This window comes from Ranitomeya imitator, chromosome 1 (genome assembly GCF_032444005.1).
Source record: "Ranitomeya imitator isolate aRanImi1 chromosome 1, aRanImi1.pri, whole genome shotgun sequence".
NCBI classification, from domain to species: domain Eukaryota; kingdom Metazoa; phylum Chordata; class Amphibia; order Anura; family Dendrobatidae; genus Ranitomeya; species Ranitomeya imitator.
The window spans coordinates 830,685,084-830,829,262 of NC_091282.1; positions in this window are offsets into that span (position 1 = coordinate 830,685,084).

Here is a 144,179-nt window from a genome sequence, read left to right on the forward strand (position 1 = left end):
AGGAATGACAGCTGTGCTGTGTCCCATTACGAAGGAAATTCGCACCTCCGGAACGGTTTAACGGTATAAAGGGACACATTTTTAGTGTTTACTTCGGTGTTTGCAAGGAGCATAATTAAAAGAGCAACCTTTTCCTTTTGCATCCTTAGTGCTGCACAACATGGCTCTTTCAGCTACAAACGTCTTGGGGGGGGGGGGTTAAAGGTTTCCTTTCAACTTGCTCCAATCAGGCTTCGGCCTACACTCTGTTCCTCTGCTCCTCCTGCTGTCCCTGGGCTCTAACACCGCCAGTTGGTGCCTGGAAGTGCTGTGTGCACAGTCAACAGTCGCTCCTCTGTTATTGGGGTTCAGTAACGTCAGCTGATCCCCAGCTGTGTGTGCGGCAATACCTCCAATCTGCTCCTCCTGCTGTCCCTGGGCTCTAACACCGCCAGTTGGTGCCTGGAAGTGCTGTGTGCACAGTCAACAGTCGCTCCTCTGTTATTGGGGTTCAGTAACGTCAGCTGATCCCCAGCTGTGTATCCGGCAACGTGTCATGCGACCGCCACGCTGGCACAACTAAAATGTAAGGGGACCTGTCCCCCCCCCCCCCTAGGCGTTTGTTACTGAAAGAGCCACCATGTGCAGCACTAATACTGCACAAGGGAAAGGTCGCTCTTGAAATTATGCTCCTTGCAAACGCTGAACTACACACTCATGTAATGTGTCCCCTCACACCGTCCAACCGTCCCGGAGGTGGGACTTTCCTTTGTAATGTGACACAGCACAGCCGTCATTGCTACCCCCTTGGCACCGTGCGCTGCCTCCTTAGCGTTGTTTGATTCCGTCATGGACCCTGCGCTGTTATGTTATCCCTTGGCCATGCACAGTTTGCGCTGCCCGTCCTCTGACATCATTTGTTGTCGTCCTGGCTGCGCCTGTGCGTCCACGCTGCCCGAAATCACACCTCGCAGTGTCGTCTAATGTGATCCCACAGTGGGCCTGGTATCCATGGCCATGCGCAGTGCATATACTAGCCTCTCACTCCCCTTCTTCACGCTTCTTCAGACTAGGCGGCGTCAGCTGATCCCTAATAGCATGCCACGGCCGTGACGCCGCACAGTCTGAAGAAGCAGGAAGGAGGTGAGTGAGAGGCGATGATATGCACTGCGCATGCCCATGGATCCCTGGCCCGCAGTGGGACTACATTAGATGACACTGCAAGGTTGGATCTCGGGCAGCTTGGACGCACAGGCACTGCCAGCCTGACACCTACATGATGTCAGAAGACGGGCACCGCTAACTGTGCATGGCCAAGGGATAACATTACAGTGCGGGCTCCGTGACAGAACCAAACAACGTTGAGGAGGTGGTGCCCGGCACCAAGGGGGTTGGAATGACGGCTGTGCTGTGTCACATTACAAAGGAAAGTCCCACTTCCGGGATGGTTTGACGGTGTGAGGGGACACATTATATGAGTGTGTACTTCAGCGTTTGCAAGGAGCATAATTTTCGGAGCCACCATTTTCCATGTGCAGTATTACTGCTGTACAAGATGGCTCTTTCAGCAACAAATGCCTGGGGGGGGGGGTTAAAGGTTCCCTTTCAACTTGCTCCACTGCAGGCTTCGGCCTACACTCTGCTCCTCTTTGATTCCCTGGGTTTCAACACTGTCAGTTGCCACCTGGAAGTGTTGTCTACACAGAAAAAAACACTAGGTGATGTGTCAGTGGGGTTCAGCACCGCCAGCTGTTCCCCTGCTGTGTAGTCGGCAACGTGTCCAGCACAAGCCACGCTGGCACAACAGAACAAAAGCTGCCACCAGTGCAGGCTTCGGCCTACACTCTGCTCCTCTCCTCCTCCTGCTGACCCTGGGCTCAAACACCGCTAGTTTTTGCCCGGAAGTGCTAGCTGCACAGAGAAAAACACCAGCCAATGTGTTAGTGGGGTTCAGCAACGCCAGCTGTTCCCCTGCTGTGTAGCCGGCAACGTGACCTGCAAACGCCATGCAGGCACAGGAACTGAAATTAAAAGGGAACCTGGCCCCACCCCCCCAGGTGTTTCTATGTATAACAGCCACCTAGTACAGCAGTACTGCTGCATTTGTACAAGGTGGCTGACTTTTTCTCCTTGCCCACGTGGAACTCAACACGTACAAAATGTGTCTCATTGAGACCATTCCACTGTCCCTGAGGTGTGACTTTCCTTTGTAATGATACGCAGCACCCCCCTTGGTAGCGTTTCCCGTCTTTTGTCATCATGGTTAGCTGGCTGCGCCTGTGCATCCGCCCTGCTAGAAACAACGCCCCTCGTTGTCATATTTATTTTGTCAGCGAGGGTGTGGTTTATGGGCACGAGCAGTGCATATGTTCGCCTGTCTTAACTCATCTCCTTCCGCCTTCTTCAGACTGTGCGGCCTCCTGGCCGTGGTAGGCGATAAGGGATCAGCTGAGGCCGCCCAGTCTGGAGCAGGTGTAAGGACATGTGTAAGCGGCAAACCTATTTACTGCACAAGGCCACGAATCCCAGCCACGCAGTGTGATTTTTTGAAAACACACTGTGGGTCTGGGATTCATGTCCATCGCTAACCGCAACGGCCGACATGAAATGAGGTCAGAAGACAGGAAGCGCTCACAGCGCATGGCCAAGGGATCACAATAGCGCAGACTCCTGTACAGCAAATAACAACGCTCAGGAATCTGCGCCCAGTACCTAGGTGCAAATTTTGACACCTGTGCTGCGTCTCGTTAAAAAGACAAGTCACGCCTCCACAACTGTTTGACAGTATAATGGGCTAAATAGTGTACGTGTTTTAGTCAGCGTGTGCAAGGAGCAAAACAAATAGAGCAACCTTTTACTTGTGCAGCATTAATGCTGCACAAGGTGTGGCTCTTGTACCTTGCAACACCTGAGGGGGGGGTTAAAGGTAACCTTTGAAATTGGTTCAACTAGGCTTCGGCCTACACTCTGCTCCTCTACTCCTCCTGCTGACCCTGGGCTCAAACACCGCTAGTTTTTGCCCGGAAATGCTAGCTGCACAGAGAAAAACACCAGCCAATGTGTTAGTGGGGTTCAGCACCGCCAGCTGTTCCCCTGCTGTGTAGTCGGCAACGTGTCCAGCACAAGCCACGCTGGCACAACAGAACAAAAGCTGCCACCAGTGCAGGCTTCGGCCTACACTTTGCTCCTCTCCTCCTCCTGCTGACCCTGGGCTCAAACAACGCCAGTTTCTGCCCGGACATGCTAGCTGCACAGAGAAAAACACCAGCCAATGTGTTAGTGGGGTTCAGCACCGCCTGCTGTTCCCCCGCTGTGTAGCCGGCATCGTGTCCAGCACAAGCCACGCTGGCACAACCGACCAAAAGCTGCCACCAGTGCAGGCTTCGGCCTACACTTTGCTCCTCTCCTCCTCCTCCTGCTGACCCTGGGCTCTAACACCGCTAGTTTTTGCCCGGACATGCAATCTGCACAGAGAAAAACACCAGTCAATGTGTCAGTGGGGTTCAGCAACGCCAGCTGTTCCCCTGCTGTGTAGCTTGCAACGTGACCTGCAAACGCCACGCAGGCACATGAACTGAAATTGAAGGGAGCCTGCCCCCCACCCACAGGTGTTTCTATGTATATCAGCCACCTTGTACAGCAGTACTGCTGCATTTGTACAAGGTGGCTGACTTTTTCTCCTTGCCCACGTGGAACTCAACACGTACAAAATGTGTCTCATTACAGACCATTACAATGTCCCTGAGGTGTGACTTTCCTTTGTAATGACACGCAGCACCACCCTTGTTAGCGCTGCCCGTCTTTTGACATCATTGGTTAGCTGGCTGCGCCTGTGCATCTCCCCTGCTCGAAACAACGGCCCTCGGTGTCTTATTTTTTTGGACAGCGAGGGTGTGATTGATGGGCATGTGCAGTGCATATGTTTGCCTGTGTTCACTCATCTCCTTCCGCCTTCTTCAGACTGTGCGGCCTCCTGGCCGTGGTAGGCGATAAGGGATCAGCTGAGGCCGCCCAGTCTGGAGCAGGTGTAAGGACATGTGTAAGCGGCAAACCTATTTACTGCACAAGGCCACGAATCCCAGCCACGCAGTGTGATTTTTTGAAAACACACTGTGGGTCTGGGATTCATGTCCATCGCTAACCGCAACGGCCGACATGAAATGAGGTCAGAAGACAGGAAGCGCTCACAGCGCATGGCCAAGGGATCACAATAGCGCAGACTCCTGTACAGCAAATAACAACGCTCAGGAATCTGCGCCCAGTACCTAGGTGCAAATTTTGACACCTGTGCTGCGTCTCGTTAAAAAGACAAGTCACGCCTCCACAACTGTTTGACAGTATAATGGGCTAAATAGTGTACGTGTTTTAGTCAGCGTGTGCAAGGAGCAAAACAAATAGAGCAACCTTTCACTTGTGCAGCATTAATGCTGCACAAGGTGTGGCTCTTGTACCTTGCAACACCTGAGGGGGGGGTTAAAGGTAACCTTTGAAATTGGTTCAACTAGGCTTCGGCCTACACTCTGCTCCTCTACTCCTCCTGCTGACCCTGGGCTCAAACACCGCTAGTTTTTGCCAGGAAATGCTAGCTGCACAGAGAAAAACACCAGCCAATGTGTTAGTGGGGTTCAGCACCGCCAGCTGTTCCCCTGCTGTGTAGTCGGCAACGTGTCCAGCACAAGCCACGCTGGCACAACAGAACAAAAGCTGCCACCAGTGCAGGCTTCGGCCTACACTTTGCTCCTCTCCTCCTCCTGCTGACCCTGGGCTCTAACAACGCCAGTTTCTGCCCGGACATGCTAGCTGCACAGAGAAAAACACCAGCCAATGTGTTAGTGGGGTTCAGCACCGCCTGCTGTTCCCCCGCTGTGTAGCCGGCATCGTGTCCAGCACAAGCCACGCTGGCACAACCGACCAAAAGCTGCCACCAGTGCAGGCTTCGGCCTACACTTTGCTCCTCTCCTCCTCCTGCTGACCCTGGGCTCTAACAACGCCAGTTTCTGCCCGGACATGCTAGCTGCACAGAGAAAAACACCAGCCAATGTGTTAGTGGGGTTCAGCACCGCCTGCTGTTCCCCCGCTGTGTAGCCGGCATCGTGTCCAGCACAAGCCACGCTGGCACAACCGACCAAAAGCTGCCACCAGTGCAGGCTTCGGCCTACACTTTGCTCCTCTCCTCCTCCTCCTGCTGACCCTGGGCTCTAACACCGCTAGTTTTTGCCCGGACATGCAATCTGCACAGAGAAAAACACCAGTCAATGTGTCAGTGGGGTTCAGCAACGCCAGCTGTTCCCCTGCTGTGTAGCTTGCAACGTGACCTGCAAACGCCACGCAGGCACATGAACTGAAATTGAAGGGAGCCTGCCCCCCACCCACAGGTGTTTCTATGTATATCAGCCACCTTGTACAGCAGTACTGCTGCATTTGTACAAGGTGGCTGACTTTTTCTCCTTGCCCACGTGGAACTCAACACGTACAAAATGTGTCTCATTACAGACCATTACAATGTCCCTGAGGTGTGACTTTCCTTTTTAATGACACGCAGCACCCCCATTGTTAGCGCTGCCCGTCTCCTGACATCATTGGTTGGCTGGCTGTGCCTGTGCGTCCCCCCTGCCCGACACAACGCCCCCCGTTGTCTCATATATTTTGACTGCGAGGGTGTGATTGATGGGCACGAGCAGTGCATATGTTCCCCTGTTTTCACTCCCCTCCTTCCGCCTTCTTCTGACTGTGCGGCCTCATGGCCGCGGCATGCGATAAGGGATCAGCTGAGGCCGCCCAGTCTGAAGCAGGTGTAAGGACATGTGTGAGCGGCGAACATATTTACTGCACAAGGCCACGAATCCCAGCACCGCAGTGTGACTTTAGGAAAAGCCACTGTGGGTCTGGGATTTATGGCCATCGTTAACCGCACCGGCCAACATGAAATGAGGTCATGAGACGGCCTGCACTAACAGGGTATTGCCAAGGGATAACACAAGAGCGCAGTTTCCTGTACTGCAAATAACAACGGTAAGGAATCTGCGCACAGCACCTAGGTGTAAATTTGTACACCTGTGCTGCGTCACCTTAAAAAGACTAGTAGTCACGCCTCCACTACTGTTTGACAGTATAATGGGCTAAATAGTGTACGTGTTTAATTCAGCGTGTGCAAGGAGCAAAATTAAATAGAGCAACCTTTGACTTGTGCATCATTAATGCTGTTCAAGGTGTGGCTCTTGTACCTTGCAACACCTGAGGGGGGGGGTTAAAGGTAACCTTTGAAATTGGTTCAACTAGGCTTCGGCCTACACTCTGCTCCTCTACTCCTCCTGCTGACCCTGGGCTCAAACACCGCTAGTTTTTGCCCGGAACGGCTAGCTGCACAGAGAAAAACACCAGCCAATGTGTTAGTGGGGTTCAGCAACGCCAGCTGTTCCCCTGCTGTGTAGTCGGCAACGTGTCCAGCACAAGCCACGCTGGCACAACTGACCAAAAGCTGCCACCAGTGCAGGCTTCGGCCTACACTTTGCTCCTCTCCTCCTCCTGCTGACCCTGGGCTCAAACAACGCCAGTTTCTGCCCGGACATGCTAGCTGCACAGAGATAAACACCAGCCAATGTGTTAGTGGGGTTCAGCACCGCCAGCTGTTCCCCTGCTGTGTAGCTGGCAACGTGTCCTGCAAACGCCACGCAGGCACATGAACTGAAATTGAAGGGAGCCTGCCCCCCACCCCCCCAGGTGTTTCTATGTATAACAGCCACCTTGTACAGCAGTACTGCTGCATTTGTACAAGGTGGCTGACTTTTTCTCCTTGCACACGTGGAACTCAACAAGTACAAAATGTGTCTCATTACAGACCATTACAATGTCCCTGAGGTGTGACTTTCCTTTTTAATGACACGCAGCACCCCCATTGTTAGCGCTGCCCGTCTCCTGACATCATTGGTTGGCTGGCTGTGCCTGTGCGTCCCCCTGCCCGACACAACACCCCCCGTTGTCTCATATATTTTGACTGCGAGGGTGTGATTGATGGGCACGAGCAGTGCATATGTTCCCCTGTCTTCACTCCCCTCCTTCCGCCTTCTTCTGACTGTGCGGCCTCATGGCCGCGGCATGCGATAAGGGATCAGCTGAGGCCGCCCAGTCTGAAGCAGGTGTAAGGACATGTGTGAGCGGCGAACATATTTACTGCACAAGGCCACGAATCCCAGCACCGCAGTGTGACTTTATGAAAAGCCACTGTGGGTCTGGGATTTATGGCCATCGTTAACCGCAGCGGCCAACATGAAATGAGGTCATGAGACGGCCTGCACTAACAGGGTATTGCCAAGGGATAACACAAGAGCGCAGTTTCCTGTACTGCAAATAACAACGGTAAGGAATCTGCGCACAGCACCTAGGTGTAAATTTGTACACCTGTGCTGCGTCACCTTAAAAAGACTAGTAGTCACGCCTCCACTACTGTTTGACAGTATAATGGGCTAAATAGTGTACGTGTTTAATTCAGCGTGTGCAAGGAGCAAAATTAAATAGAGCAACCTTTGACTTGTGCATCATTAATGCTGTTCAAGGTGTGGCTCTTGTACCTTGCAACACCTGAGGGGGGGGGTTAAAGGTAACCTTTGAAATTGGTTCAACTAGGCTTCGGCCTACACTCTGCTCCTCTACTCCTCCTGCTGACCCTGGGCTCAAACACCGCTAGTTTTTGCCCGGAAATGCTAGCTGCACAGAGAAAAACACCAGCCAATGTGTTAGTGGGGTTCAGCACCGCCAGCTGTTCCCCCGCTGTGTAGCCGGCATCGTGTCCAGCACAAGCCACGCTGGCACAACCGACCAAAAGCTGCCACCAGTGCAGGCTTCGGCCTACACTTTGCTCCTCTCCTCCTCCTCCTGCTGACCCTGGGCTCTAACACCGCTAGTTTTTGCCCGGACATGCAATCTGCACAGAGAAAAACACCAGTCAATGTGTCAGTGGGGTTCAGCAACGCCAGCTGTTCCCCTGCTGTGTAGCTTGCAACGTGACCTGCAAACGCCACGCAGGCACATGAACTGAAATTGAAGGGAGCCTGCCCCCCACCCACAGGTGTTTCTATGTATAACAGCCACCTTGTACAGCAGTACTGCTGCATTTGTACAAGGTGGCTGACTTTTTCTCCTTGCCCACGTGGAACTCAACACGTAGAAAATGTTTCTCATTAGAGACCATTACAATGTCCCTGAGGTGTGACTTTCCTTTGTAATGACACGCAGCACCACCCTTGTTAGCGCTGCCCGTCTTTTGACATCATTGGTTAGCTGGCTGCGCCTGTGCATCTCCCCTGCTCGAAACAACGCCCCTCGGTGTCTTATTTTTTTGGACAGCGAGGGTGTGATTGATGGGCATGTGCAGTGCATATGTTTGCCTGTGTTCACTCATCTCCTTCCGCCTTCTTCAGACTGGGTGTCCTCATGGCCTCGGCAGGCGATAAGGGATCAGATGAGGCCGTCCAGTCTGAAGCAGGTGTAAGGACATGTGTGAGCGGCAAACATATTTACTGCACCAGGGCACGAATCCCAGCACCGCAGTGTGATTTTTTAAAAACACACTGTGGGTCTGGGATTCATGTCCATCGCTAACCGCAACGGCCAACATGAAATGAGGTCATAAGACAGGAAGCGCTCACAGCGCATGGCCAAAGGATCACAAGAGCGCAGACTCCTGTACAGCAACTAACAACGCTCAGGAAGCTGCGCCCATGCAAAAAGGTGTTGTTTTCGACACCTGTGCTGCTTTTCTTTAAAAAGACAAGTCACGCCTCCACTACTGTTAAACAGTATAATGGGCTAAATAGTCTACGTGTTGCATTCAGCTTGTGCAAGTAGACAAATTAATAGAGCAACCTTTTACTTGTGCAGCATTAATGCTGCAGAAGGAGTGGCTCTTGTTCTTTGTAACACCTGAGGGGGGGTTAAAGGTAACCTTTGAAATTGGTTCAACTAGGCTTCGGCCTACACTCTGCTCCTCTCCTCCTCCTGCTGACCCTGGGCTCTAACAACGCTAGTTTTTGCCCGGAAATGCTAGCTGCACAGAGAAAAACACCAGCCAATGTGTTAGTGGGGTTCAGCAACGCCAGCTGTTCCCCCGCTGTGTAGCCGGCATCGTGTCCAGCACAAGCCACGCTGGCACAACCGACCAAAAGCTGCCACCAGTGCAGGCTTCGGCCTACACTTTGCTCCTCTCCTCCTCCTCCTGCTGACCCTGGGCTCAAACACCGCTAGTTTTTGCCCGGAAATGCTAGCTGCACAGAGAAAAACACCAGCCAATGTGTTAGTGGGGTTCAGCAACGCCAGCTGTTCCCCCGCTGTGTAGCCGGCATCGTGTCCAGCACAAGCCACGCTGGCACAACCGACCAAAAGCTGCCACCAGTGCAGGCTTCGGCCTACACTTTGCTCCTCTCCTCCTCCTCCTGCTGACCCTGGGCTCAAACACCGCTAGTTTTTGCCCGGAAATGCTAGCTGCACAGAGAAAAACACCAGCCAATGTGTTAGTGGGGTTCAGCACCGCCAGCTGTTCCCCTGCTGTGCAGCTTGCAACGTGACCTGCAAACGCCACGCAGGCACATGAACTGAAATTGAAGGGAGCCTGGCCCCCACCCCCAGGTGTTTCTATGTATAACAGCCACCTTGTACAGCAGTACTGCTGCATTTGTACAAGGTGGCTGATGTTTTCTCCTTGCCCACGTGGAACTCAACACGTACAAAATGTGTCTCTTTGAGACCATTCCACTGTCCCTGAGGTGTGACTTTCCTTTCTAATGATACGCAGCACCCCCCTTGGTAGCGCTTCCCGTCTTCTGACATCATTGGTTGGCTACTTGCGCCTGTTCGTCCGCCCTGCCTGAATAAAATGCTCCTCGTTGTCTTAATTATTTTGACTGCGAGGGTGTGATTGATGGGCACGAGCAGTGCATATCTTCGCCTGTCTTAACTCATCTCCTTCAGCCTTCTTCAGACTGTGCAGCCTCATGGCCGCGGCATGCGAGAAGGGATCAGCAGAGGCCGCCCAGTCTGAAGCAGGTGTAAGGACGTGTGTGAGCGGCCAAAATATTTACTGCTCAAGGCCACGAATCCCAGCACCGCAGTGTGGCTTTATGAAAAGACACTGTGGGTCTGGGATTTATGGCCATCGTTAACCGCACCGGCCAACATGAAATGATGTCATAAGATGGGCAGCGCTAACAGGGCATTGCCAAGGGATAACACAAGAGCGCAGACTCCTGTACAGCAAATAACAACGCTCAGGAAGCTGCTCCAAGCACCAAGGCGTTATTTTGGACACCTGTGCTGCGTCTCATCAAAAAACCAAGTCACGCATCCACTACAGTTTGACTGTAGAATGGGGTAAATTGTGTATGTCTTTCATTCAGCGTGTGCAAGTAGACAAATTAATAGAGCAACCTTTCACTTGTGCAGCATTAATACTGCACAAGGTGTGTCTCTTGTACTTTGTAACACCTGAGGGGGGGGTTAAAGGTTTCCTTTGAAATTGGTTCAACTAAGCTTCGGCCTACACTCTGCTCCTCTCCTCCTCCTCCTGCTTCAACACGGGCTCTAACATCGCTAGTTTTTGCCCGCAAGTGCTAGCTGCACAGAGAAAAACACACGCCATTGTGTTAGTGGGGTTCAGCAACGCCAGCTGTTCCCCCAGTGTGTAGCCGGCAAAGTGTCCTGCAAACGCAACGCAGACACAAAGCTGCCTCCAGTGCAGGCTTCGGCCTACACTCATCTCCCCCTGCTTACCCTTTGCTCCAACACCGCTAGTTGGGGCTCTAGGAAGACAATCTTTAATAGGCAAGGCAACGCATCCGTGTTCCAGCACCGCCAGCTGGTTCTCGGCAGTGTTCTTGTCACAGGTACTCCCTCGTGCCAAGCCTGGTTTCAGCACCGTCAGCTGTTTCCGGGTTGTGTCAACTTCACTGAGACGCCTATGCTTGCCCCGTCGTGGTGCGGTCGAGTTAGCCAACTCCAGGGTGCCTCCAGTTTAGGAGCTTCCTATGTGGGCTGCGTGAACTGGTAGTCAAGGCTGGTTCTGTAGTGCCAGTAGGCCCAGCTCCCCCTGTAGGACTGTTGGGGTTCGGTAACTGCGGCTGCCTCGCGGCCTAGCTGTTCTCTCCTCTCCTGTGGACCTTCGGGTCCACCACCTGGTTCCAGCACCGTCAGCTGGTTCCGGGCCGAGCCTTTGGCTTAGGTGCCTCCTCCTGGGTATCCGAGTTCCGCCAACGCCAGGCGGTCCTTGGTAGTGCTTTTAAGCGCGGGCACCTACAGCTTAGTAACCGGGTTCCAGCACCGTCAGCTGGTCCTCGGTCGTGCCATTGGCTCTTGCACACTGGGGCAACGCATCCGGGTTCCAGCACCGCCAGCTGGTTCTCGGCAGTGTTTTTGTCACAGGTACTCCCTCGTGCCAAGCCTGGTTTCAGCACCGTCAGCTGTTTCCGGGTTGTGTCAAGCTCACTGAGACACCTATGCTTGCCTCGTCGTGGTGCGGTCGGGTTAGCCAACTCCAGGGTGCCTCCAGTTTAGGAGCTTCCTATGTGGGCTGCGTGAACTGGTAGTCAAGGCTGGTTCTGTAGTGCCAGTAGGCCCAGCTCCCCCTGTAGGACTGTTGGGGTTCGGTAACTGCGGCTGCCTCGCGGCCTAGCTGTTCTCTCCTCTCCTGTGGACCTTCGGGTCCACCACCTGGTTCCAGCACCGTCAGCTGGTTCCGGGCCGAGCCTTTGGCTTAGGTGCCTCCTCCTGGGTATCCGAGTTCCGCCAACGCCAGGCGGTCCTTGGTAGTGCTTTTAAGCGCGGGCACCTACAGCTTAGTAACCGGGTTCCAGCACCGTCAGCTGGTCCTCGGTCGTGCCATTGGCTCTTGCACACTGGGGCAACGCATCCGGGTTCCAGCACCGCCAGCTGGTTCTCGGCAGTGTTTTTGTCACAGGTACTCCCTCGTGCCAAGCCTGGTTTCAGCACCGTCAGCTGTTTCCGGGTTGTGTCAAGCTCACTGAGACACCTATGCTTGCCTCGTCGTGGTGCGGTCGGGTTAGCCAACTCCAGGGTGCCTCCAGTTTAGGAGCTTCCTATGTGGGCTGCGTGAACTGGTAGTCAAGGCTGGTTCTGTAGTGCCAGTAGGCCCAGCTCCCCCTGTAGGACTGTTGGGGTTCGGTAACTGCGGCTGCCTCGCGGCCTAGCTGTTCTCTCCTCTCCTGTGGGCCTTGGGGTCCACCACCTGGTTCCAGCACCGTCAGCTGGTTCCGGGCCGAGCCTTTGGCTTAGGTGCCTCCTCCTGGGTATCCGAGTTCCGCCAACGCCAGGCGGTCCTTGGTAGTGCTTTTAAGCGCGGGCACCTACAGCTTAGTAACCGGGTTCCAGCACCGTCAGCTGGTCCTCGGTCGTGCCATTGGCTCTTGCACACTGGGGCAACGCATCCGGGTTCCAGCACCGCCAGCTGGTTCTCGGCAGTGTTCTTGTCACAGGTACTCCCTCGTGCCAAGCCTGGTTTCAGCACCGTCAGCTGTTTCCGGGTTGTGTCAACTTCACTGAGACGCCTATGCTTGCCCCGTCGTGGTGCGGTCGAGTTAGCCAACTCCAGGGTGCCTCCAGTTTAGGAGCTTCCTATGTGGGCTGCGTGAACTGGTAGTCAAGGCTGGTTATGTAGTGCCAGTAGGCCCAGCTCCCCCTGTAGGACTGTTGGGGTTCGGTAACTGCGGCTGCCTCGCGGCCTAGCTGTTCTCTCCTCTCCTGTGGGCCTTCGGGTCCACCACCTGGTTCCAGCACCGTCAGCTGGTTCTCGGCAGTGTCTTTTGCTCTTGTACCTTCTGCTCCCCATCCTGGTTCCAGTACCGTCAGCTGGTTCCGGGCAGAGCCTTTGGCTTAGGTGCCTCCTTCTGGGTATCCAAGTTCCACCAACGTCAGGTGGTCCTTGGTAGTGCTTTCAGGCACGGGTACCTCCTGCTTAGTAACCGGGTTCCAGTAACGTCAGCTGGTCCTCGGTAGTTCCATTGGCTCTTGGACCTTCGGCTACCCATCCGGGTTCCAGTACCGTCAGCTGGTTCTCGGCAGTGTCTTTTGCTCTTGTACCTTCTGCTCCCCATCCTGGTTCCAGTAACGTCAGCTGGTTCCGGGCAGAGCCTTTGGCTTAGGTGCCTCCTTCTGGGTATCCGAGTTCCGTCAACGTCAGGCGGTCCTTGGTAGTGCTTTTTAGCACGGGTACCTCCTGCTTAGTAACCGGGTTCCAGTAACGTCAGCTGGTCCTCGGTAGTTCCATAGGCTCTTGAACCTTCGGGTAGCCATCCGAGTTCCAGTTCCATCAGCTGGTTCTTGGCATTTTCTCAGCCTTCTTGTACCTTCTGCTACATTTCCAAGTTGAAGACCCTAACGTCGACGACCCGGAAGACCACCACGATGACGACGACACGGAAGACCACCCCGATGACGACGACGACGACGGCGGAGACGACGACGGCGGAGATGACGACACTGGAGACGACGACCCTGGAGACGACAACATGGAAGACCGAGAAGCAGAAGAACAAGAGGCTGCAGAACAAAGAGCAGAAGAACATTAAGCATAAGACTTAATATCAGAGCAAAAGATATTATCTAAATTATATGCAGAAGAAGACTAAGCAGTGTATGGGGGTGAGTCCGTTCCTCCTCGTGGTGCCCCTGGATAAAGCCTGATGCTGCAGGCCAAACTGAACGCGGACAAATGTAACTTTTGTGACTGGCAGAACGGAAGGTGTAATCTTCAAACTTTTATAGATAACAACTACGGGAATGCCTGTCACAAATGAGAATATGATGAAGAAGTAGAATAGGAAGAATAATAACAGTGGAATAAAAAGAATATGTAGAATAAGAAGAATAATAATAGTTGAATAAAATGAATATGAAGAATGTAATAAAAAAAAAAAAATAGGTAGAAGATGAAGAAGAAGATGAATAAGGTGAAGAAGTTGATGTCAAAGATGCTGATGATGATGAAGATGAAAGTGTGGGAAAAGAAAAAAAAAAAGAAAAAAAAGAAGGGGAAGGGCGTGGAATAGTGAAACATCAATATCTGACAAAATAAAAAAAAAATTTACATAGTCAATATCTTTGTCACTCCGAACGTCTTAAAAAAAAACAAAAAACATGCTATTCTATTTGATTGGGATAAACCTCTATGACTTTAATGTCTCCGCCACCTCCCCAAATACATCCGGCATTATTCTTAGTTGTTTTCCTTCATGTAGAATGAACCTACAAGGAAAGAAAGGGTTTATTTTAATTCCGATATTTTGGTCCCATTGACTTGCATTGGGATCGGGTATCGGTATCGGCGATATCCGATATTTTTTGAATATCGGCCGATCCAAACCGATACCGATACTTTCCGATATCGGAAGGTATCGCTCAACACTAGTTATTATTTTAGGCCTTCGATGCCTGTCTGCGGTCACTCCTTCCACTAGGCCTCCACTGACCACACCACTGCTGCCCGTGTACCCCTGGAACCAATTTAAAATTGCCTACAGCCAGCCCAATTTTTTTATTTTAGGCCTTCGATGCCTGTCTGCGGTCCATTCTTTCAACTACTACTACACTGACCAGGTCACTGCTGCCCGTGTACACCTGGAACCAATTTAAAATTGCCTACAGCCATGTGTTATTATTTTAGGCCTTCGATGCCTGTCTGCGGTCACTCCTTCCACTAGGCCTCCACTGACCACACCACTGCTGCCCGTGTACCCCTGGAACCAATTTAAAATTGCCTACAGCCAGCCCAATTTTTTTATTTTAGGCCTTCGATGCCTGTCTGCGGTCCATTCTTTCAACTACTACTACACTGACCAGGGCACTGCTGCCCGTGTACCCCTGGAACCAACATCAGAAAATATAAAAATAAGTATTTTGCTTACAAAAAAGAAAATACTGGAGAGATATCAAATGCAGACATTTTAACATTAAAAACAAACACACAACTAAAATCTGGTACAGTACTAAAAATGGCCACCAGCTACAATTACTTTCTCCTGCAAGTAGTTAACTGAAAGGTTTTTTAAATTGAAAACACAGATATGGCATCCACCGAGTGTTGTCCTGTCGCGTCTTCTTTATATTATTGCCGAGAAGATGCAAAACAATGAAAATAATAAAATCATTAATTACCAAAATAATAGAGAAAGTCAACACCACATTGCAAATAAACATTCATTCCAAATAAAGAAGCAGGGCGCGTCCGAGGGTGAGTATATACCTAATAAGAATATAATCACCCTCGGACGCGCAATGCTTATTTCCAACAGCCTTCCTTCCTAAGAATCAGCCCTTCCGTGGTGTAGAGAGACGTTGTGTTACACTCCAAGGTGTTCCCCAGGTTGCCTTTCCTGAGCTTCGATCTTCCGGCTCTCGTTTAGTAGTTGTTGGAAACTACGCTGCATTAGGCCTTCAAATTGGGTATGGGGTGTAGAGAGATGGTGTGTTCCACTCCAAGGTGTTCCCCAGGTTGCCTTTCCTGAGCTTCGATCTTCCGGCTCTCGTTTAGTAGTTCTTGGAAACTACACTGCATTAGGCCTACAAATTGGGTATGGGGTGGAGAGAGATGGTGTGTTACACTCCAAGGTGTTCCCCAGGTTTCCTTGCCATTGCTTCGGTCTTCCGACTCTCGTTTAGTAGTTGTAGAAAAGTACACTTCATTAGGCCTACAAAATGGGTATGGGGTGGAGAGAGATGGTGTGTTACACTCCAAGGTGTTCCCCAGGTTGCCTTTCCTGAGCTTCTATCTTCAGGCTCTCATTAAATTGTGGTTAAATGGAACAACTGCATTTGGCGTACTAGTTGGTTTGGGGCCTACTATCGGTGTCTGCCACTCCTTGCTGTTCTCCTGGTTTCCTGTCCTGAAATTCCATTTTCAGGCTCTCGTTAAGTAGTTGTTAATGTTAGACTGCATTTGGCCTACTAGTTGGGTTGGGGCCTACTATCGGTGTCTGCCACTCCTTGCTGTTCTCCTCCACTGAACAAAGCTGTGCCGCCTGTTTACTACGGTTGCCAATTTTGAACTGCATTTCGACTACTTACTGATTTGGCCCTACTCTCTGTGTCAGCCTCTCATTCCAGTTGTCCTCCACTGCAATGCCCCCTGGTTATTCCTGTGTTACCAATTTTGAACTGCATTTAGCCCACTTTATTCTTTGGGCCTATATCTGTGTTTCCACTTCATCGTGCCCATTGCCCAGCCAGTGATAGATGAGTCTGCTAGTACATTGACCCATAACGCAACATTCCCCGTGCATGCTACACAACAACATTGTGACCCTGCTGAAAGTCAGGTTGCTCTTCCCGCATACCATACCACCTTACACGGGGACAAAGAGGAAGGTGCAGATGAAAGTGCAGGTTCCTTCATCAGGTGGGGGGAGGAATACTAGTTGGCGACGTCACTGGCACAGGGCCTCTCATAGTACGCAAAAGTGTTGCTGCCGGTGGGAGGCGCCCCCGCCGTGCAAACACACCGCTGTACTTTGAGGGGCCCTGTGCCAGTGCCAATGCCAACAAGTGGGCCCCCCCTGCTTGCTCAGGATCACAGCACTTGCAAAGTTGAAATACTTACCTCTCCCTGCTCCACTGCCGTGACATGGTCCAGATTTCCTGGGCCCACTAATTACTTGAACCAGCCCTACCCCACACAACTTTAGCCAAATGACCCCCAAATTTCAAATGCCTTCCAATTATTATAAGGTAAATTACGCTTGACAAGCTTCATTAAGAAGAATGGATGGTTTTGACATTAAAATGGGCACTCTAGGTGTTTTCCTGGCCCCCACTCACTGCCGACTATGCTGCCCCATTGACTTGCATTGGGTTTCGTGTTTCGGTCGATCCCGACTTTACGTCATAATCGGCCGATTTCACTCGACCCGACTTTTGAGATAGTCGGGTTTCGCGAAACCCGGCTCGACTCTAATAAGGTCAAGGTCGCTCAACTCTAATAAAAAACATTCTATATATAAAAAAAAAAAATTATGGCACAGCCGCTATAAATTATACAACAACCCAATAACAATTAAATAAACCACCATAAATTGTATTTAGTCAAATAAAAAAAAAATAACACACTTGATAAATAAAAAAAACAGGGAAAAAACAATACATTATAAACAGCCATACTTTACAATATAAAAAAAACAAGGCCGGAGACAAAAATACGCCATACGGTTACATATCACGCCAGAAATACATCAGAAGCAGATAAAAAAAATCTATAAAAAAAGAAAAATACAATGGAAAATACAATGGCATATAGCCGCATGACATTCCAGAACAACCCAATAAAAATTAACTGAAACACCATAAATGTAGCCAAAAAAAAAAGGGCACACAAGAAAAAAGGCCAAAGAAAAGGCAATCCAGTATAAACCGCCATACTTTACAATAAAAAACAGCAAGACATGAGCCAAGAAAACGCCCTACGGTTACCCCCAGAAATAGAAACCAAAATTAAAACCACATAAACCAGAAATTAAACAAGAAAATCATATTTCAAAACACAGTGGAACAACCGCATGACATTACAGAACAACCCAAAATAAATTAAAACCAATCCAAAAACAAACAAGGCCGGAGACAAGAAAACGCCATGATATAATGCCAGAAATACATCAGAACAAGATTTAAAAACACAAATTTTCAACAAAAAAAACACAGATCTGGCACGGGCATACTAGGACGGCCTCTCTCTCAGGCCCCAGGCGTAGCACAGGCTCAGCAGGAGAACATCAGACACCGATCCCGGAAGGACGTCGTCACTGGGTGGACTTCGTGGAACCGGTGGAACATCGGGTCACAGGCAAGACATCAGGACACAGGCTGGACATCAGGACAACAGGACACAGGCTGGACATCAGGACAACAGGACACAGGCAAGACATCAGGGGTCATCAGGACACAGGCTGGACACCTTGGACAGACGTCAGACGATTGCAGGATTCATCACGGGTTGATGTAGTCCAGGGTCATCTGGCAGGGGAATACTAGGACGGCCTCTCTCTCAGGCCTCAGGCGTAGTACAGGCTCAGCAGGAGAACATCAGACACCGATCCCGGAAGGACGTCATCACACGGTGGACTCCCGAGAACCGGTAGAACATAGGGTCATAGGCTGGACATCAGGACACAGGCTGGACATCAGGACACAGACGCTGGATATTGGAACATCAGGAATACCAGATAGACATCTGGGATACTGGCGTGGCAGCCCAGGCATCAGTTACATCAGAACATCGGACACAAGAAGGACATCAGGACATCTGGACCCAGGCAGGGCATCAGGAATAACGGATAGACATCTGGGACACTGGTGTGTCAGCCCAGGTCATTGGCTGGGACACAGATGGCACAGGACCAGGCAGCGGTGGTCATCAGGCTCCTAGCTACGGCTACGGCCGTCAGGCCCTGGGCATTGGACCAAGGAAGGAACTCAAGCGTGATGGTGCAAGCACCTCCGGACTGAATCTGGGCCGGATGGGGTTAGCACCGCATAGCAGGCTGAGCACAGCATAGTATAAGCTCAGTAAGAACACCAGATTTCATCTTTAAAAGATGAGCCCAGAAAGTTCACAGTCACTGGGTATGAGGTGTCAGACACAAAAGGACTTCAGGAACATAACACAGGACACAGTTCATACAGGGTCAGGTACTGGATTTGCAGCCTCCAGAATAGGCTGATCTGGGTACTCTGCCGCCAGAACAGGTGGAAAAACAAGACACAAACGAATCTGGGTATTCTACCCCGAGAACAGGCAGAAGACAGGTATCTGCTCTCCCAGAACAGACTGTAGACAGAACGGAAGCTGGGTACCTCACACACAAAGCTAGACTCAGACACGCAATGCTCTGCCCACGCCCAACAGGAAAGAGAGAGTTTATGTAGGAGCTGCCCCTTAGCAATAGGCTGAAGGAGCAACACAGGTGCACACTCAAACCCTAATAAAAGCAGGGTAGGTGTGGCCGTGCGCACCCTAAGCACAAACAGAAAGCATTACAGCACAGAGCACAGGAACTGTGGCTTAGGGCGCATGGCAGCGACTGCTAGCCTGAACACACGTGGAAAGTCATGCACCAGCTGCAGAGGACCTCTCAACCCATGGATAGCTTCCACAGTGGCAGCCAAGGACCGCACATGCGGGTGCTCATGCAGCAGGGCAAAGACATCACAGCACATGTACAGCTACGCAGCTGCACAGGGAACTGAGCAGCATCCATACAGGTAACAGACTACAGTATCCCTGCAAGGTAGGGGGAGAGGAGCAAGGGTTAAAGCATAGACATGCAGAGTAATGCCGAAGAAACAAGTTATAAACCCACCGGCGTTACACTGGCCAGCATCAGAAAGAGAAATAAGTACACATCCCCAGTGAAATGTCTCCGGTACCACCCACTGTGACTTAAAAAAACAGCTGTTTAAGAGCTGAATACTTTCATTACTATTATTTTTGTAACAGGAGGCAAAAAATTTTACTCTGTTCTGTAGCACCTATTACATTGTGTGTCCAGTTCAACATTAAAGGGAACCTGTCACCTGAATTTGGCGGGATCGGTTTTCGGTCATGTGGGCGGAATTTTCAGGTGTTTGAGTCACCCTTTCCTTACCCGCTGACTGCATGCTGGCCGCAATATTTGATTAAAGTTCATTCTCTGTCCTCCGTAGTACATGCCTGCACAAGGCAATCTTGCCTCACGTGTCATGTCAATGGCTGTAAACAAAGAGAAACTTGTAAATAACTCATGAAACAATAAAATTACGTTAAAACCAAGCACACCTTTGTTTTTCTTGTGAAAGTCTCAATAAGTTTGATATAGCACATGACCCTCTTCCCATTGGAAAAAAAAAGTTGAATCCAAAATGGCTAAGTTCAGAATGGCACCATGGTCTCCACTAAAGTTGAGCGACAATTACTTTTTTAGGATTGTTTCGGGTTTCGTGAAACCCGACTTTCTCAAAAGTCAGGTCAGGTGAAATCGGCCGATTATTGCGAAAAGTCGGGGGCCGACCGAAACATGAAACCCAATGCAAGTCAATGGGGAATCAAAGTCGGCAGTGAGTGGAGGACAGGAAAACACCTACAGTGTCAATTTTAATACCAAAAACATCAATTCTTATTTCTTAAGCTTGTCAATCTTAATTTACTTTATAATAATAGTTAGGCATCCAAAACAGGGGCTCATCTGGCTAAAGTTGTGGGGGGGTAGGGCTGGCTCAAGATTTTCACGGGCCCAGGAAACGCGGAATACTTCACGGTGGAGTTGAGCGACTTTTAGTTTTTTAGGGTCGAGTCGGGTTTCGCGAAACCCGACTATCTCAAAAGTCAAGTCGAGTGAAATTGGCCGATTATCGCGAAAAGTCGGGGATCGACTGAAACACGAAACCCAGTACAAGTCAATTGGGAAGCATAGTCAGCAGTGAGTGGAGGCCGGTAAAACACCTACAGTGCCCATTTTAATGCCAAAAACATCCATTCTTGGTACTGAAGCTTGTCAATCTTAATTTACCTTATAATAATAGTTAGGCATTGGACATTGGGGGTCATTTGGCTAAAGTTGTGGGGGGTATGGCTGGGTCAAGTATTTAGTGGGCCCAGGAAATGTGGACCACGTCACGGCAGTGGAGCAGGGAGAGGTAAGTATTTCAACTTTGCAAGTGCTGTGATCCTGAGCAAGCAGGGGGGGCCCACTCATTCGCATTGGCACTGGCACAGGGCCCCTCAAAGTACGGCGGTGTGTTTGCACGGCGGGGGCGCCTCCCACCGGCAGCGACACTTTTGCGTACTATGAGGGGCCCTGTGCCAGTGACGTCGCCAACGAGTATTCCCCTCCCACCTGATGAAGGAATCTGCACTTTCATCTGCACCTTCCTCTTTGTCCCCGTGTAAGGTGGTATAGTATGCGGGAAGGGGAACCTCACTTTCAGCAGGGTCAGAATCTGGCTGTGTAGCGTGCAAGGGGAATGTAGCGGTCTGGGTCAATGTACCAGCAGAGTAATTTAGCACTGGCTGGGCAATGGGCAGGATGAGGAGGAAACACAGATATAGGCCCAAATAATAAAGTGGGCTAAATGCATTTCAAAATTGGTAACATGACTAACCAGGCGGCATTGCTTTGTTCAGTGGAGGACAACTGTAATGAGAGGCTGACACAGTGAGTAGGCCCAAATCAGTAAGTAGTCTAAATGCAGTTCAAAATTGGTAACAGTAGTAAACAGGTGGCACTGCTTTGTTCAGTGGAGGAGAACAGCAAGGAGCGGCAGACACCGTTAGTAGGCCCCAACCCAACTAGTAGGCCAAATGCAGTGTAATATTAACAACTACTTAACGAGAGCCTGAAAATGGAAGTTCTGGACAGAAAACCAGGAGAACAGCAAGGAGGGGCAGACACCGTTAGTAGGCCCCAACCCAACTAGTAGGCCAAATGCAGTGTCATATTAACAACTACTTAACGAGAGCCTGAAAATGGAAGTTCAGGACAGGAAACCAGGAGAACAGCAAGGAGCGGCATACACCGTTAGTAGGCCCCAACCCAACTAGTAGGCCAAATGCACTGTAATATTTACAACTACTTAACGAGAGCCTGAAAATGGAAGTTCAGGACAGGAAACCAGGAGAACAGCAAGGAACGGCATACACCGTTAGTAGGCCCCAACCACACTAGTAGGCCAAATGCAGTGTAATATTAACAACTACTTAACGAGAGCCTGAAAATGGAAGTTCAGGACAGGAAACCAGGAGAACAGCAAGGAGCGGCATACACCGTTAGTAGACCCCAACCCAACTAGTAGGCCAAATGCAGTGTAATATTAACAACTACTTAACGAGAGCCTGAAAATGGAAGTTCAGGACAGGAAACCAGGAGAACAGCAAGGAGCGGCAGACACCGTTAGTAGGCCCCAACCCAACTAGTAGGCCAAATGCAGTGTAATATTAACAACTACTTAACGAGAGCCTGAAAATGGAAGTTCAGGACAGGAAATCAGGAGAACAGCAAGGAGCGGCATACACCGTTAGTAGGCCCCAAGCACACTAGTAGGCCAAATGCAGTGTAATATTAACAACTACTTAACGAGAGCCTGAAAATGGAAGTTCATGACAGGAAACCAGGAGAACAGCAAGGAGTGGCATACATCGTTAGTAGGCCCCAACCCAACTAGTAGGCCAAATGCACTGCAATATTTACAACTACTTAACGAGAGCCTGAAAATGGAAGTTCAGGACAGGAAACCAGGAGAACAGCAAGGAGCGGTATACACCGTTAGTAGGCCTCAACCCAACTAGTGGGCCAAATGCAGTGTAATATTAACAACTACTTAACGAGAGCCTGAAAATGGAAGTTCAGGACAGGAAACCAGGAGAACAGCAAGGAGCGGCATACACCGTTAGTAGGCCCCAACCACACTAGTAGGCCAAATGCAGTGTAATATTAACAACTACTTAACGAGAGCCTGAAAATGGAAGTTCAGGACAGGAAACCAGAAGAACAGCAAGGAGCGGCATACACCGTTAGTAGGCCCCAACCACACTAGTAGGCCAAATGCAGTGTAATATTAACAACTACTTAACGAGAGCCTGAAAATGGAAGTTCAGGACAAGAAACCAGGAGAACAGCAAGGAGCGGCATACACCGTTAGTAGGCCCCAACCCAACTAGTAGGCCAAACGCAGTGTAATATTAACAACTACTTAACGAGAGCCTGAAAATAGAAGTTCAGGACAGGAAACCAGGAGAACAGCAAGGAGCGGCAGACACCGTTAGTAGGCCCCAACCACACTAGTAGGCCAAAAGCAGTGTAATATTAACAACTACTTAACGAGAGCCTGAAAATGGAAGTTCAGGACAGGAAACCAGGATAACAGCAAGGAGCGGCATACACCGTTAGTAGGCCCCAACCACACTAGTAGGCCAAATGCAGTGTAATATTAACAACTACTTAACGAGAACCTGAAAATGGAAGTTCAGGACAGGAAACCAGGAGAACAGCAAGGAGCGGCATACACCGCTCCTTGCTGAAGGCCCCAACCACACTAGTAGATCAAATGCAGTGTAATATTAACAACTACTTAACGAGAGCCTGAAAATGGAAGTTCATGACAGGAAACCAGGAGAACAGCAAGGAGCGGCATACACCGTTAGTAGGCCCCAATCCATCTAGTAGGCCAAATGCAGTGTAATATTAACAAGTACTTAACGAGAGCCTGAAGATCGAAGTTCAGGACAGGGAGCCAGGAGAACAGCAAGGAGCGGCATACACTGTTATTAGGCCCCAACCACACTAGTAGGCCAAATGCAGTGTAATATTAACAACCACTTAACGAGAGCCTGAAAATGGAAGTTCAGGACTGGAAACCAGGAGAACAGCAAGGAGCGGCATACACCGTTAGTAGGCCCCAACCACAATAGTAGGCCAAATGCAGTGTAATATTAACAACTACTTAACGAGAGCCTGAAAATGGAAGTTCAGGACAGGAAACCAGGAGAACAGCATGGAGCAGCATACACCGTTAGTAGGTCCCAACCCAACTAGTAGGCCAAATGCAGTGTAATATGAACAACTACTTAACGAGAGCCTGAAAATAGAAGTTCAGGACAGGAAACCAGGAGAACAGCAAGGAGCGGCAGACACCGTTAGTAGGCCCCAACCCAACTAGTAGGCCAAATGCAGTGTAATATTAACAACTACTTAACGAGAGCCTGAAAATGGAAGTTCAGGACAGGAAATCAGGAGAACAGCAAGGAGCGGCATACACCGTTAGTAGGCCCCAAGCACACTAGTAGGCCAAATGCAGTGTAATATTAACAACTACTTAACGAGAGCCTGAAAATGGAAGTTCATGACAGGAAACCAGGAGAACAGCAAGGAGTGGCATACATCGTTAGTAGGCCCCAACCCAACTAGTAGGCCAAATGCACTGCAATATTTACAACTACTTAACGAGAGCCTGAAAATGGAAGTTCAGGACAGGAAACCAGGAGAACAGCAAGGAGCGGTATACACCGTTAGTAGGCCTCAACCCAACTAGTGGGCCAAATGCAGTGTAATATTAACAACTACTTAACGAGAGCCTGAAAATGGAAGTTCAGGACAGGAAACCAGGAGAACAGCAAGGAGCGGCATACACCGTTAGTAGGCCCCAACCACACTAGTAGGCCAAATGCAGTGTAATATTAACAACTACTTAACGAGAGCCTGAAAATGGAAGTTCAGGACAGGAAACCAGAAGAACAGCAAGGAGCGGCATACACCGTTAGTAGGCCCCAACCACACTAGTAGGCCAAATGCAGTGTAATATTAACAACTACTTAACGAGAGCCTGAAAATGGAAGTTCAGGACAAGAAACCAGGAGAACAGCAAGGAGCGGCATACACCGTTAGTAGGCCCCAACCCAACTAGTAGGCCAAACGCAGTGTAATATTAACAACTACTTAACGAGAGCCTGAAAATAGAAGTTCAGGACAGGAAACCAGGAGAACAGCAAGGAGCGGCAGACACCGTTAGTAGGCCCCAACCACACTAGTAGGCCAAAAGCAGTGTAATATTAACAACTACTTAACGAGAGCCTGAAAATGGAAGTTCAGGACAGGAAACCAGGATAACAGCAAGGAGCGGCATACACCGTTAGTAGGCCCCAACCACACTAGTAGGCCAAATGCAGTGTAATATTAACAACTACTTAACGAGAACCTGAAAATGGAAGTTCAGGACAGGAAACCAGGAGAACAGCAAGGAGCGGCATACACCGCTCCTTGCTGAAGGCCCCAACCACACTAGTAGATCAAATGCAGTGTAATATTAACAACTACTTAACGAGAGCCTGAAAATGGAAGTTCATGACAGGAAACCAGGAGAACAGCAAGGAGCGGCATACACCGTTAGTAGGCCCCAATCCATCTAGTAGGCCAAATGCAGTGTAATATTAACAAGTACTTAACGAGAGCCTGAAGATCGAAGTTCAGGACAGGGAGCCAGGAGAACAGCAAGGAGCGGCATACACTGTTATTAGGCCCCAACCACACTAGTAGGCCAAATGCAGTGTAATATTAACAACCACTTAACGAGAGCCTGAAAATGGAAGTTCAGGACTGGAAACCAGGAGAACAGCAAGGAGCGGCATACACCGTTAGTAGGCCCCAACCACAATAGTAGGCCAAATGCAGTGTAATATTAACAACTACTTAACGAGAGCCTGAAAATGGAAGTTCAGGACAGGAAACCAGGAGAACAGCATGGAGCAGCATACACCGTTAGTAGGTCCCAACCCAACTAGTAGGCCAAATGCAGTGTAATATGAACAACTACTTAACGAGAGCCTGAAGATCGAAGTTCAGGACAGGAAACCAGGAGAACAGCAAGGAGCGGCATACATCGTTAGTAGGCCCCAACCACACTAGTCGGCCAAATGCAGTGTAATATTAACAACTACATAACGAGAGCCTGAAAATGGAAGTTCAGGACAGGAAACCAGGAGAACAGCAAGGAGCGGCATACACCGTTAGTAACATAGTAACATAGTTAGTAAGGCCGAAAAAAGACATTTGTCCATTCAGTTCAGCCTATATTCCATCATAATAAATCCCCAGATCTACGTCCTTCTACAGAACCTAATAATTGTATGATACAATATTGTTCTGCTCCAGGAAGACATCCAGGCCTCTCTTGAACCCCTCAACTGAGTTTGCCATCACCACCTTCTCAGGCAAGCAATTCCAGATTCTCACTGCCCTAACAGTAAAGAATCTTCTTCTATGTTGGTGGAAAAACCTTCTCTCCTCCAGACACAAAGAATGCCCCCTTGTGTCCGTCACCTTCCTTGGTATAAACTGATCCTCAGCGAGATATTTGTATTGTCCCCTTATATACTTATACATGGTTATTAGATTGCCCCTCAGTCGTCTTTTTTCTAGACTAAATAATCCTAATTTCGCTAATCTATCTGGGTATTGTAGTTCTCCCATCCCCTTTATTAATTTTGTTGCCCTCCTTTGTATTCTCTCTAGTTCCATTATATCCTTCCTGAGCACCGGTGCCCAAAACTGGACACAGTACTCCATGTGCGGTCTAACTAGGGATTTGTACAGAGGCAGTATAATGCTCTCATCATGTGTATCCAGACCTCTTTTAATGCACCCCATGATCCTGTTTGCCTTGGCAGCTGCTGCCTGGCACTGGCTGCTCCAGGTAAGTTTATCATTAACTAGGATCCCCAAGTCCTTCTCCCTGTCAGATTTACCCAGTGGTTTCCCGTTCAGTGTGTAATGGTGATATTAATTCCTTCTTCCCATGTGTATAACCTTACATTTATCATTGTTAAACCTCATCTGCCACCTTTCAGCCCAAGTTTCCAACTTATCCAGATCCATCTGTAGCAGAATACTATCTTCTCTTGTATTAACTGCTTTACATAGTTTTGTATCATCTGCAAATATCGATATTTTACTGTGTAAACCTTCTACCAGATCATTAATGAATATGTTGAAGAGAACAGGTCCCAATACCAACCCCTGCGGTACCCCACTGGTCACAGCGACCCAGTTAGAGACTATACCATTTATAACCACCCTCTGCTTTCTATCACTAAGCCAGTTACTAACCCATTTACACACATTTTCCCCCAGACCAAGCATTCTCATTTTGTGTACCAACCTCTTGTGCGGCACGGTATCAAACGCTTTGGAAAAATCATAGTAACATAGTAACATAGTAACATAGTTAGTAAGGCCGGAAAAAGACATTTGTCCATCCAGTTCAGCCTATATTCCATCATAATAAATCCCCAGATCTACGTCCTTCTACAGAACCTAATTGTATGATACAATATTGTTCTGCTCCAGGAAGACATCCAGGCCTCTCTTGAACCCCTCGACTGAGTTCGCCATCACCACCTCCTCAGGCAAGCAATTCCAGATTCTCACTGCCCTAACAGTAAAGAATCCTCTTCTATGTTGGTGGAAAAACCTTCTCTCCTCCAGACGCAAAGAATGCCCCCTTGTGCCCGTCACCTTCCTTGGTATAAACAGATCCTCAGCGAGATATTTGTATTGTCCCCTTATATACTTTGCATGGTTATTAGATCGCCCCTCAGTCGTCTTTTTTCTAGACTAAATAATCCTAATTTCGCTAATCTATCTGGGTATTGTAGTTCTCCCATCCCCTTTATTAATTTTGTTGCCCTCCTTTGTACTCTCTCTAGTTCCATTATATCCTTCCTGAGCACCGGTGCCCAAAACTGGACACAGTACTCCATGTGCGGTCTAACTAGGGATTTGTACAGAGGCAGTATAATGCTCTCATCATGTGTATCCAGACCTCTTTTAATGCACCCCATGATCCTGTTTGCCTTGGCAGCTGCTGCCTGGCACTGGCTGCTCCAGGTAAGTTTATCATTAACTAGGATCCCCAAGTCCTTCTCCCTGTCAGATTTACCCAGTGGTTTCCCATTCAGTGTGTAATGGTGACATTGATTCCTTCTTCCCATGTGTATAACCTTACATTTATCATTGTTAAACCTCATCTGCCACCTTTCAGCCCAAGTTTCCAACTTATCCAGATCCATCTGTAGCAGAATACTATCTTCACTTGTATTAACTGCTTTACATAGTTTTGTATCATCTGCAAATATCGATATTTTACTGTGTAAACCTTCTACCAGATCATTAATGAATATGTTGAAGAGAACAGGTCCCAATACTGACCCCTGCGGTACCCCACTGGTCACAGCGACCCAGTTAGAGACTATACCATTTATAACCACCCTCTGCTTTCTATCACTAAGCCAGTTACTAACCCATTTACACACAATTTCCCCCAGACCAAGCATTCTCATTTTGTGTACCAACCTCTTGTGCGGCACGGTATCAAACGCTTTGGAAAAATCGAGATATACCACGTCCAATGACTCACCTTGGTCCAGCCTATAGCTTACCTCTTCATAAAAACTGATTAGATTGGTTTGACAGGAGCGATTTCTCATAAACCCATGCTGATATGGAGTTAAACAGTTATTCTCATTGAGATAATCCAGAATAACATCCCTCAGAAACCCTTCAAATATTTTACCAACAATAGAGGTTAGACTTACTGGCCTATAATTTCCAGGTTCACTTTTAGAGCCCTTTTTGAATATTGGCACCACATTTGCTATGCGCCAATCCTGCGGAACAGACCCTGTCGCTATAGAGTCCCTAAAAATAAGAAATAATGGTTTATCTATTACATCGAGATATACCACGTCCAATGACTCACCATGGTCCAGCCTATAGCTTACCTCTTCATAAAAACTGATTAGATTGGTTTGACAAGAGCGATTTCTCATAAACCCATGCTGATATGGAGTTAAACAGTTATTCTCATTGAGATAATCCAGAATAACATCCCTCAGAAACCCTTCAAATATTTTACCAACAATAGAGGTTAGACTTACTGGCCTATAATTTCCAGGTTCACTTTTAGAACCCTTTTTGAATATTGGCACCACATTTGCTACGCGCCAGTCCTGCGGAACAGACCCCGTCCCTATAGAGTCCCTAAAAATAAGAAATAATGGTTTATCTATTACATTACTTAGTTCTCTTAGTACTCTGTTATGATCCGGTGACCTTGGAGCAGCATGAAAACTTTCACTGGAGTAGGTGGTAACTATACTGACCGCAAATCCTGATCATAACACCGCTACTAGAAGTAGCCGTGGGGTGTACCTAACAAACCCTAGACACCTCGTCACAGCCGGAGGATTAGATACCCCTATAGATAGAAATAGGAATACTACCTTGCCTCAGAGCAGAACCCCAAAGGATAGGCAGCCCCCCACAAATATTGGCTGTGAGTAGGAGAGGAAAGACAAACACAGGCAGAAAACAGGATTTAGCACAAGAGGCCACTCTAGCTAAAATAGGAAAGGATAGGACAGCGTACTATGCGGTCAGTATTATAACCATTTCCAAAAATAACCACAGCAGATTATACAAAAAATTCCTCTATCTAACTAAAGACGTGGAACGTATATCTGCAACTCCAGAGAATCCTACACACAGAGCAGGAATACAATCAAAAAACCAGCACACAGCTTGTGTGCCAAAGAAAAAGAAACAGACACTTATCTTTGCTGAATTGGCAGCTAAGCAGGAGAAGCCAGACAGAGATCCAACACTTCCCAAGAAACATTGACAACTGGCAAGGACTAATGAGTCCTGCAAACCTAAATACCCCAGTCAGAATTGCAATCAGCAGATACACCTGTCCAGGACTGCAGCCCAGAGACAACTGCGTTACCACCTACAACCACCGGAGGGAGCCCAAAAGCAGAATTCACGACAGTACTCGTGGGTGTATGCCATCCGGACCTGGAGATTTATCTATTTTAATCTTATTTAGCCGATTTCGCACCTCTTCTTGGGTTAGATTGGTGACCCTTAATATAGGCCCCAACCCAACTAGTAGGCCAAATGCAGTGTAATATTAACAACTACTTAACGAGAGCCTGAAGATCGAAGTTCAGGACAGGAAACCAGGAGAACACCTTGGAGTTGCAGACACTGTTAGTAGTCCCCAACCAAACTTGGAGCCCTACTGCATTTGTTCCATTTAACAACTATTTAACAAGAGCCTGAAGATAGAAGGTCAGGAAAGGCAACCTTGGAGCGGCTGACACTGTTAGTAGGCCCCAACCAAACTAGTAGCCCCACTGCAGTCGTTCCATTTAAAAACTATTTAATGAGAGCCTGAAGATCGAAGCTGTAGAAAGGCAACCAAGAGGACACCTTGGAGCGGCAGAAACTGTTAGTAGGCCCCAACCAAACTAGTAGCCACACTGCAGTTTTAAAATTCCGATAGGCTGAAAACCTGACAATTGCGGGTCATTTTTTTTAAGAGGACAGCTGTATTGAGTGGCACAGACAGACACTGCTAGTAGGCCTTACACCACAAAGTTGGCTCGATGCAGGTTTAAAAAAGGTCACATGGGTACACGGTCAGCATTGGTGTGGTCAGTGGAGGACAATTGGAAGGAGGGACCGCAGACAGACTTAGTAGGCCTAAAATAAAAAAAGTAGGCTCTATGCACTTTTAAATAGGTTCCAGGGGTACACAGGCAGCATTGGTGTGGTCAGCAGAGGACTATTGGAAGGAGGGACCGCAGACAGACTTAGTAGGCCTAAAATAAAAAAACCTGAAGACACAAAAGAGAATAGTAAAACCAAAAACACTCAGTTTGAAAAAATGTTGCAGTAATCCGCAAGTGCTAGTAAAAGATGTAAAAAACAGGGTATTTGGTTGATACGTCTTTTGCAAAAAATGTATACTAAGCTGCTCTACCAATCTTCACGGTATACCCTTATCAGAGCAGTCCTAACTAATGTATGCAATCCCTATCTGATGTATTTAAAAACCTGATCATCTGTATATAACCTGTGTGAACAGGGTTCAGAGAGGAAAAATCCATGTGTGCATACAGGGTAGAACAGCTTTTGTGCAGATAGCCCAAGAGGAGTGGTGGAACTCCCCAGTCTTGTAGACACAAGAGAACAATTATGGAAACAGGAACACATGGGCTACTTGCACAGTGAACAAGTCTGTGTGATCATGTTCACACACCACCAAGAAACCTGAAGACACAAAAGAGAATAGTAAAACCAAAAACACTCAGTTTGAAAAAATGTTGCAGTAATCCGCAAGTGCTAGTAAAAGATGTAAAAAACAGGGTATTTGGTTGATACGTTTTTTGCAAAAAATGTATACTAAGCTGCTCTACCAATCTTCACGGTATACCCTTATCAGAGCAGTCCTAACTAATGTATGCAATCCCTATCTGATGTATTTAAAAACCTGATCATCTGTATATAACCTGTGTGAACAGGGTTCAGAGAGGAAAAATCCATGTGTGCATACAGGGTAGAACAGCTTTTGTGCAGATAGCCCAAGAGGAGTGGTGGAACTCCCCAGTCTTGTAGACACAAGAGAACAATTATGGAAACAGGAACACATGGGCTACTTGCACAGTGAACAAGTCTGTATGATCATGTTCACACACCACCAAGAAACCTGAAGACACAAAAGAGAATAGTAAAACCAAAAACACTCAGTTTGAAAAAATGTTGCAGTAATCCGCAAGTGCTAGTAAAAGATGTAAAAAACAGGGTATTTGGTTGATACGTTTTTTGCAAAAAATGTATACTAAGCTGCTCTACCAATCTTCACGGTATACCCTTATCAGAGCAGTCCTAACTAATGTATGCAATCCCTATCTGATGTATTTAAAAACCTGATCATCTGTATATAACCTGTGTGAACAGGGTTCAGAGAGGAAAAATCCATGTGTGCATACAGGGTAGAACAGCTTTTGTGCAGATAGCCCAAGAGGAGTGGTGGAACTCCCCAGTCTTGTAGACACAAGAGAACAATTATGGAAACAGGAACACATGGGCTACTTGCACAGTGAACAAGTCTGTATGATCATGTTCACACACCACCAAGAAACCTGAAGACACAAAAGAGAATAGTAAAACCAAAAACACTCAGTTTGAAAAAATGTTGCAGTAATCCGCAAGTGCTAGTAAAAGATGTAAAAAACAGGGCATTTGGTTGATACGTTTTTTGCAAAAAATGTATACTAAGCTGCTCTACCAATCTTCACGGTATACCCTTATCAGAGCAGTCCTAACTAATGTATGCAATCCCTATCTGATGTATTTAAAAACCTGATCATCTGTATATAACCTGTGTGAACAGGGTTCAGAGAGGAAAAATCCATGTGTACATACAGGGTAGAACAGCTTTTGTGCAGATAGCCCAAGAGGAGTGGTGGAACTCCCCAGTCTTGTAGACACAAGAGAACAATTATGGAAACAGGAACACATGGGCTACTGGCACAGTGAACAAGTCTGTATGATCATGTTCACACACCACCAAGAAACCTGAAGACACAAAAGAGAATAGTAAAACCAAAAACACTCAGTTTGAAAAAATGTTGCAGTAATCCGCAAGTGCTAGTAAAAGATGTAAAAAACAGGGTATTTGGTTGATACGTTTTTTGCAAAAAATGTATACTAAGCTGCTCTACCAATCTTCACGGTATACCCTTATCAGAGCAGTCCTAACTAATGTATGCAATCCCTATCTGATGTATTTAAAAACCTGATCATCTGTATATAACCTGTGTGAACAGGGTTCAGAGAGGAAAAATCCATGTGTGCATACAGGGTAGAACAGCTTCTGTGCAGATAGCCCAAGAGGAGTGGTGGAACTCCCCAGTCTTGTAGACACAAGAGAACAATTATGGAAACAGGAACACATGGGCTACTTGCACAGTGAACAAGTCTGTATGATCATGTTCACACACCACCAAGAAACCTGAAGACACAAAAGAGAATAGTAAAACCAAAAACACTCAGTTTGAAAAAATGTTGCAGTAATCCGCAAGTGCTAGTAAAAGATGTAAAAAACAGGGCATTTGGTTGATACGTTTTTTGCAAAAAATGTATACTAAGCTGCTCTACCAATCTTCACGGTATACCCTTATCAGAGCAGTCCTAACTAATGTATGCAATCCCTATCTGATGTATTTAAAAACCTGATCATCTGTATATAACCTGTGTGAACAGGGTTCAGAGAGGAAAAATCCATGTGTACATACAGGGTAGAACAGCTTTTGTGCAGATAGCCCAAGAGGAGTGGTGGAACTCCCCAGTCTTGTAGACACAAGAGAACAATTATGGAAACAGGAACACATGGGCTACTGGCACAGTGAACAAGTCTGTATGATCATGTTCACACACCACCAAGAAACCTGAAGACACAAAAGAGAATAGTAAAACCAAAAACACTCAGTTTGAAAAAATGTTGCAGTAATCCGCAAGTGCTAGTAAAAGATGTAAAAAACAGGGTATTTGGTTGATACGTTTTTTGCAAAAAATGTATACTAAGCTGCTCTACCAATCTTCACGGTATACCCTTATCAGAGCAGTCCTAACTAATGTATGCAATCCCTATCTGATGTATTTAAAAACCTGATCATCTGTATATAACCTGTGTGAACAGGGTTCAGAGAGGAAAAATCCATGTGTGCATACAGGGTAGAACAGCTTCTGTGCAGATAGCCCAAGAGGAGTGGTGGAACTCCCCAGTCTTGTAGACACAAGAGAACAATTATGGAAACAGGAACACATGGGCTACTTGCACAGTGAACAAGTCTGTATGATCATGTTCACACACCACCAAGAAACCTGAAGACACAAAAGAGAATAGTAAAACCAAAAACACTCAGTTTGAAAAAATGTTGCAGTAATCCGCAAGTGCTAGTAAAAGATGTAAAAAACAGGGCATTTGGTTGATACGTTTTTTGCAAAAAATGTATACTAAGCTGCTCTACCAATCTTCACGGTATACCCTTATCAGAGCAGTCCTAACTAATGTATGCAATCCCTATCTGATGTATTTAAAAACCTGATCATCTGTATATAACCTGTGTGAACAGGGTTCAGAGAGGAAAAATCCATGTGTACATACAGGGTAGAACAGCTTTTGTGCAGATAGCCCAAGAGGAGTGGTGGAACTCCCCAGTCTTGTAGACACAAGAGAACAATTATGGAAACAGGAACACATGGGCTACTGGCACAGTGAACAAGTCTGTATGATCATGTTCACACACCACCAAGAAACCTGAAGACACAAAAGAGAATAGTAAAACCAAAAACACTCAGTTTGAAAAAATGTTGCAGTAATCCGCAAGTGCTAGTAAAAGATGTAAAAAACAGGGTATTTGGTTGATACGTTTTTTGCAAAAAATGTATACTAAGCTGCTCTACCAATCTTCACGGTATACCCTTATCAGAGCAGTCCTAACTAATGTATGCAATCCCTATCTGATGTAGTTAAAAACCTGATCATCTGTATATAACCTGTGTGAACAGGGTTCAGAGAGGAAAAATCCATGTGTGCATACAGGGTAGAACAGCTTTTGTGCAGATAGCCCAAGAGGAGTGGTGGAACTCCCCAGTCTTGTAGACACAAGAGAACAATTATGGAAACAGGAACACATGGGCTACTGGCACAGTGAACAAGTCTGTATGATCATGTTCACACACCACCAAGAAACCTGAAGACACAAAAGAGAATAGTAAAACCAAAAACACTCAGTTTGAAAAAATGTTGCAGTAATCCGCAAGTGCTAGTAAAAGATGTAAAAAACAGGGTATTTGGTTGATACGTTTTTTGCAAAAAATGTATACTAAGCTGCTCTACCAATCTTCACGGTATACCCTTATCAGAGCAGTCCTAACTAATGTATGCAATCCCTATCTGATGTATTTAAAAACCTGATCATCTGTATATAACCTGTGTGAACAGGGTTCAGAGAGGAAAAATCCATGTGTGCATACAGGGTAGAACAGCTTCTGTGCAGATAGCCCAAGAGGAGTGGTGGAACTCCCCAGTCTTGTAGACACAAGAGAACAATTATGGAAACAGGAACACATGGGCTACTTGCACAGTGAACAAGTCTGTATGATCATGTTCACACACCACCAAGAAACCTGAAGACACAAAAGAGAATAGTAAAACCAAAAACACTCAGTTTGAAAAAATGTTGCAGTAATCCGCAAGTGCTAGTAAAAGATGTAAAAAACAGGGCATTTGGTTGATACGTTTTTTGCAAAAAATGTATACTAAGCTGCTCTACCAATCTTCACGGTATACCCTTATCAGAGCAGTCCTAACTAATGTATGCAATCCCTATCTGATGTATTTAAAAACCTGATCATCTGTATATAACCTGTGTGAACAGGGTTCAGAGAGGAAAAATCCATGTGTACATACAGGGTAGAACAGCTTTTGTGCAGATAGCCCAAGAGGAGTGGTGGAACTCCCCAGTCTTGTAGACACAAGAGAACAATTATGGAAACAGGAACACATGGGCTACTGGCACAGTGAACAAGTCTGTATGATCATGTTCACACACCACCAAGAAACCTGAAGACACAAAAGAGAATAGTAAAACCAAAAACACTCAGTTTGAAAAAATGTTGCAGTAATCCGCAAGTGCTAGTAAAAGATGTAAAAAACAGGGTATTTGGTTGATACGTTTTTTGCAAAAAATGTATACTAAGCTGCTCTACCAATCTTCACGGTATACCCTTATCAGAGCAGTCCTAACTAATGTATGCAATCCCTATCTGATGTAGTTAAAAACCTGATCATCTGTATATAACCTGTGTGAACAGGGTTCAGAGAGGAAAAATCCATGTGTGCATACAGGGTAGAACAGCTTTTGTGCAGATAGCCCAAGAGGAGTGGTGGAACTCCCCAGTCTTGTAGACACAAGAGAACAATTATGGAAACAGGAACACATGGGCTACTGGCACAGTGAACAAGTCTGTATGATCATGTTCACACACCACCAAGAAACCTGAAGACACAAAAGAGAATAGTAAAACCAAAAACACTCAGTTTGAAAAAATGTTGCAGTAATCCGCAAGTGCTAGTAAAAGATGTAAAAAACAGGGTATTTGGTTGATAGGTTTTTTGCAAAAAATGTATACTAAGCTGCTCTACCAATCTTCACGGTATACCCTTATCAGAGCAGTCCTAACTAATGTATGCAATCCCTATCTGATGTAGTTAAAAACCTGATCATCTGTATATAACCTGTGTGAACAGGGTTCAGAGAGGAAAAATCCATGTGTGCATACAGGGTAGAACAGCTTTTGTGCAGATAGCCCAAGAGGAGTGGTGGAACTCCCCAGTCTTGTAGACACAAGAGAACAATTATGGAAACAGGAACACATGGGCTACTTGCACAGTGAACAAGTCTGTATGATCATGTTCACACACCACCAAGAAACCTGAAGACACAAAAGAGAATAGTAAAACCAAAAACACTCAGTTTGAAAAAATGTTGCAGTAATCCGCAAGTGCTAGTAAAAGATGTAAAAAACAGGGTATTTGGTTGATACGTTTTTTGCAAAAAATGTATACTAAGCTGCTCTACCAATCTTCACGGTATACCCTTATCAGAGCAGTCCTAACTAATGTATGCAATCCCTATCTGATGTATTTAAAAACCTGATCATCTGTATATAACCTGTGTGAACAGGGTTCAGAGAGGAAAAATCCATGTGTGCATACAGGGTAGAACAGCTTCTGTGCAGATAGCCCAAGAGGAGTGGTGGAACTCCCCAGTCTTGTAGACACAAGAGAACAATTATGGAAACAGGAACACATGGGCTACTTGCACAGTGAACAAGTCTGTATGATCATGTTCACACACCACCAAGAAACCTGAAGACACAAAAGAGAATAGTAAAACCAAAAACACTCAGTTTGAAAAAATGTTGCAGTAATCCGCAAGTGCTAGTAAAAGATGTAAAAAACAGGGCATTTGGTTGATACGTTTTTTGCAAAAAATGTATACTAAGCTGCTCTACCAATCTTCACGGTATACCCTTATCAGAGCAGTCCTAACTAATGTATGCAATCCCTATCTGATGTATTTAAAAACCTGATCATCTGTATATAACCTGTGTGAACAGGGTTCAGAGAGGAAAAATCCATGTGTACATACAGGGTAGAACAGCTTTTGTGCAGATAGCCCAAGAGGAGTGGTGGAACTCCCCAGTCTTGTAGACACAAGAGAACAATTATGGAAACAGGAACACATGGGCTACTGGCACAGTGAACAAGTCTGTATGATCATGTTCACACACCACCAAGAAACCTGAAGACACAAAAGAGAATAGTAAAACCAAAAACACTCAGTTTGAAAAAATGTTGCAGTAATCCGCAAGTGCTAGTAAAAGATGTAAAAAACAGGGTATTTGGTTGATACGTTTTTTGCAAAAAATGTATACTAAGCTGCTCTACCAATCTTCACGGTATACCCTTATCAGAGCAGTCCTAACTAATGTATGCAATCCCTATCTGATGTAGTTAAAAACCTGATCATCTGTATATAACCTGTGTGAACAGGGTTCAGAGAGGAAAAATCCATGTGTGCATACAGGGTAGAACAGCTTTTGTGCAGATAGCCCAAGAGGAGTGGTGGAACTCCCCAGTCTTGTAGACACAAGAGAACAATTATGGAAACAGGAACACATGGGCTACTGGCACAGTGAACAAGTCTGTATGATCATGTTCACACACCACCAAGAAACCTGAAGACACAAAAGAGAATAGTAAAACCAAAAACACTCAGTTTGAAAAAATGTTGCAGTAATCCGCAAGTGCTAGTAAAAGATGTAAAAAACAGGGTATTTGGTTGATACGTTTTTTGCAAAAAATGTATACTAAGCTGCTCTACCAATCTTCACGGTATACCCTTATCAGAGCAGTCCTAACTAATGTATGCAATCCCTATCTGATGTAGTTAAAAACCTGATCATCTGTATATAACCTGTGTGAACAGGGTTCAGAGAGGAAAAATCCATGTGTGCATACAGGGTAGAACAGCTTTTGTGCAGATAGCCCAAGAGGAGTGGTGGAACTCCCCAGTCTTGTAGACACAGGAGAACAATTATGGAAACAGGAACACATGGGCTACTTGCACAGTGAACAAGTCTGTATGATCATGTTCACACACCACCAAGAAACCTGAAGACACAAAAGAGAATAGTAAAACCAAAAACACTCAGTTTGAAAAAATGTTGCAGTAATCCGCAAGTGCTAGTAAAAGATGTAAAAAACAGGGTATTTGGTTGATACGTTTTTTGCAAAAAATGTATACTAAGCTGCTCTACCAATCTTCACGGTATACCCTTATCAGAGCAGTCCTAACTAATGTATGCAATCCCTATCTGATGTATTTAAAAACCTGATCATCTGTATATAACCTGTGTGAACAGGGTTCAGAGAGGAAAAATCCATGTGTGCATACAGGGTAGAACAGCTTCTGTGCAGATAGCCCAAGAGGAGTGGTGGAACTCCCCAGTCTTGTAGACACAAGAGAACAATTATGGAAACAGGAACACATGGGCTACTTGCACAGTGAACAAGTCTGTATGATCATGTTCACACACCACCAAGAAACCTGAAGACACAAAAGAGAATAGTAAAACCAAAAACACTCAGTTTGAAAAAATGTTGCAGTAATCCGCAAGTGCTAGTAAAAGATGTAAAAAACAGGGTATTTGGTTGATACGTTTTTTGCAAAAAATGTATACTAAGCTGCTCTACCAATCTTCACGGTATACCCTTATCAGAGCAGTCCTAACTAATGTATGCAATCCCTATCTGATGTATTTAAAAACCTGATCATCTGTATATAACCTGTGTGAACAGGGTTCAGAGAGGAAAAATCCATGTGTGCATACAGGGTAGAACAGCTTTTGTGCAGATAGCCAAGAGGAGTGGTGGAACTCCCCAGTCTTGTAGACATAAGAGAACAATTATGGAAACAGGAACACATGGGCTACTTGCACAGTGAACAAGTCTGTATGATCATGTTCACACACCACCAAGAAACCTGAAGACACAAAAGAGAATAGTAAAACCAAAAACACTCAGTTTGAAAAAATGTTGCAGTAATCCGCAAGTGCTAGTAAAAGATGTAAAAAACAGGGTATTTGGTTGATACATTTTTTGCAAAAAATGTATACTAAGCTGCTCTACCAATCTTCACGGTATACCCTTATCAGAGCAGTCCTAACTAATGTATGCAATCCCTATCTGATGTATTTAAAAACCTGATCATCTGTATATAACCTGTGTGAACAGGGTTCAAAGAGGAAAAACCCATGTGTGCATACAGGGTAGAACAGCTTTTGTGCAGATAGCCCAAGAGGAGTGGTGGAACTCCCCAGTCTTGTAGACACAAGAGAACAATTATGGAAACAGGAACACATGGGCTACTTGCACAGTGAACAAGTCTGTATGATCATGTCCACACACCACCAAGAAACCTGAAGACACAAAAGAGAATAGTAAAACCAAAAACACTCAGTTTGAAAAAATGTTGCAGTAATCCGCAAGTGCTAGTAAAAGATGTAAAAAACATGGTATTTGGTTGATACGTTTTTTGCAAAAAATGTATACTAAGCTGCTCTACCAATCTTCACGGTATACCCTTATCAGAGCAGTCCTAACTAATGTATGCAATCCCTATCTGATGTATTTAAAAACCTGATCATCTGTATATAACCTGTGTGAACAGGGTTCAGAGAGGAAAAATCCATGTGTGCATACAGGGTAGAACAGCTTTTGTGCAGGTAGCCCAAGAGGAGTGGTGGAACTCCCCAGTCTTGTAGACACAAGAGAACAATTATGGAAACAGGAACACATGGGCTACTTGCACAGTGAACAAGTCTGTATGATCATGTTCACACACCACCAAGAAACCTGAAGACACAAAAGAGAATAGTAAAACCAAAAACACTCAGTTTGAAAAAATGTTGCAGTAATCCGCAAGTGCTAGTAAAAGATGTAAAAAACAGGGTATTTGGTTGATACGTTTTTTGCAAAAAATGTATACTAAGCTGCTCTACCAATCTTCACGGTATACCCTTATCAGAGCAGTCCTAACTAATGTATGCAATCCCTATCTGATGTATTTAAAAACCTGATCATCTGTATATAACCTGTGTGAACAGGGTTCAGAGAGGAAAAATCCATGTGTGCATACAGGGTAGAACAGCTTTTGTGCAGATAGCCCAAGAGGAGTGGTGGAACTCCCCAGTCTTGTAGACATAAGAGAACAATTATGGAAACAGGAACACATGGGCTACTTGCACAGTGAACAAGTCTGTATGATCATGTTCACACACCACCAAGAAACCTGAAGACACAAAAGAGAATAGTAAAACCAAAAACACTCAGTTTGAAAAAATGTTGCAGTAATCCGCAAGTGCTAGTAAAAGATGTAAAAAACAGGGTATTTGGTTGATACGTTTTTTGCAAAAAATGTATACTAAGCTGCTCTACCAATCTTCACGGTATACCCTTATCAGAGCAGTCCTAACTAATGTATGCAATCCCTATCTGATGTATTTAAAAACCTGATCATCTGTATATAACCTGTGTGAACAGGGTTCAGAGAGGAAAAATCCATGTGTGCATACAGGGTAGAACAGCTTTTGTGCAGATAGCCCAAGAGGAGTGGTGGAACTCCCCAGTCTTGTAGACACAAGAGAACAATTATGGAAACAGGAACACATGGGCTACTTGCACAGTGAACAAGTCTGTATGATCATGTTCACACACCACCAAGAAACCTGAAGACACAAAAGAGAATAGTAAAACCAAAAACACTCAGTTTGAAAAAATGTTGCAGTAATCCGCAAGTGCTAGTAAAAGATGTAAAAAACAGGGTATTTGGTTGATACGTTTTTTGCAAGAAATGTATACTAAGCTGCTCTACCAATCTTCACGGTATACCCTTATCAGAGCAGTCCTAACTAATGTATGCAATCCCTATCTGATGTATTTAAAAACCTGATCATCTGTATATAACCTGTGTGAACAGGGTTCAAAGAGGAAAAATCCATGTGTGCATACAGGGTAGAACAGCTTTTGTGCAGATAGCCCAAGAGGAGTGGTGGAACTCCCCAGTCTTGTAGACACAAGAGAACAATTATGGAAACAGGAACACATGGGCTACTTGCACAGTGAACAAGTCTGTATGATCATGTCCACACACCACCAAGAAACCTGAAGACACAAAAGAGAATAGTAAAACCAAAAACACTCAGTTTGAAAAAATGTTGCAGTAATCCGCAAGTGCTAGTAAAAGATGTAAAAAACATGGTATTTGGTTGATACGTTTTTTGCAAAAAATGTATACTAAGCTGCTCTACCAATCTTCACGGTATACCCTTATCAGAGCAGTCCTAACTAATGTATGCAATCCCTATCTGATGTATTTAAAAACCTGATCATCTGTATATAACCTGTGTGAACAGGGTTCAGAGAGGAAAAATCCATGTGTGCATACAGGGTAGAACAGCTTTTGTGCAGGTAGCCCAAGAGGAGTGGTGGAACTCCCCAGTCTTGTAGACACAAGAGAACAATTATGGAAACAGGAACACATGGGCTACTTGCACAGTGAACAAGTCTGTATGATCATGTTCACACACCACCAAGAAACCTGAAGACACAAAAGAGAATAGTAAAACCAAAAACACTCAGTTTGAAAAAATGTTGCAGTAATCCGCAAGTGCTAGTAAAAGATGTAAAAAACAGGGTATTTGGTTGATACGTTTTTTGCAAAAAATGTATACTAAGCTGCTCTACCAATCTTCACGGTATACCCTTATCAGAGCAGTCCTAACTAATGTATGCAATCCCTATCTGATGTATTTAAAAACCTGATCATCTGTATATAACCTGTGTGAACAGGGTTCAGAGAGGAAAAATCCATGTGTGCATACAGGGTAGAACAGCTTTTGTGCAGATAGCCCAAGAGGAGTGGTGGAACTCCCCAGTCTTGTAGACACAAGAGAACAATTATGGAAACAGGAACACATGGGCTACTTGCACAGTCAACAAGTCTGTATGATCATGTTCACACACCACCAAGAAACCTGAAGACACAAAAGAGAATAGTAAAACCAAAAACACTCAGTTTGAAAAAATGTTGCAGTAATCCGCAAGTGCTAGTAAAAGATGTAAAAAACAGGGTATTTGGTTGATACGTTTTTTGCAAAAAATGTATACTAAGCTGCTCTACCAATCTTCACGGTATACCCTTATCAGAGCAGTCCTAACTAATGTATGCAATCCCTATCTGATGTATTTAAAAACCTGATCATCTGTATATAACCTGTGTGAACAGGGTTCAGAGAGGAAAAATCCATGTGTGCATACAGGGTAGAACAGCTTTTGTGCAGGTAGCCCAAGAGGAGTGGTGGAACTCCCCAGTCTTGTAGACACAAGAGAACAATTATGGAAACAGGAACACATGGGCTACTTGCACAGTGAACAAGTCTGTATGATCATGTTCACACACCACCAAGAAACCTGAAGACACAAAAGAGAATAGTAAAACCAAAAACACTCAGTTTGAAAAAATGTTGCAGTAATCCGCAAGTGCTAGTAAAAGATGTAAAAAACAGGGTATTTGGTTGATACGTTTTTTGCAAAAAATGTATACTAAGCTGCTCTACCAATCTTCACGGTATACCCTTATCAGAGCAGTCCTAACTAATGTATGCAATCCCTATCTGATGTATTTAAAAACCTGATCATCTGTATATAACCTGTGTGAACAGGGTTCAGAGAGGAAAAATCCATGTGTGCATACAGGGTAGAACAGCTTTTGTGCAGATAGCCCAAGAGGAGTGGTGGAACTCCCCAGTCTTGTAGACACAAGAGAACAATTATGGAAACAGGAACACATGGGCTACTTGCACAGTCAACAAGTCTGTATGATCATGTTCACACACCACCAAGAAACCTGAAGACACAAAAGAGAATAGTAAAACCAAAAACACTCAGTTTGAAAAAATGTTGCAGTAATCCGCAAGTGCTAGTAAAAGATGTAAAAAACAGGGTATTTGGTTGATACGTTTTTTGCAAAAAATGTATACTAAGCTGCTCTACCAATCTTCACGGTATACCCTTATCAGAGCAGTCCTAACTAATGTATGCAATCCCTATCTGATGTATTTAAAAACCTGATCATCTGTATATAACCTGTGTGAACAGGGTTCATAGAGGAAAAATCCATGTGTGCATACAGGGTAGAACAGCTTTTGTGCAGATAGCCCAAGAGGAGTGGTGGAACTCCCCAGTCTTGTAGACACAAGAGAACAATTATGGAAACAGGAACACATGGGCTACTTGCACAGTGAACAAGTCTGTATGATCATGTTCACACACCACCAAGAAACCTGAAGACACAAAAGAGAATAGTAAAACCAAAAACACTCAGTTTGAAAAAATGTTGCAGTAATCCGCAAGTGCTAGTAAAAGATGTAAAAAACAGGGCATTTGGTTGATACGTTTTTTGCAAAAAATGTATACTAAGCTGCTCTACCAATCTTCACGGTATACCCTTATCAGAGCAGTCCTAACTAATGTATGCAATCCCTATCTGATGTATTTAAAAACCTGATCATCTGTATATAACCTGTGTGAACAGGGTTCAGAGAGGAAAAATCCATGTGTACATACAGGGTAGAACAGCTTTTGTGCAGATAGCCCAAGAGGAGTGGTGGAACTCCCCAGTCTTGTAGACACAAGAGAACAATTATGGAAACAGGAACACATGGGCTACTGGCACAGTGAACAAGTCTGTATGATCATGTTCACACACCACCAAGAAACCTGAAGACACAAAAGAGAATAGTAAAACCAAAAACACTCAGTTTGAAAAAATGTTGCAGTAATCCGCAAGTGCTAGTAAAAGATGTAAAAAACAGGGTATTTGGTTGATACGTTTTTTGCAAAAAATGTATACTAAGCTGCTCTACCAATCTTCACGGTATACCCTTATCAGAGCAGTCCTAACTAATGTATGCAATCCCTATCTGATGTATTTAAAAACCTGATCATCTGTATATAACCTGTGTGAACAGGGTTCAGAGAGGAAAAATCCATGTGTGCATACAGGGTAGAACAGCTTTTGTGCAGATAGCCCAAGAGGAGTGGTGGAACTCCCCAGTCTTGTAGACACAAGAGAACAATTATGGAAACAGGAACACATGGGCTACTTGCACAGTGAACAAGTCTGTATGATCATGTTCACACACCACCAAGAAACCTGAAGACACAAAAGAGAATAGTAAAACCAAAAACACTCAGTTTGAAAAAATGTTGCAGTAATCCGCAAGTGCTAGTAAAAGATGTAAAAAACAGGGTATTTGGTTGATACGTTTTTTGCAAAAAATGTATACTAAGCTGCTCTACCAATCTTCACGGTATACCCTTATCAGAGCAGTCCTAACTAATGTATGCAATCCCTATCTGATGTATTTAAAAACCTGATCATCTGTATATAACCTGTGTGAACAGGGTTCAGAGAGGAAAAATCCATGTGTGCATACAGGGTAGAACAGCTTTTGTGCAGATAGCCCAAGAGGAGTGGTGGAACTCCCCAGTCTTGTAGACACAAGAGAACAATTATGGAAACAGGAACACATGGGCTACTTGCACAGTGAACAAGTCTGTATGATCATGTTCACACACCACCAAGAAACCTGAAGACACAAAAGAGAATAGTAAAACCAAAAACACTCAGTTTGAAAAAATGTTGCAGTAATCCGCAAGTGCTAGTAAAAGATGTAAAAAACAGGGTATTTGGTTGATACGTTTTTTGCAAAAAATGTATACTAAGCTGCTCTACCAATCTTCACGGTATACCCTTATCAGAGCAGTCCTAACTAATGTATGCAATCCCTATCTGATGTATTTAAAAACCTGATCATCTGTATATAACCTGTGTGAACAGGGTTCAGAGAGGAAAAATCCATGTGTGCATACAGGGTAGAACAGCTTTTGTGCAGATAGCCCAAGAGGAGTGGTGGAACTCCCCAGTCTTGTAGACACAAGAGAACAATTATGGAAACAGGAACACATGGGCTACTTGCACAGTGAACAAGTCTGTATGATCATGTTCACACACCACCAAGAAACCTGAAGACACAAAAGAGAATAGTAAAACCAAAAACACTCAGTTTGAAAAAATGTTGCAGTAATCCGCAAGTGCTAGTAAAAGATGTAAAAAACAGGGTATTTGGTTGATACGTTTTTTGCAAAAAATGTATACTAAGCTGCTCTACCAATCTTCACGGTATACCCTTATCAGACCAGTCCTAACTAATGTATGCAATCCCTATCTGATGTATTTAAAAACCTGATCATCTGTATATAACCTGTGTGAACAGGGTTCAGAGAGGAAAAATCCATGTGTGCATACAGGGTAGAACAGCTTTTGTGCAGATAGCCCAAGAGGAGTGGTGGAACTCCCCAGTCTTGTAGACACAAGAGAACAATTATGGAAACAGGAACACATGGGCTACTTGCACAGTGAACAAGTCTGTATGATCATGTTCACACACCACCAAGAAACCTGAAGACACAAAAGAGAATAGTAAAACCAAAAACACTCAGTTTGAAAAAATGTTGCAGTAATCCGCAAGTGCTAGTAAAAGATGTAAAAAACAGGGTATTTGGTTGATACGTTTTTTGCAAAAAATGTATACTAAGCTGCTCTACCAATCTTCACGGTATACCCTTATCAGAGCAGTCCTAACTAATGTATGCAATCCCTATCTGATGTATTTAAAAACCTGATCATCTGTATATAACCTGTGTGAACAGGGTTCAGAGAGGAAAAATCCATGTGTGCATACAGGGTAGAACAGCTTTTGTGCAGATAGCCCAAGAGGAGTGGTGGAACTCCCCAGTCTTGTAGACACAAGAGAACAATTATGGAAACAGGAACACATGGGCTACTTGCACAGTGAACAAGTCTGTATGATCATGTTCACACACCACCAAGAAACCTGAAGACACAAAAGAGAATAGTAAAACCAAAAACACTCAGTTTGAAAAAATGTTGCAGTAATCCGCAAGTGCTAGTAAAAGATGTAAAAAACAGGGTATTTGGTTGATACGTTTTTTGCAAAAAATGTATACTAAGCTGCTCTACCAATCTTCACGGTATACCCTTATCAGAGCAGTCCTAACTAATGTATGCAATCCCTATCTGATGTATTTAAAAACCTGATCATCTGTATATAACCTGTGTGAACAGGGTTCAGAGAGGAAAAATCCATGTGTGCATACAGGGTAGAACAGCTTTTGTGCAGATAGCCCAAGAGGAGTGGTGGAACTCCCCAGTCTTGTAGACACAAGAGAACAATTATGGAAACAGGAACACATGGGCTACTTGCACAGTGAACAAGTCTGTATGATCATGTTCACACACCACCAAGAAACCTGAAGACACAAAAGAGAATAGTAAAACCAAAAACACTCAGTTTGAAAAAATGTTGCAGTAATCCGCAAGTGCTAGTAAAAGATGTAAAAAACAGGGTATTTGGTTGATACGTTTTTTGCAAAAAATGTATACTAAGCTGCTCTACCAATCTTCACGGTATACCCTTATCAGAGCAGTCCTAACTAATGTATGCAATCCCTATCTGATGTATTTAAAAACCTGATCATCTGTATATAACCTGTGTGAACAGGGTTCAGAGAGGAAAAATCCATGTGTGCATACAGGGTAGAACAGCTTTTGTGCAGATAGCCCAAGAGGAGTGGTGGAACTCCCCAGTCTTGTAGACACAAGAGAACAATTATGGAAACAGGAACACATGGGCTACTTGCACAGTGAACAAGTCTGTATGATCATGTTCACACACCACCAAGAAACCTGAAGACACAAAAGAGAATAGTAAAACCAAAAACACTCAGTTTGAAAAAATGTTGCAGTAATCCGCAAGTGCTAGTAAAAGATGTAAAAAACAGGGTATTTGGTTGATACGTTTTTTGCAAAAAATGTATACTAAGCTGCTCTACCAATCTTCACGGTATACCCTTATCAGAGCAGTCCTAACTAATGTATGCAATCCCTATCTGATGTATTTAAAAACCTGATCATCTGTATATAACCTGTGTGAACAGGGTTCAGAGAGGAAAAATCCATGTGTGCATACATGGTAGAACAGCTTTTGTGCAGATAGCCCAAGAGGAGTGGTGGAACTCCCCAGTCTTGTAGACACAAGAGAACAATTATGGAAACAGGAACACATGGGCTACTTGCACAGTGAACAAGTCTGTATGATCATGTTCACACACCACCAAGAAACCTGAAGACACAAAAGAGAATAGTAAAACCAAAAACACTCAGTTTGAAAAAATGTTGCAGTAATCCGCAAGTGCTAGTAAAAGATGTAAAAAACAGGGTATTTGGTTGATACGTTTTTTGCAAAAAATGTATACTAAGCTGCTCTACCAATCTTCACGGTATACCCTTATCAGAGCAGTCCTAACTAATGTATGCAATCCCTATCTGATGTATTTAAAAACCTGATCATCTGTATATAACCTGTGTGAACAGGGTTCAGAGAGGAAAAATCCATGTGTGCATACAGGGTAGAACAGCTTTTGTGCAGATAGCCCAAGAGGAGTGGTGGAACTCCCCAGTCTTGTAGACACAAGAGAACAATTATGGAAACAGGAACACATGGGCTACTTGCACAGTGAACAAGTCTGTATGATCATGTTCACACACCACCAAGAAACCTGAAGACACAAAAGAGAATAGTAAAACCAAAAACACTCAGTTTGAAAAAATGTTGCAGTAATCCGCAAGTGCTAGTAAAAGATGTAAAAAACAGGGTATTTGGTTGATACGTTTTTTGCAAAAAATGTATACTAAGCTGCTCTACCAATCTTCACGGTATACCCTTATCAGAGCAGTCCTAACTAATGTATGCAATCCCTATCTGATGTATTTAAAAACCTGATCATCTGTATATAACCTGTGTGAACAGGGTTCAGAGAGGAAAAATCCATGTGTGCATACAGGGTAGAACAGCTTTTGTGCAGATAGCCCAAGAGGAGTGGTGGAACTCCCCAGTCTTGTAGACACAAGAGAACAATTATGGAAACAGGAACACATGGGCTACTTGCACAGTGAACAAGTCTGTATGATCATGTTCACACACCACCAAGAAACCTGAAGACACAAAAGAGAATAGTAAAACCAAAAACACTCAGTTTGAAAAAATGTTGCAGTAATCCGCAAGTGCTAGTAAAAGATGTAAAAAACAGGGTATTTGGTTGATACGTTTTTTGCAAAAAATGTATACTAAGCTGCTCTACCAATCTTCACGGTATACCCTTATCAGAGCAGTCCTAACTAATGTATGCAATCCCTATCTGATGTATTTAAAAACCTGATCATCTGTATATAACCTGTGTGAACAGGGTTCAGAGAGGAAAAATCCATGTGTGCATACAGGGTAGAACAGCTTTTGTGCAGATAGCCCAAGAGGAGTGGTGGAACTCCCCAGTCTTGTAGACACAAGAGAACAATTATGGAAACAGGAACACATGGGCTACTTGCACAGTGAACAAGTCTGTATGATCATGTTCACACACCACCAAGAAACCTGAAGACACAAAAGAGAATAGTAAAACCAAAAACACTCAGTTTGAAAAAATGTTGCAGTAATCCGCAAGTGCTAGTAAAAGATGTAAAAAACAGGGTATTTGGTTGATACGTTTTTTGCAAAAAATAATTCTAAGCTGCTCTACCAATCTTCACGGTATACCCTTATCAGAGCAGTCCTAACTAATGTATGCAATCCCTATCTGATGTATTTAAAAACCTGATCATCTGTATATAACCTGTGTGAACAGGGTTCAGAGAGGAAAAATCCATGTGTGCATACAGGGTAGAACAGCTTTTGTGCAGATAGCCCAAGAGGAGTGGTGGAACTCCCCAGTCTTGTAGACACAAGAGAACAATTATGGAAACAGGAACACATGGGCTACTTGCACAGTGAACAAGTCTGTATGATCATGTTCACACACCACCAAGAAACCTGAAGACACAAAAGAGAATAGTAAAACCAAAAACACTCAGTTTGAAAAAATGTTGCAGTAATCCGCAAATGCTAGTAAAAGATGTAAAAAACAGGGTATTTGGTTGATACGTTTTTTGCAAAAAATGTATACTAAGCTGCTCTACCAATCTTCACGGTATACCCTTATCAGAGCAGTCCTAACTAATGTATGCAATCCCTATCTGATGTATTTAAAAACCTGATCATCTGTATATAACCTGTGTGAACAGGGTTCAGAGAGGAAAAATCCATGTGTGCATACAGGGTAGAACAGCTTTTGTGCAGATAGCCCAAGAGGAGTGGTGGAACTCCCCAGTCTTGTAGACACAAGAGAACAATTATGGAAACAGGAACACATGGGCTACTTGCACAGTGAACAAGTCTGTATGATCATGTTCACACACCACCAAGAAACCTGAAGACACAAAAGAGAATAGTAAAACCAAAAACACTCAGTTTGAAAAAATGTTGCAGTAATCCGCAAGTGCTAGTAAAAGATGTAAAAAACAGGGTATTTGGTTGATACGTTTTTTGCAAAAAATGTATACTAAGCTGCTCTACCAATCTTCACGGTATACCCTTATCAGAGCAGTCCTAACTAATGTATGCAATCCCTATCTGATGTATTTAAAAACCTGATCATCTGTATATAACCTGTGTGAACAGGGTTCAGAGAGGAAAAATCCATGTGTGCATACAGGGTAGAACAGCTTTTGTGCAGATAGCCCAAGAGGAGTGGTGGAACTCCCCAGTCTTGTAGACACAAGAGAACAATTATGGAAACAGGAACACATGGGCTACTTGCACAGTGAACAAGTCTGTATGATCATGTTCACACACCACCAAGAAACCTGAAGACACAAAAGAGAATAGTAAAACCAAAAACACTCAGTTTGAAAAAATGTTGCAGTAATCCGCAAGTGCTAGTAAAAGATGTAAAAAACAGGGTATTTGGTTGATACGTTTTTTGCAAAAAATGTATACTAAGCTGCTCTACCAATCTTCACGGTATACCCTTATCAGAGCAGTCCTAACTAATGTATGCAATCCCTATCTGATGTATTTAAAAACCTGATCATCTGTATATAACCTGTGTGAACAGGGTTCAGAGAGGAAAAATCCATGTGTGCATACAGGGTAGAACAGCTTTTGTGCAGATAGCCCAAGAGGAGTGGTGGAACTCCCCAGTCTTGTAGACACAAGAGAACAATTATGGAAACAGGAACACATGGGCTACTTGCACAGTGAACAAGTCTGTATGATCATGTTCACACACCACCAAGAAACCTGAAGACACAAAAGAGAATAGTAAAACCAAAAACACTCAGTTTGAAAAAATGTTGCAGTAATCCGCAAGTGCTAGTAAAAGATGTAAAAAACAGGGTATTTGGTTGATACGTTTTTTGCAAAAAATGTATACTAAGCTGCTCTACCAATCTTCACGGTATACCCTTATCAGAGCAGTCCTAACTAATGTATGCAATCCCTATCTGATGTATTTAAAAACCTGATCATCTGTATATAACCTGTGTGAACAGGGTTCAGAGAGGAAAAATCCATGTGTGCATACAGGGTAGAACAGCTTTTGTGCAGATAGCCCAAGAGGAGTGGTGGAACTCCCCAGTCTTGTAGACACAAGAGAACAATTATGGAAACAGGAACACATGGGCTACTTGCACAGTGAACAAGTCTGTATGATCATGTTCACACACCACCAAGAAACCTGAAGACACAAAAGAGAATAGTAAAACCAAAAACACTCAGTTTGAAAAAATGTTGCAGTAATCCGCAAGTGCTAGTAAAAGATGTAAAAAACAGGGTATTTGGTTGATACGTTTTTTGCAAAAAATGTATACTAAGCTGCTCTACCAATCTTCACGGTATACCCTTATCAGAGCAGTCCTAACTAATGTATGCAATCCCTATCTGATGTATTTAAAAACCTGATCATCTGTATATAACCTGTGTGAACAGGGTTCAGAGAGGAAAAATCCATGTGTGCATACAGGGTAGAACAGCTTTTGTGCAGATAGCCCAAGAGGAGTGGTGGAACTCCCCAGTCTTGTAGACACAAGAGAACAATTATGGAAACAGGAACACATGGGCTACTTGCACAGTGAACAAGTCTGTATGATCATGTTCACACACCACCAAGAAACCTGAAGACACAAAAGAGAATAGTAAAACCAAAAACACTCAGTTTGAAAAAATGTTGCAGTAATCCGCAAGTGCTAGTAAAAGATGTAAAAAACAGGGTATTTGGTTGATACGTTTTTTGCAAAAAATGTATACTAAGCTGCTCTACCAATCTTCACGGTATACCCTTATCAGAGCAGTCCTAACTAATGTATGCAATCCCTATCTGATGTATTTAAAAACCTGATCATCTGTATATAACCTGTGTGAACAGGGTTCAGAGAGGAAAAATCCATGTGTGCATACAGGGTAGAACAGCTTTTGTGCAGATAGCCCAAGAGGAGTGGTGGAACTCCCCAGTCTTGTAGACACAAGAGAACAATTATGGAAACAGGAACACATGGGCTACTTGCACAGTGAACAAGTCTGTATGATCATGTTCACACACCACCAAGAAACCTGAAGACACAAAAGAGAATAGTAAAACCAAAAACACTCAGTTTGAAAAAATGTTGCAGTAATCCGCAAGTGCTAGTAAAAGATGTAAAAAACAGGGTATTTGGTTGATACGTTTTTTGCAAAAAATAATTCTAAGCTGCTCTACCAATCTTCACGGTATACCCTTATCAGAGCAGTCCTAACTAATGTATGCAATCCCTATCTGATGTATTTAAAAACCTGATCATCTGTATATAACCTGTGTGAACAGGGTTCAGAGAGGAAAAATCCATGTGTGCATACAGGGTAGAACAGCTTTTGTGCAGATAGCCCAAGAGGAGTGGTGGAACTCCCCAGTCTTGTAGACACAAGAGAACAATTATGGAAACAGGAACACATGGGCTACTTGCACAGTGAACAAGTCTGTATGATCATGTTCACACACCACCAAGAAACCTGAAGACACAAAAGAGAATAGTAAAACCAAAAACACTCAGTTTGAAAAAATGTTGCAGTAATCCGCAAATGCTAGTAAAAGATGTAAAAAACAGGGTATTTGGTTGATACGTTTTTTGCAAAAAATGTATACTAAGCTGCTCTACCAATCTTCACGGTATACCCTTATCAGAGCAGTCCTAACTAATGTATGCAATCCCTATCTGATGTATTTAAAAACCTGATCATCTGTATATAACCTGTGTGAACAGGGTTCAGAGAGGAAAAATCCATGTGTGCATACAGGGTAGAACAGCTTTTGTGCAGATAGCCCAAGAGGAGTGGTGGAACTCCCCAGTCTTGTAGACACAAGAGAACAATTATGGAAACAGGAACACATGGGCTACTTGCACAGTGAACAAGTCTGTATGATCATGTTCACACACCACCAAGAAACCTGAAGACACAAAAGAGAATAGTAAAACCAAAAACACTCAGTTTGAAAAAATGTTGCAGTAATCCGCAAGTGCTAGTAAAAGATGTAAAAAACAGGGTATTTGGTTGATACGTTTTTTGCAAAAAATGTATACTAAGCTGCTCTACCAATCTTCACGGTGTACCCTTATCAGAGCAGTCCTAACTAATGTATGCAATCCCTATCTGATGTATTTAAAAACCTGATCATCTGTATATAACCTGTGTGAACAGGGTTCAGAGAGGAAAAATCCATGTGTGCATACAGGGTAGAACAGCTTTTGTGCAGATAGCCCAAGAGGAGTGGTGGAACTCCCCAGTCTTGTAGACACAAGAGAACAATTATGGAAACAGGAACACATGGGCTACTTGCACAGTGAACAAGTCTGTATGATCATGTTCACACACCACCAAGAAACCTGAAGACACAAAAGAGAATAGTAAAACCAAAAACACTCAGTTTGAAAAAATGTTGCAGTAATCCGCAAGTGCTAGTAAAAGATGTAAAAAACAGGGTATTTGGTTGATACGTTTTTTGCAAAAAATGTATACTAAGCTGCTCTACCAATCTTCACGGTATACCCTTATCAGAGCAGTCCTAACTAATGTATGCAATCCCTATCTGATGTATTTAAAAACCTGATCATCTGTATATAACCTGTGTGAACAGGTTAAAATAAAAAAAGTAGGCTATATGCACTTTTAAATAAGTTCCAGGGGTACACAGGCAGCATTGGTCTGGTCAGTGGAGGACTATTGGAAGGAGGGACCACAGGCAGACTTAGTAGGCCTAAAATAACAAAATAGGCTGAATGCAGCTTCGATTATGTGGTAGGGGTACATGGGCAGCATTGGTGTGGTCAGGGAAGGACAATTGGAAGAAGGGACCGCAGACAGACTTAGGTGGCCTAAAATAAAAAAAATTAGGCTCAATGCAGTTAGAATTATGTTGCAGGGGTACAAAGGCAGCATTGGTGTGGTCAGCGGAGGAATATTGGAAGGAGGGACCGCAGAAAGACTTAGTAGGCCTAAAATAAAAAAAGTAGGCTATATGCACTTTTAAATAAGTTCCAGGGGTACACAGGCAGCATTGGTCTGGTCAGTGGAGGACTATTGGGAGGAGGGACCACAGACAGACTTAGTAGGCCTAACATAACAAAATAGGCTCAATGCAGCTTCGATTATGTGGTAGGGGTAAACGGGCAGCATTGGTGTGGTCAGCAGAGGACAATTGGAAGGAGGGACCGCAGACAGACTTAGTAGGCTTAAAATAAAAAAAATAGTCTCAAAGCAGTTAGAATTATGTTGCAGGGGTACACAGGCAGCATTGGTGTGGTCACCGGAGGACAATTGGTAGGATGGACGGCAGACAGACTTAGTAGGCCTAAAATAACAAAATAGGCTCAATGCAGCTTCGATTATGTTGCAGGGGTGCACAGGCAGCATTAGTGTGGTCAGCGGAGGACAATTTGAAGGATGGACCGCAGACAGACTTAGTAGGCCTAAAATAAAAAAAATAGGCTCAATGCAGGTTCGTTTATGTTGCAGGGGTACACAGGCAGCATTGGTGTGGTCAGCGGGGGACAATTGGAAGGAGTGTCTGACACAATTAGTACTCTCAAAAAATAAATAGATGTTAATGTCTCACAAAACAACAAAACAAAAAAAAAAAAGTGTGGCATACTTAGGTACAGGGGTGGGCTCCTCTGCTGACTTTCAGACATAGTAATTTGGCACAAAGTATTTACTGGTGTAAATGTAGGACAGGGCCCCTGAATATTTTAACAAGCATCATACATGTCAACAAATTGGTATTGTCAGTGCCAGGCATTGAAGGATTTCAGCGCATAGACTAAACAGTGGTGGAGCTGTTAGAGATAATTTTGCAAGTGGTAGAGCACTGTTTGAGCTGGGGGGGCACTCTCTCATGGCCGGCGGTACAGGCCCAGAGCCCCTCATGTTACAATGGTGTGTCTGACGTTGGGTGTGCGCCACCCCCTCCAGAGACACTTCACTGTACTATGAGGGACCCAGTGGCAGTGCCGTCGACCAAAAGTGGGCACACCCACCTCTTCAGACAAACGACACTTTCACGGGTGCTTGCGCCAAGTGGCGAGAACACGGCCCCGTGAAGGGAGTTAGCCCATTTAGGGAGGTGTAAAAATGTTGTATGCTGGACAAACAGCAGCTGCAAATTAAGAGATTGGAACAGTCAGTAAGACCAGTCCAAAAGCAAGACCTTTTTACAGGAAAGCTAGGTGTCAGCCAGGAAAGGTGGGGCAAAATAATTCGAAATCCACGAGTGGTTCATTTTAATGAAGGTTAGATCATCAACATTTTGGGTACCCAGACGAGTCCTTTTTTCGGTCAGTATTGAACCAGCAGCACTGAATACTCTTTCTGATAGCACACTAGCTGCTGGGCAAGCAAGCTCCTGCAATGCATATTCTGCCAATTCAGGCCAGGTGTCTATTTTGGATGCCCAGTAATCAAATGGGAATAACGGTTGAGGGAGAACATCGATAAGGGATGAAAAATAGTTAGTAACCATACTGGACAAATGTTGTCTCCTGTCACTTTGAATTGATGCTGCAGTACCTGTCCTGTCTGCGGTCATTGCGAAATAACTCCACAACCTGGTCAGAAAACCCCTCTGTCCAACGCCACTTCTGATTTGTGCACCTCTAACACCCCTGCCCTGTTGCCCCCTGTAGCTTGTGTGAGAACCATCACCAACGCTGTGTGCTGGGAATTGCCCCCTGAGAAGCTTCCTCATCCAAAAAAATACTCATCCCCATCATCCTCCTCATCCTCCTCCTCTTCGCCCACCACCTCATCCTGTAGACTTCCCTGACCAGACAATGGCTGACTGTCATCAAGGCTTCCCTCGTCCTCGGCTGCAGACGCTTGCTCCTTTATGGGCGTCAAACTTTGCATCAGCAGACGCATTAGGGGGATGCTCATGCTTATTATGGCGTTGTATGCACTAACCAGCCGTGTGCATTCCTCAAAACACTAAAGGACTTGACACAGGTCTTGTAGCTTCGACCACTGCACACCTGACAACTCCATGTCTGCCATCCAACTGCCTGCCCGTGTATGTGTATCCTCCCACAAATACATAACAGCACGCCTCTGTTCGCACAGTCTCTGAAACATGTGCAGTGTGGAGTACGACCTTGTTGCAACGTCGATGATTAGGCGATGCTGGGGAAGGTTCAAAGACCGCTGATGGTTCTGCATACGGCTGGAGTGTACAGGCGAACGGCGGATGTGCGAGCAAAGTCTGCGCACTTTGAGGAGCAGGTCGGGTAACCCCGGATAACTTTTCAGGAAGCACTGCACCACCAGGTTTAAGGTGTGAGCCAGGCAAGGAATGTGTTTCAGTTGGGAAAGGGCTATGGCAGCCATAACATTCCTTCCGTTATCACTCACTACCTTGCCTGCCTCAAGATGTACAGTGCCCAGCCATGACTGAGTTTCTTGCTGCAAGAACTCGGACAGAACTTCCGCGGTGTGTCTGTTGTCGCCCAAACACTTCATTGCCAATACAGCCTGCTGACGCTTGCCACTAGCTGTTCCATAATGGGACACCTCGTGTGCAACAGTGGCAGCTGCGGATGGAGTGGTCGTGCGACTGCGGTCTGTGGACGAGCTCATGTTTCTGCAGGAGGACAAGGAGGAGGGGGCGAATGCCTACAGCCAACTGTTTCCTAGACCCTGGGCTAGGCAGAACTGTCCCAATATTGCTGTCCCCTGTGGACCCTGCATCCACCACATTAACACAGTGTGCCGTTATGGAGACGTAATGCCCCTGACCATGCCTACTGGTCCATGCATCTGTTGTCAGGTGCACCTTTCTACTCACAGATTGCCTGAGTGCATGGACAATGTGGTCTTTTACACGCTGGTGGAGGGCTGGGATGGCTTTTCTCGAAAAGAAGTGTCGACTGGGTAGCTCATAGCTTGGTACAGCGTAGTCCATCAGGGCTTTGAAAGCTTCGTTTTCAACTAACCGGTAGGGCATCATCTCTAACGAGATTAGTCTAGCAATGTGGGCGTTCAAACCCTGTGTACGCGGATGCGAGGATGAGTACTTCCTTTTCCTAACAAGAGTCTCATGTAGGGTGAGCTGGACTGGAGAGCTGCATATCGTGGAACTAGCGGGGGTGCCGGTGGACATGGCAGACTGAGAGAGGGTTGGTGATGGTATTCTTGTTGTTGCCCTACATACAGTCTTTCCTACCACGAACCTGGTGATTCCCTGACTGCTTTGGCCTTGCGACAAAACCTCCACATTTACTGCAGGTGGTGTGGTAAACGGTGGGCTTACAGTGACGGAAGGGATGTAGCTTTGCTGACTAGCTTCATTGTGAGAGGGTGCTACAATGTTAAGGGACGTTAGGTAGTTAGTCCAGGCTTGCAGGTGCATGGTGGTTAAATGTCTACGCATGCAACTTGTATTTAGATTTTTAACATTCTGACCTCTGCTGAAGGTCCTTGAGCATTTTTTACAGATGACTTTGCACTGATCATTTGGATCTTGTTTAAAAAAATGCCAGGCTGCACTCTTCCTACTATCGGACACCTTTTCAGGCATTGCACACTGAGCTACTTTAACTGGTTGGCCACGCTGTCCTACAACTGGTTTTGGTTTTGCCACACGTTTTTGGCCAGATACGGGCCTGCCAGATGGAACCTGTTGCGATGTTGATGCCTGCTGCAGCTCCACCTCCTCCGCTTCAGAGCTACTGCCGCCTGCACCCTGTTCCCCCAATGGCTGCCAATCGGGGTCAACAACTGGGTCATCTATGACCTCCTCTTCTATGTCCTGTGCACCTTCCTCTGTGTCACCGTGTAAGCTGGTGCTATAGCGTTCGTGACAGGGCTCCATAGTCTCATCAGGGTCAGATTCTGGATCAGTACACTGCGAGGGCAATGTTCTGATCTGAGTCAAAGGAACAGCATAATAATCTGGCTGTGGCTGTGCATCTGTGCACTCCATGTCCGATTCATCTTGTAATGGGCATGGCCTGTTAATAATTTCCCTTTCTAACCCAGGAACGGTATGTGTAAAGAGCTCCGTGGAGTAACCCGTTGTGTCGCCTGAAGCATCCTTCTCTGTTGTTCTGGGTGAAGAAGACAAGAAAGCGACTTGTCCCTGACCGGGAACATCCACTGATGACTTGCTGCTTTTACATTTTGCACTTTCCGAAGAGGAGGCGAAAGAGCTAGAGGCAGAGGCAGCAAGGAAAGCCAAAACTTGTTCCGGCTGCTCCGGCTTTAAAAGCGGTTTTCCTACTCCCAGAAAAGGGAGCGTTCGAGGCCTTGTGTAGCCAAACGATGACGCTGGCTCAACAACTCGAGACTTAGGTGCTATATTGTTTTTCCCATGACCACCTTATGCTCCACCACCACTACATTACCAGCTGGCAATGACCGCCCACGGCCACGACCTCTTCCACCAGACTTCCTCATTCTTAGAAAAATGTAACAAAACAAACAAATGGTATTTTGTACTGTTAAAACAATTACAAGGTGTACGCAAACTTGTGCTGAATTTAAATCTCCCTTTATAGGTGGGTGAGACTGCAGGGAAAATCAGGTCCACTGTATAACAGTACACAGCTTAAGTGGCAGACAGATATGCCACTAACAGGACTGATGCAGATGCACACACTGCCTATAAAAATATCCCCCTTTTTATTTTTTCTGGGAGAATAGTGAATAAATCATGCCAACTGTAATACAGTATATTTTCTGTGGCAGAAAATGACAGACAGATGCCACAGACAGGACAGGCACAGATGGAGATTTAATCTCCCACTTTTTTATTTTTTCTGGGAGAATAGTGAATAAATCAGGCCCACTGTAATACAGTATATTTTCTAAAAGCTGGAACCGCGCTTAGGTGATACAGGTAACTCACCCCTACTCCCAGGGGGGCAGTAAACCTGAGTGCAGCAGTGAATACAACAACTCAAATGATCCACTATGAATGGTGTGCTTAGTACGCCGCAGGACAACAGACTGCCCACTTTGTACCGGTCTCGCCCGAACACACATCAGTGTGCCTACCCTCCGGTCACCACCTGCATACTCGCTCTGCTCCCGAATTCGCCACGGTCACATGTAGGAGTACCGCACATCCCCCTACATCCACTAGGAACAACCGGGCGTTCTATCATATTCAGCATACGGTAAGAACCACATTTTATTTTTGTTTTCACGGCCGCCGTGCCTGCTGATATCATTCTTATTGGAGGAGTGAGTATTGTTACATATTCAGTGTGCATTTATATTGGTATCGTCAGGTGGGCAGTCTGTTGTCCTGCGGCGTACTAAGCATACCATTCGTAGTAGATCATTTGAGTTGTTGTATTCACTGCTGCACTCAGGTTTACTGCACCCCTGGGAGTAGGGGTGAGTTACCTGTATCACCTAAGCGCGGTTCCAGCTTTTAGTATATTTATTTTGTTCTCGCAGAATACAGTATATTTTCTGTGGCAGAAAATGAGTGACAGATACCACAGACAGGAATTGCACAGATGCAGATTTGTTAATTTTAATCTGCCCCTTTCTTATTTTTTCAGGGAGACTATTGAATAAATCAGGGTCACTGTATTAGAGTATATTTTCTGTGGCAGAAAGTGGCTTGAAGATATATAACAAAAAAAAAGGGACTGTACTACAATTACTATCTCCCTACAGTAATCTCAGAAAAGTATGACAGGCAGCATTAAAAAGGACTGCTGCACAAAAAAAAAAAAGTGTGGACAAACAAACAAGATAGCTGTGCAGAAAGGAAGGAGCAACAGGATTTGTGCTTTGAAAAAAGCAGTTGGTTTGCACAGCGCCGAACAAACAGCAATGCAGCTATCAGGGAGCCTTCTAGGGCAGCCCAATAAGCTACAGAGCTGAGGAAGAAAAATCTAGCCTCCACTGTCCCTGCAAAGAAAAGGTGATGTTGGACAGTGGAAATCGCTACAGCACCAGCGGTTTGGGGGTTAATGTACCCTGCCTAACGCTATCCCTGCTTCTGACAAAGCAGCAGCAACCTCTCCCTATACTCAGATCGGCAGCAGTAAGATGGCGGTCAGCTTGCACTCCCCTTTATAGCCCCTGTGACGCCGCAGAAAGCAAGCCAATCACTGCCATGCCCTTCTCTAAGATGGTGGGGACCAGGACCTATGTCATCACGCCGCCCACACTCTGTGTCCACCTTCATGGGCTGAGAAATGGCGCTGAACGCGTCATAGGAAATGCGAATTTGGCGCGAAGGTCGCCGACCGCGTGGCCGACCCCACACAGGGATCGGGTCAGGTTTCATGAAACTCGACTTTGCCAAAAGTCGGCGACTTATGAAAATGACTGATCCGTTTCGCTCAACCCTACTTCACGGCGGTGGAGCAGTGAGAGGTAAGTATTTCAACTTTGCAAGTGCTGCAATCCTGAGCAAGCGGGGGGGCACTAGTTGGCACTGGCACAGGGCCCCTCATAGTACGGCGGTGTGTTTGACGGCGGGCGGTGCCTCCCACTGCCAGAGACACTTTTGCATACTATGAGGGGCCCTGTGCCAGTGCCAACGAGTATGCCCCCTCACCTGATGAAGGAACCTGCACTTTCATCTGCACCTTCCTCTTTGCCCCGTGTAAGGTGGTATAGTATGAGGGATGGAGAACCTGACTTTCAGCAGGGTCAGATTCTGGCTGTGTAGAGTGCAAGGGGAATGTAGTGGTCTGGGTCAATGTACCAGCAGACTCATCTAGCAGTGGCTGGGCAATGGGCAGGATGAGGAGGAAACACATATGTAGGCCCAAATAAGAAAGTAGGCTAAATCCAGTTCAAAATTGGTAACAGGACTAAACAGGCAGCATTGCTTTGTTCAGTGGAGGACAATTGTAATGAGTGGCTCAGACAGACATAGTAGACCTAAAATAAAAAAGTAGGCTAAATGCAGTTCAAAATTGGTAACAGGACTAAACTGGCGGCATTGCTTTGTTCAGCGGAGGACAACTGTAATGAGGGGCAGACACAGTTAGTAGGCCCAAATGAGAAAGTAGGCTAAATGCAGTTCAAAATTGGTAACAGGACTAAACTAGCGGCACTGCTTTGTTCAGCGGAGGACAACTGTAATAAGAGGCTGACACAGTTACTAGGCCCCAATTTAAAAAATAGGCTAAATGTAGTTCAAAATTGGTAACAGGACTAAACTGGCGGCATTGCTTTGTTCAGCGGAGGACAACTGTTATGAGGGGCAGACATAGTTAGTAGGACCAAATAAGAAAGTAGGCTAAATGCAGTTCAAAATTGTTAACAGGACTAAACTGGCAGCATTGTTTTGTTCAGCGGAGGACAACTGTAAGGAGTGGCTGACACAGTTACTAAGCCCAAATAAGTAAGTAGGCTAAATGCAGTTCAAAATTGCTAACAGGACTAAACTGGCGGCATTGCTTTGTTCAGCGGAGGACAACTGTAATGAGGGGCAGACACAGTTAGTAGGCCCAAATAAGAAAGTAGGCTAAATGCAGTTCAAAATTGGTAACAGGACTAAACTGGCAGCATTGCTTTGTTCAGCGGAGGACAACTGTAAGGAGTGGCTGACACAGTTACTAAGCCCAAATAAGTAAGTAGGCTAAATGCAGTTCAAAATTGCTAACAGGACTAAACTGGCGGCATTGTTTTGTTCAGCGGAGGACAACTGTAAGGAGTGGCTGACACAGTTACTAAGCCCAAATAAGTAAGTAGGCTAAATGCAGTTCAAAATTGCTAACAGGACTAAACTGGCGGCATTGCTTTGTTCTGCGGAGGACAACTGTAATGAGGGGCAGACACAGTTAGTAGGCCCAAATAAGAAAGTAGGCTAAATGCAGTTCAAAATTGGTAACAGGACTAAACTGGCAGCATTGCTTTGTTCAGCGGAGGACAACTGTAAGGAGTGACTGACACAGTTACTAGGCCCAATTAAGTAGGCTAAATGCAGTTCAAAATTGCTAACAGGACTATACTGGTGGCATTGCTTTGCTCAGCGGAGGACAGCTGTAATGAGAGGCTGACACAGTTAGAAGGACCAAATAAGAAAGTAGGCTAAATGCAGTTCAAAATTGGTAACAGGACTAAACTGTCGGTCTTGCTTTGTTCAGCGGAGGACAACTGTAATGAGAGGCTGACACAGTTAGTAGGCCCCAATTAAGAAAGTAGGCTAAATGCAGTTCATTATTGGTAACAGGAGTACACAGGCGGCATTGCTTTGTTCAGTGGAGGACAACTGTAATAAGTGGCTCAGACAGACTAAGTAGGCCTAAAATAAAAAAGTAGGCTAAATGCAGTTCACAAGTGGTAACAGGAGTACACAAGCGGCATTGCTTTGTTCAGTGGAGGACAACTGTAATAAGTGGCTCAGACAGACTTAGTAGGCCTAAAATAAAAATGTAGGCTAAATGAGGTTCAAAATAGGTAAGAGGAGTACACAGGCGGCATTGCTTTGTTCAGTGGAGGACAACTGTATTAAGTGGCTGACACAGTTAGTAAGCCAAAATAATAAAGTGGGCTAAATGTCAGCCAAAAAGTGTTCATAAATAAACTGGTGGCATAGCTAGGTACAGGGGTGGGCTCCTCTGCTGAGTAGTAGACAGTGGAAGTTGGCGCAAAGTATTAACTGGTCTAAATGGAGGCCAGGGCCCCTGTATATTTTTACTATCATCTATCATTTCAACAAATTTGTATTGGCAGTGCCATTGAAAGATTTAACAGCACAAACTACACAGTGCTGGAGCAGGGAGAAGTAAGTTTTGCAAGTTGTAGAGTACTGTTCAAGCTGGGGGGAAGACTCTCTCGTGGGCGGTGGTACTGGCACAGGGCCCCTCATATTACGACGGTGTGTCTGACGTTGGTTGTGCACCGCCACCATCAGAGACACTTCATTGTACTATGAGGGACCCTGTGCCAGTGCCGTCGCCCAAGAGTGGGCACACCCACCTGTCCAGGCAAACGGCACTCGCACGGGTGCTTGCGCCAAGTGGTGACCACGGCCCTGTGGGGCGGAGTCAGCCCATTTAGGGAGGTATAAAAATGGTCTATGGTGGACATTCAGCAGCTGCAAATGGAGGAATTGGAGAAGTCAGTAAGAGGAGGCCAAAAGCAATACATTTTTAAGGCAAGCTATGTGTCAGCAGGGGAAGGTGGGGCAAAATAATTTGAAATCCATGATTGGTTCATTTTAATGAAGGTTAGATCATCAACATTTCGGGTAGCCAGACGTGTCCTTTTTTCGGTCAGTAATGAACCAGCAGCACTGAAGACTCTCTCTGATAGCACACTTGCAGCTGGGCAAGCGAGCTCCTGTAATGCATATTCTGCCAATTCAGGCCAGGTGTCTACTTTAGATGCCCAGTAATTAAAGGGGAATAACCTGTGAAGGAGAACATCGATAAGGGAGGAAAAATAGTTGGTAATCATACTGGACAAATGCTGTCTCCTGTCACTTTGAATTGATGCAGCAGTACCTGTCATGTCAGCGGTCATTGCGAAATCACTCCACAACCTGGTCATAAAACCCCTCTGTCCAACGCCACTTCGGATTTGTGCACCTCTAACACCTCTGCCATGTTGCTCCCTGCAGCTCGTGTGAGAATCATCACCAACTCTGTGTGCTGGGAATGCCTGAACCAAACGGTCTACAAGAGTTGCTTGTTTGGTAGCCAATATTTGCTCCAGGTTCTCATGTGGCATAATATTTTGTAATTTTCCTTTGTATTGTGGATCCAGGAGGCAGGCCTACCAGTAATCATCATCGGTCATCATTTTGATAATGCGGGGGTCCCTTTTTAGGATACGCAAGGCATACTGTGCCATGTGGGCCAATGTTCCATGTGTCAATTCACTGCTTGTGCTGGGTTGAGCAGCACTTTCTTGCAAATCAACATCACTTGTGGCCCGCAAAAACCCTGTACCTGACCTTGCAACGCCACCAGTTTCTATTGCCCCCTGAGAAGCATCCTCCTCCCATAAATATTCATCCCCATCATCATCCTCCTCCTGACGTAGATCCACTTAGCGCCAATTTAAATCTCCTTTTTATTTGGGGGAGACTGCAACAAAACTCAGGCCCAGTGTATTACACTACACAATGTAAGTGGTAGAACGTGGCTGGAAGATGTACGACAAATTAACAGAAATGTGACGTAGATCCACTTAGTGCCAATTTAAATCTCCCTTTTTTGGGGGGGAGACTGCAACAAAACTCAGGCCCAGTGTATTACACTACACAATGTAAGTGGCAGAACGTGGCTGGCTGATATACGACAAACTAACAGAACTGTGACGTAGATCCACTTAGTGCCAATTTAAATCTCCCTTTTATTTGGGGGAGACTGCTACAAAACTCAGGCCCAGTGTATTACACTACACAATGTTTGTAGCAGAACATGGCTGGAAGATGTACGACAAACTAACAGAACTGTGACGTAGATCCACTTAGTGCCAATTTCAATCTCCCTTTTTTTGGGGGGAGACTGCAACAAAATTCAGGCCCAGTGTATTACACTACACAATGTAAGTGGCAGAACGTGGCTGGAAGATATATAAAAAAATACAAGGGCTGTAGTACAATTTCAGTCTCCCTACAATGATCTCAGGACAAGTATGGCAGCAATAAAAAGGACTGCCGAACACAAAAGTGTGGACAAAGAAACAAGAGAACTGTGCAGAAAGGAGCAACAGGATTTTTGCTTTTAAAAAAGCAGTTGGTTTGCACAGGGGCGTACAAACAGAAATGCAGCTATCAGGGAGCCTTATAGGGCAGCCTAATAAGCTACAGAGCTGATGCACAAAATAAACTCCACTGTCCCTACAAAGAAAAGGTGGTGTTGGACAGTGGAAATCGCTACAGCACAAGCAGTTTCGGGGTTAATCTTCCTTCCCTAACTATATCCCTTCTTCTGATGATGCTGCAGCAACCTCTCCCTATGCTAAGATCGGCAGAAGTAAGATGGCGGTCGGCGTGCACGCCCCTTTATAGCCCCTGTGACGCCGCAGAAAGCAAGCCAATCACTGTCATGCCCTTCTCTAAGATGGTGGGGACCGAGACCTATGTCATCACGCTGCCCACACTCTGCGTCCTCCTTCATTGGATGAGAAATGGCGCTGAAAGCATCATACGAAACGCGACTTTGGCACGAAGATCGCCGACCTCATGGCCGATCCCACACTAGGATCGGGTCGGGTTTCACGAAACCTGACTTTGCCGAAAGTCAGCGATTTTTGAATTTGTCCGATCCGTTTCGCTCAACCCTAGTCTCCACCCATCTTGAAAAGTTTCCTCCTCCCATATACTAATGTGACACAAACAGGAAGTTGATATCACCAACCATTCCCATTTTATTTACATGTATCCATATATATGGCCCACCCTGTACTGTGTTTTCTCTTTTTACATCATAATGACAACCCATAAACATCCAAATGAATAGAAACAAAAACCTCAATAGCATATTGTAAACATTATAATAGGGCCTAAAAATAGCCCATTCAAAAACAAAAAACAAACCATCTCCAAAATTAACCCCTTAGCGACCGCCGATACGCCTTTTAACGGCGGCCGCTAAGGGTACTTAAACCACAACGCCGTTAATTAACGGCGCTGTGGAAAAAGTAAATAGCGCCCCCCAGAGTCGGATTTTCTCCGGGGTCTCGGCTGCCGGGGGTAGCCGAGACCCCAGAGAACATGATTCGGGGGGTTTTAACCCACCCCGCATTTGCGATCGCCGGTAATTAACCGTTTACCGGCGATCGCAAAAAAAAAAAAACGTGATCTCTTTTTAATTTCTCTATCCTCCGATGTGATCGCACATCGGAGGATAGAGAAAAGGGGTCCCAGGTAGCCCCCCAATACTTACCTATCTCCCCCGATGTTCCTCGTGGCTCCCGGTGGGCGCCGCCATCTTGAAAATGGCAGGCGCATGCGCAGTGCGCCCGCCGGCCGGCCCCGCGAGAATCTTTGGGGTCTCGGCTGCCGGGGGTAGCCGAGACCCCAAAGAGCATGATCGGGGGTCGGTTTTAGCGACCCCTGTTTTGCGATCGCCGGTAATTAACTGTTTACCGGCGACCGCAAAAAAAAAAAAAAAAAAAGCTAAGTGTAATTCTCTGTCCTCTGATGTGATCGCACATCAGAGGACAGAGAAATAGGGGGATTCGGGGACCCTGCCATACTCACCTGTGTCCCTGGATCCTCCTGCTGCTCCTCCTGGCCGCCGGCATCTACTGGGCAAAAGAAAATGGCGGGCGCATGTGCAGTGCGCCCGCCATCTGTCTCCATCTGCCGGCCGGCAGGAGAAGAGCAGTTGGGGCTAAAATTAGGGTTAGGGGTAGGGTTAGGGGTAGGGTTAGGGTTAGGGGTAGGGTTAGGGGTAGGGGTAGGGTTAGGGGTAGGGTTAGGGCTAGGGTTAGGGCTAGGGGTAGGGTTAGGGGTAGGGTTAGTGTTAGGGCTAGGGTTAGGGGTAGGGTTAGGGGTAGGGTTAGGGTTAGGGCTAGGGTTAGGGTAAGGGTTAGGGGTAGGGGTAGGGTTAGGGCTAGGGTTAGAGCTAGGGTTAGGGTTAGGGGTAGGGTTAGGGGTAGGGTTAGGGTTAGGGGTATTGTTAGGGGTAGGGTTAGGGTTAGGGGTAGGGTTAGGGGTAGGGGTAGGGTTAGGGGTAGGGTTAGGGCTAGGGTTAGGGCTAGGGGTAGGGTTAGGGTTAGGGTTAGGGTTAGGGCTAGGGTTAGGGTTAGGGCTAGGGTTAGGGGTAGTGTTAGGGGTAGGGTTAGGGTTAGGGCTAGGGTTAGGGTTAGGGGTAGGGTTAGGGCTAGGGGTAGGGTTAGGACTAGGGTTAGGGCCAGTGTTAGGGGTAGGGTTAGGGCTAGGGTTAGAGCTAGGGTTAGGGGTAGGGTTAGGGGTAGGGTTAGGGCTAGGGTTAGGGGTAGGGTTAGGGGTAGGGTTAGGGTTAGGGCTAGGGTTAGGAGTAGGGTTAGGGCTAGGGTTAGGGGTAGGGTTAGGGCTAGGGTTAGAGCTAGGGTTAGGGCTAGGGTTAGGGTTAGGGCTAAATTTAGGGTTAGGGTTGGGGCTAAATTTAGAGTTAGGGTTGGCACTAAATTTAGGGTTAGGCTTCTTTCACACTTACGTCGGTACGGGGCGGTCGCAATGCATCGGCCCGACATACCGACGCACGTTGTGAAAATTGTGCACAACGTGGGCAGCGGATGTAGTTTTTCAATGCATCCGCTGCCCAATCTATGTCCTGGGGAGGAGGGGGCGGAGTTACGGCCACGCATGTGCGGTCAGAAATGGCGGATGCGACGTACAAAAAAACGTTACATTGAATGTTTTTTTTGTGCTGACGGTCCGCCAAAACACTGATCCAGTGCACTACGGACGCGACGTGTGGCCATCCGTCACGATCCGTCGGCAATACAAGTCTATGGGCAAAAAACGCATCCTGCGGGCACATTTGCAGGATCCGTTTCTTGTCCAAAATGACGGATTGCGACGGATGCCAAACGACGCAAGTGTGAAAGTAGCCTTAGGGCTAGGGTTAGGGTTGGGGCTAAAGTTAGGGTTAGAGTTGGGATTAGGGTTAGGGTTTGGATTAGGGTTGGTATTAGGGTTAGGGTTAGCATTAGGGTTACGCTTGGGATTAGGGTTAGGTTTGGGATTAGGGTTAAGGTTAGGGTTGTGATTAGGGGTGTATTGGGATTAGGGTTAGGTTTGAGGTTAGTGTTGAGATTAGGATTAGGGGTGTGTTGGATTTAGGGTTTTGATTAGGGTTATGGTTAGGGTTGACATTAGGGTTGTTTTGGGGTAAGGGTTGGGATTATCGTTAGGGTTAGTGATTAGGATTATGGATCAGGTTGGGATTAGGGTTAGGGGTGTGTTGGAGTTGGGTTGGAGCTAGAATTGGGGGGTTTCCACTGTTTAGGTACATCAGGGGGTCTCCAAACATGACAGCCAATTTTGCGCTCAAAAAGTCAAATGGTGCTCCCTCCCTTCTGAGCTCTGCCGTGCGCCCAAACAGTGGGTTACCCCCACATATTTGGCATCAGCATACTCGGGATAAATTGGACAACAACTTCTGGGGTCCAATTTCTCTTGTTACCCTTGTGAAAATAAAAACTTGGGGGCTACAAAATCCTTTTTGTGGAAAAATATATATATATATTTTTTTATGACTCTGCATTCTAAACTTCTGTGAAGCACTTGGGCATTCAAAGTTCTCACCACACATCTAGATAAGTTCCTTGGGGGGTCTAGTTTCCAAAATGGGGTCACTTGTGGGGGGTTTCTACAGTTTAGGTACATCAGGGGCTCTGCAATCGCAACATAATGCCCACAGACCATTCTATCAAAGTCTGCATTCGAAAACGGCGCTCCTTCCTTCCGAGCTCTGCCGTGCGCCCAAACAGTGGTTTACATATGGGGTACCAGCATACTCAGGACAAATTGGACAACAACTTTTGGGGTCCAATTTCTCTTGTTACCCTTGTGAAAATAAAAACTTGGGGGCTAAAAAATCTTTTTTGTGGAAAAAAAAATATTTTTTATTTTCACGACTCTGCATTATAAACTTCTGTGAAGCACTTGGGCATCCAAAGTTCTCACCACACATCTAGATAAGTTCCATGGAGGGTCTAGTTTCCAAAATGGGGTCACTTATGGGGGATTTCTACTGTTTAGGCACATCAGGGGCTTTCCAAACGCGACATGGCGTCCAATCTCAATTCCAGCCAATTCTACATTGAAAAAGTAAAATGGCAGTCCTTCTCTTCCAAGCTCTGCGGTGCGCCCAAACAGTGGTTTACCCCCACATATTGGGTATCAGCGTACTCAGGAGAAATTGCACAACAACATTTGTGGTCTAATTTCTCCTGTTACCCTTGTGAAAATAAAAATTTGTGGGCAAAAAGATCATTTTTGTAGAAAAAATTCGATTTTTTTTTTTCACGGCTCTACATTATAAACTTCTGTGAAGCACATGGGGGTTCAAAGTGCTCACCAAACACCTAGATAAGTTCCTTAAGGGGTCTAGTTTCCAAAATGGGGTCACTTGTGGGGGGTTTCTACTGTTTAGGCACATCAGGGGCTCTCCAAACGCGACATGGCGTCCAATCTCAATTCCAGCCAATTCTACATTGAAAAAGTAAAACGGCGCTCCTTCACTTCCAAGCTCTGCGGTGCGCCCAAACAGTGGTTTACCCTCACATATGGGGTATCGACGTATTCAGGAGAAATCGCACAACAACTTTTGTGGTCTAATTTCTCCTGTTACCCTTGTGAAAATAAGAATTTGTGGGCGAAAAGATCATTTTTGTGTAAGCAAAAGCGATTTTCTATTTTCACGGCTCTACGTTATAAACTTCTGTGAAGCACTTGGGGGTTCAAAGTGCTCACCACACATCTAGATAAGTTCCTTAAGGGGTCTAGTTTCCAAAATGGTGTCACTTGTGGGGGGTTTCCACTGTTTAGGCACATCAGGGGCTCTCTAAACGTGACATGGTGTCCGATCTCAATTCCAGCCAATTCTGCATTGAAAAAGTCAAACGGCGCTCCTTCACTTCTAAGTTCTGCGGTGCGCCCAAAAAGTAGTTTACCCCCACATATGGGGTATTGGCGTATTCAGGAGAAATTGCATAACAAAATTTATGGTTACATTTCTGTTTTTACACTTGTGAAAATAAAAAAAATGGCTCTGAATTAAGATGTTTGCAAAAAAAAGTTAAATGTTCATTTTTTCCTTCCACATTGTTTCAGTTCCTGTGAAGCACGTAAAGGGTTAATAAACTTCTTGAATGTGGTTTTGAGAACCTTGAGGGGTGTAGTTTTTAGAATGGTGTCACACTTCATTATTTTCTATCATATAGACCCCTCAAAATTACTTCAAATGTGATGTGGTCCCTAAAAAAAAATGATGTTGTAAAAATGAGAAATTGCTGGTCAACTTTTAACCCTTATAACTCCCTAACAAAAAAAAATTTTGTTTCCAAAATTGTGCTGATGTAAAGTAGACATGTGGGAAATGTTATTTATTAACTATTTTTCGTGACATCTCTCTCTGATTTAAGGGCATAAAAATACAAAGTTTGAAAATTGCAAAATTTTAAAAATTTTCGCCATATTTCCATTTTTTTCATAAATAATCGCAAGTAATATCGAAGAAATGTTACCACTAACATGAAGTACAATATGTCACGAAAAAACAGTCTCAGAATCAGCGGGATCCATTGAAGCGTTCCAGAGTTATAACCTCATAAAGTGACAGTGGTCAGAATTGCAAAAATTGGCCCGGTCATTAAGTACCAAATTGGCTCTGTCACTAAGGGGTTTAATATATATCACACGGAGGAATCAGGAGCAATTAGGTATAAAAATAGTAAATTTATTAATAATTCAAAAAATTAACATAATAAATCATATCGTCCAATAAATCAAAAACAAATCTCTTCAGGAAAATGACACAGAAAAAGAGGACCCTATTAATTGCACCTGCCCACTCTGTGCAATAGTTACATTAAATAATGTGCAAGTGCAGTAGTACATCGCCCATAAATGGCAAGCCAAATAACCCAGCCATAACTCTCAGATTACTCTGTCAGTGTGCAGACCAGGGAATACAAAAGTGCTTACCAAAGGCAGGGAGGGTCCTAGACCAGGTGTGGATACCTCAAATACTATATATTATTAAATCTGTTTAGAAACCAGCCATACCTCGCATCATTAGACATTTATCATACTGTCTGAAGACAAGCCATGGTATTATGCTTAATCATGGGCTAAGTAATGCGAGAGAATTATTGTGTTTTCAGGATATTGCATCTGGAGGGCTGTATATGTGTACTGGTTATGTTGCTATTAGGATTCTTTATGGTAATGCTGTCTATATAGGTGCTACTCTTTAGGTTGTACTATCACTATCTTTAGGAGTCATGCGCAGGTTATAGCCTCATTGTGGGCTTACGTTTAGGGATATGTTCCCTGTTTTAATGTTTTTAAATGTCAGTGTCTTGTGATTACATGTGTATTTACTTGAATAAAGCTGTGTTCTATTTTTGTCCAATCCAAGTGTGTGGTGTTCCCCATATGTTTGACCTACTCTGTCTTTCCTTGCATTTGGAAACTTGACACCTAACATTACCCCCCCTCCTAGGGCCCCTCTCCTTGGGCCTCGCTACGCTAGAAGGCAGCAATGAGTTGTGGAGCCCAAATGTGCTCAGCAGGCTCCCAGGACCTGTCCTCTAGGCTATAGTCCTTCCAATACACCCAAAAAAATTTTTTGACACGTACTACCTTACACCCCCAAGATAGCGTTCACCTCAAAATCATCTGTAGATGAACCTGATGTCCCTGCAGATGACTCAGAAAACCGGGACATGTGAACGAGCTTAAGAAGAGACACATGAAAGGTGTCTGTGATACCTAGGCGTGGAGGAAGAGCCAGATGGTAGACCACAAGGTTAACCTGTTCCAGGACCTTGAAGGGACCCAAGTATCAAGGTGCAAACTTAGTGGACTCAACTCGCAGCCTGATGTTACAGGCGGAGAGCCACACTAAGTCACCAGGAGCAAAGGTCGGAGTGGGGCGCCGATGTGCATCGGCAGAGGACCTCATGCTCTCCTTGGAAGCCCGGATGGCATCCTGAGTGCAGTCCCAAATGTCACGTGCCTCCACAGTCCAGTCTGCCACCCTGGAATCGGCAGAAGACACGGGCACAGGAACCCGCAGATGCTGGCCGTAGTTAAGGAGGAATGGGGTCTGTCCAGTGGAGTCGGCTACGGCGTTGTTTACCTCAAACTCCGCCCATGGTAGCAAGGATGCCCAGTCATCCAGCCTAGCAGAAACAAAATGTCGCAGATATGTTACCAAGGTCTGGTTGGCCCTCTCTACCAACCCATTCGTCTCGGGATGGTATGCTGAAGAGAGATTCAGCTCAATGCTGAGTAGACGACAGAGCTCTCTCCAGAACCGAGGCGCAAACTGGGGACCCCGGTCATTGACAATTTTGTCTGGCATACAGTGTAGGCGCAAAATGTGTTTAATAAACAACGCTGCCAAGGCCCATGCAGAAGGTAGCCGTGGGAGAGACAGCGAGTGCACCATTTTAGTAAAATTGTCGGTGCACCCACGGGACTTGGGTAAGCCCACCACAAAGTCCATCCCAACCATCTTCCAGGACCTGTCTGCCACCGGCAGGGGGTAAAGTAACCCAGCTGGCCTTTGTCAAGGAGACTTATTCTTGGCACAGGAGACATACTCCCGAATATAGACTCCAACGTCACGGGCCATATGCGGCCACCAGTACGTCTTCGCCAGAAGCTCAGATGTCCTTTTTGGTTCCATAGTGTCCACTCACCCTGGACAAGTGAGCCCAAGAGAGAACTTCCGGTCTCAAATTCGATGGCACAAAAGTCTTGCCTGGGAGCACAGACTAGCGAAACCGGAGCCACGGTCCTCAGACTCTCAGAAGGGACAATAAGCTGAGGTTCCTCCTCCTCTGCTGATGACACTACGGAGGGTTCTAGGATGTTTTGCCCCCAGCAGTTCGCCCCCACCAGTTCGCCCCTGGGTACATTTCGCCCCCACACATTTCGTCCCCAGCCTCTGGCCCCCAGGATGTTTCGCCCCTGCACATTTCACCCCCACACATTTCACCCCCAGCAGTTTGCCCCCAGCAGTTCATCCCCAGCAGATTGCCCCCAGCAGTTCACCCCCAACAGTTCGTCCCTGGGTACATTTTGCCCCCGCACATTTCATCCCCAGCATTTGGCCCCCAGAATGTTTTGCCCCCGCACATTTCACCCCCAGCCGTTCGCCCCCAGCAGTTCGCCCCTGGGTACATTTCGCCCCCACACATTTCATCTCCAGCATTTGGCCCCTGGATGTTTTGCCCCCGGCAGTTCACCCCTGGATGTTTCGCGCTCGGCAGTTCGCACCAGATGTTTGCACCCTTGTGGCTCATGAATTCCCATCCGTCATCAATGTTTCCCCTCCAGAAGTTTGCCCCCGGCAGTTCGCCCCCGGATGTTTGTAACCTTGTGGTTCATGAATTCCTGTCCATCATCAGTTTCGCCTCCAGCAGTTCGCTCCCGGCTGTTCGCCCCAGGTTATAGAAGAAAAAGCACAGAAAAAAGGACTCTGACACCCGGTTAAGTTGAGCCATTTTGTTCAGGTGGGTCACCTGAAGAAGACGGTGTATGCCGTTGAAATGCGTTGTGGCTCAACTCAACCTGGTGTCAGAGTCCTTTTTTTCTGCACTCCTAGGACCGGCTTTTTCTTCTATAACCTGTTATTATATCCTCTATTGGGGGTGCCCAGCTGGAGCTGCGGGGACTCGGCTGTCTACCTTCTCGTTACTGGGACTACTGCCAGCACTCTACTTATAAACCACCAACTATTGATCTATATATGCAATTCCTTGGTGACAGGAGAGGCATCCTGCCCCCTGGATTGACTGATGAATGGGGCAGAAGTGACATCATGTCAGTGAGTGGCCTGTATACATTCGGCCTCACTGCTGCGGCATTCATCATGCTTCATGGATCAGTGATCCAGGGAAGATGAAAAGACAGCCAGAAGCAGAAGACATCATGGGGAACTGCTAGACTGCACTCCGTGACCCAAGGAGCTGCCGCTGCGAAAGGTAAGTATGTCCATTTTATTTTTGTTCTAGGGTGATACTACTTCTTTAAGGCCAGCCAGAAGAGACACTGGATTGTTACGCCCACAGGGTGTGACAAGGTAAAGTGGACTCACTAGACCACTGATGGTGCAGTGGCGGCTGTATACCCGATACTCAAAAGACAGGAGAGTAGATCTCATAAACCAAAAGATATTTATTAACAAAAAGGAAACAGGTGTCAGAGGGAAAGAACCTCTGGATCACAGCACTGTACCACGTAGTGGAGCACCGGGCAAGGTGTACCCCTATACAGGGATTCCCCGTCACAACACCAGGTGGCCTGAATGCTACGAATCCAGGACCAGAGGACGACCCATACTGACAAACTAGCAACACAGTAGAATACTTATGCCAGCTGGTGGGGACAATCCCAGAAGCTCCATGAAATCCAGCAAGGTAGTTTCCACAGGTAGCAGAATCTGGAGGATTCCGTGAGGAGAGGCAAGACAACCTGGAGTGAGAACCGGAGAGACCAGAGAAGTCCAGAATGGGATTCACCAGAAGAGGACTCTGTGAAAATAGAGACATAAGTAAAGTGCAGAGCACAGCAGAGCGTGGTCTGAAGCTGCGGCAACAATCCAAAGAATAAACACATAGCCCAGGCACCTCCCTAAAGGGGAGGGTGCTTTTTATGCACAGAGCATCATAACACAGACGGCCCTAATAGCAAACAGGTGTCCTGCTGTTTCAAGTATGTTCAGGAAGCGGGGCGCGGCTCCTAAGAGCATTTCCAGGAGACCTGCCAAGAGGATGCAGGTTCTTAGCAGAGAAAGAAGCCGCAGATCGTCTGGAGCCATGGACAGGGTGAGTAAGGCTGTGTGATAGGCGCCGGTCTCCCTGCACAGCGGAGACCGAACCTGCGGCTGAGGGCATGACAGTACCCTCCCCCTTACGCCCCCCTTCTTCAAACCTGTCAGGAACCTTCTAAGAAGAACTGGGGCATTAATGTTCTCCACAGGCTCCCAGGATCTCTCCTCAGGACCGTATCCCTTCCAGTCAACCAGAAAGAGGGACCTGCCCCCTCTTTTCTTCATGGCCAGGATGTCCTTCACTTCATAAACGTCCTCGGAACCGACAGGAGAAGGAAAATTACCAGGATCCTGGGTGAAGCGGCTGAGGACAACTGGTTTCAGCAGGGATATATGGAAGGAGTTATGGATCCGTAAGGAGGCAGGCAATTTTAAAAGATAGCCTACATCGTTGATTCGGTGGAGTACTTCAAAAGGACCGATGAAACGAGGAGCCAGCTTATAAGAAGGGACTTTAAGTCGGATGTGCCTGGAAGACAGCCACACCTTATCTCCGGGATGGAAAGGTGGAGGATCCAGATGTCTCTTATCTGCATGTTCCTTGGTTCGAACAGATGCCTGCTCCAGTGAGGTCCTCGTCTCAGTCCAGACTTTTGTGAAGTCCTTGGCCAGGGACTCAGCTGCTGGATTGCTGGAAGCAAGAGGCAGTGGAGTCGGGATCTTAGGATGCTGTCCATAAACAATAAAAAATGGGGAGTTAGAGGAGGACTCACCAACATGATTATTGTAGGAAAACTCAGCCCATGGCAGCAGGTCGGCCCAGTCGCTGTGGTGACCATTCACGAAGTGTCGCAGATAGTTGGTGAGGACTTGATTCACTCTCTCCACTTGGCCATTAGATTGTGGGTGATAGGCCGAGGAGAAGTCCAGAGTGACATCCAACAGTTTACAGAGGGACCGCCAGAATCGGGAAATGAATTGGACTCCTCTGTCGGAAACAATGTGGAGTGGAAGTCCGTGAAGCCGAAGGACATGCTGAATGAAGAGCTTTGCGAGTTTAGGAGCGGATGGAAGACCAGACAGTGGAGTGAAATGTCCCATCTTGGAGAACCGGTCTACAACAACCCAGATTACTGTACAACCGGATGATGCTGGCAGATCTGTGATGAAATCCATGGCAATGTGTTGCCAGGGAGCAGACGGAATCGGGAGAGGGAGGAGGTGACCGGCTGGCAGTTTCTTGGGTGTTTTATTACGAGCACAGGAAGAACAGGCTGCAACAAAGTTCAGAACATCTTGGCGCAAAGTGGACCACCAGTAGTGTCGAAAAATTAGTTGTAACGTCTTCTTTTGACCAGCGTGTCCGGCAAGCTTAGAAGAATGACCCCAGTGTAAAACTCGCTTCTTGTCTCTTTCAGTTACAAGGGTCTTACCGGGAGGGAGTTGCGACAGCCTGACTGGAGCCACCGTGATCATCTTGGACGGTTCAATGATATGCTGAAGCTCCTCTTCAAGGTCGTCAGACAAGAAGGACCTGGAAAGCGCATCGGCTTTGATATTCTTCTCTGCAGGACGGAAATGGAGAGAGAAATTGAACCGAGCAAAGAACAATGACCAACGAGCCTGGCGAGGATTGAGTCTTTGAGCAGACTGAAGATAGGACAGATTCTTATGATCAGTGTAAATGATGACTGGATGAACTGCGCCTTCAAGCAGATATCGCCATTCCTCTAAGGCTAGCTTAATTGCTAGTAACTCTCTATCACCAATTGAGGAGTTACGTTCACAGGGTGTAAATGCCTTGGAGAAGAAACCACAGGTCACCATCTTACCAGTAGGCAGTTTTTGTGTGAGGACTGCTCCGGGTCCGGGTGACGAAGCGTCCACTTCAAGGAAAAACTGTTTGTTGATCATAGGCCGATGAAGAGCTGGTGCGGTTGAGAAGGCTTGTTTGAGGGAGGCGAAAGCTGATTCGGCCTCAGGAGTCCAATCCTTTGGTTTGGCTCCTTTACAAGTCAGGGCAGTGAGTGGTCTTACCAGAGAGGAGAATTGTGGAATGAATTGCCGATAGTAGTTGGCGAATCCTAGGAACCGCTGAATGGCCTTGATTCCCTCAGGTTTTGGCCACTTTAACACGGCAGAAACCTTCTCTGGATCCATCTCGAGACCTGTATCGGAAATAATATAGCCAAGAAAGGGTAAAGACCTCCGTTCAAACAGACATTTCTCAAACTTTGCGTAGAGACGATTCTCCCTCAATCTTTGAAGAACGAGACGAACATTCCTCCTGTGAGTTGGTAAGTCGGGAGAAAACACCAGGATGTCATCCAGATACACCACCACACAAACATAGAGCAGGTCACGAAATACATCATTGACAAACTCCTGAAAAACGGCGGGAGCATTGCTTAACCCAAAAGGCATGACTAGATATTCGTAATGACCATCTCGCGTGTTGAAGGCGGTTTTCCACTCATCCCCGGATCGTATCCTGACGAGGTTGTAAGCCCCACGGAGATCCAACTTGGTGAAAATCCTGGAACCTCGAAGCCGATCAAAGAGCTCAGGAATTAAGGGAAGTGGGTATCTGTTCTTTACCGTTATTAGGTTGAGACCACGGTAGTCGATGCATGGGCGAAGAGACCCATCTTTCTTCTTGACGAAGAAGAACCCAGCTCCAGCTGGGGAGGAGGATTTCTGGATAAACCCTCGAGCCAAATTCTCCTTGATGTAATCGGACATGGCTTGAGTCTCAGTAGGAGAAAGAGGGTAGATCCTACCTCGAGGCGGAGTAGATCCAGGGATAAGATCGATGGGGCAATCATAAGGCCTGTGCGGTGGAAGTGTCTCGGCTTCCCTCTTGTTGAATACATCTGCGAAGGACCAGTAGGCAGACGGTAACCCGGGTAAAGCTGCCGGAGGCCGTGGGGTAGAACCAGGCCGTACTGGTATGAGGCAGTGTTCGTGACAAGACTGACCCCATCGAAGGACATCTCCAGACCGCCAATCCAGAACAGGTTTGTGGAGGCGCAGCCACGGAAGACCTAGAAGGAATGGTGGAGAAAGATTCGGTAACACATAGAAGGTAATCTTTTCCCTGTGTAGTGCTCCGATTTGAAGCTCCACCTCTTCGGTGATACCGATAATGGCATCTTTCAGGGGTCTACCATCTATGGAGATGATGCGCCAGGACCGCTGCAGTGGAACAATTGGAATCCCGAACTGCCTGGCCACAGCTTGCTGGATGAAATTTCCACCAGATCCAGAGTCCAGATAGGCTGTCTCGGAGAACCGCACCTTCCCGAAGATTACCTGTATGGATATGGTTAGCGGGAGAGAAGAGTCATTCTCACCTAGGGAGGTCTCCCTTACCTGTCCTAGGCGGAAGAGTTCTTCTGACCTCTCAGTTCCACTGCATTGACCGGAAGTGGAGCGTTCACCATAATGATATGGATTCCTAGTGGGAATTTCCTCCTGCTGATTCCTCTTCACCCTCACGCGGTCAAGCTCCATGGGCACATCCTTAAAGACCGGAGCAGGACACGGAAAACGAGGTTTCGGTGAAGAAGACGCTGGATGAGGAAATTGCTTCTCGAGAAGCCTCTCTCTGGAGCGCTGCTGAAGAAGCATGTCAATCCGAATGGCGAGGGATATGAGATCATACAGGGTCTCGGGTAGGTCCCTGCCTGCCAATTCGTCCTTGACTCTACCAGACAACCCTCGCCGGAAGACTCCGACCAGGGGCTCATTGGTCCACTGGAGCTCCGAAGCCAAGGTACGGAAACGGATGGCATACTGACCGACAGAGAGAGAGCCCTGTTGCAAATCAAAGAGAGACTCCATGGCAGATGTGACACGACCAGGCTCATCAAATATCTTGCGGAACGTGTCCAAGAATACCTGCAGATCAGACACGATGGGATCATTCCGCTCCATTAGGGGGTTGAACCAAGCTAAAGTCTCTCCCTCCAGATGAGAGGCAAGGAAAGCCACCTTGGCCATGTCTGTCTGAAAATGCTGAGGCAAAAAACGAAAATGCAGCAAGCATAGGTTAAGAAATCCTCTGCACAACTTGGGGTCACCATAGTAACGAGGAGGCTTGCAGAGACGAGGAGGACAGTGTCTCATGGTGGGCTCAAGCGTAGGATGCTGTACCTTAGTTAACCGGTCATCCACAGAGGTCATGTAGTCCAACAAGCGGGCCTGCGTCTCATGCTGGCGATTGAATTCCAGACGGAGCTCTGCTAGCTGGGTCACGTTGGTGGACTCGGTAGCCTGTAGAGTAGATAAGCGGGTATCCAGAGTTTGCATGAAGGAAACTAGCTGATCCTGGCTTTGACAAAGCGCAGCTAGCTCTCTCTGGACTGAGAATTGGGTATCAGCGGAGTCCATGGCCTGGGCTAACTGTTACGCCCACAGGGTGTGACAAGGTAAAGTGGACTCACTAGACCACTGATGGTGCAGTGGCGGCTGTATACCCGATACTCAAAAGACAGGAGAGTAGATCTCATAAACCAAAAGATATTTATTAACAAAAAGGAAACAGGTGTCAGAGGGAAAGAACCTCTGGATCACAGCACTGTACCACGTAGTGGAGCACCGGGCAAGGTGTACCCCTATACAGGGATTCCCCCGTCACAACACCAGGTGGCCTGAATGCTACGAATACAGGACCAGAGGACGACCCATACTGACAAACTAGCAACACAGTAGAATACTTGTGCCAGCTGGTGGGGACAATCCCAGAAGCTCCATGAAATCCAGCAAGGTAGTTTCCACAGGTAGCAGGATCTGGAGGATTCCGTGAGGAGAGGCAAGACAACCTGGAGTGAGAACCGGAGAGACCAGAGAAGTCCAGAATGGGATTCACCAGAAGAGGACTCTGTGAAAATAGAGACATAAGTAAAGTGCAGAGCACAGCAGAGCGTGGCCTGAAGCTGCGGCAACAATTCAAAGAATGAACACATAGCCCAGGCACTTCCCTAAAGGGGAGGGTGCTTTTTATGCACAGAGCATCATAACACAGACGGCCCTAATAGCAAACAGGTGTCCTGCTGTTTCAAGTATGTTCAGAAAGCGGGGCGCGGCTCCTAAGAGCATTTCCAGGAGACCTGCCAAGAGGATGCAGGTTCTTAGCAGAGAAAGAAGCCGCAGATCGTCTGGAGCCACAGACAGGGTGAGTAAGGCTGTGTGATAGGCGCCGGTGTCCCTGCACAGCGGAGACCGAACCTGCGGCTGAGGGCATGACATGGATGAGCTGCTGAAAAGGCACACAGGAGTACACAGCAATTGGGGTCCTGTATATTTTACCCCCAGGTATGTTCAGCCCTAGATGTTTTGATCCCTGCATGTTGACCCGAAAAATTGAGGGTGAAACATCTGGGGTAAAAATGTTAGGTGCGAAACATCATATGGCGACACATCCAGGGACAAAATGCTGTAGGAGGAACATTCGGGGGTGAAACATCCGGGGGTGAACTGTTGGGGGTGAAACATTGATGACGGACGGGCATTCATGAACCACAAGGGTACAAACTTCGGGGGGCGAACTGCCGGGGGCGAAACTGATGTCGGACAGGAATTCATGAACCACAAGGGTACAAACATCTGGGGGCGAACTTCCGGGGGCGAATGGCTGGGGGCGAAATATTGATGATGGACGGGAATTCATGAACCACAAGGGTACAAACATCCGGGGGCAAACTGCTGGGGGCGAAATATCCGGGGGCCAAATGCTGGGGAAACATTGATGACGGATGGGAATTCATGAACCAAAAGGGTACAAACATCCGGGAAGGAACATAGTAACATAGTAACATAGTAACATAGTTAGTAAGGCTGAAAAAAGACATTTGTCCATCCAGTTCAGCCTATATTCCATCATAATAAATCCCCAGATCTACGTCCTTCTACAGAACCTAATAATTGTATGATACAATATTGTTCTGCTCCAGGAAGACATCCAGGCCTCTCTTGAACCCCTCGACTGAGTTCGCCATCACCACCTCCTCAGGCAAGCAATTCCAGATTCTCACTGCCCTAACAGTAAAGAATCCTGTTCTATGTTGGTGGAAAAACCTTCTCTCCTCCAGATGCAAAGAATGCCCCCTTGTGCCCATCACCTTCCTTGGTATAAACAGATCCTCAGCGAGATATTTGTATTGTCCCCTTATATACTTATACATGGTTATTAGATCGCCCCTCAGTCGTCTTTTTTCTAGACTAAATAATCCTAATTTTGCTAATTCATCTGAGTATTGTAGTTCTCCCATTCCCTTTATTAATTTTGTTGCCCTCCTTTGTACTCTCTCTAGTTCCATTATATCCTTCCTGAGCACCGGTGCCCAAAACTGGACACAGTACTCCATGTGCGGTCTAACTAGGGATTTGTACAGAGGCAGTATAATGCTCTCATCATGTGTATCCAGACCTCTTTTAATGCACCCCATGATCCTGTTTGCCTTGGCAGCTGCTGCCTGGCACTGGCTGCTCCAGGTAAGTTTATCAGTAACTAGGATCCCCAAGTCCTTCTCCCTGTCAGATTTACCCAGTGGTTTCCCGTTCAGTGTGTAATGGTGATATTGATTCCTTCTTCCCATGTGTATAACCTTACATTGTTAAACCTCATCTGCCACCTTTCAGCCCAAGTTTCCAACTTATCCAGATCCATTTGTAGCAGAATACTATCTTCTCTTGTATTAACTGCTTTACATAGTTTTGTATCATCTGCAAATATCGATATTTTACTATGTAAACCTTCTACCAGATCATTAATGAATATGTTGAAGAGAACAGGTCCCAATACCGACCCCTGCGGTACCCCACTGGTCACAGCGACCCAGTTAGAGACTATACCATTTATAACCACCTTCTGCTTTCTATCACTAAGCCAGTTACTAACCCATTTACACACAATTTCCCCCAGACCAAGCAGTCTCATTTTGTGTACCAACCTCTTGTGCGGCACGGTATCAAACGCTTTGGAAAAATCGAGATATACCACGTCCAATGACTCACCGTGGTCCAGCCTATAGCTTACCTCTTCATAAAAACTGATTAGATTAGTTTGACAGGAGCGATTTCTCATAAACCCATGCTGATATGGAGTTAAACAGTTATTCTCATTGAGATAATCCAGAATAACATCCCTCAGAAACCCTTCAAATATTTTACCAACAATAGAGGTTAGACTTACTGGCCTATAATTTCCAGGTTCACTTTTAGAGCCCTTTTTGAATATTGGCACCACATTTGCTATGCGCCAGTCCTGCAGAACAGACCCCGTCGCTATAGAGTCCCTAAAAATAAGAAATAATGGTTTATCTATTACATTACTTAGTTCTCTTAGTACTCGTGGGTGTATGCCATCCGGACCCGGAGATTTATCTATTTTAATCTTATTTAGCCGGTTTCGCACCTCTTCTTGGGTTAGATTGGTGACCCTAATATAGGGTTTTCATTGTTTCTTGGGATGTCACCTAGCATTTCATTTTCCACCGTGAATACCGTGGAGAAGAATGTGTTTAATATGTTAGCTTTTTCCTCGTCATCTACAACCATTCTTTCCTCACTATTTTTTAAGGGGCCTACATTTTCAGTTTTTATTCTTTTACTATTGATATAGTTGAAGAACAGTTTGGGATTAGTTTTGCTCTCCTTAGCAATGTGCTTCTCTGTTTCCTTTTTGGCAGCTTTAATTAGTTTTTTAGATAAAGTATTTTTCTCCCTATAGTTTTTTAGAGCTTCAATGGTGCCATCCTGCTTTAGTAGTGCAAATGCTTTCTTTTTACTGTTAATTGCCTGTATTACTTCTTTGTTTAGCCACATTGGGTTTTTCCTATTTCTAGTCCTTTTATTCCCACAAGGTATAAACCGCTTACTTAGCCTACTTACTAAGCCTACTTAGTGAAGCCCTTTAGTTAGTATAACCACCCTGTCTTATCCTCACATGGAGGACGCCGCTGAATGAGGTTATGTCTGCCACTGCAGAATACCTCCATTAACCTGGACATTTAACCTGGACATTTTATTCCCCTGATGAACCCCCGTAACGGGGAGGGAAACGCGTTGGGAAAAGAAAGAGGACACATTATCCAGGGTGGTTATACTAACTAAAGGGCTTCACTAAGTAGGCTCAAACTTGGGGACGGGAGTCTTATACACGGGGCACGACAGGGAAGATAGCTTCAAACCCTCCCCCCCTACCTATTTTTTCTCCCCCCCCATCGGAAAAGGTCTATTGGTCTCCGTCCCACGCCGTGCTCTCAACAAGCACAAGAATCTATAACAAGAAGAGAGACAGCAATTGGGTGAGATCATGCCATTTTTCTTGTCTAGTGCACGGTTAAACATGAGCACCAAATTGTTTTTAAAGTACACATAATTTTAGAGGTATACATATTAAATGTTAAGTTTTAGAGTCTAGTGGCTGGCTAAGCTGGGTTGCTAATAGTTGACACAAATGGGTTTGAATGGCAGCTAAGGTAACATCCTCACCTGTGCCCTGTTTGCTTGTGATCAGTGTGTGTGTGCATAAAAGCTGAATGAGTTTCTGGGATCCAGACAAATTCTTGCATCTTTCATCCAGGACACTGACATTTCTGGATTGTGAATCATGGGGAAAGCAAAAGAATTGTCAACGGGTCTGTGAAAAAAGGTAGTTGAACTGTATAAAACAGGAAAGAGATACAAAAAGATATCCAAGGAATTGATAATCCCAGTCAGCAGCGTTCAAACTGTGATTAACAAATGGAAAATCATAGGCTCTGTAAAAACAAAACAACAGTCAGGTAGACCAACAAAAATTTAACCCACAACTGCCAGGAAAATTTTTCGGGATGCAAAGAAAAAGCCACAAATAACATCAGCTGAAATACTGGACTCTCTGAAAACTAGCGGTGTGGCTGTTTGAAGCAAAATAATAACAAGGAGGCAAAAAATTTGCTGCATGGTCAAGTTGCCAGAGGAGAGCCATTACTACACAAATGCCACAAAGTATCTTGAGTACAATACGCAAAACAACACAGAGACAAGCCTCAAAACTTCTGGAACAAGGTAATTTGGAGTGATGAGACCAAAATTCAACTTTTTGGCCACAACCATAAACGTTACATTTGGAGAGAGGTCAACAAGGCCTATGATGAAAGGAACATTATTCCTACTGTAAAGCAATGAGATGGATCACTGATGTTTTGGTGATGTGTGAGCTACAAAAGCACAGGAAACTTGGTCAAAGTTGAAGGAAAGATGAATGCAGCACGTTAGCAGCAAATAATGGAGGCAAATTTGCACTCATCTGCGCATGGGACGTGCTTGGATGTTCCAAAATGACAACGATCCAAAACACAGGCCAAGTCGACCCGTCATTGGTTACAGCAGAACCAAGTGAAGGTTCTGGAATGGCCATCTCAGTCTCCTGACCTCAATATCATTGAGCCACTCTGGGGAGATCTCAAGTGCACAGTTCATGCTAGACAGGACAGGAAGAGGAGGCTTTTTGCCAAGAAGAATGGACAGCTGTACCATCTGAGAAAATGAGTAACCTCATCCACAACTACCACAGAAGACTTCAAGCTGTCATTAATGTTAGAGGGGGCAATACACGGTATTGAGAAATGGGGTATGCAAACTTTTAATCAGGGTCATTTGGATGTTTTGGGTTGTCACTATGATTTTAAAAGAGAAAACACAGCAGTTTGACAATAAATAGCTTCACGCAACCACTAACCATGAGTGGAGAAAAAGTTTTGGTGTTATCATTCATATTCTCTGAAAAAGGCCAAGAAAGCAAAAATTCTACCAGGGTATGTAAACTTTTGAGCACAATTGTATGCAAACAGCATCTTCAAAAAGGAAGAGGACTTGAACTCTAGCACCACCTATTGGATGTAGAAATCCTGAAAGTCAATATTGATCCTTTAACAAGCCTTGCCACATGACCTAGGATAAGAAACCAAACCACAAACTTCGTTTGCAGAAACGTGCTTCAGTGTTTTCTCCTCCTCAGTGCAAAACAGGAGGTCTGATTTGGCTAGATGAGAGGTTTCTGACTAGGGTTCTAAGGGGGAATGTGTCTTCTTGTGGAGAGAGCTAAGATAGCATAAGGAAACTTACAGGCCATTCAATGATCCTCTTGCAATTTAAATATATGAATAGCCTCTTCTATTGTGGAGCATAGCATAGTTAATTAGCTTCTTGCCTTAAAAATCTAATGTTTAGAAAACAGTAACACTAAAGGTACCATCACATTAAGCAACTTACCAACGAGAACGACAACGATCCGTGACGTTGCAGCGTCCTGGATAGCGATCTCGTTGTGTTTGACACCGCAGCAGCGATCAGGATCACGCTGTGACATCGCTGGTCGTCGCTGAAAGTCCGGAGCTTTATTTGGTCGTCAGGTCGGCGTGATTCGTCCTGTTTGACAGCAAAAGCAACGATGCCTGCAATGTTTTTCCATGGAGCGAACAACCAGCGAGAACGATAAGTACGTCACTGGATCGCTCCTGCATCGTTCTGCTGTTACAGTGTTTGACATCTCCTAGCGACCTAAACAGCGATGCTGCAGCGATCGGCATCGTTGTCTATATTGCTGCAGCGTCGCTTAATGTGATGGTACCTTAAAGGTACCTTCACACATAACGATATTGTTAACGATATCGTTGCTATTTGTGACGTAGCAACGATATCGTTAATGAAATCGTTATGTGTGACAGCGACCAACGATCAGGCCCCTGCTGGGAGATCGTTGGTCGCTGAATAAAGTCCAGAACTTTATTTCGTCGCTGGACTCCCTGGAGACATCGCTGGATCGGCGTGTGTGACACCGATCCAGCGATGTCTTCACTGGTAACCAGGGTAAACATCGGGTAACTAAGCGCAGGGCCGCGCTTAGTAACCCGATGTTTACCCTGGTTACCATGCTAAAAGTAAAAAAAACAAACACTAGATACTTACCTACAGCCGTCTGTCCTCCAGCGCTGTGCTCTGCACTCCTCCTGTACTGGCTGTGAGCCGGAAAGCAGAGCGGTGACGTCACCGCTCTGCTTTCCGGCTCCCAGACAGTACAGGAGGAGAGCAGAGAAGCAGAGCACAGCGCTGGAGGACAGACGGCGGTAGGTAAGTATCTAGTGTTTGTTTTTTTTTACTTTTAGCATGGTAACCAGGGTAAACATCGGGTTACTAAGCGCGGCCCTGCGCTTAGTTACCCGATGTTTACCCTGGTTACCGGCATCGTTGGTCGCTGGAGAGCGGTCTGTGTGACAGCTCTCCAGCGACCAAACAGCGACGCTGCAGCGATCCGGATCGTTGTCGGTATCGCTGCAGCGTCGCTTAATGTGAAGGGGCCTTAAGTAAGGGGTCCCATACACAATAGGCACCTATCGGCCAAAAGATGATATCATCAACTGTTCAGCCAGCAGCTATTTCTTGACTCCCCCATACAAAGCAGACCCTTGCTCATACCCAGCTCTCCTTGTTCCCTTTGAAGGCCCTGGCCAGACTCCTCTGTGGATTGCTTATTTTGTGAAGAACAAAAGAATCAGCAGTCTAAACTAGGATGTTCCTGATTCTTATCTCTCCCAACATCATCTGTTGGAAGAGATATAGGAGGCCCCTATAAACATTAGACTGTTGGCTGGACTTGCCGATATGTGCAGTTTTGGCTGACATTAGTCTAATGTGTATTGGGTACTTAAGACTTGAAATTCACTAGATCATTTTTCAAAAACCTATAAACATATTAGATGCATTATAGCTATTGAATTAACATTGAAAACCATTCATGTCAAAAGAACCATGCCAAAATATGTGTGTAATTGCATTGATTAATATGGCTATTTGCCAAGTAGAGTTTGAAAACTTGGTAGCCATCTGTCTCTATCCTAGATGCAGGAGTAATGTTATGCATCATTAATGAAACTGGAATGTGTTTTTGAGAGTGATGAATCTATGTCTAATGGATGGATAAAAGAAATATAAATGAAAAAAAAAATAGAGAGTGATATGTTGTGGCCCTAAACCGTGCTAACCACTTAAATGCGGGAGAACTGCTCTAGCTCTGGTGAACTCGAGCCATGTATGCATTAGATTGACATCGGTAAATTTGAATCTCTACCGTATAACTACATTTCACCTGCAGTGTCTTCTGCAGACTAAATGTCTGTGGATTGCCCCTGTAGGGCAGTGGGGTACTCGGTACCAGGCCCTTCGGTTCTCAAGGGGGATGCCAAGGTGGCTGAACTGGTCCGTGGCCCTCGGGAGGTCCGTTGTAAATGGGGGAAAGGTCTTTAAACGGGAAATGTTCGTGACACCACCTGTGGTATTCGGTCAGGGTGACCGACGCTGCTTTAAGGGGTCCGCTGGGGTGATGTTATGGCAGCTAGATGGTATACCTTCCCACAGGTGAAGTGTGTCCCCAGGGTTTTCCAAAGTGTAAGATGGTAAATGGTGTAAGGCGCAGTGAAAAATGAGGACACAAGGTTGCAGTCTCTTTACCTTTTACTGAAGGCTTCAGCGTCCACAGCCCAGAGCACCAGATCACAGGGCAGGCAGAGTCCGGCCGGTCTGAAGGCAAATCCAGAGTCCCCTTATCCAGGTGGATATCAGTAGCCTTCCTCTAGCACCTGGGTGTTGTAGTACCATACTGCTGAGCTTCTCATAAGGTCCTCACAACTGTTGTAGATGTTCTAAATGTCGTGTCTCTCTGTCCCCCGGATGGATAGGACAAACCCGTATGACTGGTGGCCTGAAACTTTTTACAGGGACTCTAGCAAGCCCCAGCCCCACAAGTTGCCACGGTGCCTCCTGGGTAAAGGGCGGATCAGTAACTTGGAATTAGCTGTCCTGTCGGTTTCCGGCTACCGGGATCCTGCGCCTCAGAAGGAGGCAGCCTGTACAGGGCAGAACTCCTTCTGGTTTCCTCTCCTTTTGCTATGACTTCTTGCACGCTGTTCTCCTTTCACCGGATGGCCACGCTGTCCTAAAAGTGTTTCTGGTTTTGTCAAACATTTTTGGCCAGATATGGGCCTGCCAGATGAAAGCTGTAGCGATGTAGATGCCAAAACTTTTTCCTGCTGCTCCGGCTTTAAAAGCGGTTATCCTACTCCCAGATAAGGGAGCCTTCGAGGCCTTGTGTAGCCAGACGATGACGCTGGCTCAATACCTCCAGCTTTAGGTGCTATTTTGCTTTTCCCACTACCACCAGATGCTCCACCACCACCACCACCATCAGTACCAGCTGGCAACGACCGCCCATGGCCTCTTCCACCAGACTTCCTCATTTTTTGAGAAAATCTAACCAAAATAACAACCGTTATATGGTACTGTTAAACAAGGTAGAAGGTGTATATAAACTTGTTGTCAATTTAAATCTCCCTTTTCTGAGGGGGAGACTGCAGCAAAAAACAGGCCCTGTGTATTACACTACACAATGTAAGTGGCAGAACGTGTCTGGCAGATATACGACCAACAGAACTGACGTATAGAAACTTGTTGGCAATTTAAATCTCCCTTTTTGGGGGGGTAGACTGCAGCAAAAAACAGGCCCTGTGTATTACACTACACAATGTAAGTGGCAGAACGTGGCTGGCAGATATACGACAAACAGAACTAAGGTATAGAAACTTGTTGGCAATTTAAATCTCACTTTTTTTGGCGGGGGGGGAGACTGCAGCAAAAAACAGGCCCAGTGTATTACACTACACAATGTAAGTGGCAGAACGTGGCTGGCAGATATACGACAAACAGAACTGACGTATAGAAACTTGATGTCAATTTAAATCTCCCTTTTTTGGGGGGGAGACTGCAGCAAAAAACAGGCCCTGTGTATTACACTACACAATGTAAGTGGCTGGCAGATATATGACAAACAGAACTGACGTATAGAAACTTGATGTCAATTTAAATCTCCCTTTTTTGGGGGGGAGACTGCAGCAAAAAACAGGACCTGTGTATTACACTACACAATGTAAGTGGCAGAACGTGGCTGGCAGATATACGACAAACAGAACTAAGGTATAGAAACTTGTTGGCAATTTAAATCTCACTTTTTTTGGCGGGGGGGGAGACTGCAGCAAAAAACAGGCCCAGTGTATTACACTACACAATGTAAGTGGCAGAACGTGGCTGGCAGATATACGACAAACAGAACTGACGTATAGAAACTTGATGTCAATTTAAATCTCCCTTTTTTGGGGGGGAGACTGCAGCAAAAAACAGGACCTGTGTATTACACTACACAATGTAAGTGGCAGAACGTGGCTGGCAGATATACGACAAACAGAACTAAGGTATAGAAACTTGTTGGCAATTTAAATCTCACTTTTTTTGGCGGGGGGGGAGACTGCAGCAAAAAACAGGCCCAGTGTATTACACTACACAATGTAAGTGGCAGAACGTGGCTGGCAGATATACGACAAACAGAACTGACGTATAGAAACTTGATGTCAATTTAAATCTCCCTTTTTTGGGGGGGAGACTGCAGCAAAAAACAGGCCCTGTGTATTACACTACACAATGTAAGTGGCTGGCAGATATATGACAAACAGAACTGACGTATAGAAACTTGATGTCAATTTAAATCTCCCTTTTTTGGGGGGGAGACTGCAGCAAAAAACAGGACCTGTGTATTACACTACACAATGTAAGTGGCAGAACGTGGCTGGCAGATATACGACAAGCAGAACTAAGGTATAGAAACTTGTTGGCAATTTAAATCTCCCTTTTTTGGGGGGTAGACTGCAGCAAAAAACAGGCCCTGTGTATTACACTACACAATGTAAGTGGCAGAACGTGGCTGGCAGATATACGACAAACAGAACTAAGGTATAGAAACTTGTTGGCAATTTAAATCTCACTTTTTTTGGCGGGGGGGGGAGACTGCAGCAAAAAACAGGCCCAGTGTATTACACTACACAATGTAAGTGGCAGAACGTGGCTGGCAGATATACGACAAACAGAACTGACGTATAGAAACTTGATGTCAATTTAAATCTCCCTTTTTTGGGGGGGAGACTGCAACAAAAAACAGGCCCTGTGTATTACATTACACAATGTAAGTGGCTGGCAGATATATGACAAACAGAACTGACATATAGAAACTTGATGTCAATTTAAATCTCCCTTTTTTGGGGGGGAGACTGCAGCAAAAAACAGGACCTGTGTATTACACTACACAATGTAAGTGGCAGAACGTGGCTGGCAGATATACGACAAGCAGAACTAAGGTATAGAAACTTGTTGGCAATTTAAATCTCACTTTTTTTTTGGGGGGGGGGGAGACTGCAGCAAAAAACAGGCCATGTGTATTACACTACACAATGTAAGTGGCAGAACATGGCTGACAGATATACGACCAACAGAACTGACATATAGAAACTTGTTGTCAATTTAAATCTCCCTTTTTTGGGGGGTAGACTGCAGCAAAAAACAGGCCCTGTGTATTACACTACACAATGTAAGTGGCAGAACGTGGCTGGCAGATATACGACAAACAGAACTGACGTATAGAAACTTGTTGGCAATTTAAATCTCCCTTTTTTGGGGGGGAGACTGCAGCAAAAAACAGGCCCTGTGTATTACACTACACAATGTAAGTGGCAGAACGTGGCTGGCAGATATACGACAAACAGAACTAAGGTATAGAAACTTGTTGGCAATTTAAGTCTCACTTTTTTTGGCGGGGGGGGAGACTGCAGCAAAAAACAGGCCCAGTGTATTACACTACACAATGTAAGTGGCAGAACGTGGCTGGCAGATATACGACAAACAGAACTGACGTATAGAAACTTGATGTCAATTTAAATCTCCCTTTTTTGGGGGGGAGACTGCAACAAAAAACAGGCCCTGTGTATTACACTACACAATGTAAGTGGCTGGCAGATATATGACAAACAGAACTGACATATAGAAACTTGATGTCAATTTAAATCTCCCTTTTTTGGGGGGGAGACTGCAGCAAAAAACAGGACCTGTGTATTACACTACACAATGTAAGTGGCAGAACGTGGCTGGCAGATATACGACAAGCAGAACTAAGGTATAGAAACTTGTTGGCAATTTAAATCTCACTTTTTTTTGGGGGGGGGGGGAGACTGCAGCAAAAAACAGGCCATGTGTATTACACTACACAATGTAAGTGGCAGAACATGGCTGACAGATATACGACCAACAGAACTGACGTATAGAAACTTGTTGGCAATTTAAATCTCCCTTTTTTGGGGGGTAGACTGCAGCAAAAAACAGGCCCTGTGTATTACACTACACAATGTAAGTGGCAGAACGTGGCTGGCAGATATACGACAAACAGAACTGACGTATAGAAACTTGTTGGCAATTTAAATCTCCCTTTTTTGGGGGGGAGACTGCAGCAAAAAACAGGCCATGTGTATTACACTACACAATGTAAGTGGCAGAACGTGGCTGGCAGATATACGACAAACAGAACTGACGTATAGAAACTTGTTGGCAATTTAAATCTCCCTTTTTTGGGGGGGAGACTGCAGCAAAAAACAGGCCATGTGTATTACACTACACAATGTAAGTGGCAGAACGTGGCTGGCAGATATACGACAAACAGAACTGACGTATAGAAACTTGTTGGCAATTTAAATCTCCCTTTTTTGGGGGGGAGACTGCAGCAAAAAACAGGCCATGTGTATTACACTACACAATGTAAGTGGCAGAACGTGGCTGGCAGATATACGACAAACAGAACTAAGGTATAGAAACTTGTTGGCAATTTAAGTCTCACTTTTTTTGGCGGGGGGGGAGACTGCAGCAAAAAACAGGCCCAGTGTATTACACTACACAATGTAAGTGGCAGAACGTGGCTGGCAGATATACGACAAACAGAACTGACGTATAGAAACTTGATGTCAATTTAAATCTCCCTTTTTTGGGGGGGAGACTGCAACAAAAAACAGGCCCTGTGTATTACACTACACAATGTAAGTGGCTGGCAGATATATGACAAACAGAACTGACATATAGAAACTTGATGTCAATTTAAATCTCCCTTTTTTGGGGGGGAGACTGCAGCAAAAAACAGGACCTGTGTATTACACTACACAATGTAAGTGGCAGAACGTGGCTGGCAGATATACGACAAGCAGAACTAAGGTATAGAAACTTGTTGGCAATTTAAATCTCACTTTTTTTTGGGGGGGGGGGGAGACTGCAGCAAAAAACAGGCCATGTGTAGTACACTACACAATGTAAGTGGCAGAACATGGCTGACAGATATACGACCAACAGAACTGACGTATAGAAACTTGTTGGCAATTTAAATCTCCCTTTTTTGGGGGGTAGACTGCAGCAAAAAACAGGCCCTGTGTATTACACTACACAATGTAAGTGGCAGAACGTGGCTGGCAGATATACGACAAACAGAACTGACGTATAGAAACTTGTTGGCAATTTAAATCTCCCTTTTTTGGGGGGGAGACTGCAGCAAAAAACAGGCCATGTGTATTACACTACACAATGTAAGTGGCAGAACGTGGCTGGCAGATATACGACAAACAGAACTGACGTATAGAAACTTGTTGGCAATTTAAATCTCCCTTTTTTGGGGGGGAGACTGCAGCAAAAAACAGGCCATGTGTATTACACTACACAATGTAAGTGGCAGAACGTGGCTGGCAGATATACGACAAGCAGAACTAAGGTATAGAAACTTGTTGGCAATTTAAATCTCACTTTTTTTTTGGGGGGGGGGGAGACTGCAGCAAAAAACAGGCCATGTGTATTACACTACACAATGTAAGTGGCAGAACATGGCTGACAGATATACGACCAACAGAACTGACGTATAGAAACTTGTTGGCAATTTAAATCTCCCTTTTTTGGGGGGTAGACTGCAGCAAAAAACAGGCCCTGTGTATTACACTACACAATGTAAGTGGCAGAACGTGGCTGGCAGATATACGACAAACAGAACTGACGTATAGAAACTTGTTGGCAATTTAAATCTCCCTTTTTTGGGGGGGAGACTGCAGCAAAAAACAGGCCATGTGTATTACACTACACAATGTAAGTGGCAGAACGTGGCTGGCAGATATACGACAAACAGAACTGACGTATAGAAACTTGTTGGCAATTTAAATCTCCCTTTTTTGGGGGGGAGACTGCAGCAAAAAACAGGCCATGTGTATTACACTACACAATGTAAGTGGCAGAACGTGGCTGGCAGAAACAACGACAAACAGAACTGACGTATAGAAACTTGTTGTCAATTTAAATCTCCCTTTTTTGGGGGGGAGACTGCTGATGCACAAAAAAAAAACTCCACTGTCCCTGCAAAGAAAAGGTGGTGTTGGACAGTGGAAATCGCTACAGCACAAGCAGTTTCGGGGTTAATCTTCCCTCCCTAACTATATCACTTCTTCTGATGAAGCTGCAGCAACCTCTCCCTATGCTAAGATCGGCAGAAGTAAGATGGTGATCGGCGTGCACGCCCCTTGAGAGCCCCTGTGATGCCGCAGAATGCAAGCCAATCACTGTCATGCCCTTCTCTAAGATGGTGGGGACCTAGACCTATGTCATCACGCTGCCCACACTCTGCGTCCACCTTCATTGGATGATAAATGGTGCTGAAAGCATCATACGAAACGCGACTTTGGCGCGAAGATCGCCTACCTCATGGCCGATCCCACACTAGGATCGGGTCGGGTTTCACGAAACCCGACTTTGGCAAAAGTCGGCGATTTTTGAAATTGTCCGATCCGTTTCGCTCAACCCTATTTGGCAGCTGTCACATGCTAAAAGATGCTTTTTATTGCTAAAAATAGTTTTTGCATAACCACATTTTGAGAGCATCCAGCTGCATTGATATTAGTGCTAGGCAGGCAGGCAGGCAGGCAGTGCATATAGCAAGAGAGTTCATTACAGTTCTGTCTGCTGCTGCTGCTTTTACATATATTTCTAGACATAGCCCCAGGTATCAGGGACCAGGAAAATTTTTGGGGGGATCTTAATCCTGATTATTTGCTTAAAAAGCAATCCAGAGAACACCATTTTTCTGCTCAATTTGATTGTTTGCACTGGAGAAAACAGCCAGATCCTTTCCATATTGCGCGCTAATAATCCATCTATTTAAAACTGTGGTCTCTCCATCACATGGATCACATGTAATTGCGCTCAATATTCTGCCATTTCTGGCCTCCATTTAAATTTTGTTGCAGCGTGTTAGCGAAATTATTGACACCAGTTTGCTGTTAAAAATAGTTACCTACAGGCCAGTTATTTAAAACTGTGGTTTATACATCCCACGGATCACATGGTCCACTCCAAATTTTGCCATGTCTGGCCTGAATTTAAATTTTCTTGCAGTTTGTTAGTAAAGTTATTGACACCAGTTTGCTGTTAAAACTAGTTAACTACAGGCCAGCTATTTAAAGCTGTGGTTTGTCTGTCACACGGATCACATATAAGTGCGCTCCAAATTCAGCCATTTGTAGTGAGCATGGAAAATATTGTCCTCCATTTAAAATGGGAAAGGCGCGTGGTAAGGGGCAGGGAACTGGACGTGATGGTGATGGTGCATGCAGAGGCCGAGGCCGTGGGCAAGCTGAAATTGTGCCACAACAAACACCCACATCTTCTCGCCCAACCTTCCTGTCCAATTTACGAGGGAACCGCAGCACACCATTACTGAACCCAGAGCAGTGTCAAAAGGTTTTTGGTTGGATAATGTTTCCAGTCACTTTGCCACCACAATAACCACCACTGGGTCTTCCACACATTCAAGTTTCAGTAGCCGTGAGTCTGGACCGCACATTCCTCACACTGATCCTCCTTCCTCCCACCATGCCGAGTGCCTGGAGACAACTGATCCACACTTGGACAATCTGAAGAGCTGTTCACTTTTCCATTCATAGATTCGGGCCTCTCACCTGGTCCACTTGAAGTGGGGCAAGAGGACACTGCATGCAGCGATGCCCAAATATTTGAGCTGCCACGGTCACACGAAGGCGATGGTGGCAAAGTGTCACAAGAGGTTGATGATGATAAGACACAATTGCCAGAAAGTTAGGAAGAGCACCAGAGTGTGGAAGGGAAAGACGAGGTGGTGGATGATATAGTAACTGACCCAACCTGGCAGGAGAACATGTAGAGCGAAGACAGCAGCACACAGAGGGAGGGAGGCGTAGCACCCCAACAGACAGGAAGAAGCAGTGTGGTGGCCAGAGACAGAAGGCGGGCAACCGTTCTCCGTAACACCAACATGACAGTTGCCAGTCCAACTCTTAGGTCTTCCCGAGTCTGGTTGTTTTTTAAAGAATCTGCTGATAACCTCAAAAAGACCATTTGCACCAACTGCAAGGCCAGCATCAGCAGGAGTAGCAAAACTACCTGCCTGACCACCACCAGCATGATCAGGCACATGGCAGCAAAGCACCTGAATTTGTGGGCCCAGCCCCAGGGTCCAGGAACAGTGTCTGCCAGTGACACCACTGCTTCTTCCACTGTTGTGCATGCAAGCCAATCCCCTGTCCAAGGTGAATGTGAAGATGCCTCCTGCCCTGCACCTGTCATTGCACACACTCAACTAGCACCATCTGCAAGCATGTCCACGTCCTTTTCCCAGCGCAGTGTTCAGTTGTCCATACCCCAGTCCTTGGAACGCAAGCGCAAATACTCAGACAACGCCCCATAGGCCACATTACTAACTTCTCACATTTTGAGACTGCTGGCTCTCGAAATGTTGCCATTTAGGCTCATGGAGACAGAAGCTTTCTGCAACCTGATGGAGGGGCCCGCCCCTCGGTACTCGGTCCCCAGCCGCCACTATTTCTCCCGGTGTGCAGTCCCCGCATTGCACAAGCAAGTGTCCCACGACATTAGCCGGGCCCTCAACAATGCAGCTACTGGGAAAATCCACCTTACCATGGACATGTGGACATGTGCTTGCGGGCAGGGATGGTACATCTCACTGATGGCACACTGGGTTAACATAGTGGAAGCCGAAACCCAGTCGGACCTTAGGATGGAAGACGTCCTCCCAAGCCAAGGATTGCAGACACTAGGTCAATCAGGGTTGCCCCCACAGTCTACGGTTCCTGCACCTCATCCTCCTCCTCCTCTTCAGCCTCCATTTCCAAAATAACCACATCAGTCACAAGCTGGAAGCACTGCAGCACTGCCTCAGCCCAGCGGTGCTGAAGCTAATATGCTTAGGTGACAAACCGCACAATGCTAAAGAGTTGTGGACATCTCTGAAAGAGCAGGAAGATCTGTGGCTGACACCGCTGAACCTACAGCCAGGCATGGTCATGTGTGACAATGGCCGGAACCTCATGGTGGCTCTGAGATGAGGTGAGCTCACTTACATACCATGCCTGGCCCATGTGTTTAACCTAGTGGTTTAGCGGTTTCTCAAAACCTACCCAGATCTGCTGGATCTGCTTGTCAAAATATGCCGCATGTGTGCGTCAGCTACATCTTCTGCCACCCTTGCCATGCTTCAGCAGCATTTGCCGCTTCTGGCTCACCAACTGGTGTGTGATGTCCCCATGAGTTGGAACTCTACACTGCAGATGTTGAGGATTTGTGAGCTGAAGAGGGCAGTTGTTGACTACCAGTATCAACAAGACCATCGGTATTCAGTTCAAACTCCACACATAAGATCTCAGGAGTGGACATGGATGTCAGACATATGTATCATCATCCAAAACTTTGAGAACTCAAACAAGATGGTGAGCGGCGATGATGCCATAATTAGCATCACCATCCCGCTTCTCTGTGTTCTGAAACGCTCTTTGCTCAAAATCAAAGGATGCATTGCAGGCACAATGAGATGGAGCAAGGAACCATACAGGGTGATTACACACAGCCCAGCCTTATTTCATCCCAATGTGGATTGGGTGATACTGAGGAAGAGGAGGAGGTAAAACAGGAGCTAGTTTCATACGCTATAGACAGTACTACCTGCACAACTGTCATACCATCTGTTCAGCGTGGATGGCCTGAGGACAGGGAGGAGGAGGAGAGCATGGTCTGTCGTACCCCCGTGAGGAGGACACTGAAGTCTTGCCTGTTAGTCTGGCATGCATGGCTGAGTTTATGTTATGCTGCCTTTTCCGTGACCCTCGCGTTCTCAAAATTCTGGGTGACAGTCATTACTGGTTGGTGACACTTCTAGACCCATGCTGCAAGGAGAACTTTCTATCTCTTATTCCCGAGGCGGACAGGTCTACTAAAAGGGGGCAGTACTAGAAGGCTCTTGTTGTGAAATTATTAAAAGAATTCCCATCTGAAAACGCTGGCAGCAGAGGTCACAATTCGTTGGACAACCAAGGATTACAGGTAAAAGAGACGCAACTCCAATCCAGCAGAGGCAGGGGAACACTGTCAAAGTTCTGTGAGAGTTTTCTCGGATCCTCCCATTGCACAGGTCCTGAGGCACCAGGTACTCTCACAAGGAGTGCAAAGTTTGGGAAGATGCTGAGGGAGTACTTTGCTGACCGTACCGACATCCTCTGTGATTCCTCTGTGCCTTATAATTATTGGGTATCCAAGCTGGACACGTGGCATGAACTGGCTTTCTACCCCTTGGGGGTCCTGGCCTGCCCTGCCGCTAACGTTTTGTCAGAGTGGTCAGAGTGGGTTTTTAGTGCCGCTGGAGGAATTATAACTGATAAGTGCATCCGCCTGTCAAGTGAAAATGCTGAAGGGCATGAACAAGGGCTGGATTGGGCCAGACTTCTCAACACCACCGAATTAGAGCAGCGTAACAAACTCAAATCCATTGTCTTTTTTAGGGAGTTCTATTCCCATGCACCTCTTCACACCCACACATGGGTATACGCTTCCTGATTTGGGCTATTTGCTGTTGTCGTCCTCCTTCTCCTCATCCTCCACCACCATATCACCAGAGTGACTGTGGTCCATGATGCAACACCCACATAATTTTTTTAAGGGGTGTTTATGATGCACGTAAAATAAATTTGTTATACAGTATGTTCATGCATACCCTCCAGGGGTAATGGTTTGTCAGCCCATACACTTACTGCATGGGCATTACAAGTATAGGAGACCCGCTCCTTTCTAATGGGAACTTTTGTTTATGAGGCCCTCCTCCACGTCTCTTCTCCTCTTCTCTCCAAATTTTTGGCAGCCGTTGCTCCACTGCATATACAAACAATATGGGAGACCCACTTCCTAATAAAAGGAAATTTTTTTCATGAGGCCCTCCTCTACGTCTCTTCAAAGGGGCATTGGAGTGCCTCCAAATGTTTGGCAGCTCTTGAATTTACTGCATAGGAAAACACTATGGGAAATCCACTTCCTAATTATGGAAACATTGTTTTCAGGAGGCCCTCTGACCTCTATGTCTCTTCCAAGGGGCATGGAGTTCCTCCAAATTTTTGTCAGCGGCTGCTTCACTGCATAGACAAACACTATGGGAGACCCACTTCCTAATAATGTCAACATTTTTTTCATGAGGCCCTCCTCTACGTCTCTTCCAAGGGGCATTGGAGTAGGTCCAAATTATTGGCAGCCCTTGCATTCACTGCATAGGCAAACAATATGGGAGACCCACTTCCTAATAATGGGAACATTGTTTTCAGGAGGCCCTCCTCTACATCTCTTCAAGGGGGTATTGGCATGCGTCCAAATTTTGATCTGCCCTGCCACTCACTGCATACACAATAACATTGTAGCAGATCCACTGTTAAAAAATTGGGAACAACAAAGAATAGCCGGCTGATGGCTCTGTAAGAATAGTGAGGGCCAACTGCTGGCCCTTTAAGAATAGTAATGGCCGCCTGATAGATGATAAATGAAACAGGATGTGTCTGATGATGTGTTACACACCACAAGGCGAGATAAGGATGTAAAATGTTAAAATGACATTTCACAGTGAATGCATTTGTCTTGGTTGAAAGCAATGCTAAAGTTCAAAAACGCTATGTGTGAACATAGCCCAAGGAGTGAAGGAGCATTTTGTTTTTGGTTATTTATTTTGCCTAATGTACAAGTCATTACCCTGGAAAGGATGTTCCTTAACATATTTCCCAGGAAAATCCATTTTGGTTTTGTTATTGTATGTTTTATTGTGAGTTTGTAAAAGTGAGTAAGACTCTGACAACAATGTTCACAGCAGTGACCTGGGAATCAGATGCTTCCAGGGGTTTTCCCCATGCTGTTCCCATGTAATTTGAGCACTGTTCCTATCAATTTCCACAATTTCTAGTCCCTCTGCAGACCGCCGGGGGGGCCGCCTGAAAAATTCTTGAGTTTCCCCTAGACTTACATTGGGCTCGTTGCTCTGGTCGAACACCCGAGCATTCCAATTTTCCAAAGTTGTAAAATTGCAAAATTTTCAACATTTTCGCCAAATTTCCATTTTTTTACAAAAGTAAACACAAGTCATATCAAAGAAATTTAACCACTATCATGAAGTACAATATGTCTCGAGAAAACAGTCTCAGAATCACCAGGATCCATTGAAGCCTCCCAGAGTTATTGCCTCATAAATTGACAGTGGTCAGAATGGTAAAAATTGGCCCAGTCATTAACGTGCATACCACCCTCGGACGGTAGTTACTGGTGATTCCGGTCACTATGAATCTAGGCATATACGTATGTATGTATGTATGTATGTAGATCACAACAGGTGCAGGATAGGATCCCACGTGTATCACCGCAAAACATGCTATTTCTCCCTGAAGAAGCCTCCTGTTTTGCGGCGATACGCGTAGGATCCTATCCCGCACCTGTTCCTTTTTACCCCCCTTGGCTCATGCTGGCTCCATCTCCAATATCTGGACTCTGGGTATCTGGGTTTATTTATCCTTAGATTTTGGCATGCTTTATTTCTGCCGTCTTCATCTGCTCTCCTATCGTTCATTGTGCATTGCATTTTCCTTACAAGGATGTTATTTAACATCTTTCTGCACCCATACGGTACTGTGACATCGGTTTAGGCATATAGGCTTTCCATCCGCACACTGTGTCTGGATATATGCATATTGAGATCTGTATGGTACATTACTTAGGAGCCAGTTTTTTTATTTTCCACATATTTTGCCTGCTTGCATTTTTTGCACATTATTGCATATTGTTTTCTGTGTGAAAAATAGGGGGGGGGGGAGAGGGACTATACCCTATACTAGGGTATGGTTTCTTGTATAGGTATCTGTTTATATTTTAGTGTTTTTAACTATAGTTTGTGCTGTGTATTCCCACCAATAAAGATTTTTTGACTTTTATATTATCTGAGGTGTTCCCAGTATATGGGCATGATCTTTTTCCTATGTGTTTTCATGTTGTTTCCAAGCTCATGGTGAACTCTCTGGCTGGCTAATCAGTGTGTGGTGCCCTCCGTATTTCTTATCAATACAGGGCTAGGGTTAGGGTTATCATTAGTGTTTGGGTTATGGTTAGGGTTGTGGTTATGGTTGGGTATACGGTTAGGGATGGGATTAGGGTTAGGGGTTTGTTAGGTTAGGTTTGTTGGTTCGGGTTATGGTTAGGGTTGGGATTTGGGGTGTGTTGGGGTTAGGTTTGCGTTTAGGGTTGGGATTAGGGTTAGGGGGGTGTTGGGGTTAGGATTGGAGTTAGAATTGGGGAGTTTCCACTGTTTAGGTACATCAGGGGGTCTCCAAACCCGACATGGCTCCACCATTGATTCCAGCCAATTTCGCATGCAAAAACTCAAATGATGCTTCCACCCTTCTGAGCGCTGCCATGCACCCAAACAGAGGCTTTTCCCCATATATGGGGTATCATCGTACTCAGTAAAAATTTCACAACAAATTTTGTGGTCCATTTTCTCCTGATACCCTTGTGAAAATAAAAAAAATTCGTTCCAAAGTAAAGTTTTTATGAAAAAAGTAAAATGTTAATTTTTTCCTTCCACATTGCTTTAGTTCTCATGAAGTACCTAAAGGGTTAATAAACTTCTTGAATGTGGTTTTGCGCACTGTGAGGGGTGTAGTTTTTAGAATCTTGTAACTTTTGGGTATTTTCTGTTACATTGACCCCCCAAAGTCACTTCAAATGTGAGATGATCCCTAAAAAAAATGGTTTGGTAAATTTTGTTGGAAAAATCATAAATCGCTGGTCAACTTTTAAGCCTTATAACTTCCTAACTTAAACAAAATTTGATTCCAAAATTGTGCTGATGCAAAGTAGACATGTGGGAAAAGTTATTTAATAAGTATTTTATCTGACATATCTCTCTGATTTAACGGCATACAAATTCAAAGTTTGAAAATTGCAAAATTTTCAAAATTTTCATCATGTTTCAGTTTTTTTCAAGAATAAATGCAAGTTATATCGAAGAAATTTTGCGACTGTCATGAATTACAATATGTCACAAAAAGCAATCTCAGAATCAGCAGGATCTGTTAAAGCTTTCCAGAGTTATAACCTCATAAAGGGACAGTGGTCAGAATTGTAAAAAAATTACTTGGCAATTAAGTATCAAATTGACTCCGTCACTAAGGGGTTAAACCCTTAGGTGATAAGATTTGCAACTTATGTATTCAAAAGGTCTATTTTTGTTTTAAGATCCATATACACTCACCCCCATGTTTCAAGGAGGTATATGTTCGATAACCTGGAACTTAAGTTGTGAGACGTTGTGACCTGCAAAGACAAATTGGTGAGGCACTGGTAAAAGGAGGTTCCTACATCTAAAGGTACCGTTACACTAAACGACTTACCAACGATCACGACCAGCGATACGACCTGGCTGTGATTGTTGGTAAGTCGTTGTGTGGTCACTGGGGAGCTGTCACACAGACAGCTCTCTCCAGCGACCAACGATCAGGGGAAAGACTTTGGCATCGCTGAAACTGTCTTCAACGATGCCGAAGTCCCCGGGTAACCAGGGTAAATATCGGGTTACTAAGCGCAGGGCCGCGCTTAGTAACCCAATATTTACCCTGGTTACCATTGTAAAAGTTAAAAAAAAAACAGTACATACTCACATTCCAATGTCTGTCACACCCCCTGGCGTCAGCTTCCCGCACTGACTGTGTCAGCACCAGCCGGCCGTAAAGCAGAGCACAGCGGTGACGTTGGATCAGCGTCACACACGCCGATTCAGCGATAACAGCGGGTGATCAGCGACCAAAAAAAGGTCCTGATGATTCCCAGCGACCAACGATCTCCCAGCAGGGGCCTGATCGTTGGTCGCTGTCACGCATAACGATTTCATTAACGATATCGTTGCTACGTCACAAAAAGCGTGAGGTTGCAACGATATCGTTAACGAAATCGTTATGTGTAAAGGTACCTTAATGGTACTTTTATGCTTAGAAATTCTGTCCTTAATGGGTTGTGTCTTCTCCCCAATGTATAATAAACCACAGGGACATTTGATAAACGACGAAGGACGTGTCACATTTTTATAGAATACGATTTGCCAGATTGTGGATGATGAATAGTATCTCCTTATAAGACACAGCTGCACTGATGACATTGCGAATTTCCTGAGTGCTACTGGACTCAATGAGCATTTTGAGCACACTTCTTCTGATTGCATTCGGGTAGGTCTTTTTCCTTTATCCGTTTACCTTCCCTTTTCCTCTTCCCATGTGATAAAGATAGCAAATAGTTTCATTATAATTAATGATTTTCATTGGTAAAACATCAATGTAAAGATGCTTAAAAAATGTAATAAGTCAAAATATGTTAATGAGGAATTATAACACTACTGATATTATCTTTCATTGAGCAATTTCTTAGAATAGGCATTGTTTCCTCCCTTTTGGACTTTCCCTCCCCCACTTTTATAGGTGAGTCCGCTTACGGAGATTTAGTGTTGGAGAATCCTCCTTAAAGATATTATCTTGTTATGATGTATTATATCACTGGATGTACACAATTTCTGTTTTACCTTATATACTTATGTTTATATCCTTATTGTAGTAAGTACACTGATGAAGGTCGATACATGACCGAAACGTCAGAAGAGACCTCCGAACACAGTGACTCACGGATTAACTTTAAGGACATATCAACGGTGGATATCTGATTTATTGCTATGTATAGCAAACTTTCTCCTTCTATTATTTCTCCTTCATGCCTTAGGACAATTTTCTGATGCACAAATAAGAAATATAGGCATAGTACAATGCCAAAGATGTCACTTACTTCTTACATTACATGAGTGATATCTATTGTAAATTCTATGATAGCTCAGAAACCAGCGAATTGTCGCAGCACACAGTGTGACTTCAGCCTTCTCATTTTAGACCGGACAGTATAGTCCTTCATACAGTATTATGGGCACCACATAGTCCTCCATACAGTATATGGGCACCACATAGTCCTCCATACAGTATATGGGCACCACATAGTCCTCCATACAGGATTATGGGCCCCATTTAGTCCTTCATACAGTATTATGGGCACAATATAACCCTCCATACAGTATTATGGGCCCCTTATAGTCCTTCATACAGTATTATGGGCACAGCATTACCCTCCATACAGTATTATTTGCCCAATATAATCCTCCATACTGTATTATGGGTCCGATATAGTCGTCCATACAGTATTATGCACCCCATTTAGTACTCCATACAGTATTATGTGTCCAATATTGTCCTTCATACAGAAAAATAGGCCCCAAGTAGTGCTCCATACAGTATAATGGGCACCACATAGTGCCTCATACAGTATAATGGGTTCCGTATATTGCTCTATACTGCATTATAGGCCCCATATATTGCTCCATACAGTGTTATGGGCCATATATATTGCTCCATACAGTATAATTGGCCCATATAATGCTCCATATAGTATATTGGCCCATATAATGCTCCAAACACAATAATGGGCCCAATATATTTCTCCATACAGTTTTTAATGCTTCCCATATAATGCTATACAGTATAATGGGCCCCATATATTGTTCCATGCAGTATATAATGGCCCCATATATTGTTCCATGACCCCCACCCCATCACTTGTAATAGATAAACCATTATTTCTTATTTTTAGTGACTCTATAGCGACAGGGTCTGTTCCGCAGGACTGGCGCATAGCAAATGTGGTGCCAATATTCAAAAAGGGCTCTAAAAGTGACCCTGGAAATTATAGGCCAGTAAGTCTAACCTCTATTGTTGGTAAAATATTTGAAGGGTTTCTGAGGGATGTTATTCTGGATTATCTCAATGAGAATAACTGTTTAACTCCATATCAGCATGGGTTTATGAGAAATCGCTCCTGTCAAACCAATCTAATCAGTTTTTATGAAGAGGTAAGCTATAGACTGGACCACGGTGAGTCATTGGACGTGGTATATCTCGATTTTTCCAAAGCGTTTGATACCGTGCCGCACAAGAGGTTGGTACACAAAATGAGAATGCTTGGTCTGGGGGAAAATGTGTGTAAATGGGTTAGTAACTGGCTTAGTGATAGAAAGCAGAGGGTGGTTATAAATGGTATAGTCTCTAACTGGGTCGCTGTGACCAGTGGGGTACCGCAGGGGTTAGTATTGGGACCTGTTCTCTTCAACATATTCATTAATGATCTGGTAGAAGGTTTACACAGTAAAATATCGATATTTGCAGATGATACAAAACTATGTAAAGCAGTTAATACAAGAGAAGATAGTATTCTGCTACAGATGGATCTGGATAAGTTGGAAACTTGGGCTGAAAGGTGGCAGATGAGGTTTAACAATGATAAATGTAAGGTTATACACATGGGAAGAGGGAATCAATATCACCATTACACACTGAACGGGAAACCACTGGGTAAATCTGACAGGGAAAAGGACTTGGGGATCCTAGTTAATGATAAACTTACCTGGAGCAGCCAGTGCCAGGCAGCAGCTGCCAAGGCAAACAGGATCATGGGGTGCATTAAAAGAGGTCTGGATACACATGATGAGAGCATTATACTGCCTCTGTACAAATCCCTAGTTAGACCGCACATGGAGTACTGTGTCCAGTTTTGGGCACCGGTGCTCAGGAAGGATATAATGGAACTAGAGAGAGTACAAAGGAGGGCAACAAAATTAATAAAGGGGATGGGAGAACTACAATACCCAGATAGATTAGCGAAATTAGGATTATTTAGTCTAGAAAAAAGACGACTGAGGGGCGATCTAATAACCATGTATAAGTATATAAGGGGACAATACAAATATCTCGCTGAGGATCTGTTTATACCAAGGAAGGTGACGGGCACAAGGGGGCATTCTTTGCGTCTGGAGGAGAGAAGGTTTTTCCACCAACATAGAAGAGGATTCTTTACTGTTAGGGCAGTGAGAATCTGGAATTGCTTGCCTGAGGAGGTGGTGATGGCGAACTCAGTCGAGGGGTTCAAGAGAGGCCTGGATGTCTTCCTGGAGCAGAACAATATTGTATCATACAATTATTAGGTTCTGTAAAAGGATGTAGATCTGGGGATTTATTATGATGGAATATAGGCTGAACTGGATGGACAAATGTCTTTTTTCGGCCTTACTAACTATGTTACTATGTTACTATGTTACTTCCCCTAATCGCGCCCCCCCACCCCATCAAAACCCATAATACCACCCTCCCACCCCTTCGCCACCCATAATCTCACCCACACCCCATCACCATCCATAATCTTGCCCTCCCACCCCATCACCACCCATAATCCCGCCCCCCACCCCATCAAAACCCATAATCCCACCCCCACCCCATCACCATACACAATACCGCCTCCCCACCCCATCACCACGCATAAAATCCTGCCCTCCCTTCACCACCCATAATCCCGCCCCCCCATCCCATCACCACCCATAATTCCGCCCCCTGCCCCATCGCTACCCATAATCTCACCCCCCACCCCATCACCACCCATAATCCCACCCCCCCCACCCCATCACCACCCATAATCCCACCCCCCATCACCACCCCCATCATCACCAATAATCCCGCCCCCTCACCACATCACCACACAGAATAAATCACCACCCATAATCCTGCCCCCCACCACATCATCACCCATAAGAATCATCACCACCCATAATCCCGCCCCCCACCCCATCACCACCCATAATCCCGCCCCCCACCCCATCACCACCCATAATCCCACCCCCCCACAGCATCACCACCCCCCACCCCATCACCACCCATAATCCAGCCCCCCACCCCATCACCACCCATAAAAATCACACCCCCCCCATCACCACCCATAAAAATCACCCATAATCCCGCCCCCCCACCCAATCATCACCCATAATCCCACCCCCCAACCCCATCACCACGCATAATCCCACCCCCCCACCCCATCACCACGCATAATCCCACCCCCCCACCCCATCACCACGCATAATCCCACCCCCCCACCCCATCACCACGCATAATCCCACCCCCCCACCCCATCACCACGCATAATCCCACCCCCCCACCCCATCACCACCCATAATCCCGCACCCTTACCCCATCACCATCCATAATCCCGCCCCCACCACCTGCGTAAGCGCTATTGAATGTTGTCATTATTTACTTCAGTTTAATCACCAGCAGCGTTAATTAGATAGCAATGAGCGTGCCGAGCGTTAGCTGGCTGGAAACAGCTAGTACAGTATGTAATGGGCTCTATATAATGCTCCATACAATATATATAATGGGCCCCATATAATGCTCCATACAGTATAACAGGGCCCATATAAAGCTCCATACATAATAATGGCCTCATATATTGCTGTATACAGTATAATGTGACCCATATAATGCTCCATATAAAATAATGGGACCCATGTATTGCTGTACACTGTATAATGAGACCCATATAATGCTCAAAACAGTATAGAAGGACCAATACAATGCAGCATGCATAAAAAAAATTAAATACTCACCTCTCCCATTTCCGCCGCAGGTCGGATATACTCAGCGTCTTCTGACTCACTGCAGTGCTGGGGACAAAGTGCGCGCTGTAGTGGCGTCATCCCAACCTTTCCCCTGAGACGTCATAGAGTCAGAAGGCGTTGAAGACACTGCAGCTGCTGGGAATGAGGAGAGGTGAGTGATTGAGGAGGGACCCGATGCCAACGCTGGCAACGGGCTCCCCCTACTCATGGGCCCCTTCGAATGTATCCCCAACCACCCGGGTCAGGTCTGCATATGCGCAATCCTGCCTCCTGCGCATTTAAAGAGTCTGTGCCCCTAAAAGTGTTTTTTTTCCCTTCTTCTCTCTCTGGGGCCCACCGAGCATCTCACCACTACCACGCCAAGCCAGTCCGACCCTGCCTACGGACAGCACATAGATGACAAATGAGGAAAATCATACCCCATTTCTGGATGACAATGGGACAGATTTTTCTTATACACTAGTTTGAGCCTACTCTAAATGAGATTGGCTAATTCTGAACACAGCCGCATTCCCAATTATTCCCAAGAGTGTGTTCACACTTATGCAAACGATATACCGCATAGAACTGTAGAACAGGACGGCACTAGAGCGATACCGCTTTCAGAAACCAGGACGAAAAATATAGGATCCAGAGTGCTAGGCGTCACGCATGCTAGGGGGTATTGGTGCTCAGCATACTAAATGAAATCCAATAGTTCGTATATACACATAAGAGAGAAAATATGCGGCACTCACCCCAATTCAGCAGTGAAAAGCGTGAATTTTAATGGAAAACATAGACAGATCTGGACCCGTCGAAGCACCTGTTGTGCGAAACGGCCGTCGTCCAAGCTCCAACACCGCACCCTCCTGCTTACCTGATGTTGTAACGGATTTTCATCTGTCTATGTTTTCCATTAAAATTCACGCTTTTAACTGCTGAATTGGGGTGAGTGCCGCATATTTTCTCTCTTATGTGTACACTTATGCAAACGCTTTATTTTAGTTTTTATTTTCCCTCTCAAAATTTGTTTCTCACTGGATTTGCACTGAATTTGGGTGACAATAAAAGTGAACAAAATTCTGAAATTATTTCTCTTGGTATGATGTTTTGCGCATGATGAAAACCTGGCATTTTAACAGGAGTGTATAGATACAGTATATTATACCCATTGTAGTCTTAATTACTCACAGTTAAATATCTATATAAGACATGGTTGCATAGCATTTCAGTTGAAAAGAACAAATGCCAATTTTGTTTAATTACTATATCCAGAATATTTTATAAGAAGGCTCTGCAATAATCCCGGTTTCGTCAGTGGCTCTAGAATCTGCTCTATCTTGCCCTCATTATTTAACACTGCAGCTCTGAGGGCTCAGATCCACGTAGATGGAAAAATGTTCACGTCCCTCCAAAGGCATCCTCTGAGGATGGCATCATACAACTATGTAAAATAAAGATTGCTTCTAGAGGAGATATGATGCCACTCAGGCGAACCATATGGCAACATAAAGCTATTCATTAACGCCGAACTTTTGTTGCCAAAACCAGAATCTATTCCATTTATGACTAAATATGCCCAGTCCAATATATACTGCAAATTCTCCACTAACTTCAGTTTGTGGCTAATCCTGTTTTATGAGGCTTTCTTTATTAATTGTGATGTTTAGAAATGAATATTTAATAACTGCACTAGAAAAATAGTCACACCCAGGTCCTTCACAAGATGTAACAATCGAGAGCGAAGGAACATTCCTATTATAAACCTTCTAGCTACGTTAAGAGCACAAAATGGTAATGATGTGATTAATGAGCACACATGAGGTTGATGTACAATGTTCAAGTGACAGAAAAAAATAAAATAGTGTGAAGGGAGGTATTGAGAGTTCCTGGCAGCAGTACAGCAGCATAAATTAATCAACAGTTCCAGTAATAAGAAATCCAAAGTGAGCGCAGTGGGACTTTGTTTGCTTAGCATTTAGATGCTCTAACATGTGGCATTCATGCAGTGGATGCTTCCAGAATACAATTTTAAAATAATTGCAAGGGGAAGTGACGAAATCTGGAAAATTATGCTGTATGTATATTTTACAAATACTGATTCTATGCTTGCGTTTCTGTAGATTTTTAATAGTATCTTCCCTGGCAAGAGTACTATATTTGAAAATCGAAAATTTTGTATGTTTCTTTTCTAAAATGCAAGCTTTGAACATGCTTAAATTGCACCAGTTCTTTGGAGTAAAATGTAATATAAATTGATGCACAATCTAATACTGTGAATGATACCTGCGCTATTCTTACACTTATTGATCCTCTCAGTTGCTCTTATGTCTCCTGAAACTACCAGACCTACTGAATGTTTTTGTTTTTTTTGTATAGAGCACAGACCATGTACTGTTCTGACATCATTTCCCTTTCTTCCTACAATGTATTAAATGAATGCAATATTTGTACTTTTTACATGTTCCCATCTAAAGTTTTATATACAAGTGCTTCTCTCAGAATTAGAATATCAAAAAGTTAATTTATTTCAGTTCTTCAATACAAACAGTGAAACTTGTATATTCATAGAGTGATTATAAACAGTGAGATCTATTTCAAGTGTTTATTTCTGTTAATGTTGGTGATTAAGGCTTACAGCCAATGAAAACCCAAGTCATTACATCAGTAAATTAGAATACTGTATAACACTAGCTTGAAAAGTGATTTTAAAATCCGAAATATTGGCCTACTGAAATGTATGTTCAGTAAATGCACTCAATACTTGGATGGGGCTCCTTTTGCATCAATTACTGCATCAATGCTGCATGGCCTGCTGGTGATCAGCTTGTGGCACTGCTGAGGTGTTATGGAAGCTCAGGTTGCTTTGATAGCAGCCTTCAGCTCAGCTGCATTGTAGGGTCTGGTGTCTTTCATCTCCCTCTTGACAATAGCCCATAGATTCTCTATGGGGTTAAGGTCAGGCGAGTTTGCTGGTCAATCAAGCACAGTGATACTGTTGTTTTTAAACAAGGTATTGGTACTTTTGGCAGTGTGGACAGGTGCCAAGTCCTTCTGGAGAATGAAATTTCCATCTTCAAAAAGCTTGTCGGCAGAGGAAAGCATGAAGTACTCTAAAATTTCCTTCAGCTGCACTGACTTTGGTCTTGATAAAACACAGTGGACCTACACCAGCAGATGACATGGCTCCCCAAACCATCACTGATTGTGGAAACTTCACACTAGACCTCAAGCAGCTTGGATTGTGGCCTTTCCACTCTTCCTCCAGACTCTGGGACCTTGATTTCCAAACGAAATGCAAAATTTACTTTCATCTGAAACCAACACCTTGGACCACTGAGCAACAGTCCAGTTCTTTTTCTCCTTGGCCTAGGTAAAACGCTTCTGACGTTATCTATTGGTCATGAGTGGCTTGACACAAGTAATGCAACACTTCTATACCATATCCTGGATACATATGTGTGTGGTGGCTCTTGAAGCAATGACTCCAGCAGCAGTCCACTCCTTGTCCACTCCCCCAAATTTTTGAATGGCCTTTTCCTAACCCTGCTGTTCTCTTCGCATTTGCTATACACTTGTACTGTTCCCAGGTCAATATGACCCGACCTATTAATTCTTGATTTTTAGCTACTCTAAGTGTTTTATTTGAATACTTTTTTCACTTTGAGATGAATTACACATAAAAAACAGAACTTTTGCAGTCAGAAATAATCAGAGACCTGTAGAACAGTATAAAATGCTATCGGGTCATATTGACCCGAACAGTACAAGTGTAACAATCAGCGTGTAACAAAAAGTAAACAAAAAAAAAAAACAAAAAAAATATATAGAGCTCCACAAATGAGGAGAAGTCAAGATACCACTAGTTTCAAATCCTCATATAAAAAAATCTACAGGGTCTCAAAAATCATTTCGGGTCATATTGACCCGAACAGTACAGCAGGGTTAACAATCCTTTCAAGGCTGCGGTTTTCCCGATTGCTTGTGCACCTTTTTCTACCACATTTTTTCCTTCCACTCAACTTTCCATTAATATGCTTGGATACAGAACTCTGTGAACAGCCAGCTTCTTTATCAATGACCTTTTGTGGCTTACTCTCCTTGTGGAGTGTGTCAATGACTGCCTTCTGGACATCTGTCAAGTCAGCAGTCTTCCCAATGATTGTGGAGCCTACTGAAATGACACCATGTCCATATATTAGCTCCAATAATCTGTTGCTTAATATTACTGTTGCAACCTTGTTATTATGAAGGTACAAATATGACACTGTTGTATATCTACTAGTGTCTATTACACTCTCGTTTCTCTAATTATTATTAGTTTCTGCCATTGAATGATTGGTCAGCACTTATTTTAAATATTTTACCATAGGTTTGTTTGCTATACTCAGTGATCAAGGGCAGTTCATGCTTGAAACGCGTCTGAGCACTATCTACAACCATTTTAATCCTATGTTTTGAAATAAAGCTTTGAAGATTTTATGCAGTTGCTGACACATGGAATTTAACTTCATGTTAGCCCAAACGATTTGGATTAGGAACTTGGGCCTGGTGCCTGCACCCCAATATTGACGCAAATGATTTTGATTTGTAAATGTGACCTCCTCAGTACTTAATGCAGCACAGTATTAGCTCAAACGATTTGGATTAGGAAATGGGCCTGGTGCTTGCACCCCAGTAATAGCCAAAACAATTTTGATTAGTAAATGAGACCTGAGAACTGACTGCAACACAGTATTAACCCAAACAATTTGGATTAGGAAATGTGGACTCCTGCCTGAAGAACACTATTAGCATAAACCAGTTAGATGCTGGAAGGTCAATTTCACACAGGAATGGATCCTATCTTACTTTATGACAGCTTGCAGCAGGAGCAGCCTCTCTCTGCAGTTACACTGAGAAAATGGTACCAGCAAAACATCATGTCCGTTTTTTATATGGAAAAGGACCTGTGACTTCGGTAGCCAATGACAGATGCTCTTGTGTCTTGATATTGTAGATGGTTTCTGCATCATCATTGGCTTCCAGAATATACACACATTAATTTAATTTAAAACAAAAACACTCTGCCACTCCTCAGATCTATAACCGCCCGCTACCCTCATAAAACACATCCCTTCCTACTCATCATACAGCACCACTATCCTAGCCAAAACCACAGTCCTAACAAAAGCACTAGTGGAAATGTGATCATTTACTGCACTGTGACCAAATTTTGCCGACTTTGAGGAAAAATGCTTGGGAATCCGAACATGAATCCTAATTGCTACATTCATGTAGAATTTGAGATTGGCAAATGTTTTCTGAACAAGTTTGTTCGTCTCTACATATGACTCCATTCCTCATACCCCAAAATGACTAAATCCCACACCACTAAATCCCCACAAAAATGCCATACATAGGCATCAGTTATTGTAGGAAGTACAACAACTGACGGCAGTGAACACTGTGCATAAAAAGGTAGAATGTGATTCAAATTTTGAGCAGGTTCTCTACTTTAATTCTAAATACAGGTGCATGGTACTGGGATTAAGGAAAATTATCCCTACTTCTCTAAGCAATGAAATATTTGCAGTACCTTAATTTGGATGCTAAATAAATATTATTGCATAGAACTGTAATATTCTAAACATTATTCAAACATGTGTGCCCCATCCTAATATGCTTGTACTATAGTTACATATGCACCTAGATATGTGCTGTATTGTGCATTCTGGAAAGACAAGAGACATAAATAACGCACAAGTTGCCAGACAGCACACTGCTACAGGATTGGAACCAATATAAACACATTAGAACAGCACCATAGCCAAAGTCAGTGCATAAATACAACACCAGAACCAACATCGCTGCATGAATACTGCATCAGAACCAACAATGTTGCATGAATTTAGCACCAGAACCATCATCAGTATATTAATACATCACAAGAACCATCATCAGTACGTAAGTACAGTATCAGAAAAATCAACAGTACATAAAGTAAAAAAAAAAGAAAAACAAACATAAGTGCATGAAGATGGCACCAGAACTGTAATTAGTACATTAATGGAGCACCAGAAGTATCATCAATACATGAACGTAGCATCAGAACGAAAAGCAAAACATGAGCACAGCATTAAAATCATCATCAGTCCATGAGCACAGCAGCAGAACCAGAATCATAATTAGTTTATGACTACATCGACAGAAGCATCAGTAGTAGATGAACGCTGCATTGGCACATTGCTCAATACTTGAATGCTGCATCAGAACCATCATCTGTACCTGATAATGATTATGGTGATCTATTTGGAGCGCCCCCGTGGACAAGGGGTACTCGGTACCGGGTCCTTCAATTCTCAAGGGGGATGTCATGGTGGCTGACCCAGTCCGTGGCCCTCGGGATGTCCGTTGATAAAAGGGGAAAGGTCTTTAAAGGGATATGTTCATGACGCCACCTGTGGTATTCGGTCAGGGTGACCGACGCTGCTTTAAGGGGTCCGCTGGGGTGATGTTACAGCAGCTAGATGGTATACCTTCCCAAAGGTGAGCTATGTCCCCAGGGCTTCCCAGTGTAGAGATGGTGGATGGTGTGAGGCGCAGTGAATAACGAGGACACAAGGTTGCAGTCTCTTTACCTTTTTACTAAAGATTCAGCATCCACAGTCCAGAGCATAGATCACAGGGCTGGCAGAGTCCGGCCGGTTTGGAGGAAAATCCAGAGTTCCCTTATTCAGGTGGAAATCAGTAGCCTTCCTCTAGCACCTTGGTGCTGTAGTACCTTATTGCTGGGCCTCTCATAGGGTCCTCACAGATGTTGTAGATGTTATAGATGTTATGTGTCTCTCTCTGTCCCCCAGATGGATAGGACAAACCCATATGACCGGTGGCGTGAGGCTTTTTACAGGGACTCTATCATGCCCCGGCCTCTCGTGGGTGCCACCTTGCCTCCTGGGTATGGGGCGGATCAGTAACTTGCAATTAGCTGTCCTGCCAGTCTCTGGAGCAAAGCATAAAGGACTGTTGCTTCCTCAGTGTTCCGGCTACTGGCATCCTGCACCTCAGAAGTAGGCAGCCTGTGCAGGGCAGAACTTCTGAATTCAACTCCTTTGCTATGACTTCTTCTCACTCTCTACAATACAGTTCTCTGTTCGTGTCCTTTCTTAGGAACTGCCGCATGTGGGGCAGGCGCAGCTCCGTGACCTTCTGTCTTGGCCTCTGACAGGCTCCCACCCCTGTCAGGGACCAACTACCTGAGCAAAGCTCAGACAGCAACTGCCTAACTTCCTATCCTCCTATCCAGGCCACCAGTTTTACCTAATTGTGAAGAGTGCCCCAATAAATAGGAGCATAGCTCCCCCTAGTGGACTGGTGTGTGAAATGTGTTGAATGTTTGTGGTACCTGGTAAAGAGATCTCCTTTATTGCTTCCAAACATAACATCACTCCCCCCTAGAGGAGAATGATTTTACTGCAACGACCAGGACCCTGGGGCACTGCATATTCATTTCATGATTACACAACCAAGCCATCTTCAGAACATGGGGACAACACCAAGCTTAGTAATGTGATCAATTGTAAATTCTTTTCATGACTAGTGATGAGCGAGTGTACTCGTTGCTCGGGTTTTCCCTAGCATGCTCGGGTGTTCTCCGAGTATTTACTAGTGTTCAGAGATTAAGTTTTCATCGCCTCAGCTAAATGATTTACAGCTACAAGACAGCTTGATTACATGTGAGGATTCCCTAGCAACCAGTCAACCCCCACATGTACTTAGGCTGGCTAGCAGCCGTAAATCATTCAGCTGAGGCGATGAAAACTTAATCTCCGAACACTGTTATGATCCGGTGACCTTGGAGCCGCATGGAACCTTCTCTGGAGTTGGTGTAAACAGTACTGACCGCAAATCCTGAACTTAACACCGCAACTAGAAATAGCCGTGGGGTGTGCCTAACAAATCCTAGACACCTCGACACAGCCGGAGGACTAAATACACCTATAGATGGAAATAGGAATTCTACCTTGCCTCAGAGCAGAACCCCAAAGGATAGACAGCCCCCCACAAATATTGACTGTCAGTAGTAGAGGAAAAGACACACGCAGCCAGGAAACAGGATTTAGCAAAAGAGGCCACTCTAGCTAAAATAGGAAAGGATAGGACAGAATACTAAGTGGTCAGTATTAAAATCCTTCCAAAAATATCCACAGCAGAAAATACAAAAAAACTCCACCATCTAACTAAAGATGTGGAGCGTGTATCTGCAACTCCAGAGAATCCAACACGACTGAGAAAACACTGACACAGTCTAAGCTGGACAAGAGAAAACAAATGAATAGCACAGAATTATTAAGCACACAGCATGTGTGCCACAGAAACAGAAAACAGACACTTATCTTTGCTGAATTGGCAGCAAGGCAGGAGGAACCAGACAAAGATCCAAAACCTCCCAGAACCATGGACAACTGGCAAGGACTAATGAATCCTGCACGCCTAAATACCCCAGTCAGAACTGCAATCAGCAGAAACACCTGACCAGGACTGCAACTCAGGGACAACTGCATTACCACCTACAACCACTGGAGGGAACCCAAAAGCAGAATTCACAAAAGGAACACTAACAAATACTCGGAGATCACCCGAGCGTGCACGGGAAAACCTGAGCAACGAGTATACTCGCTCATAACTAGTCATCATATTACCAATTACATTTAAACCACATGAACCTACAACTCACTGTATGACCTTAACAATGGTAATCAAATCCTGAGAGTTGTTTGGCAAACAAGAATGTTACACACCATCATCAAACTATGGAGAATGCAATGACTACAGTATTGATTACATCCAGTTTTATCTCAACTAAACATTTACATCCAGTGCCTCAAGGTGACATCTTATATGTCTGGTGTCATTCTTTCTTTTCTTCTCCATCCGGTCCAGATGCCATGATAACTTCTCCAGGAGACTACGCAAAACTTTGCTCTGCTTGTTGCTGCTCCAGCACATCTTCACACTGCATTGAAAAATAACAGTGTAATTATGGTGCCAGTAAGTTACTACATTAAAGAGATAACCTTGCCTGTGGACTTAGAAAACCAAAACATTGAAAAATCAATGATACTGGCACACACCTGAATCTATTGAAAGCACAGGCAGAGAAACTGAATACTTCAACATTCAACCACAGGAGAGTAGTGGTCTATGATTGTCAGAGTCATGTGACTTGAACAATTTGATATAAGAACAATATCAGATGACTCCCTTTCAAGTCACCTGACCACTGCAGCCAATCACAGGCTGCAGCAGTCCTGTGGATGATTGAATGAGGACGTTTTCACTTCCTGTGCTGATGCAGACCACTGAGCAGTTTGCACTGGATCAAGGTCAATGCTAGTAAGTATTATTTTTTTTCCAATCCATGGCCCTAGGCAACATTATATTTTGTGATTTTGTGAAGACAACTAAAATAGTTAAGCCTAAATTATATACTGTGTATATAAGTCAGCAAGGTGCCCCCTGAACATACAGTTGTGTGAAAACTGTATATTAAGCCAATACTATGCCTGCTGAATAGAGAGAGGGAGAGACACCAACGTGCCACTTGAATATATATTTGTAGACATCACTGTGCCCTCCTAATTTAGATGTAGCCACCACTGTGGCTCTGCACACATGCTCTACATACATACTAAAGAGCAGGCTGTCAATCAATGTGCCAGTAAGTGATTACAGAGCGCTCACTGTATTGTAAATGCTAACTGTAATCGCTCCCTGCACTTCCCCAATGACTAGAGGTGAGTGGCTCCAGGGAATATAAAATTTCAGTTTTTCCCTGCTGCCACTGCTCCGATAAGCCTGCCAGGATTTTTTTCCCTTCAGTCTACCTCTACAGTACATCTGCAGGCATTTCACGAGGCTTCCTTAAGACTAAAAATGTGACTCGCCCCCTGGTCCACCCCTGAACATAAGAATGTTTTTGTAAAGCCTAAATCATTTTTCTAAAACTGTTAGGACTTCTTCAAATGCAGTTTTTCAGGTTTTTAAAACACATTTCATGTTTTTCTGTGTTTCCACATGGGATTTTAAGGTAGTGGCTTTTTTTTATATGAAAAGCCCTTTTTTTGCCATTTCAAGCCCCATAGAAAAGCAGATTGTGATAAACACCAGAAACAATACCTATCGAAATATGTTGCTTTTTTAGAAAGAGCACAAATGACTCAAAAATGCTACAAAAAAGTATAAATTAAAATGCTTTATATGTTAACTATTTTTGACAGACAAAAGTGCAAAAAAAGAAGAAACAGAAACATATTTAAATGCAGTATGAAAAAGTGGTTATGCCGTCGTGCCACCCACACATTTTCATTATAAAATAGACGATTTAGTACTCCTATGGTAACGTATGCCATATTGTTGGCCTAATGCATATTGATCTGTATGTATTGCAACAACTATTGTTTGTTTAATATGATGTGATTTATATATCTGCATGCATATTGTTCACATGTCAACAAAGTTAAAAAAAAAAGTCCTCATTTACAGACAGGATGTTCCTCCTCCCCCTTCCCTGTGAGCACATTTCTTGTGTGTAGCTGAAGCTGAAAGGACTCACAGCAGATCTGTCTCTCTCTCAAAAAACAGATTGATCATGTTCTCATGTTGTAATGCTGGATGTTCTTGATTCTTAATAAATGAACATTCTCTGTTGCTCGTTGTGGACATCACGCTGATTAACCCGCTGCTAACAGGTTATGGGTCCAGGAGTCAAAGCAATGCCAAACCTCCAGAGCACAGAGATAGAAAGACAACAGCAAACTGAGAAGAAGTAAAATGGCTGTCAGCAGCAACTCAACAAAGTTTACAGTGCCAAACCTGAATAACCAGAGCTACCAATCCTGGAAATTCAAGTTGAAGATGCTGCTGATAAGAGAAGGTACGTGGAAATACACTCAGGACCCTAAGCCTGACCCAGTACCACAGGAATGGCTAGAAATGGATCAGAAAGCACAGAGCACCATATCACTCAGTATAGAGGATGATCAGATTGTGCATGTGTGCAAGTGTGAATCTGCAAAGGAAATGTGGGAGCAGTTGCAGAAAGTACATGAGAGAATAAATTTAAGTAATAAACTCTATCTAATGAGAAAGCTGTATCAGTCTAAGCTACACAATGACCAGGACATGCAGGACTACATTAGAAATATTCTGGAGACCGTAGAGCACCTGCGGGGCATTGGGGAAGATATGAAGGAATTCCATGTAGCAGCACTATTACTTAGTGGTCTCCCAGAAAGCTATGACACGCTGGTAACTGCACTAGATGCACGCCCAGATGATGAGCTGACATTGGAATATGTCAGAGGAAAGCTTGTAGATGAATATAAGAGGCAGAAAATGTGAGCAGCAAGATATGTAACAAGGAAACTGCTTTACAAACACATGATGTGCCCACCAGCAGAAACCACCCTAAAGAGACACGTGAATGTTTTGTATGCAAGAAGCCAGGTCATTTAAAAGCTGAATGCAGAGTCTGGAAAGCTAAAATGAATCAGTTGAAAAAGCAAAACAGCCAACAGAGAATTAAGAGTGCTGTATCTGGAAACAATGATTCGGCAAATACTGAAGCTGCATTCACATCAGTCAATGCATTTAAATCAAAGCATGCGTGGTGTATAGATTCTGATGCAACCAGTCACATGACCAATGACAGAGACTTCTTTACTAAGCTTAACCAAAATAAGTCAGAGAAAGTGATAATGGCAAACGGTCAGTGCATGAACTCAGAAGGCATAGGAGACGGTTATATTGATTGTAACATCTCTGCAACACAAAGTAGAAGGATCCATGTAAAGGATGTACTATATGTGCCTAGTCTTGAAAGTAATCTATTATCTGTTCCATTGACTGGAAGGTAAAGGAATAGAAAACCACTATAATGTTTCGGTTTCTTTTCACATTCACCCCCATACTACTCTATTTCTTCCTATCTCCTGTAGTCCCTCCACCCAGTAAAGAACTAGTCATTTCTCCCTCCATCCTCCCCAGTCATCTCACCTCCTCCACAGAACTATTCCTCCACATACAATCCTTTCTCGCCAGGCACACACGGCCACATCATGACCTATCCAGCTCACACCTTCTAACGCTCTGTCTGCTGCTCCTCATTGCTGGCGACATATCCCCAAATCCTGGCCCTCCTCATCACATCCCCACACTCATTTCTAATCCCCTGCCACGATCCTCTACACGTCCTCGCAACCACAGTAACCTCATACCCATTCATCCTGCCCCCACTCCCCCAATTTCCCTATCTGGAGCACTATGGAACGCACGCTCTGTCTGCAATAAACTTCCATTTATCCATGACCTCTTTATCAATAACAAACTCTCCTTCCTCGGCATCACTGAAACCTGGCTCACCCCTTCTGACACAGCCTCCCCTGCGGCACTCTCTTACGGTGGCTTCCACCTTTCTCACACACCCCGCCCCAGCAGCAAGCATGGCGGAGGAGTTGGTTTTCTCCTGTCAGATAACTGCTCCTTCACCCCAATCCCACTGCCACCCTCTGTTATCCTCCCTTCCTTTGAGGTGCACTCTGTGCGCATCTACTCCCCCTCCAACCTCCAACTGGCTGTCATCTACCGTCCCCCAGGGCCAGCCACCACCTTCTTCGACCACTTCACCACCTGGCTACTCCACTTCCTCGCCGCCGACATCCCCACTATCATCATGGGCGACTTCAACATCCCCATTGACACTTCCCTCTCAGCTGCCACTAAACTTCTATCTCTCACTTCCTCCTTTGGCCTCACTCAATGGTCTTCTACAGCCACCCACAAAGATGGTCACACACTGGACCTCATTCTCACCCGCCTCTGCTCCCTATCCAACCTCTCAAACTCACCTCTTCCTCTTTCTGACCACAACCTACTTACATTCTCTTCCCTTTCCACTCCTTGTCTACAACCCCCACCCCACAAACTCTCACACCCTCGCAGAAATCTTAAACACCTTGATCTTCACTCACTCTCTGAATCCCTCCTCCCTCTCACAGACATAAGCTCCCTACACAATGCGGATGATGCTGCCACTCTATATAACACCACAATAGCTGCAGCTTTGGAATCTCTTGCCCCTCTCACACATACCAAAGCTCGCAAAATCAACAGACAACCCTGGCACACCAGCATGACAAAAGAACTGAGGCGAGCTTCCAGAGCTGCTGAGCGCAGATGGAAAAGATCCCACTCCATCGAGCACTTCATCGCATTCAAACAGTCCCTCACTACTTTCAAAACCATGCTCGCCACAGCAAAACAAACCTACTTCTCATCTCTCATATCCTCCCTGTCTCACAACCCCAAACAGTTATTCAACACCTTCAACTCTCTCCTCCGTCCCCCAGCACCTCCTCCCTCCCCACTCATCTCAGCTGAAGACTTTGCCTCATTTTTCAAGCAGAAAATTGAGAACATCAGAGACAATTTTAGTAAACAACCCCCAGAACCCTTCCTCCCAACTACCCAGCCCTCCACCTCCAAAACCAACTTCTCCACCATTACAGAAGACGGACTCTCCACTCTACTCTCAAGATCGCATCTCACCACCTGTGCACTTGACCCACTCCCATCCCACTTCATCCCAAACCTCACCACAGTCTTCATCCCAACCCTAACCCATCTCTTTAACCTATCACTAACAACTGGCATTTTCCCCTCAAGCTTTAAACATGCCACAATCACACCTATCCTCAAAAAGCCCTTTCTTGACCCATCCTCTGTATCTAGCTATCGCCCTATATCACTTCTCCCCTTTGCCTCAAAACTACTGGAACAACATGTCCATATTGAACTGTCCTCCCATCTATCTTCCTGCTCCTTCTTCGACCGCTTTCAATCAGGCTTCCGGTCACACCACTCCACTGAAACTGCCCTAACTAAGGTCACCAATGACCTATTAACCGCCAAGAGCAAGCGACACTACTCTGTCCTCCTCCTCCTGGACCTGTCCTCTGCCTTTGACACAGTGGACCATTCCCTGCTGCTGCAGACCCTCTCATCCCTTGGCATCACAGAATTGGCCCTATCCTGGATCTCATCATACCTAACTGACCGTACATTCAGCGTCTCCCACTCACACACCACCTCCTCACCTCGCCCCCTATCTGTCGGAGTCCCGCAAGGTTCAGTTCTAGGACCCCTGCTCTTCTCCATCTACACCTTTGGCCTGGGACAGCTCATAGAATCTCACGGCTTTCAGTATCATCTCTATGCTGACGACACACAGATCTACATCTCTGGACCAGATATCACCTCCCTACTAACCAGAATCCCTCAATGTCTGTCTGCTATTTCATCCTTCTTCTCCACTAGATTTCTAAAACTTAACATGGACAAAACAGAATTCATCATCTTTCCCCCATCTCACGCGATCTCCCCAACGAACCTATCCATTACAGTAAACGGCTGCCCACTCTCCCCAGTCCCACAAGCCCGCTGTCTTGGGGTAATCCTTGACACTGATCTCTCCTTTAAACCACATATCCAAACCCTTTCCACTTCCTGCCGCCTCCAACTCAAAAATATTTCACGGATCCGCACATTCCTAAACCAAGAATCTGCAAAAACCCTAGTCCATGCCCTCATCATCTCTCGCCTTGACTACTGTAACCTCCTGCTCTGTGGCCTCCCCTCTAACACTCTTGCACCCCTCCAATCTATTCTAAACTCTGCTGCCCGACTAATCCACCTGTCCCCCCGCTATTCCCCGGCCTCTCCCCTCTGTCAATCCCTGCACTGGCTCCCCATCACCCAGAGACTCCAGTACAAAAGCCTAACCATGACATATAAAGCCATCCACAACCTGTCTCCTCCATACATCTGTGACCTCGTCTCCCGGTACTTTCCTGCACGCAACCTCCGATCCTCACAAGATCTCCTTCTCTACTCCCCTATTATCTCCTCTTCCCACAATCGCATACAAGATTTCTCTCGTGCATCCCCCCTACTCTGGAATGCTCTACCACAACATATCAGACTCTCGCCTACCATCGAAACCTTCAAAAAGAACCTGAAGACCCACCTCTTCCGACAAGCCTACAACCTGCAGTAACCACCGATTGACCAAACCGCTGCACGGCCAGCTCTACCCTCACCTACTGTATCCTCACCCATCCCTTGTAGATTGTGAGCCCTCGCGGGCAGGGTCCTCTCTCCTCCTGTACCAGTTGTGACTTGTATTTTTCAAGATTATTGTACTTGTTTTATTATGTATACCCCTCCTCACATGTAAAGCGCCATGGAATAAATGGCGCTATAATAATAAATAATAATAATAATCTGTGAAAAAGCTCACAAATCAAGGTAATGAAGTTACATTTAAGGAAGATAGCTGCATCATCTCAAAGGAGTGTCACACATTAGCAAAAGGAAAAATCAGAGATGAACTGTATCAGTTGAAATGTAAAGAGTGTGTATGCACAGCTAAGCAAGAACTGCACAAGAACTGTATTCATGTATGGCACAGGCGGCTTGCGCATGGAGACCCAGATGCAATAAGAAAGTTATTTCAAGAACAATTAGCTGATAATATTACTATTGATTCATGCAATCAGACAATGAGGTGTTCCAGCTCTATCAAAGGGAAAATGTCCAGAAAGGCCTTTCCTAAGAAAAGTACTACAAGAACAGAACAACCAATAGATTTAGTATACACGGATATCTGTGGTCCAATGCGTACTCAGACCCCTGGAAAGAAGAGGTATTTTCTTACATTTATTGATGACAATTCAAGATATACAGTTGTCTATTTACTTCACAGCAAAAATGAAGTTCCAGAGAAACTTGGAATATATCTAGCTGAAGTACACAACAAGTTTGGAAGAATGCCAAAAACTTTACGTGCAGATAATGGAACTGAGTATACAAGTAATGAAACACAGAGCATTTTAAAGAAAAATGGAATCATATTTCAAACTACTGTACCATACAACCCTGAGCAAAATGGTGTAGCAGAAAGAAGGAACCGGACACTCTGTGAACGCGCAAGGAGTATGTTATTTGATGCAAATTTGCCTATAGTATATTGGGGCGAAGCTATTATGACGGCTTGTTATCTTCAGAACAGACTACCAAGTAAAGCGATAGAGAAAACTCCATTTGAGCAATGGAATGGTACAAAACCAAAACTACAACACATAAGGATTTTCGGAAGTAAAGCATTTGCACATGTTCCCAAAGAAAAACGAACTAAGTGGGAATCTCATGCCACGGAAGGCATCCTGGTAGGCTACAGTGAAACCCAGAAAGGTTAAAGAATTTTACACCCAGAGACAAACAAGGTCACAATAAGTAAAGATGTAGTGTTTGATGAAAACTTCATGTCACCCAAGTTTTATGACATTATGCCAGTAGTCCAGATGAAGCAACAACAACAATCACAATTACAAGACAACGAAGAAAAGAATGTAGAAGTCTGGCTGGACTCTTCAACCACTGAAAGAACAACAAAAGGCCTAAGTGAACCTGAAATTAGACGGTCGTCAAGATCAAACAAAGGAATACCAGCTAAACATTTATCCTACATTGTGAAGACACTGCCTGAGTCAGAACCACAGTCATGGGATGAAATGCAGAAACTAACCGCCCATGAAAGGACAAAGTGGATCAATGCCGCGAATGAAGAAATGAACTCGCTTCATCAACTTCAAGCTTAGAAGCTCACTGAGTTACCACAGGATAAAAAGGCAATTAAGCGCAAATGGGTATTTAAAACCAAATATGATTCTGAAGGTAAAGTCCACAGATTTAAAGCGAGGTTGGTCGCAAAAGGATATTCTCAAAAATATGGCGAAGACTATGATGCTACTTTTTCCCCGGTCGCTAAGCAGACAACATTTGGAGCATTGTTGGCGGTAGCTGCAGTACAAAGGATGTTTGTCAGACATTTGGATATCAAAACTGCATTTTTAAATGGTGACATTGAAGAGGACTTATACATGACTCAACCTGAAGGTTATGTAAAGGAAGGTGAACAGAATCTTGTTTTGCAAACTACAAAAATCTCTTTATGGTCTTAAGCAATCGGCGAGAGCATGGAACACTAAAATGAACAAAGTCTTGTTAGAAGAAGGATTTAAAAGAGGTCAAGCGGATCCATGCCTGTACATGAGATATACAGATGGAAAATGGATGTATATTCTCTTATATGTGGACGATGTGATTGTAGTTAATCAAGAAGAAACTGAAATTGGGAAAATTACTAACATTTTGAACCAGCATTTTGAAACGAAAGACCTAGGAAATGTGACATATTATCTAGGAATCCACATCCAGAGAGCGGAAGATGGAAGTTTTTGTTTAAATCAAAGTGCAAAGATTAATTCAATTTTGGATCAGTTCGGAATGACGGAGGCCAAAGGTGTATCAACGCCAATGGAATCATCCTACCTGAAACTGAAAGAAGATGACCTGTTGCCTAACAACGAGAAATATCGACAGGCAGTGGGGGCACTTCTATATATATCAACTATGACTCGACCGGATATTACAACAGCAGTTGGAATATTGTGCAGATATGTGGAGAAACCACGCCAAAAGGACTGGAATGCCATTAAAAGAGTTCTCCAATATTTAAAAGGGACACGAGGTGTAAATTTAAAAATATCTGCAGCAGGAAATCTAAAACTCACCGGCTATGTTGACTCAGATTGGGCTGGTGATTCGCAAGATTGTAAATCCACAAGCGGATACGTATTTAAACTTGGAGAAAGTTCAATCTCCTGGTCTAGTAGAAAACAAGTGTCTGTTGCCTTGTCATCTACAGAAGCTGAGTATGTATCCGCAGCCTATGCAAGTTAGGAGATCATTTGGCTAAGACAACTGATGGACGATCTTGGTAAATCGTTAACTCAGCCAACGGTGATATATGAGGACAACCAAGGATGCATTAAACTTGCATGCAGTGAAAAGATCAGTGCTAGAACTAAGCACATCAATGTCAGATGTCATAATCTACGTGATTTATTAGATCGTGGCGTAATTCAGTTTGTTTATTGTGAAACTGATAAAATGTTAGCTGATATTTTGACCAAGCCATTGCCACGACCTAGGTTCCAAGAATTGAGAATCACTATGGGACTGACAGAATAAGTAGTTGTTGAGTGGGGGTGTTGGCCTAATGCATATTGATCTGTATGTATTGCAACAACTATTGTTTGTTTAATATGATGTGATTTAAATATCTGCATGCATATTGTTCACATGTCAATAAAGTTAAAAAAAAAAAGTCCTCATTTACAGACAGGATGTTTCTCCTCTCCCTTCCCTGTGAGCACATTTCTTGTGTGTAGCTGAAGCTGAAAGGACTCACAGCAGATCTGTCTCTCTCTCAGAAACCAGATTGATCATGTTCTCATGTTGTAATGCTGTATGTTCTTGATTCTTAATAAATGAACATTCTCTGTTGATCGTTGTGGACATCACGCTGATTAACCCGCTGCTAACACATATACATTTTTGGTACGTATATCAAGTAGCTATTAGAGACATTTAATTCATATGAAACATTAGATGTGAAATTCAACCAATAGACATATTTGTTTGCATCATTTTACATGGTTTGGACAGGATTACAGTGCTATATCTTTACAGATTAATGAACTGGTAACCTGATTTACAACATTTATCATAATTTGTTGACTCTGGACAAACATCTTAAGTTTCTACATCTAAAGGTAGTCCGTCATCCCCAAAATACATTTTAAGCGAGCATTACATTGTTGTAGATCTCTTAGCGCTCATAACAAGCACTGTACCTGGGATTGGTGCAGTGTCTGAGAAAATAACTTTTTTGTCCATATGCAATGCAAGTGAAGAGGCTTCAATGTACCCTTTATGTGGCAAACAGTTTGGTCAACTAAATTGCATATTGCATTCCCCCGCAAATGATTGACGTTGCTCGCTTCCCTAAACACAGCCTGATGGTGTGTGCATGCATAGGTAATTTAAAATGCATTTTGGGGATGAAGGACTCCCTTTATACAAATACTTAGATAATGATGTTCCACTGCGTATAACCATGCAGCTATTCAGCAGGGAACAGATGCAATTGTTGGAAACAGTGACTATACACCTTTTGTTCTATGTTACTGACCTTTTTTGCCATCTAGTGATAGGTTCAGTAACTGCATCTTTGGATAGCAAGTAAGGTGGTATTTGTAGGCAAGTATAATGGCATTATATGCCCCAAAATTGAATAACATATAGAGAGTGTAAAAGAGTTTCAAGAGGGTTTAAAGTAGATAAAGGAGATAAAACAGCTTATCAAAGAGGAAAGATGGATTTTTCAGTTCTACATCATACAGGTGCCTCAGTCACAGAAATAGCAATATATATTTGAACTGTTCTCCCAATCCAGACTACATAGCAGTTTATCTTATACAGTGGGGGAAAAAAGTATTTAGTCAGCGATCAATTGTGCAAGTTCTCCTACTTAAAAAGATGAGAGAGGCCTATAATTGACATTATAGATAGACCACAACTATGAGAGTCAAAATGAGAAAACAAATCCAGAAAATCAGCTTGTCTGATTTGGCAAGATTTATTTAGCAAAATATGGGGGAAAATAAGTATTTGGTCATTAACAAAAGTGCATCTCAATAGTTTGTTATATATCCTTTGTTGGCAATGACAGTGGTGAAACGTTTTCTGTAAGACATCACAAGGTTGCACACACTGTGAGTGGTATGTTGGCCCATTCGTCCATGAAGATATCCTCTAGACCAGTGATGTTTTGGGCCTGTCACTGGGCAACACAGACTTTTAACTCCTTCCAAAGGTTTTCTATGGGGTTGAGATCTGGAGATTGGCTAGGACACTCCTGGACCTTCAAATACTTCTTGTGAAGCCACTCCTTTATTGCACTGGCGGTATGCTTGGGATCAGTGCTGGCGGTGCAGTGAAGCATCGCGCAGGGAGGGGGCTCCCTGCGGGCTTCCCTGAGACCCCCGCAGCAACGCGATGTGATCGCGTTGCTGCGAGGGTCTCCTTACCTCCCTCCCTGCAGCAGGCCCGGATCCAATATGGCCACGGCATCTGGGTCCTGCAGGGAGGGAGGTGGTTTACCAAGTGCCTGCTCAGAGCAGGCGCTTGGTAAGGCTGCAGTGCTCTGAGACAGATTGGTGATCTGACAGAGTGCTGTGCAAACTGTCAGATCAGCGATCTGTGATGTCCCCCCTGGGACAAAGTAAAAAAGTTAAAAAAAAAAATTCCAAATGTGTAAAAAAAATGTTAAAAAAATATATATATATTATTCCCATAAATACATTTCTTTATCTAAATAAAAAACAAACAAACAATAAAAGTACACATATTTAGTATCGCCGCGTCCGTAACGACCCGACCTATAAAACTGGCCCACTAGTTAACCCCTTCAGTAAACACCATAAGAAAAAAAAAACGAGGCAAAAAACAACGCTTTATTATCATACCGCCGAACAAAAAGTGGAATAACACGCGATCATTTAGACAGATATAAATAAAAATGGTACCACTGAAAACATCATCTTGTCCTGCAAAAACTGAGCCACAATACAGCATCATCAGCAAAAAAATAAAAAAGTTATAGTCCTCAGAATAAAGCGATGCAAAAATAATTATTTTTTCAATAAAATAGTTTTTATCGTATAAATGCGCCAAAACTTAAAAAAATGATATAAATGAGGTATCACTGTAATTGTACTGACACGAAGAATAAAACTGCTTCATCAATTTTACCAAACGCGGAACAGTATAAACGCCTCCCCCAAAAGAAAAAGAAATTCATGAATAGCTGGTTTTTGGTCATTCTGCCTCACAAAAATCGGAATAAAAAGCGATCAAAAAATGTCACATGCCCGAAAATGTTACCAATAAAAACGTAAACTCGTCCCACAAAAAACAAGACCTCACATGACTCTGTGGACCAAAATATGGAAAAATTATAGCTCTCAAAATGTGGTAACGCAATATAAAATATTTTTTGCAATAAAAAGCGTCTTTCAGTGTGTGACGGCTGCCAATCATAAAAATCCGCTAAAAAACCCGCTATAAAAGTAAATCAAACCCCCCTTCATCACCCCCTTAGTTAGGAAAAGATAAAAAAAATGTATTTATTTCCATTTTCCCATTAGGGTTAGGGTTAGGGTTAGGGTTAGGGCTAGGGTTAGGGTTAGAGCTAGGGTTAGGGCTAGGGTTAGGGTTAGGGCTAGGGTTAGGGTTAGGGCTAGGGTTAGGGTTAGGGCTAGGGTCAGGGTTAGGGCTAGGGTTAGGGCTAGGGTTAGGGCTAGGTTTAGGGCTAGGTTTAGGGCTAGGCTTAGGGCTAGGGTTAGGGTTAGGGTTAAGGCTACAGTTAGGGTTGGGGCTAAAGTTAGGGTCATGGTTGGGGCTAAAGTTACGGTTAGGGTTTAGATTACATTTACGGTTGGGAATAGGGTTGGGATTAGGGTTAGGGGTGTGTCCGGGTTAGAGGTGTGGTTAGGGTTACTGTTGGTATTAGGGTTAGGGGTGTGTTTGGATTAGGGTTTCAGTTATAATTGGGGGGTTTCCACTATTTAGGCACATCAGGGGCTCTCCAAACGCGACATGGCGTCCTGTTATGAATAGGTAATTCAGAACCACAATGGACCTTGAAGTTCAGAGCACACAAAGTGACCTGACAATAACCAAAAAACATAGGACGAGCTCTGAGACGTGGGAACTCTGCTGACCGCAATCCCTAATCCTATCCAACCACACTAGAGGCAGCCGTGGAGCGCTCCTGACCAGACCTATGCGCCTTGAGCACAGCCTGAGAAACTAGCTAGCCCTAAGATAGAAAAATAAGCCTTTCTTGCCTCAGAGAAATACCCCAAAGGAAAAGGCAGCCCCCCACATATAATGACTGTGAGTTGAGATGAAAATACAAACGCAGAGATGAAATAGATTTAGCAAAGTGAGGCCCAACTTACTGAACAGACCGAAGATAGGAAAGATTGCTTTGCTGTCAACACAAAACCCTACAAACAACCACGCAGAGGGGGCAAAAAGACCCTCCGCACCAACTAACGGTACGGAGGTGCTCCCTCTGCGTCCCAGAGCTTCCAGCAAGCAAGAAAAACCAATATAGCAAGCTGGACAGAAAAAATAGCAAACAAAAAACAACACAAGCAAAACTTAGCTTATGCAGGATAGACAGGCCACAGGAACGATCCAAGAGGAAGCAAGACCAATACTAGAACATTGACTGGAGGCCAGGATCAAAGCACTAGGTGGAGTTAAATAGAGCAGCACCTAACGACTTAACCTCATCACCTGAGGAAGGAAACTCAGAAGCCGCAGTATCACTCACATCCACCAACGGAAGCCCATAGACAGAATCAGCCGAAGTACCACTTGTGACCACAGGAGGGAGCTCGACCACAGAATTCACAACAGCGTCCGATCTCAATTCCAGCCAATTCTGCGTTGAAAAAGTAAAGCAGTGCTCCTTCCCTTCCGAGCTCTCTCATATGCCCAAACAGGGGTTTACCCCAACATATGGGATATCAGCGTACTCAGGACAAATAGGACAACAACTTTTGGGGTCCAATTTCTCCTGTAACCCTTGGGAAAATACAAAACTGGGGGCTAAAAAATAATTTTTGTGGGAAAAAAAAGATTTTTTATTTTCACGGCTCTGCATTATAAACTGTAGTGAAACACTTGGGGGCTCAAAGTTCTCACAACACATCTAGATAAGTTCCTTGGGGGGTCTAGTTTCCAATATGGGGTCACTTGTGGGGGGTTTCTACTGTTTAGGTACATTTGGGGCTCTGCAAACGCAGTGTGACGCCTGCAGACCATTCCATCTAAGTCTGCATTCCAAATGGCGCTCCTTCCCTTCCCCGAGCCCTCCCATGCGACCAAATGGTGGTTCCCCCCCCCCCACATATGGGGTATCAGCGCACTCAGGACAAATTGGACAACAACTTTTGGTCTCCAATTTCTCCTGTTACCCTCGGGAAAATACAAAACTGGGGGCTAAAAAATAATTTTTGTGGGAAAAAATGTTTGTTTTATTTTTATGGCTCTGCATCATAAACTTCTGTGAAGCCCTTGGTGGTCAAAGCGCTCACAAAACATCTAGATAAGTTCCTTAGGGGGTCTAGTTTCCAAAATGTTGTCACTTGTGGGGGGTTTCTACTGTTTAGGTACATTAGGGGCTCTGCAAACGCAATGTGACACCTGCAGACCATTCCATCTAAGTCTGCATTCCAAATGGCGCTCCTTCCCTTCCAAACCCTCCCATGCGCCCAAACAGTGGTTCCCCCCCACATATGGGGTATCAGTGCATTCAGGACAAATTGGACAACAAATTTTGGGGTCCAATTTCTCCTGTTACCCTTGGGAAAATACAAAACTGGGGGCTAAAAAAATAATTTTTGTGGGAAAAAATTTTTGTTTTATTTTTACGGCTCTGCATTATAAACTCCTGTAAAGCCCTTGGTGGGTCAAAGCGCTCACCACACATCTAGATAAGTTCCTTAGGGGGTCTACTTTCCAAAATGGTGTCACTTGTGGGGGGTTTCAATGTTTAGGCACATCAGTGGCTCTCCAAACGCAACATGGCGTCCCATCTCAATTCCTGTCAATTTTGCATTGAAAAGTCAAACGGCGCTCCTTCCCTTCCGAGCTCTCCCATGCGCCCAAACAGTGGCTTACCCCCACATATGGGGTATCAGCATACTCAGGACAAATTGTACAACAACTTTTGGGGTCCAATTTCTTCTCTTACCCTTGGGAAAATAAAAAATTGGGGGCGAAAAAATAATTTTTGTGAAAAATATGATTTATTATTTTTACGGTTCTGGATTATAAACTTCTGTGAAGCCCTTGGTGGGTCAAAGTGCTCACCACACCTCTAGATAAGTTCCTTAGGGGGTCTACTTTCCAAAATGGTGTCACTTGTGGGGGGTTTCAATGTTTAGGCACATCAGTGGCTCTCCAAACGCAACATGGCGTCCCATCTCAATTCCTGTCAATTTTGCATTGAAAAGTCAAACGGCGCTCCTTCCCTTCCGAGCTCCCCCATGCGCCCAAACAGTGGTTTACCCCCACATATGGGGTATCAGCGTACTCAGGACAAATTGTACAACAACTTTTGTGGTCCAATTTCTTCTCTTACCCTTGGGAAAATAAAAAAGTGAGTATGAGGAGGTAAAAAAGGCCATTCTTGAACATTATGCTGTAACTCCAGACACTTACAGAGCGTAGTTCCTTTCCTTAGCCTGTGAGCGGGAAGTGTCTTTCAAGATATATATCCACAGGCTCAAACATGTGTGTTACCGCTGGCTGGAGGTAGAAGGGGCCTTAACTTTGGAGGCCTTCCTCCAGGTCATCCTAAAAGAACAGTTCTACGCCAAATGTCCCGCTGAGATCTGGGAATGGGTGAGAGAAAGGAAACTAGTGACAGTGGAGCAAGCTGCTGCTTTAGCTGATGAGGTTCTCACCATCAAGCCTCAGTGAAAAAATGTACTGGTGGATGAAGTAAAAACTACCACACCCCACCACCAATGGTCTCTTGTCCTTCAGTCCCTAAAGTTTGCTGCCCCACTAAACCACCACCTCATGTTGATACCCATGTGACTCACCTTCCAGCTAGTCCTGCCTCTTCCTCTGAAATGCTACAAGGAAAGAAAGTAGTAGAGCGTAGGTGTTATGGATGTGGGCATCTCGGGCATCTGCAGGCCACATGCCCAGCTATACAGTGGAAAAATCAGTCTTAACCCCAACAACCACCTCATGCACCATCACATAGATATCAGCCTCCAGGTTCCCTTACCTCCATCCCCAGAGTGCACATGGGAAAGATTGCAATACAGCACAGCTGTTACCGATGTGGCAGACTGGGCATCTGCAAGACACCTGCCCTCAGGGTCAATTGAGGATTGACCCTGCACCAAATCGGCCTATCAATTATTTACAGCCAAATACAATGGAGGAAGAGGTGCCACCCCTACAAATTGATTTGCCTAACAGCTAAAAAACTATGTTCGACCATTAGGGGTTTATGGGGTGTGAGCAAAAGCCTAGAGTTCCTTTAATCCGCAAAGAAAGCACTTACAGGAGGTCATGCTGGATGGTCAGAGAGCCCTTGGCTTTTGTGACTCTGGGGCATTTCTCACCATAGCTGATCCCAAAGTGGTTTGGCCTAGGGTTGAGCGAAACGGGTCGAACATTTTCAAAAGTCGCCGACTTTTGGCGAAGTCGAGTTTCATGAAACCCGATCCGACCCCTGTGCGTGGTCGGCCATGCGGTACGCGACTTTCGCGCCAAAGTCGCGTTTCAATGACGCGAAAAGCGCCATTTCTCAGCCAATGAAGGTAAACGCAGAGTGTGGGCAGCGTGATGACATAGGTCCTGGTCCCCACCATCTTAGAGAAGGGCATTGCAGTGATTGGCTTGCTGTCTGCGGTGTCACAGGGGCTATAAAGGGGAGTTCCCGCCGACCGCCATGTTACTGCTGCTGATCTGAGCTTAGGGAGAGGTTGCTGCCGCTTCGTCAGAAGCAGGGATAGCGTTAGGCAGGGTCCATTAACCACAAAACCGCTTGTGCTGTAGCGATTTCCACTGCCCAACACCACCTTCGGTGTGCAGGGACAGTGGAAGCTCCTTTTTTTTTTTTTTTTTTCCTCAGCGCTGTAGCTCATTGGGCTGCCCTAGAAGGCCCCCTGATAGCTGCATTGCTGTGTGTACGCCGCTGTGCAAACCAACTGCTTTTTTCAAAGCACAAATCCTCTTGTTCCTTCCTTTCTGCACAGCTATCTTGTTTGTTTGTCCACACTTTTTATTTAATTTGTGCATCAGTCCACTCCTTATTGCTGCCTGCCATACCTGGCTGAGATTACTGCAGGGAGATAGTAATTGAAGGACAGTTCCTTTTTTTTTTTTTTTTTGTGGGAGATTAAGATTGACATTTCTGCTAGAGTGGCATCTCTGTCTGTGTCATCTCTCACTCAGTGGGCCATAGAAAGCCTATTTATTTTTTTGCTTGATTTGGGTTCCAAAATCTACCAGAAAAAATCACAACATCAATCAGTGGGAGAAAAATATTGGCCTCAGGGCTTGTGTGCCACTCCTTACTCCTGTGTGTGCCATCTCTCACTCAGTGGGCCATAGAAAGCCTATTAATTTTTTTGCTTGATTTGGGTTCTAAATTCTACCTGAAAAAATCAATAAATCAATCAGTGGGAGATTAATATTGGCCTTTGGGCTTGTGTGCCAGTCCTAAGCGTGCCATCTCTCTCTCTCTCAGATAGTGGGCCATAGAAAGCCTATTTTTATATTATTTTATTGGGTTTATAAATTTTCCCTGGAAAAAAAAAAAAAGTGGGAGATTAATATTGGCCTCTGGGCTTGTGTGCCAGTCCTGAGCGTGCCATCTCTCTCACAAATAGTGGGCCATAGAAAGCCTATTTATTTTTTTGGTTGATTTGGGTTCATAATTCTACCTGAAAAAATCAATCAATCAATCAGTGGGAGATCAATATTGGCCTTTGGGCTTGTGTGCCAGTCCTAAGCGTGCCATCTCTCTCTCTCAGATAGTGGGCCATAGAAAGCCTATTTATTATTATTTTTTTTATTGGGTTTATAAATTTTCCCTGGAAAAAAAAAAAAGTGGGAGATTAATATTGGCCTCTGGGCTTGTGTGCCAGTCCTGAGCGTGCCATCTCTCTCACAAATAGTGGGCCATAGAAAGCCTATTTATTTTTTGGGTTGATTTGGGTTCCTAATTCTACCTGAAAAAATCAATCAATCAATCAGTGGGAGAAAAATATTGGCCTCAGGGCTTGTGTGCCACTCCTTACTCCTGTGTGTGCCATCTCTCACTCAGTGGGCCATAGAAAGCCTATTAATTTTTTGGCTTGATTTGGGTTCCAAAATCTACCTGAAAAAAATCACTAAATCAATCAGTGGGAGATTAATATTGGCCTCTGGGCTTGTGTGCCACTCCTGACTCCTGTGTGCGTCATCTGTCACTCAGTGGGCCCTAGAAAGCCTATTTTTTGTTTTATTTGTTTTCTAAATTCTCCCTGAAACAATCATTTTATTTTCTATGGTTTCTAAATTATTCCTGAAAAAAATCATTTTTTTTGTATTTTTTTTTCTCTCAAGTCTCCCTGAAAAAAAAAAAAAAAAAAAAAATCTGTGGGAGATTCATATTGCCCCTTCTGCTTGTGTGCCAGTCTTGACTCCTGGGTGTGCCATCTCTCTCTCTCTCCCCAATTGTGGGCCATAGAAAGCCTATTAATTTTTTTGCTTGATTTGGGTTCCAAAATCTACCTGAAAAAAATCACTAAATCAATCAGTGGGAGATTAATATTGGCCTCTGGGCTTGTGTGCCACTCCTGACTCCTGTGTGCGTCATCTGTCACTCAGTGGGCCCTAGAAAGCCTATTTTTTGTTTTATTTGTTTTCTAAATTCTCCCTGAAACAATCATTTTATTTTCTTTGGTTTCTAAATTATTCCTGAAAAAAATCATTTTTTTGTATTTTTTTTTTCTCTCAAGTCTCCCTGAAAAAAAAAAAAAAAAAAAAATCTGTGGGAGATTCATATTGCCCCTTCTGCTTGTGTGCCAGTCTTGACTCCTGGGTGTGCCATCTCTCTCTCTCTCCCCAATTGTGGGCCATAGAAAGCCTATTAATTTTTTTGCTTGATTTGGGTTCCAAAATCTACCAATAAAAATAACTAAATCAATCGGTGGGAGATTAATATTGGCCTCTGGGCTTGTGTGCCACTCCTGACTCCTGTGTGCGTCATCTGTCACTCAGTGGGCCCTAGAAAGCCTATTTTTTGTTTTATTTGTTTTCTAAATTCTCCCTGAAACAATCATTTTATTTTCTTTGGTTTCTAAATTATTCCTGAAAAAAATCATTTTTTTGTATTTTTTTTTTCTCTCAAGTCTCCCTGAAAAAAAAAAAAAAAAAAAAATCTGTGGGAGATTCATATTGCCCCTTCTGCTTGTGTGCCAGTCTTGACTCCTGGGTGTGCCATCTCTCTCTCTCTCCCCAATTGTGGGCCATAGAAAGCCTATTAATTTTTTTGCTTGATTTGGGTTCCAAAATCTACCAAAAAAAATAACTAAATCAATCGGTGGGAGATTAATATTGGCCTCTGGGCTTGTGTGCCACTCCTGACTCCTGTGTGCGTCCTCTCTCACTCAGTGGGCCCTACAAAGCCTTTTTTTTTTTTTTTTCCTAAATTCTCCCTGAAACAATCATTTCATTTTATTTGTTTTATAAATTCTTCTGTAAAAAATAATTTTTTTTTAAATTTTTTTTTTTCTGAAGTCTCCCTTTTAAAAAAAACAAACACAAATCAGTGGGAGATAAATATTTACATTTGCGCTTCAGTGACAGTCCTGCGTGTGTGCCATCTCATTTGTTGCCAACAACAACAGAGTGTGTAACATGTTGCCTGATTTTCGTTGTGGTCTCACTCACCTGTAAAGGGGTAGCTAAATCATACTGAAGTTATAGCTCACCGTGTAATTTGTGTGACAGCAACAAATACCGTTAGTTTGTTTACGTTTTTAAAACAATGAGGAAGTATGGTGGAAGAGGTCGTGGCCGGGGGCGTTCATTGTCAGCTGGTAATGAGGGTAGTGGTAGTGGTGGAGCATCAGCTGGTCGTGGGAAAAAAAATATTGCACCTAAGTCTGGAGCTGTGGAGCCAGGTTCGTCGTCTGGCTACACAAGGCCTCGAACGCTCCCTTTTCTGGGAGTAGGAAAACCGCTTTTAAAGCCGGAGCAGCAAGAGCAAGTTTTGGCTTATCTTGCTGACTCAGCCTCTAGCTCTTTTGCCTCCTCTCGTGAAACTGGTAAATGTCAAAGCAGCGCGTCGTTAGTGGATGTTCACGGTCAGGGACAAGTCGCTTCCTTGTCCTCTTCAGCAAAAACAACAACAGAGAAGAATGCAGCAGGCGACACAACGGGTTACTCCATGGAGCTCTTTACACATACCGTCCCTGGCTTAGAAAGTGAAGCAGTTAACAGTCCATGCCCATTACAAGTTGAATCTGACATGGAGTGCACTGATGCACAGCCACAGCCAGACTACTATCCTGGTCCTTTGACTCAGACCACAACATTGCCATCGCAGGGTGCTGATCAAGAATCAGACCCTGATGAGACTATGTTGCCCCATCACGAACGCTATACCACCGACCGCCACGGTGACACAGACGAAGTTGCACACGAGCTACAAGAAGAGGTAATAGATGACCCAGTTCTTGACCCCGATTGGCAGCCATTGGGGGAACAGGGTGCAGGCGGCAGCAGTTCTGAAGCGGAGGAGGAGGGGCCGCAGCAGGCATCAACATCGCAACAGGTTCCATCTGCCGGGCCCGTATCTTGCCCAAAACGCGTGGCAAAGCTAAAACCTGTTGGAGGACAGCGTGGCCATCCGGTTAAAGCTCAGTCTGCAATGCCTGAAAAGGTATCCGATGCTAGAAAGAGTGCAGTCTGGCATTTTTTTAAACAACATCCAACTGATCAGCGCAAAGTCATCTGTCAAAAATGTTCAACTACCTTAAGCAGAGGACAGAATCTGAAAAGTCTCAATACAAGTTGCATGCATAGACATTTAACCACCATGCATTTGCAAGCCTGGACTAACTACCAAACGTCCCTTAAGGTTGTAGCACCCTCGGCCAATGAAGCTAGTCAGCAACGCAACATCCCTTCCGGCAGTGTAGGGTCACCATTTTCCGCACCACCTGCAGTATCTGTGCAGGTTTCTTTGCCAGGCCAAAGCCGTCAGGGTCAGGGAATCACCAGTTTCGTAGTAGGAAACACTGCATCTAGGGCACCGGTGGCAACAATACCATCTCCCACCGTCTCTCAGTCTGCCATGTCCACCGGCACCCCCGCTAGTTCCACGATCTCCAGCTCTCCAGTCCAGCTCACCCTACATGAGACTATGGTTAGAAAAAGGAAGTACTTAGCCTCGCATCCGCGTACACAGGGTTTGAACGCACACATAGCTAGACTAATCTCGTTAGAGATGATGCCCTACCGGTTAGTTGAAAGCGAAGCTTTCAAAGCCCTGATGGACTACGCTGTACCACGCTACGAGCTACCCAGTCGACACTTTTTTTCCAGAAAAGCCATCCCAGCCCTCCACCAGCATGTTAAAGAGCGCATCGTCCATGCACTCAGGCAATCTGTGAGCACAAAGGTACACCTGACAACAGATGCATGGACCAGTAGGCATGGCCAGGGACGTTACGTGTCCATCACGGCACACTGGTTAAATGTGGTGGATGCAGGGTCCACAGGGGACAGCAAGTTTGGGACAGTTCTGCCTAGCCCACGGTCTAGGAAACAATTGGCTGTAGCCGTTCGCACCCCCTCCTCCTCCTCTTCGTCCTCCTGCAGAAGCGAGAGCTCGTCCACAGACCGCAGTCGCACAACCACTCCATCCGCAGCTGCCACTGTTGCACACCAGGTCTCCCATTATGGGGCAGCTACTGGCAAACGTCAGCAGGCTGTATTGGCTATGAAGTGTTTGGGCGACAACAGACACACCGCGGAAGTTCTGTCCGAGTTCTTGCAGAAAGAAACGCAGTCGTGGCTGGGCACTGTAGATCTTGAGGCAGGCAAGGTAGTGAGTGATAACGGAAGGAATTTCATGGCTGCCATCTCCCTTTCCCAACTGAAACACATTCCTTGCCTGGCTCACACCTTAAACCTGGTGGTGCAGTGCTTCCTGAAAAGTTATCCGGGGTTATCCGACCTGCTCCTCAAAGTGCGTGGACTTTGCTCACATATCCGCCGTTCGCCCGTACACTCCAGCCATATGCAGACCTATCAGCGTTCTTTGAACCTTCCACAGCATCGCCTAATCATAGACGTTGCAACAAGGTGGAACTCAACACTGCACATGCTTCAGAGACTGTGTGAACTGAGGCGGGCTGTTATGTTTTTGTGGGAGGATACACATACACGGGCAGGCAGTAGGATGGCAGACATGGAGTTGTCAGGTGTGCAGTGGTCGAAGATTCAAGACATGTGTCAAGTCCTTCAGTGTTTTGAGGAATGCACACGGCTGGTTAGTGCAGACAACGCCATAATAAGCATGAGCATCCCCCTAATGCGTCTGCTGATGCAAAGTTTGACGCACATAAAGGATCAGGCGTCTGCAGCTGAGGAAGAGGAAAGCCTTGATGACAGTCAGCCATTGTCTGGCCAGGGCAGTGTACAGGACGAGGTAGCGGGCGAAGAGGAGGAGGAGGACGAGGAGGATGATGGGGATGATTATATTTTTAATGAGGAAGCTTTTCCGGGGCCACTGGAAATTGGTGGCGCGGCAAGGCCGGGTTCTGGTTTTTTGAGGGACACAAGTGACGTGGATTTGCCTGAAACTGCCCCTCAACCAAGCACAACCGCAGATTTGAGAACTGGAACTTTGGCCCACATGGCGGATTATGCCTTACGTATCCTCAAAAGGGACACACGCATAACTAAAATGATGAATGATGACGATTACTGGTTGGCCTGCCTCCTTGATCCTCGCTATAAAGGCAAATTGCAAAATATAATGCCACATGAGAACTTGGAACTAATATTAGCAACCAAACAATCAACTCTTGTTGACCGTTTGCTTCTGGCATTCCCTGCACACAGCGCCCGTGATCGTTCTCACACGAGCTGCAGGGGCCAGCAGACCAGAGGAGTTAGAGGGGCAGAAATCAGAAGTGGCGTTGGCCAGAGGGGTTTTCTGACCAGGTTGTGGAGTGATTTTGCTATGACCGCAGACAGGACAGGTACTGCAGCATCAATTCAAAGTGACAGGAGACAACATTTGTCCAGTATGGTTACAAACTATTTTTCATCCCTTATCGATGTTCTCCCTCAACCGTCATTCCCATTTGATTACTGGGCATCAAAATTAGACACCTGGCCAGAATTGGCAGAATATGCATTGCAGGAGCTTGCTTGCCCGGCAGCTAGTGTCCTATCAGAAAGAGTATTCAGTGCTGCAGGTTCAATACTAACAGAAAAAAGGACTCGTCTGGCTACCCAAAATGTAGATGATCTAACCTTCATTAAAATGAACCACAACTGGATTTCGAAATCTTTTGCCCCACCTTGCCCGGCTGACACCTAGCTTTCCTATGAAAAGGTCTTGCCTGTGGACTATTCTGAATGCCTTTTCCAATCTCGTAATTTTCAGCACCTGATTGTCCAGCATACGACATGTTTACACCTCACTAAATGGCCAAACTCCCCACACGGGGCCGTGGTATCGACACTTGGCGACAGCACCCGTGAGAGTGCAGTTTGTCTGAAGAGGTGGGTGAGCCCGCTTTTGGTCGACGGCACTGCCACTGGGTCCCTCCTAGTACAATAAAGTGTCTCTGGCGGTGGTGGTGCGCACCCAACGTCAGACACACCGTTGTAATATGAGGGGCCCTGGGCCTGTACCGCCGGCCACAAGACAGTTTCCCCCCACCCCAGCTCAAACAGTGCTCTACCACTTGCAAAATTATCTCACAGCTCCACCAATGTTTAGTCTATGCGCTGACATCCTTCAATGCCTGCCACTGACAATACCATTGTATTGACATTTTTGTTATGTTAGGCCTTCGATGCCTGTCTGTGGTCACTCCTTCCACTAGGCCTCCACTGACCACACCACTGCTGCCCGTGTACCCCTGGAACCAATTTAAAATTGCCTACAGCCATGTGTTATTATTTTAGGCCTTCGATGCCTGTCTGCGGTCACTCCTTCCACTAGGCCTCCACTGACCACACCACTGCTGTCCGTGTACCCCTGGAACCAATTTAAAATTGCCTACAGCCATGTGTTATTATTTTAGGCCTTCGATGCCTGTCTGCGGTCACTCCTTCCACTAGGCCTCCACTGACCACACCACTGCTGCCCGTGTACCCCTGGAACCAATTTAAAATTGCCTACAGCCATGTGTTATTATTTTAGGCCTTCGATGCCTGTCTGCGGTCACTCCTTCCACTAGGCCTCCACTGACCACACCACTGCTGCCCATGTACCCCTGGAACCAATTTAAAATTGCCTACAGCCAGCCCAATTTTTGTTTATTTTAGGCCTTCGATGCCTGTCTGCGGTCCATTCTTTCAACTACTACTACACTGACCAGGTCACTGCTGCCCGTGTACCCCTGGAACCAATTTAAAATTGCCTACAGCCATGTGTTATTATTTTAGGCCTTCGATGCCTGTCTGCGGTCACTCCTTCCACTAGGCCTCCACTGACCACACCACTGCTGCCCGTGTACCCCTGGAACCAATTTAAAATTGCCTACAGCCAGCCCAATTTTTTTATTTTAGGCCTTCGATGCCTGTCTGCGGTCCATTCTTTCAACTACTACTACACTGACCAGGTCACTGCTGCCCGTGTACCCCTGGAACCAATTTAAAATTGCCTACAGCCATGTGTTATTATTTTAGGCCTTCGATGCCTGTCTGCGGTCACTCCTTCCACTAGGCCTCCACTGACCACACCACTGCTGCCCGTGTACCCCTGGAACCAATTTAAAATTGCCTACAGCCATGTCTTATTATTTTAGGCCTTCGATGCCTGTCTGCGGTCACTCCTTCCACTAGGCCTCCACTGACCACACCACTGCTGCCCGTGTACCCCTGGAACCAATTTAAAATTGCCTACAGCCATGTGTTATTATTTTAGGCCTTCGATGCCTGTCTGCGGTCACTCCTTCCACTAGGCCTCCACTGACCACACCACTGCTGCCCGTGTACCCCTGGAACCAATTTAAAATTGCCTACAGCCAGCCCAATTTTTTTATTTTAGGCCTTCGATGCCTGTCTGCGGTCCATTCTTTCAACTACTACTACACTGACCAGGTCACTGCTGCCCGTGTACCCCTGGAACCAATTTAAAATTGCCTACAGCCATGTGTTATTATTTTAGGCCTTCGATGCCTGTCTGCGGTCACTCCTTCCACTAGGCCTCCACTGACCACACCACTGCTGCCCGTGTACCCCTGGAACCAATTTAAAATTGCCTACAGCCATGTGTTATTATTTTAGGCCTTCGATGCCTGTCTGCGGTCACTCCTTCCACTAGGCCTCCACTGACCACACCACTGCTGCCCGTGTACCCCTGGAACCAATTTAAAATTGCCTACAGCCATGTGTTATTATTTTAGGCCTTCGATGCCTGTCTGCGGTCACTCCTTCCACTAGGCCTCCACTGACCACACCACTGCTGCCCGTGTACCCCTGGAACCAATTTAAAATTGCCTACAGCCAGCCCAATTTTTTTATTTTAGGCCTTCGATGCCTGTCTGCGGTCCATTCTTTCAACTACTACTACACTGACCAGGGCACTGCTGCCCGTGTACCCCTGGAACCAACATCAGAAAATATAAAAATAAGTATTTTGCTTACAAAAAAGAAAATACTGGAGAGATATCAAATGCAGACATTTTAACATTAGAAACAAACACACAACTAAAATCTGGTACAGTACTAAAAATGGCCACCAGCTACAATTACTTTCTCCTGCAAGTAGTTAACGAAGGTTTTTTAAATTGAAAACACACATATGGCATCCACCGAGTGTTGTCCTGTCGCGTCTTCTTTATATTATTGCCGAGAAGATGCAAAACAATGAAAATAATAAAATCATTAATTACCAAAATAATAGAGAAAGTCAACACCACATTGCAAATAAACATTCATTCCAAATAAAGAAGCAGGGCGCGTCCGAGGGTGAGTATATACCTAATAAGAATATAATCACCCTCGGACGCGCAATGCTTATTTCCAACAGCCTTCCTTCCTAAGAATCAGCCCTTCCGTGGTGTAGAGAGACGCTGTGTTACACTCCAAGGTGTTCCCCAGGTTGCCTTTCCTGAGCTTCGATCTTCCGGCTCTCGTTTAGTAGTTGTTGGAAACTACGCTGCATTAGGCCTTCAAATTGGGTATGGGGTGTAGAGAGAGGGTGTGTTACACTCCAAGGTGTTCCCCAGGTTGCCTTTCCTGAGCTTCGATCTTCCGGCTCTCGTTTAGTAGTTCTTGGAAACTACACTGCATTAGGCCTTCAAATTGGGTATGGGGTGTAGAGAGAGGGTGTGTTACACTCCAAGGTGTTCCCCAGGTTGCCTTTCCTGAGCTTCGATATTCCGGCTCTCGTTTAGTAGTTGTTGGAAACTACACTGCATTAGGCCTACAAATTGGGTATGGGGGAAACATTGGCGCATCTGCGGTCCCTCCTTCCTCTAGGCCTCCACTGACCTGTCTACTGCTGCCCGTGTTCCCCTGGAACCAATTTTAAATTGCCTACAGGCAGCCCAATTTATTATGTTAGGGCTTCGAAGCCTGTCTGCGGTCCCTCCTTCCACTAGGCCTCCACTGACCTGTCTACTGCTGCCCGTGTACCCCTTGAACCAACATCATAAAATAAAAAAAAAAGTATTTTGCTTATAAAAAAGAAAATACTGGTGAGATATCAAATGCAGACATTTTAACATTAAAAACAAACACACAACTAAAATCTGGTACAGTACTAAAAATGGCCACCAGCTACAATTACTTTCTCCTGCAAGTAGTTAACTGAAAGGTTTTTTAAATTGAAAACCCACATATGGCATCCACCGAGTGTTCTCCTGTCGCGTCTTCTTTATATTATTGCCGAGAAGATGCAAAACAATGAAAATAATAAAATCATTAATTACCAAAATAATAGAGAAAGTCAACACCACATTGCAAATAAACATTCATTCCAAATAAAGAAGCAGGGCGCGTCCGAGGGTGAGTAACATAGTAACATAGTAACATAGTTAGTAAGGCCGAAAAAAGACATTTGTCCATCCAGTTCAGCCTATATTCCATCATAATAAATCCCCAGATCTACGTCCTTCTACAGAACCTAATAATTGTATGATACAATATTGTTCTGCTCCAGGAAGACATCCAGGCCTCTCTTGAACCCCTCGACTGAGTTCGCCATCACCACCTCCTCAGGCAAGCAATTCCAGATTCTCACTGCCCTAACAGTAAAGAATCCTCTTCTATGTTGGTGGAAAAACCTTCTCTCCTCCAGACGCAAGGAATGCCCCCTTGTGCCCGTCACCTTCCTTGGTATAAACAGATCCTCAGCGAGATATTTGTATTGTCCCCTTATATACTTATACATGGTTATTAGATCGCCCCTCAGTCGTCTTTTTTCTAGACTAAATAATCCTAATTTCGCTAATCTATCTGGGTATTGTAGTTCTCCCATCCCCTTTATTAATTTTGTTGCCCTCCTTTGTACTCTCTCTAGTTCCATTATATCCTTCCTGAGCACCGGTGCCCAAAACTGGACACAGTACTCCATGTGCGGTCTAACTAGGGATTTGTACAGAGGCAGTATAATGCTCTCATCATGTGTATCCAGACCTCTTTTAATGCACCCCATGATCCTGTTTGCCTTGGCAGCTGCTGCCTGGCACTGGCTGCTCCAGGTAAGTTTATCATTAACTAGGATCCCCAAGTCCTTCTCCCTGTCAGATTTACCCAGTGGTTTCCCATTCAGTGTGTAATGGTGATATTGATTCCCTCTTCCCATGTGTATAACCTTACATTTATCATTGTTAAACCTCATCTGCCACCTTTCAGCCCAAGTTTCCAACTTATCCAGATCCATCTGTAGCAGAATACTATCTTCTCTTGTATTAACTGCTTTACATAGTTTTGTATCATCTGCAAATATCGATATTTTACTGTGTAAACCTTCTACCAGATCATTAATGAATATGTTGAAGAGAACAGGTCCCAATACTGACCCCTGCGGTACCCCACTGGTCACAGCGACCCAGTTAGAGACTATACCATTTATAACCACCCTCTGCTTTCTATCACTAAGCCAGTTACTAACCCATTTACACACATTTTCCCCCAGACCAAGCATTCTCATTTTGTGTACCAACCTCTTGTGCGGCACGGTATCAAACGCTTTGGAAAAATCGAGATATACCACGTCCAATGACTCACCGTGGTCCAGCCTATAGCTTACCTCTTCATAAAAACTGATTAGATTGGTTTGACAGGAGCGATTTCTCATAAACCCATGCTGATATGGAGTTAAACAGTTATTCTCATTGAGATAATCCAGAATAACATCCCTCAGAAACCCTTCAAATATTTTACCAACAATAGAGGTTAGACTTACTGGCCTATAATTTCCAGGTTCACTTTTAGAGCCCTTTTTGAATATTGGCACCACATTTGCTATGCGCCAATCCTGCGGAACAGACCCCGTCGCTATAGAGTCCCTAAAAATAAGAAATAATGGTTTATCTATTACATTACTTAGTTCTCTTAGTACTCGTGGGTGTATGCCATCCGGACCCGGAGATTTATCTATTTTGATCTTATTTAGCCGGTTTCGCACCTCTTCTTGGGTTAGATTGGTGACTCTTAATATAGGGTTTTCATTGTTTCTTGGGATTTCACCTAGCATTTCATTTTCCACCGTGAATACCGTGGAGAAGAAGGTGTTTAATATGTTAGCTTTTTCCTCGTCATCTACAACCATTCTTTCCTCACTATTTTTTAAGGGGCCTACATTTTCAGTTTTTATTCTTTTACTATTGATATAGTTGAAGAACAGTTTGGGATTAGTTTTACTCTCCTTAGCAATGTGCTTCTCTGTTTCCTTTTTGGCAGCTTTAATTAGTTTTTTAGATAAAGTATTTTTCTCCCTATAGTTTTTTAGAGCTTCAATGGTGCCATCCTGCTTTAGTAGTGCAAATGCTTTCTTTTTACTGTTAATTGCCTGTCTTACTTCTTTGTTTAGCCACATTGGGTTTTTCCTATTTCTAGTCCTTTTATTCCCACAAGGTATAAACCGCTTACACTGCCTATTTAGGATGTTCTTAAACATTTCCCATTTATTATCTGTATTCTCATTTCTGAGGATATTGTCCCAGTCTACCAGATTAAGGGCATCTCTAAGCTGTTCAAACTTTGCCTTCCTAAAGTTCAATGTTTTTGTGACTCCCTGACAAGTCCCCCTAGTGAAAGACAGGTGAAACTGCACAATATTGTGGTCGCTATTTCCTAAATGCCCAACCACCTGCAGATTTGTTATTCTGTCAGGTCTATTAGATAGTATTAGGTCTAAAAGTGCTGCTCCTCTGGTTGGATTCTGCACCAATTGTGAAAGATAATTTTTCTTGGTTATTAGCAGAAACCTGTTGCCTTTATGGGTTTCACAGGTTTCTGTTTCCCAGTTAATATCCGGGTAGTTAAAGTCCCCCATAACCAGGACCTCATTATGGGTTGCAGCTTCATCTATCTGCTTTATAAGTAGACTTTCCATGCTTTCTGTTATATTTGGGGGTTTGTAACAGACCCCAATGAGAATTTTGTTACCATTTTTCCCTCCATGAATTTCAACCCATATGGACTCGACATCCTCATTCCCTTCGCTAATATCCTCCCTTAAAGTGGACTTTAGACAAGACTTTACATAGAGACAAACCCCTCCTCCTCTCCGATTTTTACGATCCTTTCTAAACAGACTGTAACCCTGTAAGTTAACTGCCCAGTCATAGCTTTCATCTAACCATGTCTCGGTTATTCCCACTATGTCAAAGTTACCTGTAGATATTTCTGCTTCTAGTTCTTCCATCTTGTTTGTCAGGCTTCTGGCGTTTGCGAGCATGCAGTTTAGAGGATTTTGTTTTGTTCCAATCTCCTCACTGTGGATTGTTTTGGAAATGTTCTTACCTCCCTTCTGAGTATGTTTTCCTGGGTCGTCTTTGTTCGAGTCTAATGTTTTTCTTCCCGACCCCTCTTCTTCTAGTTTAACGCCCTCCTGATGAGTGTAGCGAGTCTTCTGGCGAATGTGTGTTTCCCAGGTTTGTTGAGGTGTAGTCCGTCTCTGGCGAGGAGTCCATCATACCAGTAATTCACACCGTGGTC